This window comes from Mastacembelus armatus, chromosome 9, assembly GCF_900324485.2.
Source record: "Mastacembelus armatus chromosome 9, fMasArm1.2, whole genome shotgun sequence".
Lineage (NCBI taxonomy): Eukaryota > Metazoa > Chordata > Actinopteri > Synbranchiformes > Mastacembelidae > Mastacembelus > Mastacembelus armatus.
This window is the reverse complement of record NC_046641.1, coordinates 6,706,864-6,851,042: the sequence shown is the minus strand read 5'-3', so window position 1 is coordinate 6,851,042 and position 144,179 is coordinate 6,706,864. Positions and strand designations below refer to the sequence as shown.

General features: G+C 40.4%; 5 protein-coding genes across 23 annotated transcripts in view; 4 read left to right on the top strand and 1 right to left on the bottom strand.

Annotated features, from left to right (window-relative positions):
- Positions 1-38,223: 38,223 nt before the first annotated feature.
- Positions 38,224-45,646, bottom strand: stx2b (syntaxin 2b). Of its 2 annotated transcripts, XM_026322167.1 has the most exons (11): positions 45,276-45,646; positions 45,104-45,178; positions 44,892-44,991; positions 44,012-44,086; positions 43,851-43,924; positions 43,515-43,623; positions 40,755-40,828; positions 40,411-40,548; positions 40,077-40,187; positions 39,766-39,873; positions 38,224-39,587 (listed from the first exon to the last, which is right to left on the bottom strand). In XM_026322167.1, exons 1-10 carry the CDS (start codon positions 45,303-45,305, stop codon positions 39,778-39,780), a joined length of 882 nt encoding a protein of 293 aa, XP_026177952.1. In that variant the 5' UTR covers positions 45,306-45,646; the 3' UTR covers positions 38,224-39,587; positions 39,766-39,777. The 2 variants fall into 2 exon arrangements, with proteins under 2 accessions (XP_026177952.1, XP_026177953.1); XM_026322168.1 differs by lacking the exon at positions 39,766-39,873.
- Positions 45,647-46,603: 957 nt separating this feature from the next.
- On the top strand, positions 46,604-71,175 carry adgrd1 (adhesion G protein-coupled receptor D1). 3 transcript variants are annotated; one of them, XM_026322426.1, is made up of 26 exons: positions 46,604-47,002; positions 47,111-47,141; positions 47,486-47,602; positions 48,181-48,279; positions 48,717-48,839; positions 48,921-49,097; positions 50,017-50,274; positions 51,290-51,357; positions 51,734-51,883; positions 52,017-52,067; positions 52,752-52,875; positions 53,220-53,327; positions 54,501-54,576; positions 55,483-55,624; positions 63,970-64,043; positions 64,647-64,770; positions 67,401-67,504; positions 67,640-67,751; positions 68,158-68,311; positions 69,499-69,565; positions 69,856-69,922; positions 70,011-70,102; positions 70,193-70,319; positions 70,408-70,449; positions 70,716-70,808; positions 70,894-71,175. In XM_026322426.1, exons 1-26 carry the CDS (start codon positions 46,925-46,927, stop codon positions 70,987-70,989), a joined length of 2,754 nt encoding a protein of 917 aa, XP_026178211.1. In that variant the 5' UTR covers positions 46,604-46,924; the 3' UTR covers positions 70,990-71,175. The 3 variants fall into 3 exon arrangements, with proteins under 3 accessions (XP_026178211.1, XP_026178212.1, XP_026178213.1); XM_026322427.1 differs by lacking the exon at positions 48,181-48,279; XM_026322428.1 differs by lacking the exons at positions 47,486-47,602; positions 48,181-48,279.
- Positions 71,176-72,994: 1,819 nt separating this feature from the next.
- ulk1a (unc-51 like autophagy activating kinase 1a) lies at positions 72,995-85,639 on the top strand. 4 transcript variants are annotated; one of them, XM_026322692.1, is made up of 27 exons: positions 72,995-73,502; positions 73,621-73,713; positions 73,797-73,838; positions 74,842-74,874; positions 74,995-75,031; positions 76,514-76,687; positions 76,848-76,921; positions 77,015-77,116; positions 77,989-78,047; positions 79,052-79,134; positions 79,231-79,281; positions 79,401-79,489; positions 79,613-79,769; positions 79,892-79,952; positions 80,203-80,283; positions 80,413-80,538; positions 80,639-80,772; positions 81,118-81,218; positions 81,503-81,627; positions 81,864-81,979; positions 82,216-82,341; positions 82,636-82,781; positions 83,021-83,115; positions 83,249-83,367; positions 83,634-83,791; positions 84,481-84,616; positions 84,736-85,639. In XM_026322692.1, the coding sequence occupies exons 1-27, from the start codon at positions 73,413-73,415 to the stop codon at positions 84,777-84,779; spliced, it is 2,652 nt and encodes an 883-aa protein (XP_026178477.1). In that variant the 5' UTR covers positions 72,995-73,412; the 3' UTR covers positions 84,780-85,639. The 4 variants fall into 4 exon arrangements, with proteins under 4 accessions (XP_026178477.1, XP_026178476.1, XP_026178475.1 ...); XM_026322691.1 differs by having other exon boundaries at positions 82,943-83,115; XM_026322690.1 differs by having other exon boundaries at positions 82,940-83,115.
- Positions 85,640-86,111: 472 nt separating this feature from the next.
- ep400 (E1A binding protein p400) lies at positions 86,112-114,205 on the top strand. Of its 6 annotated transcripts, none has more exons than XM_026320795.1 (53): positions 86,112-86,279; positions 87,541-88,763; positions 88,856-88,963; positions 89,076-89,160; positions 91,206-91,600; positions 91,711-92,010; positions 92,385-92,570; positions 93,780-93,920; positions 94,046-94,124; positions 94,275-94,312; positions 94,413-94,470; positions 94,581-94,670; positions 94,922-95,035; positions 95,140-95,330; positions 95,412-95,589; positions 95,703-95,839; positions 95,930-96,099; positions 96,221-96,395; positions 96,544-96,680; positions 96,824-97,010; positions 97,317-97,486; positions 97,600-97,787; positions 99,234-99,545; positions 101,428-101,601; positions 102,066-102,206; positions 102,435-102,505; positions 102,611-102,900; positions 103,139-103,341; positions 105,002-105,171; positions 105,539-105,735; positions 105,853-105,964; positions 106,116-106,409; positions 106,522-106,596; positions 106,762-106,896; positions 106,982-107,026; positions 107,188-107,341; positions 107,575-107,807; positions 107,923-108,096; positions 108,185-108,232; positions 108,354-108,490; positions 108,576-108,632; positions 108,711-108,789; positions 109,127-109,303; positions 109,389-109,434; positions 109,511-109,617; positions 109,782-109,971; positions 110,064-110,206; positions 110,374-110,592; positions 110,906-111,068; positions 111,542-111,717; positions 112,352-112,501; positions 112,725-112,799; positions 113,087-114,205. In XM_026320795.1, the coding sequence occupies exons 2-53, from the start codon at positions 87,576-87,578 to the stop codon at positions 113,408-113,410; spliced, it is 9,186 nt and encodes a 3,061-aa protein (XP_026176580.1). In that variant the 5' UTR covers positions 86,112-86,279; positions 87,541-87,575; the 3' UTR covers positions 113,411-114,205. The 6 variants fall into 6 exon arrangements, with proteins under 6 accessions (XP_026176580.1, XP_026176581.1, XP_026176579.1 ...); XM_026320796.1 differs by having other exon boundaries at positions 107,572-107,807; positions 110,064-110,191; XM_026320794.1 differs by having other exon boundaries at positions 107,572-107,807.
- A 17,746-nt stretch (positions 114,206-131,951) lies between these two features.
- Positions 131,952-144,179, top strand: part of ncor2 (nuclear receptor corepressor 2) — an 82,016-nt gene continuing 69,788 nt past the window's right edge. For 4 of the 8 annotated variants that reach the window (XM_026322858.2, XM_026322856.2, XM_026322857.2 and 1 more), the window contains exon 1: positions 131,953-132,195. The gene's annotated coding sequence lies outside the window, so the exon portion shown is untranslated. Of the gene's footprint in view, positions 132,196-144,179 lie in introns of all 8 variants that reach the window. The other 4 variants (XM_026322855.2, XM_026322854.2, XM_026322861.2 and 1 more) reach the window with 3 other exon arrangements.

The window sequence follows — 144,179 nt, the reverse complement described above, 5'->3', positions numbered from 1 at the left end:
CCGTTCAACTGAGCTGACAGCTGAATGCTCCGTTAGGTGGAATTACAATGAAAAGTTTTTCAGCTTTCTTCACAGTGTACGATTAGAGCCAAAACAGGACTAAAGTCTGCCACAATAAACAAGTCATACTCTGTGGGAAGTGTTTTTTGGAGAACTCATCACTGGGCAGACAGCTACAAATGGGATTTCCCCATCAAAGCTGTCTGTGTGAAGCCACTTCTCTTTGTGACTTCACTCTAATCTGAAGATGACGTTCAGGCAAACACAAATGCACTCAGTAATGAAGCGTACACCCATTTAGACAGAGAATACACAGCTCATTTATGACTTTCATTTAATGCATAGCTAAATGTTCCACTCCTCTTACTATACACAATACATGGAAATGTTACATCATCAACCAGAGTCTCTGTTTATCATTCGACTAAGCTTTCTGTCAGTGCACGAGGAACATCCTTGCTATGGATGGCAGTGAAAGTGCAGCTGGTTATTTCAAGATTAGTGTATAGAATTAAACAGGATTTTATCTGTCTGCGTGTGTTACCAGTGCACATGCACACACACACATGCACACACAGACAATAGTAATATGGCACCATGTGTCCCTGAGCAAGACTAAAAAAAGCACAAGCGGAGCAACCAGAAGCCACAGCACACAATAGATGCTGCATGTGAAGATGCATAAATGTGCACTTTATCACAGCAAGGCTTACAGCTTGGTTCAACACTGAATAAATACTAGAATTCTTTTAAATATTTAACTTTGCCAAATCTTCTAATTAGTCCCTTCTTGACCACACTCAGGTCATGAGGGGAATAAGGCAGTGAGCAATAAGGTCAGAGAACAGGACGAACAGAAAAAGGAGGAACAATTTTGACCTTTTCATGACCAGTAACCTTGTTCCAGTCCAGGCATGGTGACAGTTGGCATGATTAAATCTTAGCCCCTTTATCTGTCGTAGCTGGTCCACCAGAGATCCTGCTCAACTAAATATGTTGCAGTATTTCTTTCCTTTAAAGGACCAAAACTCTCACATGGCAGAAAGACGTGGAAAATTAATGTGCTCTGAAGTGAGGACTTCACGATTGCGTAACTAACTGCAATAATGAAATAAGTTTTTTTAAGGTTGAGGTAAGAGTTACAATTGAGCATAAAATAGACGAAATGGATTAGGCTTTGCTGACCTTAAGCTTAACCAAAAGCCACAATATGGACAGATGTATATGCAAGACTGTTATTTCAGAGAAATTATTTGATTTGTTTACTGGAGTGATATTATCCATTGCATGTGTTTCTTACTGTAGTTGTTTCTATGGGGTTTCTAACACCTAAAAATCCACAGTTCTTATACAAGGTCATAAAGTATTTAAAGTGTAGAGATTGTCCACATTCTAAAAAAGTATACACATATGCATATTATACATTGCCACGTCACCTCTAAATCATTTTCTCTGGGTGAATCATACAGAGCCTCCGCAGACAGCTTGCCATCCCTCATGTGGGCTGATAACTACTGTGTGCAGTTTTCAGAACCAGACGGCTACGACATTGCACTAACATGCACGATGAATATTTCACTCTCACTCAATTACACACACACACATACACACACACACCGCTCTCAGGCTTGCTGAGGCCAATTTGTTTGGAGCACATTCACCAATGTTCAATTAAAAATCCTTTTGATAAAAGATTCAAATAGCTGCCATTGTGAGTAATGAGCTCCTGTATAAGTGAAGAGGCGTTTACTGCACAGCAGATGAAGACAGATGAGAAAGACCATCCCCTTAGGCTGCATCTACATTTGTGCTACTGTGGCACTAATGCAAATGCATGCAAAATAAAGGTGCATCCACCACAGGGATCTATACCACCTCCATGGCTCTTGCAGGTCTGTGCACCCAGGACAGTTTTTATGGTGAGCTACCACTGGGTGTTTCTATCAGACGACAGTATCTATCTGTGAAAACCAGTGACAACAAAGTTTATCAGGTGAGAGTGTAGTACAAGGTCTCCAAAAAAAGTTTGATTCACTTGTGGAAAGAAACAAAATGACGAACAGCAAAACATGAATTATGTAATCAGGGAGAAGCTGTTGATGCTGCCATGCTATTACTGCTTTACAGCAACAATTAAATCAATCACCAGTCATCAAGTAAAAATACCAAACACTCTTTGGTTCCAGAGTATTTGCTGCTTTTATGCTTTTTATAGTATGGTAAATTTGGGTTTCGGTTTCACCTTGGACTCATTTTTAATCATGTACAACAACTGTGTGTCACATTTTGATGCACAAAAAATCCTTTTGTGCAACAAAATGAATTTTCCACTTTTCCTTTTTATTTATCAAATCTTTGAATTCATACTAAGAATGAATAGAATCCACTTTGACAACCAATAAATCATACTAGAAGAGATTCAGAACCATGGAGAGTTCCCCTGGGACACCACAACAGTAGCACGTGGTTATGTACTGTGCTGTTACGTACGATGTACCTTGACCATATTTGCTCCTGCCGACTCATCACTGAGTTTAATGCACAACAACATCTTGGTGAAATGAGCTTCACATATTACAGTATTTCTGCAATGACTAATTAGCACAGGAGGCCTTCCCAATCCTATTCTCAGCATTTGGCCTTCTGATCCTTTGTAGTTGGGAAAGCTTTGTGTGTAATCTCTGGTGAGCAGTTTTAACCTCATTACTCTCCCTCTCCTTCTCTCTCTTTCTTCTCATGTTGAGTTGAATGTGCATGATTTGTACTGAATGGTAATAATCCTATAGCTGGGCAACAAAACCAGGGTGTGGTTCCATGCAAACAGCAGGTATCTGATGAAGATATCTAATAAAGACAGATGCACAGGGGCACACACTTGCTCTACAATGGGCTTTAAGGCAGCCTATATTCTTCATGCAAAACCTTTTAATGATAATCCTCCAAATGCTGGAGCACACATGGAATATGTGTGTGTTCTTGTTATTAAGTGTATTTGTTTCTTTCTTGCAGCCAAATGTAAAGGCCACTAATGGAGCTGAAGGAAAGACAAATGATGCTGAGTGTTACTAGGCCACATAGTGCTGTCAGGATGTTTAAGAAGGGATTCCCTCTTTGTTACACCCAAGCCCCACCTCTACTTAGATAGTATACAACTATAATGCACATACTGCTGGCCAAGACATGAAGTAAACCAACTCAGCACAGCAAGCACTTGTGATTTCAAATCATTTGAAAAGGCAAAGTAAGTTACATAACTGCTGCAGCCTAAGTCTGTGTGCACAGGCACAGATGCTTGCACTCTAATACTGTACTCGTCTGCCGCCTGCAAGTGTGTATCTATGTGCATGCTTATGTGTGCGCGTGTGCATGTGTATGCACAGTAACACGCAGAGTGACGGCTGAAATCACAGATTTACAGGAAAAACAAGTGTAACTCAAAGGTCAACAAGTACATCCCCACACACACATAAACACACAGACGGCAAAGGGATTAGAAACGGAGTGGAGAGGAAAGAGTAAAGAGTAAACTAAGAGAAAAAAGAGTGATGGTGAAAGAAAGTATGATTATAAGACATATATACGTAAAGGCAGTAAGGGCTAGATATGAATACAAATGAAAAAGAATTGGGTAAAATGAAAAAAAGCGATGCACGCTGGATTTACCATCTAAGCTCCTCGGCTCAGCAGCATTTTGTCCTGGGTATAAGGCCTCAGCGAGGCATCCTCTATCAGGCATATTAAACGTCATGCAGGATTGGAAAAAGTAGTAGCCTTCTTCTCTCTCTCTCTTTTTCTCTCTTTTTTCTTTCCTCTATCTCCCAATTGGGAACCACAGAATAAGAAATACAGCTCAAACACACTAAGACACAGAGGAGATGGAGAGAAGAAAGGGGACTGTCGGCAAGGCAGAGGACAAGAGAAGAAACAATAACGAATAAAGAAGGAAAAACAACAAACTTGAAAACAAGAAGAGAAATGATTATGCTACTCTGACAGAGCTTTACAATAAAAGGCATCATGAAAGTGGAGAACAAAAAAGGTGGAACTACAATCAATAGTAAAACGTAAGGCTGTTGGAACAGGGGGCTAATTTGAAAGAACAGGCTCAGTGTGTATGTGAGGCTCCAGAGACAGGACTGTAAATCTGATAATCCCACTGCATGAACACCAAGATGTCAGATGAGACTTTTACTATAATGGAATCTAAACAATGACTCATGCAGCCACAACAGACTCTTACAGAGATAAAGGAGGATGCTGTGCACTGCTGCAATATCTACTCATCTGCGCATGTTGTAGATGACAGTTCTGGATTCAACAACACTCTGATGTATAGACAAACTACCATAAATCGAAGAATAAAAATGTTTAGTTTCACTTTGGCACCTTAAACCATTTCACAACCAAAATGTCCACAGAGAACATTTGATGATTGCTGCTGCAAGAAATGCTGGAAGCCCACTAGCTGGTCTGTTAGCTAAGCTTCTGCAGACTGTCATTCAGTTCAAATGGTAACCTTCAGCTTTCATGGTAGGCCAGTAAGAACCTTGCTAGAGAAAACATGTGCTCTTTAACATGTGTCACCTCTGCAGCTTTTATTGTAAAACTTCTGATCACAAAAATGTCAACCACACAGTACAAGGTACAAAGAACAAGGTGATGTGTGTGGGCAGGAGGTAAGTTTCTTTATATGGACTGTAAACATTGGGGATCGACTCCCTGCAACACAAATATGAAGTGGTGTGTCGTTATTCCTATGTTATTCTGTTTTATTAGAGATTGCAGAACAAATAGTGCAGAGGATCACAACTGGCTTAGTCACCTGCACACATGCACACATGCACACACACACCTACACACACACACACACACACACACATACACACACTGAACGCTACGAAATGCAAATTGCACACTGAATCCCAGGTTTTCTGAACAGCCCCTGCAAAAACAATCACTTGTGGCCAGTTGCTGGGAGATCCTGTATGGGAAATACATCACAGCATGAAGACCCTTTTGTATGCTCTATGATGGTAAAATATGCCTCTATTTTATAAAAAGATGTACTGTAGGTAACATATATTAATAAGCACATAGCCAGGTTGCCAGCTTTGTAGTGCTGCTGTCAAACTCAGTTCAAGGGTGAAATGTTCTGTTTTCATCCATCCATTATCTATACCCGCTTATTCCTAACCAGGGTCACAGGGATCTGCTGGAACCTATTCCAGCTCTCTTTGGGTAAAAGGCAGGGGTACACCCTGGACAGGTCACCAGTCCAACACAGGGCCACATAGAGACAAACAAAGACAAACAACTACACACACTCCTATGGACAATTTAGAGTCACCAATCTCTCTAAGAACTACACGGTGCCAGACCCCCCCCCCGGCCTGTTTGATGGCCACATCTGGCCCATGTATTTGAAACACAAGAATACATACATGTTTTTGGACTGTGGGAGGAAACCAGAGTACCCAGAGTAAACCCATGCAAGCACAGGAGAACATGCAAATTCCACACATAAACCCTAACCCTCCACACATAAAGGCCGGTTGCAAACCCACAACCTCCTTGCTGTGAGGCAACGGTGCATAACCACTCAGCCACCATGCTGCCATTCTGTTTTAGCTAGAATAAATCTATATAGTATTATTAAAAACCACTTAAAACCTTAGTTATGCTGCTATAGGCCTAGACTGCCCAAGGACCATCGGTGCACTGAGGTTTTTTCTTCCGTTAAAGGGAGTTTTCCTCTCTACAGTCGCCAAGTGCTTGCTCATAAGGGATTTGTTGGGTTTTTTGTTTTTGTAAAGTGCCTTGAGATGATTTGTATTGTGATTTGGCGCTATACAAATAAAATTGAACTGAACTGAATTGAACTGTTGTGAAACATCATCTTGTTGGAGAAGCTGCAGTGTCCAGATGCCTAGTGTGCAAATACATAACTCTGAGTGCCCCGTCTGGCTCTGTCTCATTAGAGTGGCCAGTGGGCGTGCAGGCAGATGAGCGGCTCAGGTGATGGACTGTTGTCTGAGCAGCCCAGACAGTGTTCAGCCCTCAGCAGGCAGTGTCAACAATGGAAACTGAACAGGGGAGCAAACACTGGAGAACACATGAACCATGAATCAAGGCTCACTAATACAATGCAACTGTATACATAGGAAATCAAGGTGCTTGTGGGGTGCAACCAACACATTATCCTCTGTTTAACCTTTTTACTAGCCTGCTGGCCACAGACACCATTTGAGAAAAATGATTTTTCATTAGCAGGTTGTAATTAGGTATTTCAAATGACCAAATAACTTGACATTTGATCTAGGGCACAAGGGCTTTTCTGTAAGTGTGAACCTTTGACTCTCATCTGTAACCATGAAGCTGTCCTTCCTTACTATCCTCTGCATTTGTCTGCTTAGTGTGTGTTGCACATTCAGGGTAACAATCTTTACATACAATTTGAAATACCTACATTTACTATGCAGAATTAATTACATAGCATTTCATTATATATACACAACAACAGACAAGCTCAAGCATATATATCCAAAAACAGCCAAATAAGGAAAAGGAGTAGCCATCTTTCTTTTCATGCTGTCATGACTTTGCCAGAATCACTCACTCTCTTTCTACAGGGAGCTGTGCTCTCACATCTGCGCCCCCTTAGTCAGACGCCAACAGAGAAAGAGAATCTCGCAAACCTGCCATGATCAAATTAATTCACATCAAACCAGGCTGCCTGTTTGTCTGCACACTTGGGCACCAACCAGATAAGCTGATTATAACACAAAATATTACATGCTGTCCTATTTGTTCTGATCCAGTGTTAACCTGATGTCCCTGGTAATGCAAAATCACTGACCTTTCAAATGTCAAGTTAGGATAAGATGGATAATTATGAGGCGTACACAGTGATCCTTAAGATTCAATCTGGTGCCGCATTTGGCACTAATATGACTATCATTAGCCGTGGCAATTATGTTCATCAATTTAATCTACACCTGTAATTTAATCTACACCTCTAATTTATGAAAGGACTGAGGAATTCCCTCTTCCACCCACTGGATTGTCACCTGTGCTCTACTTTATCAGACAGCACTTGATCCCGTGTTGATGCAGTTTAACACTGTGATCAATAGCATCATTGTCCCAGACTTTGAACAACAGTCTGCACAAACCAGCTGTTATGGTGCATCCCCTATCTTCATCTCAGTTCACCAGAATGTAATGATAAACTCTTACATGCTAATTCTACACTGGCTGTCACTAATTTAACCATCGTCCTGCCCCAAACAGCGAGGGCTCAGGCTGTTACAGGCAAAAGAACTGTCACCAGCTGAGGTGGCTTGTCTCCCACTTTGATCTTGAGCCAGACCCACAGACATATGCTGCTCCATGCTGCAGGGAGGAGCTGCACTGGATGCAAGACACAGCTCTCTATTGCTATTCTGTTCATTAACTACATTTCAACAGCTGGTGACCTAATAGTTTGCTGTGCTGCTTGCAAAACCAGTACCAGCACACCTTAACTTTTATAACCTTTCTTAAAGGAGCATAAACTTAATGTTGGCAAAATATAGTTTGTACAATGCTGCAGTTAAACATTTGATGACTGGTACGCACGTGTTAAGATGCCTCGCTGTTCTTTTTTAGGTGTAGATTAAGTCAGTCTCTGCTTTTTCTAACTTAAACTTCAGCACCATTCTTTGATGTCCCTGCCTCAGCCCAGTTTCATTGTTTGTCAAAAGCTGCTGTCAGCCAGGCCTCACACAAGCGTCCATTAGTGGCACTTTAATGCCAGAGAAAGAGGAAAATGGAAAGGAAGGTCATACGTGACCTGGTGAAGAGGATCATCTGTTTTTGAAATTTACAAAGGCTGTCTGTCTGTGAATGGATTATTATGAGGTGTCAGACTTGGCGTTTAGCTTTAGTAAAACCAGACGGACTCTGATGTGAGGAGTTTTCACATTATGGTGTGGGTGAGGAGATCCTGTATCCAGTAATGGGAGACAGGTGGTGCCCAGGAGGAGATAAAGAGTGAGGCGCTTACGCCACAGGAGTCTGGCACAATCGAAGCAGAAACAGACGCCTTTGCCTTCCATCTGAGGGGGGACTCTCTAAACATCACAGCCAATTTACAGGGCACTCAATTACTGGTCATTACCTGAGCAATGCACAGAGGATCTGCTGCCTACAGTGGCCAAGTGCCAAATCATACAAGTGGTCAGACTGAGAAACTAAATAATGTCAAGAATGGGTAGACATCCATTCAATTCAGCTTCATTATTACCTTTGTGTCTACAACGCAAGCTATAGGCAAGCCAGAGCAGGCAAGAAGGTAAATAAAAAGTAGAAAGATAATAAGCTGATTAGACACACTGTCAGAGCTTGTATGTGTGTGTGTGTGTGTGTGTGTGTGTGTGTGTGTGTGTGTGTGTGCCTTGTACTACTCGTATTGTGGGGAGTGAAACATGTATACACACATTTGAAAATGGAATTAAGCATCATACAATTTATATTGTCTAAACAAGACTACAGTCTACAGCTGTCATAATGGCTTGGTGAGGCTGTACTAAATGCTAAATACTTGCCCTAAAATGCTAACATGCAAACAATGACTACATTTACATGGTGTTAAATATACCCATCATCTTAGTTAACGCTTAGTTTTGCATGTATGTATTCATAAACCAAAATATTACCCAAACTGAAATTTTGAAAGGATAATGGCACTAGAGAAGAAACTTATGGCATCACCAAAGTTAATGTAGTTTATCCTGAGATGGACATAAACATGTAAACCAAATTTCATGGCGATCCATTCAATAATCGTCATTTCACTCAAAACATCATAGATCAACCTTATGGTGGTGCTAAAGTCAAGCGACTGAGTCATTAGGATTCTCTGATAGGAACCACCGATGACAGTAAGGTGTGTGGAGTAGTTTACACACTTCGGTGCAGAGCGAAGTGGACTGAAAGACTGGCAGACCAACACTGCTTTCCACAGAGCCACACCCATAGTATGGCCTTTGAAATGAAAACATGCCCTTCATAGGACTTCAAGTCATTTTTTTAAAAATTTTAGGACAAGTAAACTCTCTGGAAACTGAAATAATAGAGTAAAACATCCTTGAAAGTATATGAGAAAATGGGCACCCAAAATGTCACACACACTACCAGAAAGTGTGGTACACAAACATAGTAACTTGGAACAGATGAGGAGGCGAGGCATCCCTGTTGAGGCTCAATTCAAAGCTAATAACTTATTTTTACAGCTGAGAGTCCTGTAACTTCAGGGTAAATGAGAACTGCAAATCTGAAACTAATTTTGTTGCGGCCTGTCGGTCCCCAGAACCCATAGTGAAGTAAATTGTAATCAATAGATCTTTGCTTGTGAAGTTAACCAAACGAAAATAAACAGGTATCATGAACTCACCCCTGTTCTAGACAAAAGAGCATCCCAGGTCACATTTTGGTCATATTGATAAGCAGAGAATATTAACAGGAAACATGCTGCACATGACTAACAGCGAACGTGAAAGTGTGTCAGTTGTGTGGGAGTGACAGAGTCCAGCATTAGCATAAACAACATAGAAGATCGCTGCTGCTACACTGGGTTTGAGTGTCAATATGCTCCTGTCCTCAACCAGGGATCAGAGAGGGGCTGCCAAGTCTTTGATTCCTGCACACAGGGGAGACAATAAACAACAGAAAAATAACACTCTAACCTGTCAGTCACTGGGCTCTCCATTTCACTCAATATAAACTCCAATTCCAGGATTCAACAGTGCAAAACATGCACCAATTTGACTAAAAGGGCCCAAAATGGACAGGTAGGTGACAAGGAAGGTGATAGAGAAGCTAGACTAATATCTTACTGCCATAACAGTCATAACAGATTATTCCAAAGTCTGATTCACTCCACTGCATTGAATTTCTGTAAGTTGTTAATTAAAAATGTTACTATTTCTTTCTGTAGCCTATTCAACACACAGCAACAGAAAAACACTTCTCAGGTCGAATAGGATCCAATAAAAGGTGATATACAATGCACACATACAATAGATTGGACTTGACTTAGAGCAGTGTGTGTGCGTGTGTGTGTGTGTGTGTGTGTGTGTGTGTGTGTGTGTGTGTGTGTGTTCAGAAAGGTCGCTACTTCTTCATCACCATCAATTCCTGCTGCCACCACTCAGCAGTTTAGGCTCACTGGAGCTCACTACAAATATTTTTCAGGAGCCATCACTCAGAAACATTGCTAGTGTGTTTTAAAACACTGAATATAACAAACATTCTCCAGGATTTCACACATACCATATAATCCTCTTGCATAGCTCTATAATACATTTCAATGTATAGTATAATGTAACAGGTCAGGACAATCCGTGAACACACATAGCAAAATAAACCATACTCTACGCTTTGTGTAACACAGGACCACAGTGATAGTCTTTCCACTGAGAACACTTAAGCCAAAGTTGCACTGCTCTCAGCAGTTACCATGGTGTTTGTGCTGGCTTGGCAAAAGTTTTTATTTGAAACTGAAGTGATGCTGTTTTGCAAATGATTTTACATCTACATACAAGTTGATGCAGATTTGAATTGAACAGCTCATACTTATTTCATCTTATTACAATATGCCAACTGCAGAAAAAAAGAGAACATTGTTGAGTTAGTACTAACTATTATACTCTCATACTGTTATGACAAACAACTGTTCAGGGAAAATATTTTTATCAAACAGTTAGTTGAGAAGATGGATACCACTTTGACATCTGTCCATCAAAGATGAAGGTAGAAACAGCATCCCATCACCTTTGAATAGCACAAAAACTGAAAACAGGGAAAAAGTGAGCCTGGATAGGCCTCCTGTTTTAAAACCACAGCTTGTTTTTACAATTTGGTTTTTGTACGGATTAAACAAGCAAGACAGAATGCATTAATTAGAGAGCTGGCACAGCAGTAGCAGTAGTAGTTGCGCTTTTTAACTTTTGGATGGAGCCAAACGTTGCTGCTTTGTTTTGTATTGTTTTGTGTCAGTAAGTTGCTGAGAATACACTCAACAGGAGGTTATCACACAGAAATCTGCCTTGGTCAGAGTGAATTTCAAGCTACACTATTCATTGGGATATAACAATGATCTGTATGATACACAAGCATTATCAGTAGTTAGGATATTAGGAATTTAAGGCACAGTGGAGGCTCTATTTAATCTGCCAGGTGCTGAAATACTGATCAAACATTCAGTGGAGTATTGCAGACTGTCTGATGCCTCTGAAAACAAAACCCTATACTTTACATTAAAATGAAACCGAGCACACAGGAAGCCCACTGACAACAAAGGACAGATCATCCTGTGTTTTTCCACTGGCCTCCACTGACCTGCCTTCACACTCCAGTACACTGAGAGAACCACACTACATGCCAGTGGCAATCCACAGCTTTTACTGACTTCCTAAAACACAGACTGCTGTCATTTGGTAAATAAACAAATCAATGCCCCGTGCATTCTCCTTTACATTGAAAAATGTTAACTAAGAAATGAACACAGAGGAGGTCAGGCTAAAACCGAGAGACATAGAAAGAGATAGGGAGGAGAGGAAGGGAAAACGAGAGGGAGAGTGATTGGTAGTTGGCTGCCATTCTGGCCCGGTGGCCCTGCGGCTGATGCACAGGGTTGCGTAATGGGTTTGCATGCAGTGTGAAGCACAGCAAACAGGGCTTCAGCACATGTAGCTAAAGAGACCACTCAAGCCTTCTGGGTAAGGGAAGTTATTTCAGTGAGCACATACAAACACAGGATGAGACAGCCGTGTTTTGACACAGTGTGCTAAAAATAGTACATTCTTAATAGGAAAAAACAGTGGAATCCAGACTGGCACGAGGGGTAGAGAGATAAAACATTTCTACCAAAGAGAGTCCTCAGAGCTCAACTAGGGGGCATGGTAAATAAGAAGAGTCCCGCTGCAAGGCAAACCACTGCAAATCCAAAACCCTCACGTCGCGCTGTGACTGTGATCCCAAATGACACGCATGCATCGCGCAAGGCCATGCAGCCGAAATCACGTAAAGCAAACAAACTAAAGCAATTAAGAATCTGATCTGTTATGTAACTCTCAGCCTGTGGGGCCATGTGTTAGGAAATGGCGGCAGACAGGCCTGTTGTATTTTCTACTGCACATATATGGCCATTAATCATTCCCAGGCTTTTGGCTCTTTGTTTTTTTATTTCAAGAGAAGCAGAAGCTTGAGGGCAGCTGACTTACGGCACTGTAGCATGTGCAGCATGGACTTCAGCATCGCTGCCAATGTCACACAGTGTTGGCTCGCTAACTGCAAGGCAGCCTATGGTGAGAGGATCAATCTAAAATGGCACCTTTACACCCAACTCCTTGCTAATGTTTTGATCCGACAGGCAACTTCTTCAGCTAAAATAATGTCTCGGATGTGTGTTTTTTTGTGATTCAGGGTTTGGTGTCTCCTTTTAGATGTATTCATTTTATCTGATGAATGTAAATGCACTCCTGAAGCCTTTTGTGTGAGAAAACTAGTTCCCTAAATAAATGCAAAATGCACTCAAGGGTTTAGCTGTGCAAGAACACTAGCTGCATTTCCTGTCTACAGGGAATACTGTACAAGCATTTCTGTACACAAACACACGGAGCAGGTAAAACAGGACACATGAACAGGTATTGTTTGTGATAGAGCCACATAAAAAGCACATCTTTTTCTCTTTCTCGCTCACTCTCTTGGGTGCATGAGAGGAGATTTCTGCAGGGTGTGTTGGAGTGTGAGTCATCGCCAGTGCAGAGAAAGAAAAAGTAGAGAGGCATTCTTTAAGTCAAAGACGCTGCTTATGGCAGCAATGCAGCAAGGAAAGCCCAAATGCTCCGTCTCTTTAACACGATTAAAATTCACCTCAAATATCAAACAACAGCAGGCAAAGGACTCCTAGCTGGTAAACATATATCCTGTGTTATGCAACAACATGTGAGCACAGCAGCTCCAGTGTAGCTGACTGAACGATCAGAGCACCAGACACTAATGGGTTGGACCAAAGCCAAAGTCTAAGGTCTGAATAATAATAATAATGAGTGACTTTTCATTGTGGACATGTCACTATAATAAAGACTGCATACCCAACTGTAGTTCACATGACGTTACTAGAGTGTGTGGAGTAATAATGCCAAATATTCTTCAGAATAAATTCAGCAAATCACATTGTATACGGTAAATGTTGCAACTGAAATGATTAATTGATTAGGTCATTTAAAATAATCAGTAATAATTATTATATCACTTCAGTAAGTTATTGTACAAAAACTCCAAATATTCTTTTGTACAAGCATCTACAAAATGAAGTTTCACTGCTTTTCTGTTTTGTATTATTGGAAACAAAATATTTTGGATAACGTACTGTCTGTGGGATAAAATATAGAATTATTTGGATATATACCCAATTAAAGAGATTTTTAAAATCTAATTCATCAGTAATGAAAGTAATCCTTATTTGCCAATCTGGTAAAATATAAAACATTTCTCTCAAAGAATGAAGTAATGAGACAGTTCAGAGATGATGAGAAAATTCTGGGGGAAAAAAAAATGCCTGGCAAAAGGTTTTATGCAAAACACCCAATAAGCAGCAAAACTAAATAACTAGGTAAAAATTCTCCACAGGAAACAAAAGTGGCTTAATAACTCAAACTGAATTTGAAAAAAGCAACAGGTGAAATTTGCATTTATCAATTTAACAAAGAAACTTTTATTTTAACATTTAACATTTTTTAACAGATTTCAGAAATTCATTGTGTGTGGCTGATGATAATTAAAGAGTAACTGCTGAAAAAGCAGGCCACAGGACCATCTGACAGGGACACACACTAGCTATTGTGAAAACATGAACCAGACAAAATTCAATCCAGTTGCCTTCATTTACCTTTGACCTCAGAAATTCTCTCATGCTGTAAAAAGGTTATGTTTTCCACTGGCCTGGCCTTACCTTTCCCCATACAGAGACAGTGCAAGCCTTAAAGACTAGTTCCCTCATATCCAGGCAAGTAGCGACAGACAAACGTTGGTTTCTTAGACAGGTCTGTTCAGACTGTAGCAGAGATGGTGAGAGAGAGGGACCTCTCTTCACTGAATTCTGAAACCACAGCACAGGTCTGCAACCTGATCCTGAAGTTCAGCTGAAGTCCATGCTGCTATCCAACCCTGCTGATTAAATTACTATATACTGCCAGAGCTCCAGTCGCCCTCTAATGTACCATCACAGACTTTAACTGATAAGCAGCGTTTGACACATGAAATTAATCTAAACCCAAGACCAGCATTACAACTACATACTGCAAAGGACAGCCTGTTTCCAGGTGAAGTAAAAATGTGTCTCTTAACAAGGTAAACAGGTATTTTCTGTCTTGTCTAGTCTTTCTCTTACTCTCTAAGATACAACTTAAATATTCAGTCCATGGTAAGTGGCTCAGTGCATCATTTTGGCTTGTGAGAGCTCTTGTCAGACTATACTTGAAATTTGATTACACTTAGAAGCAACTCCAGAAAGGGGAGACTGGGTGGGTTTCCAATAAACTATAAAAAAAATTTTAAAAAGTAGATGTTTATTCATTCTGATTTCACTTTAACCAGCACAATCACAGGACTTTCCCGAACTGGCTCTTATTTCAATGGAAAGCTATGTGATACCATCAACTGGAAAAAAAAAAACAGGAAGAGAATGAGAAGAGAAGCAGTGAAATGCAATATAAGCAAATCACCCAGAAAACAACCTTTTTCTGGTAATCCCACTGGACAAAAAGTCATGTCAACAGTGGGAACCATCCCAAGTCAGCCTGTCAGGACCACTCACCCCTCACACTCATTACAAAGTACCTACTAAGAACAAAACCTCACAGGAGACAGTATCTCAAACGTAACAAGAGTTAGGAGTCTGAACTTAACAGTCGACAACAAGCTCAGAGAAAAACCACCGAACAAAAAGCTCTGATGACCAAGATTTCCTGACAATTCAAGGAAGTAAGAGAGGGTTATAGTGGGATACAGTAACAACACTCCAGACACAGACACAGCTCATCGCAACTCTCATCGTGACTCTGCGAGTGGCCAGCTTATCAGTCAGCTCCTCTGTCTGTACAAGAAATGCTGGCAGCCATTGCTGGCCTTCAAGTCCACCCAGGCACCAGCCTAATTAAAGGGCACTAGACTGAGCACAATCACCACATCCTAATGATTTATAATTACACAACAATTTCAAAACAAAGACAATACCATGCCCAACAAATGTGCATGTTTATGGTATAAAAGCCATATATAGCATTAGGAGTGCTGAGCACCAAACAAATGTAGGTGCATTGTTCAGTATTTTTTGAGTTTTTGTAGCAATTTTCTCAGTATATTACACCAAAACAAAGAAGAAAACAGCAGGGTCTTGTTCGCAGTGCAGTGTCTCTGGAAATACTCGACTGAAATATATGAATCACCCCAGGCAGAAATTCTCAACCTGGGAAGAGAGTAAACACCTGAGAGATGATGAAAATGCTTTCAAAAATGCAAATTGTCAGATCATGGGTAAAAATAATAATAAGGTTCTTTTTTTCCCCCCTAAGGTTTGCACTGACAGCTCCATGTGTGAGTTGCAGAGTAACACAGAAGGCACCGAGGTCACAAATGAGGTTTTGTCAGACACACCGGAGCTTTGAACATCAACATGCTAATGTTTTTAGTAGCAATTCTAACATGCTTATATTAAAAATAAGATCTTCTGTTTAAAGGAAGAAACTTGTTTTTAATGGCGTGTAGTCATGAACTCTCCCTTCTTTTACATGACAGCTTGGGGACTTTAACGACAGGCATTGTAATTAGCCACCACATTATGGGAATGACCTTATTAAGCTACTGCTGGGTCACAAGCAGATTTAGGTTTCCAAAACACATGTGCTACCAATGATTCTTTTTTATCAGTTGCGACCTTTCCCCGCACACTTTTTATTATTTTTTTTTAACCGGTGCATGAATGCACAAACACACACACAAATACGCAAAGTCAGATCTTTCTTTAGGAGAGTATCAATATTTGTGCACTGGCTGAGTCCATAAATACCAGGGGCCAGTCCAAAAATCAATGCATGCCTGCTACATATTTTAATCTCCCTATGAAGGTCACATTACTCGAACAACCCTTGAGAGGGTCAAGCGCGCACACACACACAGGTTTTTGCATTCACACTAACCCTGGCCCAGTTCAACAAAAGCTATTATACCACATGTATTAAGGAGTGTAAAAACAGAACTCATCAGCCATAAATGGATTATAAAAACCATTACGTGGCAGATGCTCTAGCTGCATCAGAAACGTACGAGTTTTCAGGGTTTAGACTTGTGTAACTCATGTACATTATAGATGAGGCAGAAGAGATGGGGAGTGTTCAGTGGAGCACTATCAGTTACCAGAAGGCCAATCTAAATCTCCCCCATCATGATTAACCTCTATTTCAGAGGCACAGGGGTGACACAGCAACAAGAACAGCCCTCGCTGCAGGCTGATGTAAACTTAGGCACAACTCTGCGCTCTCCATGGAGCTGTACCAAAAGAAAAAAAAAAAAACACTAACTGTGTTCTCATTTCTAAAACTGAGGGACTGCCAAAGTGATTCCTGCCATCACATGAATTTGTCACTTTGCTAACAGGCCTTATGAAACTTAGATGAACATTTTACGATCTTGTTAAAACTGGTTACATTATTAAAAGGGCACATTCATCTTGTGATTCAAGAAAGGGAGCCTGTAGCAGATTGAAATTTTAATAAGCTCAATGCAGTGGTTAGAGATTGAGAAACCTGGCTGAGATTTAGCTTTAAATTGCTGAATATGGGCAATTAGATGATTTAGCCTAGTTGTATCATGCATGCAAAAGACCAATGCAATGAGCCTATTAACCAGTTTAATTTCAGACACTCCCCCCCAGCATTTAAATCATAATAATAATTTTTATGTTTTCCATCGTAGTTCTGCATAATAAAATGCTATCAGCACAACATTTGAAACAGGTTTTATATAACATCACTGTAGTGGTAATGTTATTTGTGTGTTTTGCAGCAACATTTTTTTTCCTACATGATATCACACCACTGCTAAACGAATACAGAGAGAGTGGTGTGATGCTACAGCCCATGGCTATTGTGACACACCACACTGTAGATGAAGGTGGCTGGTGTCAGCAGGCTTGGAAACATCCGACCCTGGAGGAGACTAGAAAGGGCTTTCTCTCTCTTTTTGCCAACCTCTGATAAGGCTGTGATAAACATTATCTCAGCCTCATAAGTGTACCATTATCTGGCAAGGTAAACGCCCAACCACTACTACTACAGGCAGTGCTGTGCATGTACGTTTGTGTGTGTCTGTCCTTGTCAGTGTGTGTGCTGGCACCAGACACCCTGTGTACTAAATCAAGCCATACATCTCGCCAGTTCCTTGCAGACCTGTTACAGCAGAGCGGTAATGGGCCTCGCTCCAACAGCAACACAGTCTTACAGTTTACATTCAAGGCATGTTTCTCAGTCCGGAAGTAATAATGGAGTCCAAACCGTATGCTATTTACGTATAGATGACTAGTACTGGAATAACTGTTCAGTTATTAAACTGAAATCTACCACTCACAATAAGAAGTCATTTCAGGTAAATATATGAAAACAAAAAGCTTTTGCTCACTTTTTGTATTTTCATTACATGTTGAATTAGATACTTAGAGGGTGCAAAGCAAAGTCAAAAACATTTATATTTTCAATCTATCTGCGTTCAGATGTATAAGGAAGTGGAGAGAGCTATTTTGAAATATTCAAATTATTTTATAATTATTTTCTACTCCTCATATGTGAGAGTAGCCAATAACTATCAGTGCCAAAAGTACACTGTGTATGTATCGGCCTTGTGGGAACGTTTACAACAGTGCTATCTATCCCGACAATCGTTGATTTCAGTTGTAGAAAAAAATGCGTGTTAGGCTGGTGAGTGAGTCATAGAGTTTGATCAAATTTATTTAAACCAAATGATTCTATGATTTTTTTTTTTTTAAATCTCCAAATCTATTTATGCTTTAAACTCACACTGAGACATTACAGTTAACTAGATATATTTTATATCCACTGGACAACAGAGGTGAGTCATGACATCTGATGAACAGTGTACCTACCTAAATGAATCAACCAATACCCATCAGTAATAGTTAAATAATGATAGCCAACAGTGCAAGAGGAAATAAATAGTGGCCAAATAGTGGGAAAATACAGGTGACAACTGCACTGGGCCACATTACACACTTTCCTTAAAAACTGCAGCTCGGTTGCATATGTGATGGAGAACAATTTATGATAACTTGGTCTAAAGTTTTAATAATTATTAAATAAATGCTAAAGATATTGATAAGAACACAGACAGGCAGTAGTGCAGATTTTTTTTTTTTTTTTTTTTCTTAGAGGGAGGTTTTATCAATCTATGAAAAAAAAAGCTAATAACAAAAATCTAAAAAGCCTCATCTTTAAAGATTTCTTCCTCATCTTTTTGCATGCAGGCTTCAATATCAGATCTTTGGGCAAAAATAACATCAACTGAGCTTTACACTGCTCTGCCCAGTGAGGACTTGTCAAAGGTTACTGAAGATAAATTTGAATGTCTGATTATTGAATTTTAAACTGCTCACACCATAGTGTTTTTAGCCTTTGACCTACAAGTTTCAGCAAATCTCCATTTTTCAATATTTGCTAGTTCATTAAAACCTCTCCATAAATTAGTTGGATATTAAATAATAAATCACAGCAGACCCAGTAATAATAAATGTGACAAAAACAAGTCAAAAAAGGAACAAAAACATGCTCCAATTATAACGTAAATTGTTACACATGCTGTAAGTTATACAGGTAAACTGTTCCATGTTTTGCTTGAGTCCATCAGTGTAGTCTAGAGGTGGGGCTCAACAATAGTGAAAAACAAAAACCTTGGTATCAAGGAAAAACTGTGACCGTTATGACAATGACTGATAACTAGTCAGTCCAGTGCAGAAGCACAAAGGGCTGCTAAGGGAATGGTGTGGAGCAAAAGCAGTGTGCAGTCTTGGGTCAGCCAGCAGCATCTGAGCGTTAATAAGGGGGGTAATTGAATTAGAGGATCAGTGGAGGCCTGTAGTGTGGGTGCCACGCCGCTCTAATTTCATTACAAGTGATGTAAACATGAGGCTGGCCCCTTGCATGGGAGCCTCCCACATCAATACATGCACAAAGATATACACACAAAAATAAATTACAAAAACACAAACCTGTTTGTTCCGTGTAACATCCTGTCCCACCACAGAGACATTTCATCCTGTGTGTGAGAATTATGACATAACACTAATGAAGAAATCAAGATGGCTCAGGGAGTAAAATCAGCAACATGTGGCAGAAGAGAAACAGGAACTGTTTTTGTGCAGCGACAGCTATTCTTGATGACGTATCCACAGTGCCATTAAATCGGATGCAGCATGGTGGCATCAGTGTTTCCCACTGTCATCTCATAGCAAGAAGTAGGTTGATTCGTAGCCGTATCTGTCTGACGTTTATGTTTTCTGAATATAAAGAACATATTTTTAGCTGTTTGTTTAGAAGAACATGATGTGTTGCCACAATCCATGATATCTCTTCATGAGGGGACTGATATTTTCCAATCTGTGTGATGCATATTTATAAACAGCACTGCTTTGGACTGATGATTCACTTGACCACCAAACTGGGCAGAGTCCGACAGGCCTGGAAACTGGCCTCTCAGAAAGACAGAAGCTAACCAAGGAGAAACTGTGCACATTCCTAATAAGTCTTGCCCCTTGTTATCTGAGCTGTGCCAGTGAGGCTTCCCCAGAGCCAGATGGGTAATAGATCACATCCTCAGTTTATCAGGGTGGCACGTTCACAGCACAGGAGGAAAACCAACACAGGAATAGTTTTTTTTTTGCAAAGGTACTGAGAGAATTGCATTACCTCTAACTCTTCGCCAAACCATCACGTCACATTACTGCACTGGGCAGCAGGTCAGTAAATCTCCACTTTCAACAGCACATCTGTTGATGCAAGTCACATCTCTTGTGCTGTAAAATGCTCAAACACTCACTTGAAACAGTCTTTGACAAGTGCACCTCTTTTATTTTTGACACCCGGCAAAGCCTGGCAATTTACCTTGAAGGTTCATCCCTGTACAACATGTACCTGCCAGACATCAAGACAATCTAAAGCAAATGAATGTAACTCTTGAAATCAGTAACATTGATTCGACTAGCTCCTAAAATTCAAAACTGTAGCTGCATAATTTATAGACAGGAAAGTGACTGAAGACAGAAAACTGCATCTTCCTTCCTTTTTGTCCTTGATGTTGAAAACTCCTGTGGTTGTGGACTAAAAACTCTTAAAGGAAAATGTCACAGTATGTAAATGTCAACTCTCGCTAAATAAAATCAACATAAATCTCCAAGCCCAAAAGAGGACCAGCACCAAAGGTAAAAAACAGAACAGAATGGGGCATAGTTTTCAAAAAAAATGTCACTGTTATCATGGTTGCTCACAGGAAAAGACACATGCTGCGTAAGCTGGAAAGCTGCAAACAGCTGTGCACACGCAGAAGCTACCTTTGGCAGGGCATGTCTGGGGTTTGTTGATTGTATTTCCATCATAAGAAAACAGAGCTGCAGGCTAATGGAGCTTGCTGAAGAAGTACCTCATGCTCTGTCAGTTTTTCATTAACACTTGACTCAGTCTTATGCAGGACCATGCAGTATTGGTAATTACTGATGCTACATTACTCTTTCAGGATCCATAATCGGCTGTTGTTCCACTTGAGGGAACTAACAACGCAACCTCCAAGTCAATCAGCCACCCCCTCACCAATACTTCTGTTCCTCCCAGTTCATTTCTCTGTGGACCGAACGATGCAAAACACCAGCTTATTGACATAACAGGATGCACGTTGACCTCAAAAGCACGATGCTCGTTTCCCAGCAACGATCAAAGGTGCGAAGGAAGAGTCTTTGTGTGGAAAGGCCTCATTCAAAAATGTTAGAATTATCAGGAGATACAGTGAAACGAGCACCTTTACACTAAAATGCTGAAAGAGTTTGACAGATTAACATATTCACTTATATCCCACTTTTTAAAAATATGGTATTATTCACCTTTAGCTGCTTTGAAAATGCTGCTGCACATGAGTGAAATGGCAAACAAGCCCATAAGAAATGTTGACAAACTAATTATCAAGTGGCCCTGTCAGAAACAGAAGAGTTTAAAAATAAAGTTCACACCACCCTCATTATGCCAACAATCACAGTCAGTAGTGCTAACCTCACACCCCTATATATTACAGCAGTCGGACTTTCACACAAGAAGGCCATGTTCGCAGCGTGTGAGATGAGACGTTTCGAGGGATGTGAGAGGCACGCAAAAATCTCATTCTTCGGTATGTTTGTGCAATGTATCCAGACCCAAACAACAAAACACAGAGAGAAATCTGATACAGACAGCACTGTGTTAGTGTTTTATGTTTCCATTACTGCCTGTTTAATTCCTGTCCCTTCTCACATCACCAGAAAATGCCCGTTGCATTAACTCTTCATTAACACACGGGAGGAAGCTGCTAATAACAAAGCTTCAGTTTATGGTTCACTCTAAAGATGTCACCCATAACATTGCCCTCTGCAAAAATATCAGTCTGGTAAGTGCTGAAGAGACACAGGAGAGAAAACCAGCAGGCCCACACACACAAACACACACGATTCAGCCCTTTCGCACAAGCACCACACTGAGGTCTAATCAATGAAGCTCATTCATATTGAACCACAGACGTCAAGGGAAGCTGGGGGAATTACAAGCAGCCTCCGCTGTGAGATCGTAGCCTGGAGGAAGCCTGAGGAAGATGAAGCCAACCTCACTGTGGAAAGATACTGTTTACTGTCCACAATAGGTTCATGGCTACTGAGCCACTGATTGTAAAAAAAAAATTTAAAAAAAACATACATACCACATTTTAGAAATCATTATTTTAAGAGCCTATGTATTTGCCAAACATTAGGTTTGGTGTAAGTATGTATTCTAGTATACATATATATATATATATATATATATATATATATATATATATATATATATATATATATATATATATATATATATATATATTATAATACCAGTAAAAATCTTCTTTAAACCCCCTGAGCTAATTATTCATCAGGATAATATGTATAATTCAATGTCTATATGTGTGTTATTTATGCTAAATTAGTCAGCAAGTCAGTCTGCCAGAAACTCCCCATAGGCTCAGTCTCTCGGGATGAGGGGGATGCACAGACATACGTTAAGAGTTTCCTAGCTTTTCCCTGACATGGTGGTCAGTAGTACTGAGAAAGCCACTTTGACCCAAATTAATCCCAATGATAATTCTTAATGAACACAAGCAGAATCAAGTACAGCTCATTTCAAAATTAAACCAACAACTGGAGGAAAAAATAATTCATGGTTCATAAGTTCATACTCCAAAGCACAGAGAAAAAGATGAAAGCTAGAAAATCGCTAAAAGCAAATGCCTCCTCAGCCATCTTCAGCTGTCTCTAATGGCCCATGCCCAGTCCAGCATCAACAAGCCTTTATCTCCGTTTCACACAGAGAACTCACCAGTAACTTCTGCTTTAGCCGTTGGTGGCTCAGGGTCTGTGGGTTGAGTCTCAGAGCCTCGCTGTAGTCCTCTAGAAGATGAAAGCTGTCCAAAGGCTTTACGCTCTGGAAGTGGAGCGGCAGAGCTTCATTTCTCAGCTGTGCAGGGAGAGAGCAAAGAACACAAAACCTGCAGTCATCTCATACATTTAGTTAAATATAGTAACAATCAAACTAATGCATTTCTACAATGGTAAGTTTACAGTTTCACAGTTGATCACACAGTTTTTTGGTTAATTTATTCCAAGTTACCCTTCACCAGAGTCGTTGCTAGTTTATAAATCACTCAATAAATGGGTCATTGTTGATCTTATAAACCCAGTAGGGCTCTTAAATCCCTAAAACAGTCAGAACAAAACAAGTTGAAGCTGATGGAACTACCTGATGACCTTAAACATGCTCCATCTCTAGTCACTTTCAAATCTACACTGATAACTCTGGTTTCCTGGGCCTTTAACTGGTTGGTTTCTCTAGTGAACTTAAATCCCTTGTTGGAGCCTTTTGCACTGTGACTGCATTATAACTGTATTTTTGGTGTACTATTATCTTTATATATGAGTGGCCGCTCAGATGCAGCAGGTGGTCCAAGTGGAACATCTGAACACCTACACTCGTGGTGCAAACAGGGTATGCTATCACTTCATTGATCTCCACAGCTTCAGTTTGACGACAGAAGAAGAAATAAAATATCTGCTGGACACCTGCCTACCTGCCGCCTCAAGCACAGGTCAAACCCAGCGATACACTGTGATTACATCTAAGATAAGCTGCTACTAAGCAATACAATTTTAAAAAAAAATCACACATGATGAAAAGCGACGATGGAATAGCCTTAAAGTCCTGTTGGTCTGTGCTTGTTCATCCGTAGAAGTTACAAGGCATCAACTGATTGGTATGACTGTATTAAGTGTATTATCCCAGTCACCCCTGCTGCTTCACACAGCTCTGTTTACTCACATTAGGAAATCTGCAAAACAACCAAGCAACATGGTGACCCGGTGTATCAATGAAAAATAACACTTAAGTACTCATTCAGCCAGATACTTACAAACCCACACCAGTATAAGATGCCAACAAGGTAAAATAACATCCTTTCTCCATGTTCAACCACTTAGCCAGCAACGCTGATAGCGGCACCTAAACTGCATGTTATTGCCAAGCTAGTGGAGCTGGCTGGAAATAATAATGCCTCCTATTAAATTATTCATGGCTCCAGTCAGGTGGAACCAGATGCTGCGTCTGTGTCATGGAGGGAGAGCTGTAACTCGACTCAAGCGTGGAAGGCCATGGCTGCATCAACGTAAAGACTTCATGGAACAAGCGGAAATGCTGCTGGGCTACAAACTAAACAAAGGGTGTCATGACACTCACTTGGGTGTTTCTAAGTGACATTTTCCTGCAAGTGTTCAGACAGAGGATGATGGCTCAGTAGATTGGTCCATATGGGGACAAAGCCTGAGGTCCTGCTTGTTGTTCACCCACCCTGTGTCTGTGTTGCTATGTACCCCTGACATTTGTGGCCATGGCCAAAAGATGACCTTTTTTGTCCAAGTCATGCTGTAATGCTGAATACTAATGTTATGGTGCTGTGTGCCCGCCACTCATGGGAACAAGCAGTGCTATTTTTAGCCACATATCCCCAGCTGCACATCTTCAACCCGGGGCCAATGGGCAATTAGTGTTTGTTTCTCATGGCAGGAAGCAGCGGCGTTACCTCCCTAACTCAAACAGACATCTGGACAGGGGCTGCCTCTGTCCTGCCCCGTACCCCTGCCACAAGGCACACCTCCTAGAGAAATGTCGCCCCTTCATTTACCTCTATCATCTGTTCAGAAACTCTTCTCACTAACATTTTTCGCTATTCACTCCAGAAACAAGATGACTTGTTTCCCTTCTCATACAATAACCAGTGTTCTGGACTAAAACATATAATTGTCCTGTGCCTGTTTTTAAACCTGAGCAACTGTGAGTTTTGGATATACAGTGGGTAAGGAAAGTATTCAGACCCCTTTAAATTTTTCACTCTTTGTGTCATTGCAGCCATTTGCCAAAATCAAAAAAGTTCATTTTATTTCTCATTAATGTACACTCAGCACCCCATCTTGACAGAAAAAAACAGAAATGTAGAAATTTTTGCAAATGTATTAAAAAATAAAAACTGAAATATCACATGGTCATAAGTATTCAGACCCTGTGCTCAGTATTGAGTAGAAGCACCCTTTTGAGCTAGTACAACCATGAGTCTTCTTGGGAATGATGCAACAAGTTTTTCACACCTGGATTTGGGGATCCTCTGCCATTCTTCCTTGCAGATCCTCTCCAGTTCTGTCAGGTTGGATGGTGAACGTTGGTGGACAGCCATTTTCAGGTCTCTCCAGAGATGCTCAATTGGGTTTAGGTCAGGGCTCTGGCTGGGCCAGTCAAGAACGGTCACAGAGTTGTTCCGAAGCCACTCCTTTGTTATTTTAGCTGTGTGCTTAGGGTCATTGTCCTGTTGAAAGGTGAACCTTCGGCCCAGTCTGAGGTCCTGAGCACTCTGGAAGAGGTTTTCTTCCAGGATATCTCTGTACTTGGCCGCATTCATCTTTCCTTCAATTGCAACCAGTCGTCCTGTCCCTGCAGCTGAAAAACACCCCCACAACATGATGCTCCCACCACCATGTTTCACTGTAGGGATTGTATTGGGCAGGTGATGAGCAGTGCCTGGTTTTCTCCACACATACCGCTTAGAATTAACGCCAAAAAGTTCAATCTTGGTCTCATCAGACCAGAGAATCTTATTTCTCATAGTCTGGGAGTCCTTCATGTGTTTTTTGGCAAACTCTATGCGGGCTTTCATGTGTCTTGCACTGAGGAGAGGCTTCCGTCAGGCCACTCTGCCATAAAGCCCCGACTGGTGGAGGGCTGCAGTGATAGTTGACTTTGTGGAACTTTCTCTCATCTCCCTACTGCATCTCTGGAGCTCAGCCACAGTGATCTTTGGGTTCTTCTTTACCTCTCACCAAGGCTCTTCTCCCACGATTGCTCAGTTTGGCTGGACGGCCAGGTCTAGGAAGAGTTCTGGTCGTCCCAAACTTTTTCCATTTGAGGATTATGGAGGCCACTGTGCTCTTAAGAACCTTGAGTGCTGCAGAAATTCTTTTGTCACCTTGGCCAGATCTGTGCCTTGCCACAATTCTGTCTCTGAGCTCCTTGGGCAGTTCCTTCAACCTCATGATTCTCATTTGCTCTGACATGCACTGTGAGCTGTAAGGTCTTATATAGACAGGTGTGTGCCTTTCCTAATCAAGTCCAATCAGTTTAATTAAACACAGCTGGACTCCAATGAAGGAGCAGAACCATCTCAAGGAGGATCAGAAGAAATGGACAGCATGTGAGTTAAATATGAGTGTCACTGCAAAGGGTCTGAATACTTATGACCATGTGATATTTCAGTTTTTCTTTTTTAATAAATTTGCAAAAATTTCTACATTTCTGTTTTTTTTTCTGTCAAGATGGGGTGCTGAGTGTACATTAATGAGAAATAAAATGAACTTTTTTGATTTTGGCAAACGGCTGCAATGACACAAAGAGTGAAAAATTTAAAGGGGTCTGAATACTTTCCGTACCCACTGTAAGTCCAAACACCTGCTTGTATGTATTTAGAGGACCACTGAAATCTTTCAAAGCACTAGATGTACAGTACATGGAGTTACTTACAACTGCAATTTTCAAGAGTGACATAGGTTCATATAGGGAGTAGGCTGCTCTACCCCACACATGGCATCTGAATGATCAAAATGTCAGAAGAATATCAGCTCATTATTTGCAATAATTATGGTCCTAATGAATATTATTATGTTGACATTTCTAATTAAGACAAAATCAGACCTTATTTATTATTCTAGAAAACAGACAACATACAAATTCATGTTGGTCTGTGGTCCTAAAGGGTCAGCATCTTTAAGATAATATGATATGATAATATTTTGGCATGTATAATAATGACAGCCTCTTTAATTAATTTTAGTCTGGACAAAGCAAATACAATCCAACTTATTATCGCTTCTCCATGCAATGGAAGCAGAAAACTGGACAGTATGTTTTTCAACACTCCAGACACCCACAGCACAAAAGAAATAGCAATCATTTTTTTACAGTTAACAAAGACAAATCACAGCAAAAAGGAATAATTGTGAGCTGTAGCGCCCACAGCACAATCCAGCATTTTTTTCTAGCTATCAGCTGTGAAATTCCACTTGATCGGAACATTAGAATCAATTACATCCCACCATAAACACAAAGTATTAACTCTGAAGCACATTAGCATTCAATTAATCATCCACAGCATTAAAAACAGCAAGTGTGCCTACTGACTGACATGGTGTGGCTGTAGCACTGACTGCCAATTATATGTTATCAGAGAGTGTGCAATTAACTTCCAACGTGGTGGATAATGTCTTGTAAAGGACATGAACATTGGACATGGCGTACATCAGAGGATCCAGCTGTTCTTACCTACTGTTGTCAACAGTAAGGTGAGTAAATTAAACAAACCATCAGTCTGTACTAAAAAATACATTCATGTTGTAGTAACCATAGCTTTATGCTGATATATGCAAAATGAATGAGAACTTGATTGTGTTTTTTAAGGAGCACAGTGGTGACAAAGCAGACACAGTAAGCAAAATCTGTAAGCAGAAAGACAGAGATGGAGACTGAGATTGAACCTGTGGAGATAAGCCTTTTTATTACAAAGCAAATCCTGACAAATAATCATCACTGCCTGTGGATTTTGGCAAGATCCACATAATCATCCCCATCCCCCAGCCTGAGGCGTGATCGTCCACCTTTGAGAACAGATCCAAACAGCCCCTCACCCTCACTGAGGTGGCCACAAACACAGACCTAGTGACAGCTCAGAGATAAAGATTATGTTTCAGATATGAGTTTTGGGTTTTATAGTTTCGGTTAGCCAAGCCTGGCGAGTGTTAACTAAAATCCCTGTGGTGTGCAATAAAGGTACAAAGGTGCCTTGAAGTTATTCACCAGGGATAAATTCCTATTAAGACAATCAAAGGCTTGTCCATAAAAATGTTTCACTGATTAAGCCAAAGCATTAGTCTGAGCTATGAAAATGTCTCAGCAACAAAAGAGCATTCTGTCATTGTGAAAGTGGAGTAAATAAAATAACATCACCCCAACAATGAACCACTGCAGCTAACTTCTGGGGGTCTCGTCCAATCTTTTGCTCTGTATACCAGATCAGTGTTGGTAATCTGACTGAGTGGACAGACCTCCAGGAGCAATCAATTATGCATGCAGTCAGATCCCCCAGGTGATCAGTGGCTACTCTCTTTTGACCTCCATTGAAGTCAACAGCCTGTACCTCCTGGATGCCTGAGCCCGATTACAGCAGTCAGACAAACTACCGACATGATGACAGCTGGCACGACATATCTACCTACGCTGCTTTTGACTTCCGGGAGATGTGGCGTAACACAAACATGCTAAATGTAAACATAAACATGCACATACTTCTAGATACAAACTGTAATACTCACCCTGGTGTAAAGACACATGGAAATATATTCACATTTAAGTGGTTATATACACGTTTATATATAGAGACAGAACATGCCCACGAACACTGAACATGTGTTTGAGCAGATCTTGTCTGGAGGCTTAAAATGCACAAAACATCACCATAAGTCTGCCCTCACATGAAAATATGTACTTGCACTTCCTTTATTACGCATGGGACAGTCCAACAATCAGAGCTAGTTATGCAGGTGCTAACTATGATAAAGCACTTTCATTCTGCTGTCACTGAGTCTCCCAGGGCCATCTTTACAGAAATTTCCCAGTGAAGATGGTGTTATGTAAGAGCAGCCATGGACCCTGCTGTTCATACCACTAATGCCTCACACTGTGGAGGGGTCACGTGCCTTATCCGGGACACATGCAGGCGCCAGCAGCAGCACTGTTCCAGCTGTTACTACAGCCGAGCTTCTGTCACTCAGGACCACGCTGAGCCATGCTCCTCACACACTGCTACACCCTCCAATGAATAGCCATGTGCAGCACCTCATCACTCTTCCTTTGGTCCCTCTAACACCAGCACTGGAGATAATGCTTCATGCAACAAATACTATTCAGCTAATCCACCAAGCAATGTATCCGTTACACACATGATAGATGCTGATACATTCTTTCAGGATTTCAACTGGGCAGCCTAACCCCATACCTAAAAGAGATAGACCTGTAAATAAAAATTCACATATGTATTATGTATGCAATTTTAGTCTATCACATATATTATCAGTGTTCAGATGTAGCCTATGTCAGTATCAAGTACACGGTCTAAGAAATGACAATAGAGAAATGTTATGTTATTACAAAACTGTCCGTCAGACGGCATTAATATGTTTATTTTTCAAAATAAAGCTGCTCCAATTAATCATTTTATATGAACAATGGATCCAGTGCCCACTTGTATGCAAAACAGAACACATGTAGTGGCAGGTCCACAGAGAATGATCACACTCTACTGATCATTTTAACATGTTTCAATTCACTGTTTTGTTTGTACGGCCCATAACTACACTGTTCTGGTTCACTCTCTGTGCTCTCCTCAGCCTCATTTCAAAAGTTGTGACTAGCTATTGTGGCACATTTACAGTAGCAGCTACACAGTCAGATGTTTTCATCGCAAGAGTTTGAAGACCAATAACAGAGAATAAGGGAGAGGGGATATTGAATTTACTAGGTGCAGATAAATACAGCTTCAAATCAATGGTACAGCTTCAAATCAATGGTAATGTTGCTCCGTCTGGCAACAGTGAAAAACTGTCCACAAACAAATTTAATTTAAAAGATGATAATATATGATTGTTGTTGTGTTAACACATTGATTCCCTTGCCAAAAGTATCCAAAAAAAAAAAAAAATCAGTTAACCCTGATCACCATTCTTTAAAACCAAGTGTGTGATCTTTATATTTTTTTAAATCATTTTGAAAGGCATTTTGAGCAAATAGCAGATGGTGTGAGAATAAAATCTGTGAGTTGATGCTTTTTAATTTAAATTCACTCTAGTTTTCTGAACTCCCAGTGCAGTAAACCACACCCATGAAATAAACACAGTGACTTTCATATATATATTGCTTGACCCAGGGCTGGATTTGAAAAATAGTCTTCCTCCCTCATTAAACTCCCGCTCCACCAACAGCACCCTCATACCTCCTCTTCTGCAACCAAGTCAACACAGAGTACACTAATTTGGGTTAGAAATATGAATACTTATCTCCTAAGCATAGTTAAGAAAAAAGTCACTAACTGGCTTCACTGGTGATGATCAGTGTGATGATGAATGGCCATGCCTGCTTGTCAAGGCGGGCAGTAAGAGTGTCAGTATGAATGGGAGTTTCTCACTTTCTCACACCCAAGCTGTGGGTTGAGACTCACAGTTCTTCAAATGAATGACCTTGGGAAGCAGTAGAAACATCCATGCCTGTGCACACATGAACATGCATACACACAGAGACGACATGTCTTCTCACACAGAAATTTACAGTTCAGCTTTCATGTTTCTTCGCATTGATGCCCTCTGCTCTCATGACTGCCACCTATGGGATCTTGTCTCTTTGCAAACTGAGCTCGGAAGCTGATGACAAAACATTACAAACACTTGCCTCCTTTACATGTCTGTTATGCCCCCTACAGTGCAACCTGTACACACATATAGACACACACACGCTTTAGGACACATTTTTGGCATGTGAGGAAAAAAACACCAACCATACAGTATCAGGAATTGTATTAACAGCCTGGTATTAATGACAGTCTACTGGTACACAACACAGACAACACTGATAATATTTACAGATGTTTAAGAGAATCCATGCAAACAAAGTGATCAGTATCAAATGACTGCTATTTTACCATTAGCATTTGTATACCCAATTCCTTATAATAATCTCAGTAACCCTAATTATTTTCTCAACGTAAACTAACACACTTCTATATGTAGACTCCACAAGAAGTGTCTACTGAAAGGCAGGAGCAGCAACCCTGAAAATCATGTTATAGCAACCACAGGCAATAAACACACTGCTCTATGTTGGCCAAAGTATTCTTTTAGCATCCCACAGCAATGTTTTAGATAGGACAAGACACTGAAACAATATAACAAAATATCATAGTGTATCCTTAACTGCATGCAAATGATGTGCAATGTCCTCTGGCTCTTCTTGGTGGTGTTAAACCTGCACTCCTGTGCAGAACAGCTCAAAACAGGCTAATCCATCTCTTAAGAAATGCAGAGAAGGGTAGAGGGCTATGAATGTGGAACAGGCAAAGGAGTACATTTGAATTATTTTAGCTGCTATGAGTCAAAGACACTAAGACATGTTATGATCATCCTATGATCACCCTCCAGCAGCAGCACAGGGATCCTGCAGCAGAGCCAGTATAACAATCCCTGGTTAAGAAAAATATTAACGACTTGACAGCAGACAGCCGACGGTACAGTACCTTAGCAGCAGCTCTTAAAGGACCGATGCAGTGCCAGGTGTATCCTACTGTGTTTTAAGGGCAGAAAAGCAGCCAGCAGTTGGACTGGGATGGTGGCTATGGCAGCTCTCTAGCATAAAATGGTTCATCAATGCTGGGCAGAAAGAGGCACAGCCAGGCAGTGTGGGGAGAGAGTGAGAGACAGCCAGCATCATTCAGCTCACACTACTGTGGCTGTGCAGCAGAGCACACACATCAACACGCCCCCTTTCTCTCTCTCTCTCTCTCTCTCTCTCTCTCTCTCTTACTTTCTCACACACACATGCGCGTGCACAGTTAGTCACACAGACACAGGCACGCAGGGGTGCAGAGGCAGTGCAGTGTGCAGCAGCACTGAGGAGTGCTTTCTCTCCAGGATGTCTTTCGTCTTCTTTAATCAGAATTAGTCATTATCTCTCCTATTGTCAGCAGTCACAGACAATCCTGTCAATAAATCCTTCCAGTAATGTGCTCCATCGTGCCGTCTGCCCATCTAACCTCCACTGATGACCAGCCATGATTGAAGCTGGCAAGGTCATGTGAGGTCCTCTGGCACCCCCTTTTGTCTTTGCTCCCAGTTTTGTTGCAGTACTTCTCAGCAGTTTTGTTGCAAGCTGATACAGGGACTGTACATCACCTCGTCATGGGTCATTATGCCCCAGAGGTTCCCCGGAGGCTCAGCTTCACAAACCCTCATTCACTGAATCGTGGGCCAGACCAATCAGCTATCACAAACAGCAGCAACACCATTACCATCCAATCACAGATCAGGAAATCAAGTGCAGAAGGGTATTAAAGGGGATTATTTGGGCCATCCTGTTTTTTTTTTTCACTACAGGGAGACATGGAGAAGAACAGCACAGTGTGTGCAGTATGTCTGCCCTCTGTGGCTGACGGTGGTGCTGCACTCTGTTTTGGGAAAAGAGAGGAGGATCAGGGCCCAAAACAGATAAGCTTTCCTCAGCAACCATGCCTAGCAACTACAGCAGCTCCTTGACTCTGTTTACTGCCTTCCCTCCTCCTCCAGTGGGAACCTCTCTGCAATCCCAATTGAAGGCTTATATTGCACAGTGACTGTTCAACACTCTAGGCACCATGACATCATACATGACTGATGTCAAATGTTCCCACCCATGTCTTCTCCTGCTGTGTAAATGCTACTGAGCTCTGTGATGAGCAGGTAGCACACCTGATGTTTCAGCTGCCAAGGGCAACTGCACTGTACATTCAAACACTTCAGGATTACAAGCAAAACTGCAAGCATTACACTTTGATCATTTTCACAAAAAATGCTGTTCATAAATTTGCTTTTAACAAATCTTTTATTACTGAATGCAGATGCAAGAAATGGACTTCAAATGTCCATGAAAGAAAATAGCATATTTCTTTATTCTAAGGCATTTTTCTGACTCACTAACAAGGGAAGCGCTGTGCACAACACTTCAACTATGTGCTGCTGCTATTCTTGTGTGTGTTTTTTTTTTAAATAATGATTCAGAGGACACCTGCCTACCTTAGGATGTTAAAGGGAACCAAACCTGTTCAGACAGCTGTCAACGGATGTCAGAAGGCAGAACGGGAGCTCCAGGCTTGCCTTAACTCAGCTGAGTAAGACGTGATTGGAGGTGTGAACAACTGTTTTGACATTCTCATTTGTGAAGGGTTCTGCAGAGAGGCAAAAAACTGTGTGAGGTGCAACAACAACACACAGAGCTAAGGTAGCTCATACATCGAGGGGCAGCAAACGAAAAGGAGTAGGCAGCAACACTTATGTTATGGCTTTCGGATAAATATTGATGCAGACAGGAAAGATTTACACAAGAGAAATAAAATAATTAATGTGTATGTGGTGACCAGACAGGTGGAGGCCTTGATTACTAATTTAGCAGTAGTCTGATGATCTCTTGCCTTTTTCAAAGAGGAATATAAATACGTGCCAGCAGCAAGTAGCAAGACCAGTCATAATGAAATTCATTGTATACCAGGTCCTGTCCTGCCTCCTGCTGTCCACACTGTTTTGAAATACATGGGCAGTGGACACCTCTTGTTTCTACATCAGTCCTGCATGAAGACGCAGCAGTCAAAAGAAGCACCCACAACAAAGATGAAACCGCTGAAACAAAAACCACCCATTTCTAAATGGATGGTGCATTTTCTTAACAGGCTGTGTGTGAGAAGAAACACCTGTCACTCTGTTTGCAGCTGCTGGAAGATGTGCTAATCATAACCTGAATCTAACACTTTTAACAGTGTAGAGATAAGTGCTGACTTTTACAAGTACCCATGAGAGGCACTCAGCCTGGAAATGACACTATAAAATTTGTGTGATTAAACCCATACCAAACAGAGTCTTATGTCAGGTACCTGGGTCATAACATACATTTAGTGAAATTGCACAATTCGTCTTTGCATCCTCCAGCTATGATGGTAGTCAGTTGCTTTCCATCTGCCACAAACCAGAGAAAGGCAACACAGAAAGTACGCCATACAACATTCACCTCTAAGTTCCTCCACACTCTCCTACATTCATCCCCAAGCAAGTACTCACAGAGTCATGCAGTGTTAATCTGCACTGGACACTGATATAATCTATGCAGGCTATTAACCAACCCAGCTGGATTTTCAACATCTGGTTTCTACATGGCAGATGCTTGAACAGCTATAACAAATAAAAGCCATAAAATACTATTTAAGTACAGGTAAACTATGAACAGGGTTGTGTTTTAAATTTACTTTGAATGAATGACGACATTCATATGCTTTAAAGTTGTAAATAAGATGTCATATTATGCTGACAGAGTTTTCAGGGTTACTTAATAAGAAGGTTTTCCACATCAAACTTAAAAATACAGATCAACAAAAATACAGATCAACATGCTCACCTTCTCTCTGCCTCTCATCTGGCTGTTCTTCTTTGTAGTGGCTGCTCTTTGTCTCTGGCTCCATGTTACTTCTTTTTGAGGTTGTTTCAGGAGTTTCTCCAATTTACAAGTCTTCTGGCAACCCATCGTCCCCTGGCACATAAAAGCAGACATCAAGTCAGGCCATGTACCAATCACATTACATCTCAATGAGACATTTCTTGTTTGTCAGCAGCAATAACATACCATGACAGAACGGTTTGCATGCTTCCCCAAACACTTGCCATGGTCGGCAGTGCCAGATGATGTCATAACTACAGCATGCTCAGATTATAAATATCTGTATTCAGCAGTTACATAATAATGAATGTTGGACTATTGTCGGTACACACAGATAGTGGCCCAGCTGCCACAGGAAATACAGAAATCTATAACGTCACCTAAAATTACATGTTTCAAAAAAAGAAAACAGGGTAGAGCTGCATATAAGAAATTTACTGTATATTTGTTTAATATTTTACTGTCACCTACCTCTGACGGAAGATAATCCCAGCTTCAGCAGAAATGTGGCTGCAATCAAATCATCCAGTGGTCCTGTCATCAGTTACAGTACAGTCTCCATAGCATCCTCCAAGCCAGTGTACTCCAATACCACTGCAGAAAAAGACTGTTAGGCTGCTGGATTTTCCTGCCCTCTCTGCTTCAATTCCAGTTAGACCAAGCACTCTAGTTCACAATGTAATGCACTATTTTTAAGAGCACAGGCATTTCTCATACAAAAAAAATATCTTTGCACAGACTTCCAGACAGATAAGAGGCAAGAAATTTGATGTCTGCTGCATCACTTTAAGACAGCATTACTAGTTCTTATGTTATCTTCCCATTGGTCGCACAAATGTTGCCCACTAACACACACAACACTATTGTCTTTCATTATGTAAGAGTATTAAATAATTTTTCGCATAGGAAGACCTACCTATCTATGAAACATAGATGACTTATAAGACAAAATACCAGTGCACTGCTATCCTGTTTGCTTTATCTTCTTATGTGGGTATGACCACAGATGGCCTTGTCCAGGGAAAGGTAAAGAAGTAAACATATGTCTTTGTTTATGGTCAGTTTGTAATGAATTATCACATCATCTTCTGATCACATAACCTGCTACATATGAAGTATGATCACAAAGTTCCTACATAAATATTACACTCATAAACAAGATTATTTAATTACATTATGATCCAGCAAGTAAATCAACAAATCAGAACCATGACTAGTGAACCATGCACTTGATTTGTATTACATGAAAAATTAAATAATGTTTAAAGAGTCTCAATATATCAACAGTGTCCTTAAACTCTGATATTTCCCAATATGTTTCCCATTTCAGACACTCACATATCAGATCACACCACGCCCAGGTCTCTACATTCATATGATGAAAATAAGATTACACAACTATCAGTATCTTACTGAGAATGACGATCTGACTACATTAGGACAGAAAGGAGTAACATTAGTAAAGCATGAACTACTATGTGCGAGTAGTTCAGGTAACACGTGTCAACAACAACACAACAGTCACTTATTTGTCAGTGTCAGCACGGTTCTCTGAAATACTGACCTCAGACTCCACTCTGGTCTGTTAATATCAATAGTAGCTGCGAAAACATGCTGAAAGCCACGCTCCGACAGTGGAACAAGGAAAAAGAGAGGCCAAGGTTGCTTTGTTTGATTTCACCGATGTAGCTTCAGTCATTATTGTGCTATGAGAACAAAATCATGATGTGGCTACTGCAGTAACAATGCTCATGTTACATCAACACTACTACAATAAGGATTTTGACCACTCACAAACTTCATGATGTAACTTTATTATGTAATAGAGCACCCAACACTACCCACCTCTTAGAAACCATTGTAATGTTACTGCTAATATAAAGCTAAAGCAGTTTACCTGGCTGAATGTTTGGTCAGAAACGCCACACTCAGCAAGCAAAAGTGGCTAACATCCATAAAAGTTCCAGCACAGTACTGCAAAGACAGAAAGACACATTTATTATTTGGAAAAATAAAACAAAAAGAAAAAAAGTTACTTTTAGGTTTTGTGAGTTTTAGACTTGTAGTTGCAGTTTCAGTTCTTTTTGAAATCCTGTGCGCAGACAGACAACCCTGGTCCTTGAATACTTTCACCTGAAAATTTCCAGAATTTGATTTGAAAATGTTTTGTGGGGAAAAAATGCGCCCAACAGGTTTGTTAGCCTTCAGTGATACACAGGAAATAAAAGCTGACCATCGATGTGGTGTCTCAGTGGTTCTGTGCCTGCTTTTGGTTAGTTTTACTCACTGATCATGTTGAACCACCACAAACTGTGCTGTCCCTGACCCCTGGGATAAAGAGGTCTCCTTAGATCTGGACTTTTTATTATGATATAGTAGCCACTAGTCGACTGGATTTTCATCTTTATTCAGTGTTTTTGGAAAAAAAAAACAGCTAAGGTAATTCAAAATAACATGAAGGAGTTTTGTACTGTTTGACAAATGATTGTTTGGAAACAGCATTGAGATTATCATAAGGATAGGACATTTAAAACAACTATTCATTTTTTAAAAATTTATTAATGTGCAAGAAATAAACTTATTTCTCTGATCTGATTAACTGGACATGTTTTCATTTCCACAAGACTGAGTCAAAAAATAAGTGTAGTTGTAAACAGTAAGAAAATGATACAGCATCTTAGACAACAAATAAATAGTGAGGCACATAAAATCAACACAGTGTTTGGCTGTTGTAAGGTCATGTTTAATAGTCAGGAACTATAAACTGGAGCCTTGAAGTCATTTTATAAACTGGACAGTGCTGTGAAAGTCAAATATATGAATAACATGATTATCAATTAATTAACTCTAACGTTTCAGAATTAAGCAGCAACAGGAGTGCCTCATTTCAACCCTCACCACATGACTTTTTGGTTAAAAACTTACAAACATAAGGCACGGCTAAAACGTCCATGAACCAGCAGCAGCAGCGGATCCCAGCACTTGCACATTTTCTTCAGGAAATGTAGTTTGGACTAGTTGCAAGTCCAAAAATTATTTCTCTGGAGGACTCACAATAATTTTTTGTTACTTTTTACTTTTTCTGCTTAACTGCAATAATACCTGGAGCATTAGTGAAAGCAAACTTATCTAATGACAAATAAATAAAATATAACGTCACAATAGTTGATAAGTTGCTGTAAATTGTGTAACATATGTCTATTTGTATGCTGGGACAGCATTTAGAAAATCATAAATTCAGAGCAGACGCATCTGTTTCTATAATTCTCTTTAACATGGCTTTGCAGTGCTTCATGGGAATGAACCTTTACTTCTCAAATATGAAAAGATATACCTAAATTTTAAGTTTGTATCTCTCAGTGGCCAATTTAGATCAACTTGAGAAACTGGCCTCGGAAATTTCACCAATATATGCAGGCGAATGGAGTTTAGTTTGTGGTACAACAACAATCCTGTTCGACTGAAGAAACAGTCGTGACATCCGTTGATAGTGTGTTCTGAGACACAGGTACTCTCAACATATTATTTCCACAAATTTGTACATACACACACTGTCACAGAAATACTTACTTCAATCATTTGCTGTGTCCACAGTTTATAGTATCATTTGACTTGACAACCATCAGACATCAGTCTTGCTCAGTGACCTGCAAACATCCTCACATAAGACACTCACCGGGGTTTCACTCTAAATGCACCTCTGAAGTTTCATTCGATCTAATTCAAACAGAGAAAAGAACTTGCCAGGTCCTACTTCCGCTTTCTTCACTAATCTTGTTTGGATGATTACACGGAAATCAAGAGCTCGGTACAAAGTGCTCATTAGTACTGAAATAAACAGCACCCTGGGTTTCTGTGTTTTCCTCTAAACAATCTGAGCCTCCAAATACTTGGAGTGGTAAAAGTACAGAGAAGTCAACGTCATTTTGTCTGACAAATTTGTAATTTGTTTGTAATTTCAAATATCTGGAGGTATCTGGAGAAATAATTTATCCTGCGTTCAACTTTATCACCAGGACAAAGTGGAAAGACAAACATATGATCAAAGTCCTTTTTCTTTATTTTTTTTTATGTTTTACATTACATTAATTCTGCTTAAATATGCAAGATATAACTTAGGAACAAATTTTTAAAAAAAAAAGATCCAGTGTATCACAAACATGTGCCCTTGACAAAACATGGAGTAGTCCTAACAGCATGTTTTTTTCACAGCTAGCATTTCAGTCATCACTTCATCTGAAGTCTGAATCATTCAATAAGTTAAGGCTTCATATTAAATGCCAAGAAGGCACTTTTGTAAGGTTTCTTGTGATTGAAACACTAACTAGAAATGTTTACAAGGAATATAAGTCATTTACAATGTATTAAGAAAATTTATATTTTCTGAATATCAAATCAATATTTTAACATTTTGGGAAATACGTCTTTATTAGATGCTTATGAGAAGATTGTATCAGTACCACTCATATCTATATGCTTAATATGGAGCTAACATTAGCTTAGCACAAAGACAGCCTGTGAAACAGCCAAACTAGCTCAGTCCAAAGATAATAAAATCACCCTACCAGAACCCCAAAATCTCAGTAACTACAGTAATTACATTTCATTTGATGAATCTAGAAGTGTAACAACAGCATATTGTGGGTGTATAAGGCGTTATGAGCCAGGATATGTGACTGCACTCTCCACTGTTTTCCTGGCAAACTATCAGTGATAACAAAACTCTAAAAGACAGTACACCTGGCCAAGACGCAGACAGATAATCCCCGAAAAACTGAATGTGTGGATGAATCAAAGCCAGTTTAGCTGTTTTTCTGTTTCCAATCTGTGAGCCAGGATACCTGGCTGCTGGTGGTGGCATCACATTAACCATACAAATATAAGAGTGGTATAAGTCTGCTTACCAAAGGCAAACACACATATTTCCCCAAATATTAAGCTTTAAAGTCATTAAACAAAAAATATATATGAAAGTGATATGCAAAGTGAAAAAATGGCAGCAATACATAATGTACACCTGTGTAGAAACTGGATGTGCTGTCAGTGTTCATTGTATCACGCTAAAGGAAAGGAATATGTGACAGGGGTGTTTTAATCTAGCTCTTTAGTATTCCACCAGAATAGTGTACCATGAGCTGAACGAGCAAACCCGCAACCCCACACATGGCAAGGTAAGTGGATCACACACTATATACTTACTTCACTGTGGTCAAGGGACCCTCTCTGTAATGCTGCTGGATAGTGAATGACAGTCTTATTATGCAGCTGCTCCCAGCTCCTTCACTACAGGAGCAGCTGACTGCTGTGAGGATGTGAACCATGAAATCATCACTCAAAGACTCCAACTATTATGATGAGTACAAGCAGCAAACCTGCAACCCCACACATGGCAAGGCAGAGAAGTTTCTGTCGAAAAGAGAGGAAAAGTGTTGCTTGTGAAGAACTGCATTCCAAACCATTACAAGCATTACAAGCCACTGAATAGTTCAACAGATTGATTATTTTGTGCAAACTGCTATGGATAGACGGATGAACGAATAAAGGTTTGGTTGAAGGAAGGAGGCTGTGAATGTGGAAGCGTTACCTCACGTAGATCTCATACAGGGGGTTTGGTTAGTCCAACAGACAGGCCGACAATTAGAGCAACGACAGCAAGCAGGATCAACAGAGCAAAGGCAAGGATAATGTGTTTCTGCCAAGTGAAGAAGACCTTATTATTTAAGCTTCAAATCAAAGTAATATGCCATTAAAGAAGTAATAAACAGATACAGTATGGTGCTTTTAAGTGGTCACATGACTGAAATATGTTACTCAAGCTTTTACATCTTGTATAACTGACAAACACGTTTTTATTTGTGACAACTGAACAGCATATAGTTAGAAAGAAACACATACCCTCCGGGATTTTTTCTGGTATCTCACTGCTTTTTTGGTCTCTTCCTTTGCACGACAAATATATTCAGCTGCGTTGGACACGTTCTTTTCAATGTTATTAACCATCTCCCCCTATAAGTGAGAGAATCATAACACTATTAACTGTTGTTCCTACCAATTGTATGGGTTTTTCTGTTGGTAGCATTGGTAAAGAAACATAGTGGCTGGCCCTAATGTGTGCCCAATAGTACACACTATTGGGCACTGACTAATGAGATTTAATAGACTAGATTTGCCAGAATTGATGATGGGTAGCTTTTGCCTATAGAAGTTTCTAATGAGAACTATCGCTCACCTGAGTTTCTACCAGCATTGCCATGTCCATGAACATTGTATGGAGCTCTCTGATACTCGATTCTAGACGCATGATGTCTTGGTGCCGCGACTCTATCTCATTTACAGCCTGGCGTGTGATCTGGGAATCAGAAATGATCTGAGGGAGAAAGACAGACACACTAGGTAAAACAATTCATTCAAAAACAGCAAACTAATTTCCATACCTCAGTGTAAAAAAAAAATGGCCTGGCAGAACACTCCCCCACCCCCAAACAATTTGTTCTTCCACAAACACTAGATGGCAGTAATACCTTTTACATCTGCAAAACCAGATACTGCACAGTAAGCAGTGAGAAAACTTACATCAGATGTGAAAATGGATGGATTTCCACTTTCCAACATGTCCTCTAGTTCTTCATTGGTCGTGACTCTTCCAGCTAAAACAATTAAAACGGAAGAAGAGAAAAGCATTTGCTCACCATCAGTTTATGGCTTCCAAAGCAAAAATGCCCACAGGCAGTTTAGCTCTTTATATTACTGGTGGAAGTGTTGGACTAAATAAGGCACAAGAGTAACTGTTAACAATGGATGTGTTTTATTGAAGCGTCCCTGTAAGACATATGACTGGATCAGGACCTAAAACTAAAGCAACTAAATGTAATTCAGCCATCATTAATTGTACTGCTGGTTGATCTGTCTGTGAAAAATCCTTGGCTGTGTCAAGCATCATGTAGTGCTATATATTTGCCCTTCACTAGTGTATATTATCTCGTTCTTTTATTTCTGTTTTTCAGCTGCTCCCATTAGAGGTGGCCACAGTGGATCAAATGATCTGCATGACTGATTTGGCACAAGTTTTAGGCTGGATGTCCTTCCTGACACAACCCTCTGATTTAGTTTGGCTTAGGACCACAGAGTCTAGCAGCACCTGGTCTTCTAAGGCAGTCTCCCATCCAAGCACTAACCAGGCATAGCCCTGCTTAACTTTCGAGATCTGACAGTATCAGGCACACACAGTACAGTACAGGCACACTCTCCACCACTGTATTATGAGGGAGACATTTTGGTTTTATCTAGTGCCTTCAAACTTTCCTGTAGTGAAATGAAAGAGTAATGTCAGGGCACATATACTACTATAACAATCCCTCTATGCAACTAGTAGCAGTTTATAGATACAAAAAATATAATATCATTCATCACCTATGACTAAAAGATGAATTATCTTATGCACTGTCTCAGCAGTAAGAGACGGCATACACTATGGTAATAATGTAAACAACAAATGCCTGTGCTTAGCGCTGGTACAATACATACTGTCTGTGTGTGTGCGTGCGTGCGTGCGTGCGTGTGTGTTTAATCCCAGGGTAATACATTAGACTGTGTCTGTGTTTTGCAGCTGCTGTGTGCAAAGCCCACTGTGTGCAGAGAAGAAGCCTCATTCTATTGTAGCTGTTTTGATTGAGCTGACTGAAAAATATTCTCTGTGATCCTCCCAGGGGACACTGCCTTGACTTCTTAGCTGATTTATTAAATCGTTTAAAAAACAACTTCAGATGCCCCTCTATATGTACGAACTGATCATGGGTTTGGCAGCCTTTAAGTAAGGGACACTACTGAAGTCAGCAGCCACTGTGATACTTTTATTAATGTAAAAGTCTAAATGTCAGAGGAACCAGTGTTTAAGATGCATTTATCAGAGGTCTGTTCATTTAGATAATTTAATGCCTAATTATAGCCAGCTCCTGCTGTGGTGTTCAGTCTATTCATGGATGATGGATGTATTTGTCGCCAGGATCAGACGTGTCAGAGGAACAAAGGACAACCCTCACAGAAAAACATTTGCTGGAACTCCAAAAAACAGAAAGTTGTCTTTTCCTGAAACCATGCCTCCTGTTGTACAGCATCCTCCCTAGAGCAACAAATCTCTGTGCAGGTGTTTTCTGTGTGTCACACTCGTTTAGCCTATTCCTCAAGAGACAGAGCTACACAGAGTGAAACACACCACTATTAGTCCTAATAATAGACTTTAAGCATAAAAGCTGTCACTTCTGAATGACGTAAATGAATGGAGTAGGTGTGGGACAGAGCTGACGGAGGTTCATGTGACCATGTCACAGACAGGTGAACTACTGTTACACAGGCCGCTGGGCCCTCTGCCCGTTTCCCAGGCAACACAAACACAGCGAGGCGTCTCCGGTATCAGGCTTGTCGGTCTGCAGTGTGGAGCAGCCTCTCGTTAACGCTGGCCACAGGGACCAGAAGAGACAGTCTTAGCTTTTGCTGTTTACTATTGTCTCGTGGTATTCGTATGGGTATACTACAATGCACCTAACACACACTTTTCTTTGCATTTGTCACTGTAATTCAGAACAGACATGACAAATATAACTGGTTGTCTGGTCACAAAGATAAACAGGTTGAACATGTTATTAGTTAAACCAATAACCTAGTACGAAAACTGATTTATAGCATCTGTTGAATGTTTTTGATGCCAACTTTCAAATTAGATACAGTCTGTAAATTATGCTGCCACATACTGTTGCTGTTTTACATATACTGTAAAAGCACAACTTAATTACTTTGATTTTATCAAACTACCCTTGCCTTTTATTTTTGTTGTTTTTATATTAGTGGCTGGTCTTGCACTGTATTTTTTACTCCTTTATAAGTTCTACTAATCAAACTACTGCACACTGAAGTTGCCTTAATAAAAAAATTCTAGTATTTAGGTGATTAGTTGTCACTTTGGTTTCTGCAAAAGAGAAAATCCTGGCATCACGAAGAAATCTGTAAAAACGTCCTGTCCTGCTGCGAGTTTCTGTTTATCAGAAGTGAGGTTAGTGTCCAGAGAGGCAGGGAGGAAATCGGTGTGGTCTGTTTCCTGGATCCTGTCCTAACATGCCTCAGGGTTATTTGTTATTCTTTTATCTCCACATTTACAATTTTGACACTCACAAATCTTGCATGTGCAGTCAAATTCAAGCTGTTAGTGTGTTTATATCAGCAATTTACCTCAATAACAATTATTGAGCTTAATAAGTAAGCTTCAAAGACTATTCCCTAAATATAGCTTATCATTTCTGGCCTCACGAGGGTCTAGTGGAGACATTATTTGTCACTCACTTATCTCCAGCTGTCTCTGGATCCTTGCTTTGCTTCTTTCCCGAAAAGACACTTGAGTCTCATTGTACTGGGTCATGGCCTCCACAAACTTCCTGGACAGGATAGTGTGCTGAGGTACAAGTGAAAACACAATGACAGAGGGTGAGAACGTGGGCAAGTTCACGTTAATGGCTATTTCTATGCAAAAGGCAAAATTTAATTACACACAAAACAAAAACAAAGAAATAGCAATTTACAAACACGTCTAAGGTAAATAATTGTAGTTTTACTTCTCTAAGGTGAATTGAACATGTGTATGTGAGGAGGTAGGTATCAGTCGCTGATTTCCTTCCTCACCTGTGTTTTCTGGATCCTGAATTCAACAGAGGACCTGTTAGATACATCGTCTTTGGGCATACTTTGCTCCATGGCTTCAGAGGGAGACAGTCGTGAGAGTTATCAGTTTTACTTATACAGTCAGCAAATATCTAGTTGTGTCACGTCATGGTTCAACTCACATTTTAGCTTCGCTCGCACCACATTGGCATTCCCTTTGATATTGTTGATCAATGCATCCAGCTGCTCCTTTGTTCCTTCACACACACAAATGGGAAACACGTCAGACTGGGTTTGTTAATGAAAAAAAATAATGCCATCCAGCTAATCACGGTGACGCTGCCTCCTGTAAATATTGGATTTACTGTGATTTCATCTTGTAACTTAGCAACAACCCTGGGGCAATACTGGAAAAGAGGTCATAAGGAACAAAGCACAGGCCTTTTGTTTCTTTCACTGGTCATCAGTTCCACATCTTGAACACTTTAATATGTTACATTAAACATAATCACTGATGATGTCATGGTATTGTAAACTGGGGAGTCTTTGTCTTGCAGGGCTCCTCAACCCAAAGCTCACACACTGAACAAGGCCAGGGCCTGTTCTTCAAGTCTTTAAATCTGTGCCGCTTCTACATTGGGTCCGATTCCAAATCGAGTAAAACACATGGAAATTGTTTTTGTTAATTACAGTGAGTTTGTGTTGTACAACAACGCCTGCAAACATTTACAAATGGCAGCATGTTTAAATCTCTAACTGTTAAAAGGTCCCTAACAGGATAAGTAGCCTACAGGACACAATGGTCTGGGGGCAAAACTGTGCTGTTTCCTTCACAGGTTTCCGTCCAGACAGCCATTCATGTACAGTGAGGAGGAAAATGTAACAGAGGAAGTTAGACATTTGCTGTTTTTTCATTCTGGGCCTCAAGTATCCAACCAAGCAGTTCAAGACAACTGAAAGCACATCAACTCTTTAAAAAAAAAACAAAAACAAAAACAAAAAAACATTTAAATTCAAATTCTCTGTGTCTCCATCTTGTTTTTAATATAAAATCACACTTACTGTCATCTGGGTTGGGTGCAGACAGAATCATGCTGTGCATCTTCCTCACCTCTTCCACTTGATAGCAGATCTTATCAATGAGACCTCTGACTTCTTCCACCTTAGTCAGCCAAACAAAACAAAATCAATCAATCAATCGATCAATCAATCAGTATCTTGAATCACCCTATAATGAAAACAGCGCACATACTGGAAGCTACAGTGATACCCACCCTTTTGAAAAAGTTCTCCATGAAGCCATCTCCATCCACTGTGACTGCAACATCCTCCTCTGCTTGTGTTCTGCTCTGTAAGGACGAAAAATGCTGGATGAGCGAGTCACTGTGCAGCCAAGATGTGTCACCTGTTAAGGCCTGTCCAGGTAAAGCAGGAAACGACACTTACAGCAGTCAGTTCAGCCAGTCGGTCCTTCATCACACCGATCAGCTCAGCTCGTCTCCTGGCCGGATAACTTTAGTAAAACACCCACTGGGTCATCACGTGTGTGTAGAGTAACATTGAGCCACCTGAGGAGATGGTCGAGATGAGATGAGCCGAGACACGCAGCAGGCCTGCGCTCCCAGCGTTATTAGGACACAAAGAAGAAGAAGAAGACAGCGCGTCAAAGTTTATCTCTGTCAGAACTAGGTCTAAAACGCAGCTCTAACAAGTCTGATCGCGACGAAATAAAAATTTAAAGATACTGTTTTTTTTGTTCTACTCTGTGTCGATAATTGTCACCGCACCAGGGTAACAGACCCGTAACACATCCACAATGTCTCTGTCCCCGGGACACGCCTTTCCTCCCACCTCTCTCCCTCTCTCTCTCTCGCTCTGCCTCTCCGCCCCAGGAGGAGAGAAACTAGTCGTCGTCCCCCCCCCCCCCCCCCGGTTCAGTTTGACTGGACCATTAAAACAAACAACCTAAATCAATCTGATCTTTTTATATAAAAGGTTGAAGGGAATATAATATTGCATCTATTAAAATACATAAGAAAAAGCAGCCTACCAGCATGTACCAGTTTGTTGTGTTTTATGACAGTGTAAAAACCACAATGTGCTTTTGTCTATAAATCAGACGATTCTTAGTTTCACAGCAAACACACCAAGCAGTCACATGAGGTGAAAGATAAGCAAGAGTATACTGCAGCCACACGGTGGCGCTGTTTACTTTCACATGTTTTCATGTTGACCCTGGGCCACGATAACGGGACTGTTACGTGCGTCTGGTGACTCCTTTACCTGAGAGTGTCGCTCAAACGATGCTCACAGATATCAAATACAAAACCCACACATCTCATGTCATAAACCAGGTCTATTAAATATTTCTACTAACAATGGATTTTTTATTCATTACATTTCTCATACTGGAACCAATGAAAACCTTCCAGTGATTTCTGAGTATTTCAAAACATTGTTTTGTTTTTTGTAACAGTCATACTCAAACAAATAAAAACATCCCTGTCTGAGTGAGTCATTGGTGTTGTCTTGTAATTCACCACCCAACTAGTGATGGGACCGCATGTTTATACGCATCTTTTATATTATCACTATTTGGATCCCACAGTGCACATCCTGATCTCATTCATTCCCGGCGCAATCTCCAGTTTCGCACAAACATTGCCATTTACGCACAGCCATGACGCCCCTCCTCACACGATCCAAACATGACATCACGTTTAGCAGTTCCCATGCTCAGCCCAAAGATACAGTACTCCCCCACGTAGGTTCTTTACGCCTCGTAATTTCCAGATGCAAGCAGAGAAACTCAAAGAAACAAGTACTAGCTCAGTGAAGTAAGGCAGATCACCGGTTGACATTTTCTGGATGGTGTTGTTGGGCAGATTTAATCATGAACGGACAACGTCTGAAGTTTTTCTGCCTTTTGCCAGAAAACTAAATTGATTCGTTTTTTTCCCAGCACTGATATTGTTTATTAATATTTTAAAGTTTGGACGCATGGACCGAAGTTTTCACATCTTGGAATAATGAGAGACTCATCCAGGATTCATCTGTATTTGAGGATTTAACAGTTGTTTCAGAAAATACTGCATATGGTACTTTTTTTCCCAGAGACTATGGATTTTTTATTGCGAATTCACTTTTTTACGGCCTTTGTCTCCTGTATTAAGGTAAGCTCATAAAAACACACTTTAACAACCATAGTTCTACACAGTCACATTATAGTCTGATCAGTTGTTGTATAGCAGCCTCTATAAATACATTTGATTTCCTCGTAGGTTTTTGCTCAACTACATGGGAAGCATCCAGGTAGTAATCAGCTTTTGTATGGATGGTGTGATTGTTTGTGCTTGCTATATCTTTGCAAAATTCAAACACTATATATTTATATACTGGAGGAGGAAAATATTGCGATCTTTGAAGACATAGTGTTTTAGAGCCTTCTAACCAGAGTCCCGACCAGAGGATGTTACTGTTTTTCACTCGTTAATCAACATCATCTGCCGCAATTTTTACAGCTGTTGAGTTTATCAGCATCAGTCTAACATCTAAATTGGACTGTCAGTAAAATAGATTGTGGGCCATGGGACAGAGCTTAATGAGGGGGAGGGGGGCTTTCTAGCTGTTTGTTTATCCATGAACTCTCCATCCAGGCCTGCAGGTGTTGGCCACGGCCTCACATTATTGGCCTCTCGATGCTGTGGACGGAATCCATGAACTGTGGGACCTGATTGGAAACAGACCAGGCTATGTTAACGGAAGTAACATAAGTATGTGCATATACTCCAGGGAAATACGTCACCTAAATGTCTTATTTTTCACTCTCTTTGGTCTCAAGCTGATTTTTACCAGCCACCTTCCAGCCACAGCCATCATGCTTTATAAATATGCCTCTGTGTTTGAGAGTCAGATGTGTCACTGAAATGACTGGAAAAAAATATCTGGTGTTTTCAGTAATTTAGAATTTAAAATGCTACAGTATCTCATGATCTGGAGGTGGTAAAGTCTGATTAAAATGTAAGGGACAGATGATCATTCTGCTTCTTTGGCTTTTTTTTTTTTTAGTTGTTGATGGACTGAAAGACAGTTACTTGGTTTACATAATAAATTTGTTACAACAAAATAGATAAAGTTGATAAAGTTGAAGAGGGATCAGGTATAGACCTGAGCATGATGTGTGGAGTCACTCTGAGTTTTCTTTGAGCGCTGCTACTGTGCACTCAGCTCAGCATCACTCTGTCTCATACCTGCACACCACGTCCCTCCCATTGTCTCTCATTCACTGTTCTCTTCTGTTGTGTGTCCATATAGGTGTGAATCACTGTTTTTCTCCATTGTCTTTGTCCAGCTCTCAGAATCCACAACCACACTGTGCTCCCTTCCTCCCATAACTCTTCCTATGTATATACCAATGACTCTGCCTACACTAACATTTCTGCAACAGTAGGTGAGGATCACTTGTTCATCACCCACCCTGTGCTGTTGTCCTCTCTGTATTTACACACGCCTGAGCTGAGTATTTCACACTTTTCTCCTTGTTCAGTCTTTTGTCTGTGCAGCCTATGATGAGGAGTTCATGGAGTTTAGTTTACTTTTTTATGGTTCATTGCTCAAATAAAACTAGAATTACAATCTATACATTTATTTATAAGCCACACCATTAATGCCCATGTCTGGTTTTAAGAGATACCAAGAAAGTTGAAAAACCTTCACTTTCATCATTTGCAAAACCATTTATGATTAGTTGACTATTGAAGGGGGTTTGGCTAATATACTGGATAAACAGAAAGCCATAAATTTTATATTTGACATAATGTAGATCTTGTGGCTACAAGACAGTACTACCCATTTTCAAGCAAAATAATGATTTGTGCATTGTCATAGACATTGTTGAAGGAATGGTCAACAAGGGCATCTTTCTGAATGGCGATAACGGTGGCACCTTTCTTCACTTTGGAAGCTACAAGAACACTTGCATTAGCGACCCTACGTTGTGTGGCCCCGAGGGTGAGTGCACCCTAGTTGATGCACGTTTTTTTTAACTGTAGCGTTCTTAATCGTTACTGTTTAATTTCCATCTTTCTGTAGGGATTACATTTTCCTTTTTTTGGAAAAACCATGAGGCAGAGTCCCGATTTGCTGTAGCCTCTGGAGGTAAAGTTATCTCCAATGGCTTCTCTGTTTACACTAATCCATTTGGCGGATATGTGGAGTTTTACACTCGTGGGAACAACCACAGATGGAAGGCCAACATCAGAGTTCCAGGTACTTTGTATTACACTGTGTTTTTTAGTTGTATTTCCCATAAAGAATGTATTTAGGTCTTGGAGGCATATCTTTTTGTTTTAAGTGATGTATTGTTAGTTTTGTCATTGCATTCCTAGTTTAGATAATTCAAGCCAGATGTATCCAGTCGATTTGGCAAGTTTCAGAAATCTATGCAGCATCACAAACATACAAATATTATGGATTTGTAATGATACATAAAGGAGTGAAAACGAGATCAGATGGTTGAGTTTTAGATGGGGTGGGCTGAGGCACATATGGTTGATATTTTAGCCACAAATGAAATTGTGTTCTCCTTGTTTTGCTCTTCTGCCACAAGTGTTTTCAGGCAGGGAATATGCTCTGGGACTCCCCTTATTGTCATCTTCAGAGAAACTTTGTACAATTGCTCGTTAAAAACCATTATGAACAGAACAGTACATATATCATAAAATAAAAAAAGTAGTTTATAAATTAGTCAACTGACAAAAATTAATCAGCTACTACACACCATATGATTTTGTGAATGAATTTAGCTCAAATTGAATATGATAAAAAAAGAAGAAAACATCCCAGATTTTGGAAGCAATTGTAATGATTTTAACTACTGAAGAAAATATTCATACAGTAGATAATATATAACAGTCCATGTAATATTCTTTTTTGCTACACTTTGGTTTTTTAATATAAATTATGATTTTGCTTAAAAACTTAGCTATATTAACAAAATGTAGATGTTCCTTTATGTCAATATCGGCAAAGTGACCTAATAAAAAAGTTACAAATACTAAAGGATGATCTTCTTCTGTCCTCAGGTTTGGGGCATTTCCTCTTCCTCTTTTTTACTAATCACTCACTATTTGCACTGCTTTTGTATTTTTCTAAAATTATACACTTATTTTTTGTTTTGGGTTTTTAGGGCCCTATTGGACTCACATTCTCTTCACGTGGACAAAAAACGATGGTTTGAAGGTCTACATCAATGGGACGTTCACTACTGGTGACACAGTTGGCAGTGTGTCAGAGAACTATGGTGATCCCTATCCTGACCTTGTCATTGGAACTGGCAATGACAGGGCCTATGGTCACTATGTCACAGGCGCTTTTGATGAGTTTGTCATCTGGGAAAGGGCCCTTTCACCGAAGGAGATCTTACTCTACTACAATGCAGCCATAGGTATTACATAACTTTCTATCGGAGTGTTTCCTGACCTTTCATCTCTTTTATAATGATTCCTGAGAAAACAAGGGTTAAAACGTACTAATTTCTGTTTTTTATCTACTGTATTAGTCATGCATTCATGCAACACCAAGAAATTATTCAAATTTACTTTCCCTGTCAAACAGTTTCTATATAAAACAAATGAAATAAATTAATTGTTTTTTATTTAATGTGACAGGTTATAACACGTTAAAACCCCCAGAATTCTCTCTGTTTTTGTTCTTTCATTGTTTCTTCCTTGTCATAAGTGGAAAAAAACATGTTAATATGCTGCTTTGAGATTATTCTTATTACAAGTCAGATAAAAGTTCAAGGCCTGGTGAGATGTATGTTTTTAGCTAGTAAACTGAATCAATCCCATATTGATTAGAGAAGCAGCTCATTGTTTCTTCGATATGAAAGCTGCATGTATTGTTGTGAACTGCTCGAGCTTCAGCTGGACACAGTGTATAAATTATTATTGTTACCAAAAGCAATATATTTCTCAGACCATTACCAGACACAAAGAGACTGACTGTTATGGTTACAGAAAAATATTTTTACTTCTCCAGTGTATACACATAAAAAAATGCACTGAACCAAAGAAGAGCGGGAATGGTTTCACACTGATACACCTAATGTACCTCCGTATATGGCCACTTTCTAGTAGCTAGTTAATGTCTTTCATTAAATAACAGAAAAGACATTAGATTGATCTCAGCCTTATACAGTAGCTAGCTGCAGAGTTTTATGTGTCTGTGTTGTGGAGGCTGTAATCTGTCGTCTTTCATGACTGGGTATGGCCCAGCCTCGTAAACTATAAGCTGTATGGTGTTAATGTATGGACCAAATGACAAAATGACAAAAAGCCAAAGGATATCTAAACTGGAAAATCTACCACAGACAAAAAGGTGAAGCATATATTCTATACATCTATACATCTCAAGTGTTTCTGACCTATTTTAATAGAGACCTTTGTTGTCTTTTCTAGGTCAAGCCATTGTCTTTGCCACAACACCCAGAGTCTCCAAGGAAGTCACTTCAACTACACCAACAATTGTAAGTGCATCAGAGCCAACTATATATCTATCTACCTATCTATATATACGTGTGTGTGTGTGTGTGTGTGTGTGTGTGTGTGTGCTGTTTTTCCTTTTGAAGATAGAGGAGCTGGGAAAGAGGATTTTGAGAGCACATGTCAATAGCTTCATCAAGGGCTCCTGAGGTAAAGAAATAAATAGGAGAAAGTGGAGACAGCTGCTTAACAGTACACACAAAATGGCTCCCTGTAGGGCACTGGGCTGAATCACTGATCCAATGGGTATTCCCTGATATTAGTCATTAAACATCCTGTGTATCTTGGAACTCGGGGTTCCTTTGGAAACTGCCTCCTGATCGTACACTTCATTTGATGTCTAATGTGTTGTCTCCCCAGAGAGCCAGTGATGTGAGTCCTCCGGTCATCATCAGTCAGATTGAGGAGTTCCAAAGCTTCCAAGACCCAGAGTCCATGCCAGTGTTGGGCTTCTTGAAGACTCTGCCCAATAGGACCATTCCTCACCACACTGCCAACAACCTTACACAGGTCTCAAAGCTCCATGCAACATGCATATGGACGTGCACACGTTACACTTGCAAAACCAGTTCACACACGGACACAGTGCCCACCCATGTGCATATGATGCAACAGTTCTGTGATGTCCTTTTTTTCCATCCAGGCTTTTCTCAAAAGTGTGGAAGAAGTGCTGTCCTCTCCAGGATTGCCAGAGGTAAATGAGTTCACACTGTTTTTGTGCAATAGTCAAACATGACATAATGTAACATATGTATTTTGGTGAATACTTTAATCCATCGGCCTCAAGAGATCCATGAGTCCAAAATTTTACCACCACATATTTTTGGCACAAGTGTTGCCAGATGCAATAAGAGTACTTGGTAGTGCACCAACACAGAATTACTTTGTGTGGTCAAATGCAACTTAAACAGGACTATACTGCTGACTCTAAACTCCTCTACAACACAGTACATTGAATGCAAAGCTTCAGTTTCTCGTACTGTCCACTCATCTTAGCCAAGTCTCCGCTCACATTTCCAAACACAGTGTTGCCAGAAGAAAGACATTCAGCACATGTGTGTGGTTTCAGTACATTAAGTGCTAGAAGCAAGTATGCTTGCTTTTGTAGGAGCAAGCTGAAACAGATGTTCATGTACAACAAAACAAAACATGGAAAATAGATACAGTATTCAGAAAAGCCCCTGGTGATTACACAATACAGTATATATTTTTTTGGACTTGAACTAATTTCCTTTAATTAAGTGAATATTATTTTAATTATTACCATTACATTACTCCTCTCCTTTTAACTTGAGCCAGGAAAGAAAACAATAATAATAATAAAAAAAAGTTCTGAAGCAGAGACTGAACATTTTCCTGTTTGGTCACTGTCGAGCAGCAGGCCGCCCCAGTGGTCAGCGGTCTGATAGAGACCGTGGACAGAGTGATGGAGCACATGGTGACTAACCTGGAGCCCAGCCCAAACTCCCTCGTCTCCCTGGCTGGAACATCTCTTGTTGCAGGTCAGTGTGGTGTCAGCTCTCCAAAGGTGACTCACTGTTTGTAGTTTATGTAGACACGGTTAAGGTACAAGGACATGGAGCATCAAGCTGACCTCATCAGTTTTGTTTTTCAGAGGACAAATGCGGGTCAGATAAGTCGAGGTCAAACCCTCCACTTTTCCTCTAACGGGTGTGGGTCTTTTGTTACGTAATGTTTTGTTTGCCACTAAGCTTGCCTGTGTTTTTCTCCCAAGGGCTGCTGGACATCTTTGATCCACCCCTGATAAAGCAGATTGGTCTTGTTGCTTGCTTCTCCGTCTGTTCTTTCCTCAGTTCCCGCTCTTTCTAATCTTTGACCTCCACAGATTACTCTCTGATGAAATTCCCACAGAACCACAACCTGCCACATTACCGCTTCCCCACACAGGGCAAGAACTACATCTCTGTGCCTGGGGAGGCTTTCACCATGCAGTGTAAGTGCAAGTATTACCATCTACAAATGCTCATTGATGGTGTGTTGAGTGATGTACAAAACTGACCTTTTCTGTCTTGAGGACTCCCTATATAGAAAATGGTAGCTAGGTTTAGTGTGACTTCAGCCGAAAGAAAACCGTGCATGGTGCAGGGCTGTTGTTACTGGCCAGTAATTTATTATGCCAAGATTTAAGACACAGCATACAGTGTAGGACAGGAGTGCCATGAAAGCTTTTGTGTGGCTTTACGGTGTATTGTAGAAATCCAGCTACGAATTTAATGTTGGCAGTTACTCTTTTATTCAAACCCGAATAAGTGAGAGAGACAGTACTTTTTCTCCACTTTCCTCTCTCATTAAAAAGAATGGCCTCACATCGTGGAGTGAGAGAGAGCAGTAATTACAGCAGGCATTAAAACTTCGTGTGATTTTGTGTTTAGATCAGATTCCCTTCGCTCCGCCTGGCCACCGCATGAACTACAAACACAGGAACACACATTTACACACATTTATTAAATGACAGATATGAAATACGTGTTACTGGTTGACACATTCAAACAAGGACCAAATTAACTCAAGGGGATATTTTATACCCTAAAAGTCCTGGACACTTTATTATATTTTTTCATATTCTCCCTCTTTTCTAAGAAATTGTTCAGGCAAGCTGGCCAGCTCCCAGTCTCTAGTGGGACTTACTGGGGGACATTCTGTTGAAATAACTTGCTGGCAGGTTATAAACAATCCAGCATCATATACACTGCACTTTTATTCGACATCAGTCAGCTTTTGTTGTCACAGTAGAAGGTAGAAGGTAGAAGGCCTTTGAAAGGAGGAACTGGACCAATAAGGATTTCCTCCAATTTTATTGTTTATCATGCAGTTTAACTGAGCTGGTTGATAGGTCAGATTAGGGGAGGTCTTGGAGACCTCCCCTGCTCTCATGGTGACGTCATATAAAGGTTTCATAAGACATCCATGTGGTTTGCAGCCCTGTCCTCTTCACCCTTGTGTGAGTGCACGGCAGTCCTATTAGCCTGCCGGTGCTGGCGGCCTGGGAGCATGGCAGTGTTAATTAACCTCCCACCTTTGTGAGCATTTTAGCAGCACTGCTTTACATTCGCAACCCTCTGCCCATGCCTGTCACATTCAACCACATGTTTCTTTCTTTCTTCAGCTCAAACCACCATTGTTGGCCTCTTCTACCACAACATGCACAACTACTATAAAGAGATCAGCCCTGTTAAGACCAGGTAAGAGAGAGGGGAATATAGTAACTACCCAAAATAAACACTAATAAAGTTAATCCAATCAAAACTAACTGCATGTACACTGGCTCTGGTATCTTCAAGGGATTTATCTCAGAAAATGTGTGTAAATATGAAGATTTGTGTAAATATGAATTATAGCCACCTAAAAGAAAAAGTCGGGCTACTTTTTGTGTACTTCCTCTGTGGGAAATCAGGTCCACTGGAGATAAGGCGCCCCTGCTTTCTGCGCCAGAGACTGGCTATTGCCTTAGGCCAAGGCTTTATCTGTCCTATCTCCCCACTCAAACTCTGCTGATTGATACACCCTGCTATTAGCTCTACATATCAATTTCCCCTCCCATCTCATCATAGGACCAGCTCATTCCTCTCCTCTCCAATGTTTATCCAAACAAAGCATAACAGCAATTAAGCAACCTGTTTTTATACTTTATGCTTTATACTTCATAGAAATGAAAGATCTAAAGTATGCAACAGCACATTTGGAGATGTATGTGACTGATGTTTTTCCCACTTGCATGCTCCTCTGTGGGTGAGATGGTTCCTTTGTATCATGAGGGAGAAGTGATGTTTGTGTGATCCCAATGTCACATATCAGATGATCTTGAAAAACTATTGCTGGAATAGTGCTGGCTGTCAGTGTGATTAATTATACAGGCAAATGATCAAAGTCCCACTTAAATGCTATTGCTCTGAGCCTGTGTGTGACACTTGTGTGTTGATGTGAGTCCAAGATTAAAGTGTACTTTTATCTGGGTCTGTATCTTAACCTCTTTTTTTTTGTCTCTTTCTTGTGTTTGTGTCTGTGATGTTTATTTTTTCCACTATTCTTGTCATGCCACTTTTCTTTTCTTACAATTTCTGTCCCTTTTCTCTTTTTTTGTGTCTTAGGATTAATGAGGCAGGTCGTTTTAAAGATCACAAGATCCAGGTAGCAAGCTGTCTAATCTCTCTAAAAGTGGAGCCTTCACCAGCCTTGTCACTCAACCTCTCTGGAGCACCACTCATAAAAATTGTCCTCACCCACATCCTGGTAAGAATCAACCCCTGCGGTGTCCTGGTTTCTTCTTATTTGACTCATCTTTTTTATTGACCATTTACTTCCTGTGTGAGTTAAAGTCATTTTGGGAGAATGGAGTGCTTTTCCAGTTGGTGGCTGCAGTTGTTGGGTGTGGGACACCAATCTTATCAGAGGGAAAAGGGCCATGGTTTGCCTGTGGCTACAGCAGCGGGTCACCCCATATGAAATCTATCATCTCTATTTTTGGCGTTCTCTTGTGTAAGTAAGATGGGTGTATATCACTGACCGAGGCTTGTGCAGCTGGGCACTCACTAGCACAAGGAACGAAGACTATTTTGGTTTTCATTAGCCTGCCTAAATTTTCCTTTGCTGAGCATGTGGCTTGCAGAGCGCAAACTGATTGTGGCCATTTGAACTGTAGGCTTACAGCACTTTGAAATGAACAATAACTTCGTTTTATGAACAACATATTTTCGCTTTGCTGCTTTCTGCTGGGGGCTATGCTAGTTTCCATGGGAAATGTAGTCAAAACACATAATCCAAATTAACATAAAATGTGTATCGCATTAACTTGCTTCCCTGTAAAGTCTGAAATGTGGCAGTGTATTTCACAGCCATGTATGTTTTTGAATGTTTTTCACATTGACAGGATTTTGAAGCCATTCTTTCTAACTAAATGAATTGTGTTTATAGCCTATTAGACTATCACACAATAGCATTGACGAAACAGTTATCAAAACCATTTGGCTAAACCCCCAGCAGTTCTACAAGAATTATTCACTTTCCATTGATTTCAATTACCAATACGTTTTTGTTCCGTCTGCTTTCAAAGGGCACAAATGAAAACCACATAGCTTCATGAAACCATGGCAATGTTGCTTTGTTTGCCTTCATTATCCCTGGTGAAATAAATATTTATGCTACAGTCATCTGGCCTTGTTTCTGTGACAGTGATTACTGTGTTTGTTTTAGCAGACACCATGGGAAAGAGCTTATAATCTCCTTTGTTATGGGAGTGCTGGAGATGCTCACCAGCTCCGCTGTCTGTTGTGTTAAGGTGTTTCTATTTTAGTTGGATTGCCTTTACCTCTGATGTAAGGATAAATCGGCGTTCCTTCATTCCTTCTTCTCTACCCCATTACAAATGAGTTGTTAATATTTATTACTAACACATACGGATCAGAACACACAGTTCAAACACTTTTCAATTTAATTTAGGTTGCTTAGCTTGCAGGATGATTTATATTTAGGAGTTGTATCATAATTTGGAACACAGAGATTTTGGCTGTGAAAACATCCAGAAAAGGGTTGTTGCTATGACTTGCATCGCCGCACAGACCTGTAGTTGGCTGAAGTCAAAAAGTGGCTATTTTAGGAGTTTTAACATCTTTGGCAGCTTGTGGATTCTTATCACTTCCCCAGCTTGGAAGCAGGGAGGGTGGCTTGCACAGTATGTGGCAGACCTTTCCTATCATTGTTTATGTGGCTCTTTACTACTTGCACAAGTTAAACCTCAAAGATGTCCTCTCATGGCACCAGTTCAGTGGCATGGAGTATGTGATTTGCAACTAGTCTGTCTGTTTGTCCCCTGAGAATAGACACGCACCCAGTGACTTCATTAAAAGCTAGCAGGGAGGCTGAATGTGTCTAAAGCAGAAATATGTCAGCTTCCTCAACTGTCCTTTCACGCTGTCATGGTTAGAACAAATCTTGTGTGCCAGCTTTTGTAGTGTACACTCACCTGCTGTCATGGCTCAGGCCCAAATCCCATCCATTTTCTCTATCTAACTCCTGCCATGATAAAGCATATTGTGGTGGGTGTCTGAGTGACCTTGCACTCTTGATTGATGCCCTGTGAGCTCTCTGAAACAGCCCACTGAGGTCATGCCATTCCCAGCTGACTCGGTCAGAGCCAAGATGCCGCCATCTCACATTATGTGGTATGGAGCGAGCTTGATACCCAGACAAGGTGTTATCAAGGCTGCTAGAGGCCCACATGCTTTCTCACGCCATTCAGCTATGGCGTTGATTGGACCCCGGCTCTGACGGTGATTTATTACAGTTGTTTGACTCTGGTTCAGTTTGAGGGAAAAGAAGTAGAGAAGAAGAGAAGAAAAAGGAGCATGGAGGGGAGGCACTGGGGTCTGTAGTTAAACATTAATACATGTTTAAAAAAGGTCGACACCTCCTCCCTCCTCTTCTTCCGTCGAAGCATCACAATCTTGGTATGGAGTGAATGAATGGAAAGACTGATTTCATCAGCAAAGTCAATTCTTAAGTCACACTGAATGGGTTTCAAAAACAGATTTTGACAAGAGGCCCTGAATTTATAGGCTTATAAAGTAGCATATTAGTTGCCAAAAGCTGGGTTGGGGTGGCAGCACCGGAAGAGCACTGTTCTGTTCAGGGTCACTTCACTAGGTATGTCTAGCAGACAGAAATGACAGAGTGTGAGAGGAGAAGATTGATACCATTCATATGTCATATATGTAACCTATATATCTATATCAAATATAGTCTGCAGCCAGCAGCTGGTTAGCTTAGCTGTGAGTTCACTGTTTCAGGGCTTATGTGGGTTGTGTTTCTTGTTTTTAGTCATTGTGCTAAGCTGAGTGGCTGCTGGCAGTAGCATTATATTTAATGGGCCAACATTTACCAAAAAGTGTATTTCCCAAAATTTCAAACTTTGCTTCTTCTTTTCTACACACACTGTAATAAAAGCATGGTTATTTTGGCAAAAATGTTTAAAAATGAAGGGTCGCTGACAAATATTCAGCAAAAAATGTTTCAAAAATCAATCCACTAACTTAAAGGTCATGAACATTTGTTGGGATGTGAGTAAAGGAAAACTGGGTGGCTTGTGTTTACAAAGACGTCTAGACTTGGTGGAGCAGACAGACTTCCTATACATGTGGAAAATAGATCATTTGTTCAGCAACTTTGAAACACAAGCACACAAAGGCTATTTTACATATTCTAATACACACTCATTCATTTAATAATTTAATCATGTTTTCTAGTGCTGGAATCAGGTCTTTGTTTTTTCCAGTCTTTTAATAGCCCCCATCACTTACACAGCTTAAACCTTGTGGGCAAAGACTTTACTTTCTCTCACTTTCTCTCTCTCTCTCCCAATCCAAACCACCCACACCCATCCACTAACCAACACACACATACAAAACATGAGCTGTGTGAGCCAACACATTGATCAGTTGCAGATGGAGGTCTGGCTATCACTATGCCTTTCTTGCCAATGTATTTTACAACTCCTCCCATTAAGTGCCTCCTCACTGTCACCACTGCAACCTCACGACCACCACCTCTCGCAGTGTGCTGAACAAAGCAGAGCTCAGAACCAGAAGTCAGTAAAAAAAAATGAGGATATGAGGGAACTAATGTTCATGAAGAATATCTGAGTCCAAGTTTGGGAATGTGTAAAAAAGATTTGTGGTAGAAAAAATTCTAAATGTCTAAATGAAAATTTTGGTTACACTAATTCTGAAACAGTCACAGTCACAAAAGGTTTGAGTCCTGAACTACTGGTTTTCCCATGGGAGGCAATTCAAAGACATTAAGTAAGACTTTAGAAAACTATTGTTGTAGTAAATTGTGATTTTTCATTCCGAAGTTTTTTCAAGCCCAAATGATTAATCATGAAACAAGTTGGCAGATGAACCTGCTGGTTGCAGCCCTAATAATATTAAATACTTCCATGTCATATCCTCCTACAGGTTTTTATCATGCTTTCATACTTCGGCCAGTATAGTTGTGATACAAGTGTTCAATTGGATTCCTATGGTATTAAAAATTCTTAAATTCAACTTGGTGAAGCTACAGAAGCCTGAACATCTGTATACAAATTTAAAACATTAAGTAAAAGCTGAGAAATAAGCACTGACCCTAAAGACTGTAAAAGCAGTGCCAAAATTATAATTCAAAACATGTTCATGTGTAACTTCAGTCCACAGTGTGTGGAAATTTCCACAATCAATATTTTCTGTTTTGAGTCTGTAGTCAGGTGTACACAAAGCAGTTTTTTTTCTTTCGTGTATTCTCTCACCGTTGTTTTAATTTGTGCCTGCGTTTTCTACACATTTACACTCTTTCCATTTTAATGCCAACTTCTTTCATGGCTTTTTAAAGGGTGATAGACATCCACAGGTTAACCCCCCCCCACAAATACAAACCTGTTGTTCCTACAGAAACAGGGCCAAAGCCAGAGAGACATTATAGCAGGCCCCTGTGGCAGCCTGTGGGAATTAAACACATGAATTGATGCATGAAGAACCTCTCCTGTTGTCATGTTAGTTAGTATTTCTTATTTTATATTTAAACACCCACCACTCACCTCATCCAAAACAATTCTGTAAGTTTTGAGGTTGTTTAATTGTCTCCAGTTTTGCTCACGCCCTGCATGCCTATCAACACGTCCTGTTGTTTTCACAGTCTGCCTCAGAGCCTGAGCTGAGACCACAGCTGCATGTCTTATTACATTTCCTGTGACAGCATGATCTCATTCAAAGGCAGTTGTGTATTGCTGCATGGATTCAGATTGTTACTGCAAAGGCAGTATGTGACTGAAAATCCCTATCACAACAATGAGATCTGTGCCACATCTGAGCCGCTGGGTGTTTCTGTGTTTAATATGTTCACCCTAAGGTGGTTCGTTGGCAGGTTGATCTCAAACTCTAGCTCAAGTTGTGAGCTGTGATTGTTTTTCTTCAGCCAGCTGGACAAAATGAAGTTAGCCCATACCATTTCCAGACATACTTCAATAAAGGTTCCCTTCTTCTGCTAAATGTAACAGTATACATATACTATACATGTATAGCCTTGTTTTACAGAACAGTTCAGTCATTGTTAAAGCCTGGTTACATCTTAACCAGTCTTTCTGTAGACTCATATTTTAACAATCACTTTATCCTACTGTACCCCACTCCACAAAAAAGATGATGCTAGCTTCGAGTAATGTTTTGTGGTTATCTAAAGTGTAACTGATCAGTTTCAATGTTGCAAAGGGCCCTGCTGGCAGCTGCACTGTTAGAATTAATATATTCACCAAATGCAGAAAGTAGAGTCCAAATTATAATAGCTCTCTGTGCTCTCAAATATTTGGAATGTTTGAGGGAGAAGGAGAAGTTCGCTCACTTACTCACTCACAGTGCAATTTTTCACTGCTTTTTAAATTTAACACAACCAAAGCCTTAATTTAGACTTCTGTGATTCTGAAATAGGACAAATTGCTCTTGTGGTTGCATACTGTTGCACCAGCACCGGATGGAATGAGTGAGAGTATGAGAACCTTCTTAATAAATATTTTAAATGTGGAAAAAGATTTAATTGATGATCCACTCACTAAGCACTTTCAATTGCATGCAACCACGTCTCATGCTCTAAAACTCACATCAAGCTCTGAGATGAGCTATAACAGAGGGCAGAGCTAGTAGATGCAACAGTAACTAAAGATACTCAGTCTGTTATAGCCAGATGTGATGTGATATGTGTGTGTGATGTGATGAGTGTATGTGTGTGTGTGTGTGTGTGTGTGTGTGAGAGAGAGAGAGAGAGAGAGTGTGTGTGTGTGCATCTTTCTATGGTTGTGTGGACACATTTTGTTCTGATACCATTCTTGTGTGGACATTTTGGCCTTGTGAAGATACTTTGGCTGGTCCTCATAATTTCAAATGGTTTTCTGAATGTGAATGAAGAATGAAGAATTGCTTTTAGGGTTAGGGTTAGGGTTATTGTTATTGTCTAGGGAATGATGTTTGAGAGTCCTCACAACTATAGTGAGACAAAGACGATGGCTAGTGTGTAGCCTTTCCTAATTTGAGCCTTGCTTAAAAACCACCTGTCAAAAGCGAAGATTTAAATTGACCCAGAGTTGCCTGATGTGCCGGGCATTCAAGAAACACTGTAGGTGTTTGCTGAAGTTAACTCGACCACAGCGGGACTTCAGCTTCCAGCTCTGCTCGTCATAGGAGCTCTGGAAGACACTACAGAGGACAGAGAGACTTGCATTTATGTAAACTGTTGGAATCTGTATGTCATCTATGACTTATATGCTTTTGTGCTGCATGACAGTGTTTATTTTCATCCCTCACTATTTTACTCAACAGGATCAACACAGCCATTAAAAAGAAAAAAAAGAGAAGGAAAGCTTTGGATTAGAGGGATACACACATCATCAACATGAGCTGATGCTGGAGGCTGCTGTGGTGTTGTAAATCACTGGTTGGGGTGTGTTGCCCTTAGCAGGTTATTAGGATTAAGTAAAGTGCTGTGACATTGCAGGTATGTTGTGATGATAATATGGCAACTTTACACTACTTTAATCTCCCTGCAGCTTTTTCAACCAAAATGGTTGAAATAACACCCAAGACTCTCTACATGCACCATTGATACAGTTCAGGAAATACTTATACTTTACCTGAATATTTCTATTTAAAAAAATAAAACTAATACAATACATTACATTGTGAAACATTAGAGTGATGGTCTATTGAGTGGTGGATAAAACATCTACTGTAACTGGAGCTGGGGTTGACAGTTCCAACGAGTCAGACATAGTGACTTAGAAATACCAGAAACACCTCGACTATCTATGATTTATCAGCCTTTCTTTCAGACTCTTCTTCCTTTATCAGCCTGTCACGCTGCATCACTCTCCTGTCACTAGTTCTCACTCTCTCTTCTTCCTCCCTTCCTGTCTGTGTCTGTTCTCCTGACAGGGCTCAAAGTGATTTCCAAGGTGGAATTTGCTGGTCTTCTGTTGTTAATAAAGAGTTGGAGCACCAGCTGCAGTCTTGGCTGGTTCAATGCTGAGGCCTCGGGGCATGGGGGAAAAAAACAGTGTGCACGTAAATCTCAACCAGATATCAGAGTGCATTTTAATACTCGCCAGTACCTTCCAGGTTCTTGCACCTCTTCTCAGACATATAATCTCGGAAAACGCTGTATATATGACAAACAAACAGTTCTCACAGAGGAATAAAACAGCCGTCCTTGTATGTGTGATAGTTTTAACTTGTGTCTGGTTACGTGTCTGATGGATTGTTTCCCATGATCTGAGGGTTTCATTTTGTGCTTAATGTGGATAATTATCAGTCATTACACAAAAACATTAAAGGTTTAGCAAGTGTGGAGAGCAAATATGACAGTGTAAAGCAGGTCTTAAAATGTGCCAATTACACTTTTCATCTGCTTTCACTTAGCACACAACACAGGAACAATGAGTTATTGCAGCCCACAGGAGACTAGTAAATTCACCCATGGGGTTGCATGCAGCTCCTCCTAGTTGGCTGCAGGCTTGTGATGACGGGGTGCATTTATGGCATTCTCAGTTCTCTTAGGCAAGACCCACTGCCCTGCCTACCCTAATGTGCCACATGGATACGTATCTATTGCATTTATCGTGATGGTCACAATACATGATGACTAAACAGCTGTATGTGCAAAAGAGACAGAATGAGAGCAGCAATTTGGTCACACAATGAAGTCAACGTATTGTGCTGTGCCTCGTAATATGAATCACAGAGCCTATGGGCCAGGAAACGGACAGCCTGAATGTCAGTTTCATTTTCACTGTCACTTTTTCCAGAAGGAAACGGTGCAGACGCAGTCCTTCTAATCACACATTCATTCGGTCTGAGACTCAGAGCTCGGGGAATGAGAAGAGGTGTGCAGTCTCTCAGCATACACCCAACACACCCAACCAGCCAATGGAAGTGTTGTTTTCTTCAGCTGACAGATTGAGGAGGGTAGTGGTTTGACCTGAAACCAGGGCCAAGCCCATATTACTGCATTCTTGCACTGTAGCCATTAGCTCACTGTCCCTGGGGAAGCCAAATCTCATACTGAGGAAAGACATGGAAAAAATGATTTAGATCTTGAAGACACTTGAGAGTTTAACTCAGCATTGTAATCACCTTTGTTGAGTGTCAATGTGTGTCGTATCGATTGAGTATGAGCTCAGATCTCGTAGGTGAAGTCTTCTCTACTGGCATTTAAGCACGATTGAAGTCATTTTTCTTTGTTTGATTCAGAAGCAAAAATAATGAAGTAGCTAATCTCACTTTATGTCCAAAGTAAACTGTATAATATGTTTGATTATTTGACTTTAATCTGTCAAGATTTGATGCATCTGTTGAGCCTATGGACGGACAGAAAAGGAAGAATGCTGCTGACCTACCTTGCAGTAGTGGGTCACATTTACTGGTACAGCTAATATTTGTGCTACAGCATGTCTGTAGTTAGAGCACAGCTTCAACGCTGCTTTTTACAGGTACCATGTACTGTATCACATACTCTTCTCTCTGAATTAAAAATCTCATTTTTATCTGACTTTCCTTTTTTAGACTAAAGAACAGCAGGACCAAGTACTAAATCAGAGCAATAAAGTCTTCCTGTACTGCGCCTTCTTGGACTATAGGTGGGTCTGTGTTCATGATTTACATGCTGCATGTCTCAATTATTCATTCATATGTAGAGCCAAAGAGGTTTTCATCTTTATGGTTGACTCTTCACATCTTCTTTGCTCATGTCTTTAATGTTTTAAATCCTAATTGGACACTGATTTGGAAAAGGTGCATGTCCTTTTTCTCATTCAAATCAAAAACACACAGTGTTACATGTGTTGCTGTTTCGGTTTGCTGTTTCTTGAGCAACAGCCCTCTGTAAAAATATGGTGATCCAATAAATGGAGCCAGAGCACTATTTGGAAAGCATAAATCATTTTTAAAGGGAGTGTGTTTTAGTTGGATTAGAAGGATTCTTCTCCTTACTCCCCTCTGCCCTGAAACTCAAGAAAAATGTGAATTATTGGCTTGGCCTGTCGCATTGCCCTGGTAGATTCAGCAAAGAAATTTCTCTCTGTGCCTCCTACAGTGGATCATGTTGAGTGATCCCTGCCAGTTGTGTTTCTATAAATACCTATTTTGTCTGTATATTTCTTCTTCATGCTAGAGTTTTTATGTTAGTACATTTTTCACTATATTTGTTCTGATGAATGATGTCTAATGATTATCCCTTTCAGCTCAAATGAGGGAGTATGGTCCAATGAAGGTTGTGTACGGTCAGAGGGAAACATGACGTACTCTGTGTGTTTGTGCAACCATCTCACCAACTTTGCCATTCTTATGCAAGTGGTGCCTTTAAAGGTATGATACTGTAATTCCACTCCAATTAATGTCAACGTCAATGTCAATGTCAATGTCAATTTTCTTTATACAGCACATTTACAACAGCTCTCGCTGCCCACAGTGCTGGACAAACAGGAAAAAAAGGATATGCGTGTATATACACATACATACACATATACACGCATAGGCCAACTTATATACATACACATACACATGCATACATAAATACGATAAATACAATAAAACATAAAAGAGCATATGAAATACCAAGACCTAGTTCATTCAGCTAAAAGTCAAGCATAGCTTGCATTAAAAGCCAGTGTAAAAATGTATGTCTTCAACCTGGATTTAAAAAGATCAATTGTCTGTGCAGCTCGGATAGTCAGGGGCAGACTATTTCAAAGCCTGGGACCTGCCACAGAGAAAGCTCTATCACCTCTGGTTTTGAGCTTGGTTCTTGGGATAGATAAGAGAAGTAGTGTAGAGAACCTCATTGTTCTGGCTGGGGCATATTCAGTTAGCAGCTCTGACAGATAAGACAGAGCGAGACAATTAAGACATTTATAAACAAAGAGCTAGGCTCTTAAACTGGATCCTGAAACTAACAGGAAGCCAGTGCACCATAGCCAATACAGGGCTTATATGACCACGCCGCTTAGTGCCAGTCAACAGGCGAGCAGCTGCATTTTGAACTAGTTGAAAGTGCTGTAAACAAGACTGTAAACAAGATCCAGACCATAATAGATAGAAATTAAGAAATCTTATCCCGATAATGAATCAAATGATTACAGCATGTGTAATGTGAAATGCATGGCTTGTAATGATGAATCCACGAAGTATTATAACCTGACTCTGCAGTAGATTTTACGTGTTGTTTTAGCCATTCAGCTCACAACTTTAATGTTTTAGTCACTCTCACTGCTTTTGTCATCCTCATGTCCAGCCACATCATGCAGTACAGCTGCTGAAGTGCTGGCTAAAGCTCAAGACATTAAATGAGAGTGAATGTTGGATTCAAATTCACAATGAATCACTGAATGTATGCTGGTCTGTATGTGTTTGATGTGTATTAGGCCAGTGTTTGCTAACATTTTAGCATGTGCAAAATGAACCATTATTGGGGTTAACATAGGCCAAATTCACTGAATGCCCTGAAAACATTTAGAGAAGTCACAGTAGCAAACACAAGATGGGCATCCAGTTCTTATAATACACATATGGTCCTGGTATTGTGCATGTTGGATCATTAATGTTGTACTGTAAAACATGCTTTTCTCGCTATGACAAGTCAGAGTCTGCTGTAAAAAAGGCCTATTTGTGATTTTTACCACAATGTAAAGTTTCAGATACTATAAACTTTCAGCTATTATTTACAGCTACTTTTAAACAAGTGTGCTTTTATGAAATAACTAGAAAATAAGTACATTTAAATAAGTACATTTGCAGCAACAGGAAACAGCGGTTTGCCACACACTAACCCACCAACCAGAAGCTCCTGTTCATCCTTTTGACAGTTTATCTCACCCCCCCCCCCTTTCACAGACACAATGTTGGTTTTCACTGGCGGTTTATCACAGCAGGTCTGGATGACCATGATTAAATATGATTGTTTTGCATCACTGTAGTGGTCTATTCCTCAAGAACGACAGTCAAGAGTTCAAACATTCTCCATTTGAGAGATCTTCCAAAATTTAAATTCACATTTCTACTCTGAACTATGTCCAGTACTGTATTTTACGTTGACATTATCTGAACAGTGATTTGGAATGCCAAACCCATGTACACTGTCACCACAGTCTAACTCTGTTATTCAAGAATATGTGCCATGGGGGTATGGTCAGCATCCACAATGGCTTTTTTAAATAGAAAAGAGGACTTCTTATTGCAGCTAAGTGGGCCAGTGCTGTATTTAAGGAGCAGAAGTCTATTTGATGATATACTTTCCCTTGGACAGTCTCTAATTAGTGGGCTCCCTCATCCCTCAGCTGCAAGGGAACATCCACCATATCCCTTTTCTGGAAGGCTGAGAGTCCTCTGCCCGCCTAATGACAAGGCACATGTGAAGATAGTTAATGGAGAATCAAACCCACACCCTCAAAATAGCCTGAACTCCAAAACAACATTAATTCCCTCGGCCTTGTGCCACGAATATGTACATACAGAGAAACAGTGGAACACTTTGGCTTGTTGGACATTTTGCTTATCCCAAAATTGACTGTGACTAGAGTGACAAACACCCTTGTCTAAAAAAAGATTTAAATGCATATTTGAACTAAAACAGTGTACTCTTGTCACTGCCAAAAGTGTCTACTGCAATATGAGTGTTTTATCTTTAACCCTGGGAAGTTTTATCGATTTTAATAAAGCTTTGTGACAGATTCATGTATGTGACATGCAGTAGGCCTACGACATATGTAGAACATACCTTGTCTGAAAAAATAATACCAAGAGTTAGCATCACGTTCATCATCATAAACACTACTCACTTTGAATTTCCTGGGTAATAATACAAGCTGGATGACACAAGCTAAATTAACATTGCATGTGCCTTGGTGCCACAGTGTAGCAACCCAGTATGTAGGGAAAACAGTCATGTTTTTCCATGTGGTCTTTGTGCGTTGCTGACAGTTATGCATCTCCATACACAGCTCACCACTGGCCACAGGGTGGCACTATCTACCATTGGTTATGTTGGCTGCTCAATTTCCATCTTCTGTCTTGCCATCACTCTGGTCACGTTTGCAGTCCTGTCGTGAGTATCATCAACCAGCTGCTATCATGGAACTGTAACTCATAAACATACACTTTTTGTCTGTGTTTTATATAAGTGTTCTTGTTACCAAAGTACTATAGCAAGTTGATATGATATTGTTCCACTGCTCCTCAGGTCAGTGAGCACCATCCGTAACCAGCGCTACCACATCCACGCCAACCTGTCCTTTGCCATCCTGGTGGCTGAGATCTTACTGCTCATCAGCGCTCGATTTGATCCCGGCACAGTAAGTACACTGTGCAGATCATGTTGTAACAATGATGATGATGAAGAAAAAGAAAAATGGTGGTGATGATGATACATACGATCAGTTCAATGATGATTATTAAGCAGGTGAGGGTGACATGAGTGCTTTATTATTTATTTTAAAAGTCTGAACAATATAATACTAATAATAATAAACAATGACAAAAAACATTGTGGAACACTAAGGTAATGTATGAGGTAAACAGTAGTGTAAAAATGTAAACAGAAAATGTAAAAAAGAAACATAAGCCACAGGTGACAAAGGAAACCAGAAGTGATGAATAAAGTAGAAAATGGTCATTTACAAAAATGTTTTTAGAAATAAAACATACAACGTTTGATGGTATATTTTGATGGTAAAAACCTGATTTTGTTCCCTGTCCCAGCTGCCCTGTAAGATAATGGCTGTCCTACTTCACTTCTTCTTTCTGAGCGCCTTCGCCTGGATGCTGGTGGAGGGCCTCCACCTCTACAGCATGGTAGTCAAAGTGTTTGGCTCTGAGGGAAGCAAACACTTCTACTATTATGGCATCGGCTGGGGTAGGTTTGATTAGCAGTCTTTAATTTCCAGACTTAGAATGAAACCCCAGATCTGTCATATCTGCTTCAGAATAAAACAAATAACACAGATACTTGACACCACTGGTCAAATATTGTTTATGAAAAGTAAATCACTATGATTGGTTAAATAAATCTACTTTGAGTTAAATTCGAACATAAAATTAGTCTCTCCTCATCTCAGTGAGCCGATGTTGATGGTCAGATAAAAAGAATCAAACACATACATATGCTGTCTTAGGCTGCTGAGGAATGCATAGTTTTTCCTTCACATGCTGAAACCATTAGTGCTGAAACAATCCCTTTTTTATTACTTCCTTTCTTCTGGCCAGCGCAATGTTACATTTTGTGTGGCCAACTGCAAATTATGTACTTGAGACTTGTCTGACAGTTAGAAATATCGCTTTTATACATAAAAAACAAACAGTAATTTTATAATAAATTGCTGCTGCTGTTAGCTGTGATAAAGGCTGGTGACTATTTTATCTTGCATTTCATCCTTCAGAATAGTGGATTCCTGAGGCATAGCGTGCTAGAAACCTTTGGGCTTGGGAAGCCAATAGACCAAGTCATTGAAATAACATTGGCTATTTTCAAGGAAATTAGTGTAGCAGCAGGTGCTGCTGCTGGCTTATAAAATATATACAAAGACAGATGCTTTCATGGATGAGTTTACCAGGTTGGACAATATAACAAAAGCAGTAATGTTTATCAAGGCACAAGGCAGATTGTTAAATGTAACCTTTTGATGGCACTGTGGAAGCTAAAATACCAAATAAATTATTATTTGGTAATCACTGTTTTGTCTAGATCTGCCATAATCCATATGTCTGTGGCCTTAATCAGAATATTTTAGCTGTAGGTTCTTTTTTTCTTTGTGAGATGATTCCTAATAGCCACAGGCTTTCTGTCACTTGACTGATCAATCCATCAGCTAATTGTTTCAGCCTTTAACTGTATCACTAAAGCACATAAGCACGTACAAAAGAAGTCCCTGAAACAAATTTGGGGATGCAATCACAGTATATGTGCAGTGCAAAGAGAGTGGAAGAAATAGCAACATCACATCGCATTTTTCCCTAGAGCCACTTGGCAGGTAAATGCATCTGTGTGTAGTATGTATGGAGTATGTGAAGGTGTAACATGTATGTTTGTTGGCTTACTGTCAGGTTCTCCCCTGGTGATCTGTGTGGTGTCCATGACATCAGCTCTGGACAGTTATGGCAATGTTGACAAGTGAGTATGACCTTGTGTATGTCCAAAACAAAACCTACGGGATTATATGGAAAATCATTTTATTCTTTTAAAGCCTGGTGGAACTGTGTTAGAATGAAATCATCTGTGGAAAAAACTGGTACCACCAAATGTGTTATTCAAAAGCTTCTGAGTTAACAGTGTCTCTGGATATCATCACATATTTGCATTACAGCATTAAGCACTAGTAGCATGTTTACTTGGAAGGGAACACAGTGTGATTTGTTTTTTTTCTTTTTTACTCTGGCCCCTGCTCTTTCTTACTTTCTCAGTTGTTGGTTGTCATTGAAGAATGGAGCCATTTGGGCGTTTGTGGCCCCAGCGCTGTTTGTCATTGTGGTAGGAAATTTGTCATTTGTTTGAGGAGGGCTAACTAAATCCTATTTCTTGTGCCACAATGTTAAATGTACTCCTTTCTGATTTTCAGGTGAACATTGGCATTCTGGTTTCTGTGACCAGAATCATATCTCGAATCAGTGGAGAGAATTACAAGGTTCATGGTGATGCCAATGCCGTCAAGTAAGTTGATCCGTTTTCATGCTCAGACAAATGTTCTTTTAATTCTCACAGGTCTTTTATTAACCGCTAACAATGTAAATCTGATTGAAGGCTGACTGCCAAGGCTGTGGCTGTGCTCCTGCCCATACTCGGCATTTCCTGGATCTTTGGTGTTCTCGCCGTCAACAAAAACTCTCTACCATTTCTATATGTCTTTGCTGTGTTCAACTCATTACAGGTAAGCCTAGAGTGTAGTATTCATTTTCAAAACTCTAATAGACCCTTGTGAATTTCCTTCTAAGATGTGCACTTTTCCTTTTCCTTAGGGGTTTTTTGTCTTCTTGTTTCACTGTCTTCTCAACTCTGAGGTATGGTGCTAAATGTGAGATTTCATGATAGTTAATTTTTGATTCAACATGTTTTAAGGGACAAAGGTTTTTATGCAACCAAAGCCAGAAATTCATAAAGCCATAGGATCTAAACAGTTTACTATAACTACTGGCAAAGTGAACTTGTTCTCTTTTGCAATCCCATTTTCTGGTCTTGAGTGATGAGTGTATTTGTAAATGCCTTGTGTGGTTTAAAAGTTGAGTGTCATGTGTCACCAGTGTGTGTGTTTTACTTCTTTCTGTAGGTCAGAGCTGCTTTCAAACACAAAACCAAGGTGTGGTCTCTTACCAGCAGCTCCATACGAAACATTAATGTGAAGCCCTTCAACTCTGACATTGTGAGTGCTGGTGGTAAAGATTTATTGAAAGACTAATGAGCTACTCAATTCTTAACACTCTAAATTTTCTTTCCTTAAAATCTAGATGAATGGGAACAAGGAAGGTGTGACTCCCACCAAGATGAACACTTGGGACAAAAGCACCAATTCAGCCAATCGTATCGACCTCTCTGCCGTGTAGAGCCACAGATTATTTCTGTCTGTGGGAGGAGAGCAATCTGAAGCTCACAGTGTACAATGACAAACACTGGCCAGAGTATAATCTATGTTTTGTATCGCATTGGTCACTCAAGTGAAAGTGATACCAAAGAAGGTGTTGTGTAAATGAACAATAGCTTTGACGGTGTTAAAGACAAACAGACTCTGAGGACTGTGCCTTATTATTGTCTCTTAGAAACATATTTTATTCCCAAAACAAGAGCCGGGATTTCTGAGGAGAAGGTCAGTGAAGCGACAGAGTAAGTGTAGTCCAGGGTCTGGCCTCTATTAGTGCAGCAGAGCATCTTGCTTTGTTGCATGGTCCAGCTGATAATACAGTTGATGTACTAAGAAGCAAGAAATTATTTAAAAGAATAGTTTGACACTTTGGGAAGTACACTCATTTGCTTTGTTGCTGAGGGTTAAATGAAAGATTTATTCCAGCCTTATGTCTCTTCAGAAAATATGAAGCTACTGCCAAGAGAAACGTAGGTTAGCTTTAGTCATGGGAATCAGCTCACCTGGCTGTGTCCAATTCTGCCTACCAGCGCTGTTAAATTTCATTTCATTATTCAACATTATATCTCATTTGTTTCTCTGTACAAACACATGAGTGTTAAAACAATATATTTCGGTGGTTTCTTGGTTATGTGCTGGTCAAGTGAGCCAAGCTAAATTATTGCCCTTTTTTCCAGAATTTGTGCTTAATAAACTGGCATGTAACCTGGCATTAGTGGTAGCTTCACATTTAGTGTATAGACATGAGAATGAGTGGAAACTATTCATTTCAATTACTGTGATATGTTTTGACATATAATTTATTTCACAAAATAAAGTGCAATTACATCATCTCAAATTTACTTGAAAAAAAATGTAAGATAATAAAAATTGATTTGGAAAAATAAAAAAAACAAGAAAAGGATAGTTTGAGGGACGTATATATTTAATGCTGATGGTTCCATCAGCTTTTAGCAGTATTCTTCAGCACAAAGTACAAATGACTTATTTTACATGAATGAACTTCTCCTAGAATCACTTTTAATCCAGCTTTGCAGACAAAGCAACACAATACCTGCATAATAAAAAAATTGATTGAATAGCAGTGAATAAGACCCTATGCAAGTCTGATAATGTATTTATTTATTTTGTGATTCAACATTTTGTATAATGTCTTCTACAAAGTGTCGCAACTCAACAATCAGTTGTTTTCATGTTAAATTCTGTGTGAGTTTTCTTTCTCAAAATGAACTGACAGGTATATTTGCAGTACCTCACACTTTAGTATGCTGCAGTATACAGTATGCTTTTTGTGGAACAGTGAATGCTGGTTGTTTCTTGGCACAGTTCTGTGAAGTTTTATGATTTATTTAGTTAATAATGGTGATATTTACTTTCTTATTCTTCTTACTGTGAGAATGGAGGGAGATGACATGTCCAAAAAAGTCATTTCTTACACTGTACCAACACTAAGTTCCCTAAAAGAGGATTTACTGTAAGTCACTTCTTGTCAGATTTAAAATTTAAAATATTTCAGCATTTCTAAACGTGTATACTTTAGTGATTGTTGTCCTATGGTACTATGGTTTGAGCTTATAATTATCTTTAATTAAACAAATGTTGTAAAAAAAAAAAAAAATTCAATGGTATCTCTATTACATGATTTTGAACACAGTGTTGACATTTGTATTGGCTGGTTTGGCTTATGCTATTTGATGGACCCTTGTATGTACACCTGTGAATTTGAGGAAGGCATGGTTTTTGTTGTGTTTAGAACATGACCTATACTAATTAATATACATTTCTGTTCCTGTTTGCTCATGTAGAGTTTCTTGTGTTTATGGAGCGTGAACACAGCCAATTTGACCCACTGACCGCTACTTTTATCAAATAAAATAGCAGAAAAATAAGTATAGGCTAACTTAAGACATTAAGTAACAAGTTTACGAGGTGTCCCTGAAGGCGCCATCATCTCTGCGCATGCCCGCCTGGACATATGAATAAACAGCGGATGGTAGAAAGGTGAGGAAGACAATAACATCAGAGCTCAGTTTCTGGATACAAACAGCGTGTGTCAACACTAAAGTGACTTTCTAACTTCTTCCAGGTCCAGTAAAGCCACAGGAACTCGTTTTAGTCCTTGAACTAGCACCGTGGCTCGCTCAGACTTTGTTTACCAAACTGTTTTTTCATTCCTGCGCACGTTGTTTTAACTTTTTATGTCGACACAAACTTTTTAGTGTTGTCATCGATGTTTTCTTCTACCATAAAGCTTATAATGTGTGAAAACAGTATTAGTTATCAGTAAAATGGGATTTATCGGCTCCAGGGACGTGTCGTGGAAGTGTCTGTTTGTTTTAGTTGGAAAATCAACCTGCTGAAGCTTCACCGTGTTTATTTATATTTTCCATGGAGTCTGTTGGCAAGTTTGAGTTCAACAGGAAAGACCTGATTGGGCACGGCGCCTTTGCAGTTGTGTTTAAAGGCCGGCACAAGGAGGTAACTTTTACATGTGAATTTGTCTGGTGGATAATCCCAAGGCTGGTGTAATTATAGCCATCCTTTATGTATCAATCTATTTATTTATTTATTTGTTTGTTTATTTTTACTTTTCCAGAAGCGTGATTGGGAAGTAGCTATCAAGTGCATCAGCAAGAAAAACCTGGCCAAATCTCAATCTCTGCTTGGTAAAGAAATCAAAATATTAAAGGTACTATCAGGTTTTAATGTTGCCATGGATTTTGTGTCAGTTTTTCTCTGTACCTGGCTAAAAGATTTTCCCACCTCCTCTAGGAACTCAGACATGAGAATATTGTTAGACTACTTGACTATCAGGTAAAGACTGTTTCTGTTCTTTCACCTCTCTCCCCTCACACACATCTGCACTAACTAGCCTCAACACTGGACGTCATTTGCTCATGTGGTGCATGTATGGGTGTTGTAGTTTTTGATGGTGTTAGCAGGCCTCTGCGGCCTGAACAGTTGCTGTATAGTTAGTGTTTAATTGAAGGTTTGTTTAGAAGTTTTTCAAATAAATTATTCTGAAAGTGTCCAGACTGGGTATATAACTTATTTCTAGCAGCCGGAAGAATATCTTAGTGCTGAAAAGGATGTTTTATTTTTCTGTTCAGTGTTTTTGCTATAAATATCTTTAAACTTTAAAACAAGCCATACACAGGACGCTAAGCATTGGCTTTGATGTGAGTTTGCATGTGTGTGTGTGCTTTCCTCTTCTCACCTTACTGACACCTGCCAGACAGCCAGACAGGGTCAGCTTATCTCTATTTCTGACAGATGGCAGGGTGTAGCTAGTTAAACAATGGCTGTTAACATACAGTGTATCATGTCTCAGCAGACACACACCAGTGCTCAAGGCTAATAACTTTAGATTATGCCAGATAAGGCTGCAAGAGAGAGCCTTTTATTGACGTTATTGTGTTAATTAACTTGGCCTCTAAACAACATGGGCTCTTGGTTACCTGTTATAGTGATACATACTACAAAATAAAAGCCATGAAGTGCTAACTCTTCCTCCAATCCACAGAGCTTATTAGCTTTACCTTCACACTATAAAAAAGAAAACAACTTTCTTTCCCATCACAAATCAGGTGGAGCTGACACCTTAAACTTCTCACCCTCTCACTCCTCGCCATCTCACCTCATTGCTCTGTGACTTTTCAATGACCTTTCACTTACCCTTTGTCAGTATAATTCCCCATCTCTCTATGCATGATGTATTTATTATCATTCATCTAAACAGCTTGCGTCATACTCTTGGAATTAGTGTGCAGCAGTTCGAAGCTTCAGTAATTTAAGTTTCATCTGGTTTTATCCACAGGAAATTGGAGGATGTGTGTATCTTGTCATGGAGGTGAGTTCCATTAGAAATGACATGGATGCTCTGCTTTCATGTGGAAAACGCAAATCACATTAACTCATGAGGCAGCATTTTGAAAGCGTCTGATGAGATGTGTCCTTCTCTTCTTCACAGTACTGCAATGGAGGTGACTTGGCAGAGTACCTTCACAGTAAGTTTGCTATGTCACATGGGCCTTAATATAGCCCAAGACTCAGTAGTGTAAAGTTTTACCGTTTCACCTGTGGTGAAAGCGTAGTGGAGGAAATTGACATTCATGATTGCAGGAGAGGATCAGTCTCTCATGGTTTGTTACTTGTAAGCATGTTTGCAGGAGCTTGCTGGGCCATATGGGATTGTAAAAGGCTTGGCTCAGATTTTTTAGTGTTTCGGGGGAATAAATGGATTTTAGCAGAGCAGTACAACTCATGCGCACAAGTACTTAAAATTAAACTGGCCAATAATATCGTCCAGCTTTTATTTAGGATGTTGTTTCCACCCATATTTAGACCCTCATGGTTTAAAAAAAAAAACTTTTCTTGCTAGATCATTATACTAAAACATCCTCCACCTCAAGTTTCAGACCCTGTTTCAAAATATGATGCCCAGGCTGAGAGCATCGAGTTAATTTGGCCTTAGGCTAAATTTACCTTGTTAGTGTTGATGCTTCTATTTAATGTTGATGTGGAGCAATGGTCTAATTCTGCCACCATACCAGCTGTTATTTTGTAGACCCCGTCTCTGCCAAGGAGACAGATCCAGCTATTTGCAGCCAGTGACACTTGGCAAACTTCACAGAGCACTCACATGACCTCACTCATCTGTCACTCACTTATCCCCTGTCCTTCGGTGGAAAAACACTGCAATTAGAAATGCTTCAGGTAGTGGAAAGGAGAGGGGCAGTAGCATGTCAGATGTCCTTGACAGTAGTTTCCAAATGAACCCTCATCGTAAACAAAATTCTTTTCTTCGAAGTATGACGCTGATGGGATTTGACTTGTGCATTTCCCCCTTACATCATATCATATGAGGATGTGAGAAGATACAAAGCAAATCCAGTTTTTAGTAAGCACGAAAACATTGAGCTTTCATTATTGACATTTTTGTTATTCTTCCAGCTACTCTTTAGATTCCTTAAATGTCAGAAAATAATGAAAATCTATTACAATCTCCCAAACTTGTGTGTTTTAGAATTGTCATAATATCAACAGTTGATGTTTAAGTTATCAATTAATTACAGTTAATCAGTTTATCCACCCATATAACTAAAATAATGAGTCAATAAGTTAAAAAAAAAGTCAGTTGTTTTATTTAAGTCAATCTACCAATAACATGTTACAGCCTCTCAAATCGACCAACCATAAAAAATGAATTTTTTTGGTTGGTCAAATAAAATTTGAGTAGTTTCACTTTTTTACATTCAGCCGTAGCAGCTTGTGATGGGTCATTATTTTTTATATCCTTTTTAATAACAAATAATACAGTTAATAATTATATGTTCATTAATAAGTTGTGCAAGGTCAACATGAAGGGAATGAATGCTGACAGCTGTTTTACACATGCATCTACATACTATGCAAAGTTAGAAACATGTATACTGCCGTTCTGAGCCCCTCCTGTATCATTTTATGTATTTTGTTCCTCTGACCTACAGCCAAGGGAACGTTAAGCGAAGACACCATCCGCGTATTTGTGCAGCAGATCGCTCAGGCCATGAAGGTCCTGCAGAGCAAAGACATCCTTCACAGGGACCTCAAACCCCAGAACATCTTGCTGTGCCACCCAGAGGGGCGCAGGTCCAGTTCTGTCAATACCTGCATCAAGATAGGTAATGATTTCACACAGCATTATTATTAGAACACTGAATTTACAGGAACAATGTAAAGATGGGTTATAAATTATGTGTCAGTCATCTAAACAACTAAACACATATGTATGGACACAAACCCCACTGTACACCCTTCACCTCATTGTCTCTCACTTTCCAGCTGACTTTGGGTTTGCACGTCATCTCCAGACAAACACGATGGCAGCTACGTTGTGTGGCTCTCCCATGTACATGGTGAGTATTAGGTCTCTTACTCTGATTACCTATGGCAACTAGAGGTAATGTCACAGTGTCTTTAAGCTGAAAGCTGTGTTTGTCTGGACACAGGCACCTGAGGTCATCATGTCCCAGAACTATGATGCCAAAGCTGATCTGTGGAGCATAGGCACTATTGTGTACCAGTGTCTGACTGGAAAGGCACCGTTTCATGTGAGTGGCATTTAAAAGTAAACAAAAATGCACATACAAAAAACATTAACATCGCTAAGGTACCTTACATAATTACAGATAGTCCTGAAATGTTTTTGCTTTAGTGCCTAGAAAGGGGAGGCTGAAACTGAAAATGATACACCCCTTTCATAACACGGAGAAGCTGCATGATCAACAACCACCTGCTTGCTGGTGCTGGGTGACACTGTCCCTGATCTCCACTGTTATTAGTTGGAAGACCTTGAAATAGCTTGACTACTTAGTAGGAAAAAGCCTTGTTTACAGATGGGGAACATGCAGAAATGGCTGTGAGCCATTTCTCTCAGCCCTAAGTAAATAATGTTTCATAAGTCTTGGTATTTCTTTCTACTGTGTGCATGGCTGCCCAGTTGAAACTGTCAAACTGCTATCTGCAGATTGCCACAGCAGTGACTTGCGTATAGACACATGCTGCCATGTGATCCTTTTTATTCCCTTGTATAGTAAGGAACAAAGAGGAAACATTCTGTTTTTTGACCTTTTGTACCTATTGAGGTTATTTGTGTCACAGTTTCCTTGAATGCATTTTCCCTGAGAACGAGAGGGAAGATTGACTTCTATTTCTGCCAGTCAGGGCACTGAGTTGAGGAAGGTACAAGGTTCAGTATGAGGTTAGCTGCGGCTGCTGATGATGTTTGCTTAGCTGGCATGAGATCATCAGATATTCACATATTGTTTATGTTGGTGCATCATTTGTGATGACGTAAGCATATAAGTAGTCAAACAATCCACTATAATTTATTCAATGCTTGTTTGTAAGGGTTCATTCATTTGCATATGTTATTGGTCATTTTCAAGTGTAACTTATGTTTGATGTGTGTTTGTGTGTATAGGCCAGTACACCGCAGGAGCTCCGTCTGTTTTATGAAACCAACAGGACATTGTTACCCAGGTTTGTGCTCCTCTGAATAACCTCCCACCAAAGCACAGACATTTCACACACACAAAATTCACAGGAAGGTTACAGGAAGGAGGTGTAAATAGGTTTACACGGAAATCTGTCTTCTCTGCACTCGGTTTGCTGATTAATGACTGACATTAATCTGCACGTAAGCTTGTGTGTTGTGAATAATGATGCACATTGGTGGTTCATAAAAACACATGCAAGCGCACACAGACACATACTGATGTATAATTAGCAACTTTAGTAACTTTCCACACTGCCACTAAAAATAGTTCTAATGTGGAAGAAACTGATACAGACACCTGACGGGACCGATCATCTACATCAACATTCTCCATTGACCGTTCTTTCACTGCATTTGAAAATCTATCAAACGTACAATCCTAAATCTAGTGTTTATATTTCATTATATGAGATATAATGTGGAACTCTACATCTGTGACTTGATATCACTACAAACAAATGCATTTGCAGTCAATTCACTTGTCTCTTTAAAATCATTTTAAATGTTGCATCTGTCATTTGGAATTTGGGCCTGGAAAGCATTGGAAAGCATTGGAAAGCATTGCAGGCCTGTGGCCATGCTTATCTTTCTCCCAGTGATAAAGCCCAGTGATAAGACAGGCCCTGTTTGTGTGTGAGGAGGCATGGTTTGTTGTTTTCTTGTCATGCTATATATAACCTGCTCCAAGCTGCCAGCTAATAGCTTGCATGGCTATCATTTTCCCCACGACCTACATAACATTCATAAACCCACCCACACACACACACACACACCCTGAGCCTGAGATTGATGTGTCAACTACACATCAGACAAACTGTTTAAAGCTGACCCACCCAGTGCTTTTCCCCACTCATTTCTGTACATTTCTGACATACGTCATGGTTTCTCTCATACATCTTGTATACATTTGTTAATCTGCCTTTTGTTTTGGTTTTTATGATTTATTATGTTAGGAGTGTTGTCATTAAACAAAGTTTGTGTTTCTTAGCATCCCAAAGGAGACGTCTAGTAATCTAAGACACCTACTGTTGGGGCTGCTGCAAAAAAACCAAAAAGAAAGGATTAACTTTGGTAAAGCTCTGCCTTTTAAAATTCATTTACAATCTTTTTTCATAATTCAACTTTGATTTAAAAAATGTCTTACATTTCCTATCTGTAAATTTGCAGATGAGTTTTTCCATCATCCTTTCCTGGAGACAAGTTCCTCCACAAAGAAATGTATGTGCTCATTTTTTCTTTGAGACAGTACAGCTTAATATAACAAAGGTGTTGTAGCAGAAGTTCTAATACAAAGACATTGATTTTTTTTTTTTTTTTGTTGTTGTTGTTGACGACAGGTTCTCCAGCTCCTCTGCTGTCCTACCCTAGTTCAGGCTCAGGCAGTTCCTCTGGCAGCTCCTCTACATCCAACCTGGCCTTCCCTCAAGTATGTACAAGTGTTTATTTATAAAACAAAAATCCCTTGGTGATAGAAGTGACACTCACAGTATATTAATTCTTTGTAATTTCTCATAGTTCAGTTTCAAACAATCCTTCATGTCTATCTTAGCATTCCGATGGGGAGATGCACCAACTCCAGTCTAGAGTGCAGTACTCCCCTGCGCAGCACAGCCCTGGCTTCTTGCTCAAAGATACAGCCAATCAAGACAGTAGGAACACCTCATCTTACACAGAAGACTATGTCATGGTGCCTGCTCAGTTTCCCAGTAAGACCTTTGAGTCTCACTCTCACTCTATAAGTATCTGGATTTTAATTGTGCATGTTTCCTTCATACAAACCTTTTACTCTTCACTTGTTGAAGTCTGTTTACATTTTGCTGCTTTGCAGGTGAATACACACCTGAAGGAGATGTTGGGTCACCGATTGCAAGTTGCCTGATACACAGCGGGTGAGCTGCATATTGACAAGAGAATAAACTATGAATCCCAATATCGATCCTCAATAAATAAATAAAAGAAACTAGTTAATCTGTTCATTAATTTGGGGTGCATAATATATACTGTATATTTGACCTATATATGTAAGTTGTTTTTTTTTTAACATAAGGCAATAATTGCTGAACAGTATAGTTTTAATATATGAACTAATATTATAATGCCGGCTTAACTAAAGCTACTTTTTTTTTTTATGCTCTTCAGGAACTCTATAACAGGTCTTGGACCTGCAAGAAACACATGTCCTCCCTCTCCCCTGCTAGACTCTCCCTGCAAGCCTGTCAGGTAAGAGAAAGCCTGCCAAGTTTAGATTTTACTGGGTTTAAAGTGATATTATAAATAATGTCATCAGAAACATCCTACCTACCCTTTCCTCTGTGTCTAATTTGTTGGCTTTCACTTTCATCCATGCAGCAAGCCTGTTGCATTCATTGGCCACGATTGCAGCCATGCAGTGCCTATTCCTGTCCCAACGCAGATACAAAATTACCACCGTCTGGAACAGAAACTGCAACCTGTTGGCTTGCATGGCTCCACCAGGCATGTACAGCTGCTATGCAGCTGGTTTATCTCTGTAACCATCCCACCTTAGTATCTTGCTATTTTCTGTCTTTGTCAAACTGTGTCCTATGTATTTTAGGGCCACACTGTGCTGTGCTTGCAGCAGTGAAACCTCCCCACCATGTGGAGGCTGTGGAGTTCCAGGTCCAGGATTTGCTAAGTCCTCGAGGCCGGCAAGTGGAGGAGGCCAACCACAACAGTCCTTTCCACCAGGTTGGTATTTAAATCACTTTTAACTATCTAGGGAATGTTTATTATGCAGAGCACCAATACCATCACACTACTGCAGCTTAACACTACACAGAGCAATGACTTCTTGTTTGGTGTAAACAAAAATGCCAACATCTAAAATGTTCAGTCCTGCTTACCACATTGGACTTGTGTTGTTTTTGTCTACTTTTCTTTAGACCATTTTATAACACCCAGAGAACATGCCTTAGCTTGTCTGATTTATTTCATCATTATTCATATGTTTATTAAGAGCAGAAGTGTTTTGATGTAAAGAGAATTTAAATGTTTTTGCTAATGATTTGGTGTCTTTAAATGTCTGTGTTCTAGTGGGAACTAGCCCAAAAACCCCAGAGCAGAATTTCCCACTCAGCACAAGAACAGGACTGTTCACTGGCTGTCCTGACATTCAGGACAACCCCAGCCCCAAGGTCAGCTTCCGAAACATCTCTATTAGAGAAATAAATATTTTGTTATCTACACACTGATTTTTATTTCACAATGCACACTTTTTGTTCCACCTTTCTTCAGAACCACAAATCTGCAAAAAAGCAAAACTTTCTGTAAGGGCAACGAACTGACATAGAATAAATACAATAAGCTTACACAGTAGAGTCAAATCGTTTTGAAATCAAACATTACCTAAATGTACAATATACATGCTGGTGATTAAACTAAGTTTCAGAAGTTTTCTTTTTGTTTCCTTTTTTAATAGCGTGTCCAATCAAGAATGCCAAACCGAGTCAAGACAGCCCCAGACCTGCAATCCCTTGACCCATGTCCTACTTCCCAGACTAAACTGAGCAGGAAATCACCCAACAAAAAGGGTCCTTTTAAAAGGTGAGAAAAACACAACATTAATATGTCATTGGTATAATAAATAATGTTATTGTTTATACACTATAATCATGTAGAATCATAAGTCAGTGGAAAGAAATTTGTATGTTTTTGTCAACAAACCACATCTAATTGAGACTCATTAATATGAAAACCTGGAGATGTCACACAGTATTAAAGATATACAATCTGATAAATTATTAAAAGATCATAATGTTGTCTCTGGCTGTACTATCCAGATCTCTGAGCACAGGCAGGCTGTCTGACATGCTACTGAAAGCAGCCTTTGGGGCTCACCTTTGGGAAGATGGAAGTGATGAGAGCATCAGCAGTGAGAAAAGCATGGACACAACAGGTACCAGTGCTAAATAGTACAAACAGGACAGCAGCTGAATTGTGTTGATGTTGCTTGTTCTACTTTTGTTTTTAATCTACTTGTGGTTGTTAAAAGGTGGGTCAAATATAGTTGGGCTTCAACAAATACAGGACTTTTATGACACTCACCTTGGCATTTACTGGGCTTTGTTTCAAATGAGCAACGTTTTCCAAGGGATTCTTAACTTCCAAATGTTTTTCTGTTTGTCCCTACAGCTCCACCTGCTGGTTATTATAGAGGCTTTCAGCACTCAGATAGCCCACCTCCTGCAGTCTTCATTATGGGTTCTCCATCCAAAGGAAACTCTCCTCCTGATGCAGCTGTACCAAGGATGTTCTCAGGTAGGTGTTCTGACTACACTCAGTATTGACCTCACTTTGAGGGTGTTCATTTTTATTAACTATTAGTTTGTGTTGTAGGAGTTTGTAGTTTTTTTTTGTTTTTTTTTACGTAGCACATTCACCATTTTAGAGTTCCTTTAAACCACTTTAGAAACCTAAGGTAAGAGGTGTAGTTTTGTAAGAATAAAACATTATTATGGTTAATTTACACCCAAAGCTGTAATTAGTTACTCCTTTTCATTTTCTGACATTCATATTTCAACTTGCGTTATGTCTGTCTTTGTCTTAATGCAGGCTCCCCCAGCTACATTACCTCAGCCTGGCTCCTTAACAGTCTCCAGAGAGGAAGCCGTAGAAACAGTGAGACTGAAGTAATGGACCCCACTCCGTACAATCTGGTGTTTTACCCTCCAGAGCTCCCTGAAGATACACTGATGGAGGTACAGATAAATACTACGATGGTGTGTTAGGCAAATCCTGCAGATTGTTTTGAACCCGCAGGCACAATATATATTTGCAACTGAACATAAAATAGAATAATTCAGATTCCACATGAATAGTTTCAGCATTCGCAGTATTTTATTTGTTGTTTTTGCAGCAGGCTCATACAGATGCTCTGAATGACCTGCGTTTCACCTTGGCTTTTGTCCACTGTGTCATGGAATTGGCTTCTTCTAAGGACCCAGGGCTGGATACCATCGGCAGTCCTGATGTTTCCTTTCTAGAACAGAGCTTGGTGACAGATCAGATCAGCCTTCTGAGTCGAGAATGGAGGTGAAGTGCATGAAGCTTTTTGCATTTTCTGTATTTCATTTCAATTTATTATGTCGTCTTGTGAATGTTTTCTCAACATGTACTTCACAGATCTTCTTGGAAATGACTTGTTTTTCTAATGTGCATATTTCAGCTTTGCAGAACAGTTAGTGTTGTACATGAAGGCTGAAGAGTTTCTGTCATCAGCATTGCACATCGCTAAAGAGAATATCAAACAAGGGCAACTCCTTCCCTCTGCTGCAGTCAAACAAGGTGAGACAAGTGGCCTCTGGTTTCAAGCTTTCACTTTTTGTAGACTTGAAAGGCATCTCTTAAAATGTTTGTAGTCCTTAAAGAACAAGAGCTTTTGGGTGTTATAGTCTAAAAGCATAAAATTTCAGAAAACACGTTGACAGATCCAATAATTTCAGTTTAGCAGAGTTGCAATTGCTTTCCATGTTAAAGCTTGACGACAAAGGTCAGCTTATATTTATTATAATAATAAAATGTTCCGTGAATACTGTATTTCTTTTGTGCAGTGATCAGGAAGCTGAATGAATTGTACAAGAACTGCGTAATGTTCTGTCGCTCTCTCAACGACCGGCTGCAGACCTTCTTGCTTGACAAACAGAAGCTTATGGACCGCTTCAATGGACTTACAGCAGAGAAGCTAATCTACAACTACACTGTGCACATGGTGAGCTTACCTCACAGCAGGAGACTCTGATGTTCACTCCAGTATATCTACAGCATAGTGTTCCAGGGTACTAGAAATGTATCAAAATACCCTGCTGTTAAAATGGTACTATACCTCGTTTTATAAGTATCTGTACTTGAACAACAGTTTTATAAGAGTGTATCTCAAGTTATGTTGTGTGATAGTGGGCAGCGCTGTTTGTGTGCAGAGCTCTGCTTCCACTCCAGGCAGCTGTTTTGCATGGCTCCAACTACAAGTGCTCTTCCAAACTGTCTTCAGCTTGTAGACAAAGAAAACATGTCACAATATGATACATGACATTTGCTAATTCAGACAAGTGTGATTTATTTTTTCACAAGCAAAATTTTTTCACCAGCAGAGTTTGATGTGGAAACTAAGGGCAACTGTCTAATTTAACTTAATTTTTTTAGCTGTTAAATTACTTATGTGACTAACATAATTCACTCCTGATGTTTTGTGGCCTCTTTTCACATTCTCCATGGCATTAAAATTGTCAAAATATGTTTTCTTTATTTTGTGTTTATTAAATTAATTTCATTACTTTTGAGGCTTTAGTTTTGTTTTTTCCCGTGGTATTGTATCAAAGTCATAATTTTGTTATAGTGCCAACACTGATACAACACACACCTCTATTTTAGCCTTAATGTGTGTGTTCTTACTACTTTCAGGTACAGTCCGCTGCCTTAGATGAGATGTTCCACTATGGCACAGCATCAGTCCAGCGTTATCATAAAGCCCTTCTGTTGATGGAAGGTCTGTCCCGGATAATCACAGAGCAAAAGGACATTGAGAGCATAAATAAATGTAAGTAGCAGCACTATGACACACAAACCTCAACATAGTAGCTAAACATTTTTGAATCAGACCACATGTGATTGATGATCTTGCATTGGATTTTATTTCGATATCTCTGTTGTTCTCAGGTAAGCAGTGTATTGAGCGACGCCTATCTGTTCTGCAGTCTTAACGGTATCCATCAGTTTTACAACTACACCCATAGCAACTGTATTGTCTTGCTTCACCCATCTCCCCTCATTTTAGATGGATCCTCCTAGACTGTCAGTACACACAAGCACTTTGATTTTTCTTATAGAAAAATGACCACTGGAGCATCTGCTCATATACAATTGCCCAGTCTGTAATAGTCTTTACAAAAATGCACAGAAGAAAATGCAAGTTCTTTTTTGCACCTATTCTTGAAGACAGATTGTGTTATGATTGTTATAATTTCAGGTAAATTGTCAGTATTTGTTTTCTCTTCTTACAGACTGTGTACAGTATGTTAATGTATATTTCCTGTTTTGCATATTGAATAATCAGATTTATTAGTAGTTGATTTTAAATGTGCTGTACTTGAAACAAAGAATATTTAGTGTTTGTCTGTATTTGAAGCTTTTGTGTTATGTGTACAGCAAAAGATCACTGGCCAACAGGAGTCAGAATATTTTGGGTGAGATGACCAAATATTGTCAGCGTATAGCTAGTACCACTATAGTAAGAATGTTAAATGTATGCCTTCTTCTTTGTACATTTTTCATCACAGCGAAGTAAATAAATGTAACAAAAATACATTTTGATTTCATACATAACACAGTCACACAGATTAACATCACAGACTGCAATAAGTATGTTTTGACATTTAAATGAGAATGTAGTTTAACAGCAACAATGCCTGTCCCAGGGTGGTGAATTCAGTAATGAGGTACTTTGTCTATGTGTGTGCATTAGTTTTTTTGTTTTGTAGCTGTGCTTATTTTGCCTACAGAGGTGTACGTTTGAATTAATTTAAGATTATTAATTTCTGAATGAATTTGTGTATGATTTTTGACTGCTAGTGTTATAGTTTATTACAATTATATATTAAATATTTTTGTGAAAATGTTAGAATTCATCAAGTTGCCTTTTCTACTTTTATTCTATGACTGACAGTAAACATTGCCAAAATGAGATGTTACACACTGTGTGATTAAAAATAAATATTTATTGTAAAAAAACATTGCTTTTCTGTTTGTCTGAGTTGGTTTCAATTACCTAAATCATTTGCATTATTTGACTGCCAGTTAAAAGTTTTCACTTGAAGTTTTGTTTCTACAATTTCACCTTCTTGTAAATTCCAGGTTTAAAATAATATTACTAAACGAAATAATATTTTTATTCAAAATAATACAGTTCGGTTCATATTAACAGCGGGTTAACAGAGATGTTCTTACATAATTTTAGGACTTTTATTTATTTGTCGTCATCGTTTTATGATATTACCACTTCCTGGAGACAGAACCACATCCGGGTGAGACAAAAGGTTGCCGCGGTCGCCATATTGCTGAATGAACTTAGCTCCAAAACATTGACTAGCCGCTAGCAATATCGATATTTTATTTTTTTTCGCGTTATGATAGTTGTTACAATATATGATTCGTTGTAAATATGACTTAGAGTTTACCAAGCTACCGCAGACGCCACATTGCCTGTAAGTAAAACCGCTGAGGTGATAAAATGTGTTTGTTCATTGACAGTTGGCCTGCTAGCAAAAACAAGCTAATGTCGTTAGCATCGGCTAGAGCGAGGCTCGTTGTAATTGCTGAAATGGCTTAAACAGCAATATTGCAGAGGCTGCAGTTTAATATTTGTAATGTTCCTTTCATATACTAGTTACCTGGACTTAGTTATTTTGACAAGTTCAAGTGAGTCGTTATGTCTCAGTATAATGCTACTAGCTAGCGTTAGCTAACGGTACGCCCCAAAGTGGGAGCTAACGTTACCGCTAACGTCGTAACAAACAATGGGGTTTTCAGCCATACTGCGAAAATACTGCTTAATGTAATCAACTTGTGTTGTAAATGTGATACTGTTATATTTGCAGTATAATACGGTGTAAAAATATAGTCTACAGCAAATATGACAGTAATAAGCCATTAGTAACGGTACAGATCAGTCAATACTGTTTACACCATGTCTTTTTCATTACAGGACAAAATCTAATATTACGTGTACATGGTGTTCACATGCAGTGGCATGCAAATATAAAGATGGTTGTAAATTTTATTTATATATATATATATATATATATATATATATATATATATATATATATATATAATAATGGGTTGTGATTATATACGTGTTCAACCTTTTTTCTGGTACTCTATATATTTGTTATATATATATATATATATATACATATTATATATTTGTTTGTTAGCAAGCAGTCCTTTATATTTGTTTCCACTGAATTTCCCCTTGGGGATTAATAAAGTACTTCTTCTTCTATATATTTATCTATATATTAATATATATATACACATATATGTATATACCCGAATGCCACCTGTCAAGTATCCAGTGCACTGCCCAGCAGCAATCCTCTGTATTTCGTTTTGTGTGTAGAAATAAAACTTTAAAACATTTTATAGTTAGTTCTCAGCTAAATTAACTGGCAAACAATTTCATATTTTATGAAGCAAAACTTATTTACTGCACTACATGATGTGATAGATACATGATATTAAAGCAACACTTTTAGCTCACATCATCTTTTGAGAACCATATATAAATCTGCAGTTAATTAAATTGTTTAAAATATGGGACCAGTATTGATCTGTTGTTGTTGGTATTATGTGCTGTATGCCGCACTTACGTGACCTACCATATAAAGCCTTTTGGCCATTTTTAGGTCACATTCAGTAGTTCAATTTGACTTACTGCTGTTCTTTGTTGTGATCTTTCTGCAGACTGTTGTGTTTAGAAATTGTAACAGTGTCACGAAATGCACCATGGAAGTGGATCACAGAATATGCAACGACAGCTCCAGAGATCCAAGTCTGTCAGTGGGTCTGAAGCAGAGGAGCAGCAGCAGCAAGCTGCTATGGCAGTTACACAGCAGCAAGCTACAGTTAATCACCCTCAGTCTCCTGTGACCACATTTTCCTGTTCTGCCAGCTCTTCAGCCCCCCAGTCGCCCAATTATCAAATAATCATGAGTCGAAGCCCGAGCATGAACATCACTCTAACTACACTCCCCATTCAGAACCCAGCATCCCCTGGCTTCCAGCATACTACAACTCAGTGGAGATTTGAGCCTTACATTCAGGTAACCTCACCTCTTCCACAGCCCATACAGCCCCAAAGTCCAACCCAGCACAGCCCAGTCCCACTGCAAAGTGTTACAAGGCCAGGAGCACCTGCAACACCATTGAGTGTGTGTGGACAGAGTCCAGGATTTGTCGATGCTAATATGATGCGAATAGGTGGTCAACCAGGACTGGCCCAGATTGCCACAACAACACCTAACCAAGTACAACTGGCCTCTCCCGGAACACCAGGTGCTGTGAGGGAACGTCGGCCCTCTCAGACTGGAGGCACCATCCACCACCTTGGACCTCAGAGTCCTGTGGCCACAGGTGCTACTCTCTCCACTCTGAGCAGCCCTGGTCACATCTCTACTTCAAACCTACCTCCTCAGATCAGCAGTATCATTCAAGGACAGCTGGGACGCCCTGTGATGTTTGAGAAGACAGCACAGGCAGTTGTAGGACCCACTTCCTCAGCATCATTCAGCATACCATCCTCCATTCCACCATCCAGCCCATCCCTCACAAGTTCCACCCAAGGGATCCCTGGCAATCCTCTTGTACCCACCAGCATTTCTGTGGGCACCATGAAGAAGCCAGTTCCCAAAAAATTAGAGGAAATTGCTCCTTCTACTCCAGAGATTGCCCAGTTGAGAAAACAGTGCTTGGAGCACCACACTAAGAAGATGGAGAGCCTGAAGGAAGTGTTCAAAGAATACCTGATAGAGCTTTTCTTTCTGCAGCACCTCCAAGGGAACATGATGGACTATCTGGCTTTTAAGAAGAAGCCCTGTGTTCCATTATATACATATTTGAGACAGAATGACTTGGATCTTGAAGATGAAGAGGAAGAAGAGGAGCAGTCTGAGGTCATTAATGATGAGGTAAATTGATTTGCGTTTGGTGTAGTATCCAAATTAATTTTAAAATTAGAACTATGTAGCTGAGTACTGCATTTCAAATCTGTCTTTTTCAGGTAAAAGTTGTTACTGGGAAGGATGGCCAAGCAGTGACACCAGTTGCCATAGCAACTCAGCTTCCTCCTAATGTTTCTGCGGCTTTCTCTTCCCAGCAGCAGTTTCAGGTAATAGAGGCAACACTTGTTTTAACCATATATTACACTGAAAGTATAGCATCTTATGTTGTTTTGAGACTCATTCAAGGTGAAACCCCTTACTAATCAGTTGTTTTTACAGAGTCATCAAGGTGCTGCTGCTGGCACCATTACAAACCCAGGAGACATGGATGCCTTTAAAAGGCAGCAGGCTATGGTGCAAGCAGGTAGGGCAAGGATCGTAGACTCTTGTCTCTTTTATGTTGCTTTGTTTCCTCCCCGTTTGCTTTGTTTTCTGTTTGTTTTCTTTTCTCCCTCTAATTGCTTCTGCTTTTAGATATTTGGCATCCTCTACTAGCGCTCTGTGTTGAAGTCTTAAACCAAGGAAGGAGAGGTGACCTGTGAGGTCTTCAGAAGGTCATTCCTCTGTGCCGAGTGCTTTGCTTTGCGTTATGAGGGATGTGTGTGTTTTAAATCCCAGATCAGGCTAAGAGGTCCCGGATTGACGTTGGTCGCCATGGGCTGATTTTCCAGCATCCTGGTGTAGCTCCTTTAGGATCATCTGGCGTTCCACTCCAGCAGCTTATGCCAACTGCGCAAGGTAGGAGTGCTACTACCAGGACGTTCTATGTTCTGTTCGATGCTGCTGGACGTATCCCCTTCCTCAAACTATGGATATTATAAAGAGTCAAGTCACAACATTCATCTTCTACAAACAAACTCCAGGCAGCATCAACAAACAGATCTTGATCCATCTGCTGGATTTCTCAGCAATCCAAAGGAAGTTCAGGCTTAGCTGTACCAGCATCAGCTCTCTCTGTCAGGATAAATGGGGAAGAAGACAAACCAAGTCTGAAGAAGAGTAGCCACTCAATGGGAAGATGCCATGTCTTATGATTTTCCTTTTTTGTTTTAACTATTGATCACCCGTCGTTATCCATCTCTTCTTTTCTGAAGTTTGTCCCTGTTGGTCGTGTTTATTTGGACAGACCTCTCCGTGCTGATGGATTTTCATCTGATTTGGAGGTGGACCACAGAAAGTGGGAATTCCATGTGAATACATTCACTTTCAAATGAATTTTGCTTGTTTTCCCATTTTATAAATCCATGTGTCATGCTTTCTTTGGTTTCCCATTGTCATTCCTTCAGTCTTCCCTGTCCGATTGTCCGTCCTCGCATCATCAGCGAATCACAATCATGAATCTTTATACGTTACTTTTTCAAGTGTCTTTATTTGCTTCATGTTCACATTTATTTGAATTTCTTCCATGTTATTTCATGGCATTTTATTCTGACTTGGCTCCTTTCCCTCAGTCTAAGTTGGAGGAGGGTCTTTTGGAGGAGTTGTGTTCATGGCACAGGTTTTTGCGATTGTGATGGTGTGGGTGTCAGGGCCAGGTGTTGATGGCGTCTAGGCAAGGTGGTGTGACGTGCAGGGAGGTAAGGCAGGTGCTGCTTTAGTGTGCACAGCTCCGCTCAGGCCTGCTGTCTGCAAGACCCCATGTGTGTCCTTTGGCTCATCTCTGTGCTTGGTCGCTATGTGAGGCATCCAGATGCCTTGTTTATTGCTAGAATAACATTGCTTCATGCATGCCAAACATATGGTGTTTTTGTGAGTGTGTCTGCTCCGTATTTTTATTTCCCCTTTCTTCTCCCTGTCTCTTTATTTTCAGAAGTTCCTTTTTCATTTTCCTTTGTAACATTTCTATTTTTTACTCTCTAAAAAGCTTTCTTATTGCATGTACAATTTTTAATGTTTTTAACCATATTCTCTCAACATTTGAAATGCAATGTTTTGGTTTTGCATTAATCAAAGTAGTATTTTATTTGAGAGACATGTAGAATCTCACATTGATTTCATTTCTTCTGTAATCATTTTGCTCTATGAGTTTCATTAGTTTCTGCTCTGATCATCAGGAAGTAGTATACTACTGTTGATTCATACAATACATCTAGTTCATTAAGGCAAGGTTCTGAGGAGCTCTAATAGCTGAAGCTCAAACAGTCATTTCATATTTAACAATACCATTTTACTATCTTCTTGTTACTTTCAAAAGATATAAACTGGGGTCTCTCAAATATGTATTAAGAAAAGCCACTAAACACTTAGTGGCATTTGTTACTGTTTTATTCTAGCATGAGCACAAAAGCTATTTAAAAAACACTTCAGGTGACTAAATTGACAACTTGAGTTTATTTTTACTGTCATTCTTTGTGTTACTTTCTGTACCACTCCTTTCTGTGTCCTATAATTTGATTACTGTGTATACAGGCGGGATGCCGCCTACTCCTCAAGCGGCCCAGATTGCAGGACAGAAGCAGAACCAACAGCAGTACGACCCATCCAAAGGACCTCCAGTGCAGAATGCAGCCAGTCTACACACCCCTCCCCCACAGCTGCCTGGCAGGTTGCCCCAGGGTGTTCCCCCTATGGCAAGCCTGCCTATGACACTCTCTCAGCAGGCTCAGTTAGTGGAGAATACAGCTCAGCATAGTGGTCAGCTCCAGGCACAGGTGAAGGTGCAGGCAGGTGGGCCTGTGCTAGCTACAGTGAACCCCCACACACAGCTCCAGGCCCAGCTGCAGCAGCAGATGCAGCCAGGTATTCATCTTCAGCTGCAGCCCCAGCAGCAGCAATCCCAGGCCATACTACAGTCAGGACAAGCGGTCAGTTTATGTGAAACTATGAAAAATACAATTTTTAAAAAATCTTTCTAACTAAGTAGTGATAATACAGATTGTCCTATAAAGAATGTGTTTTTCTCCCTTCTACATAGACGGTTGCACTTGCTCGCCCAGGCACAGAGTCAAATCAGCCAGTTCAGAGGATTATGACAAATTCGGTATCAATGACATCTGTGACTCCTGCTCCACTCTCTGCTCCCAACTCTGTTACAACACCCCATACTGCAAGTCCTCTCCGTCCTCTTGCCTCTAATATCAACCCAAGCTCCCAGTCCAAACTGTCTGGAGCCAATGGCATATCCACAGTCAAAATGAGTGGCTTTGGTCAAACAGCGACCATGCAGTCCTCACAGGAGGCCTCTCAAGATAAACAAGTTGAGCAGGCCAAACTGGTAAGTTATTTTATTTTTTATTAATGAAAGCAACATTGTATATCTTGAGTTTTGTAGCCTGGATCGTATTTCATGAATAAAAGTGTACATGTCAAAAAATCTGCAAGTATTTGCAAAAATCTATAAACGTTCTCACACCTAATTTTAATTCCCTCATAGTTATGGCATTTCATAAATGTGAATAATCACTTTACTGACACTGTCCAATAATGTCTGTTTTGTGGACATTCAGTTTTTTCCCTGTGTTTAGATACGGTTTTAAATTTGGTATTCTGTCTATCATGATTCATCTCTAATTAGAGCAACTGCAACACGGACCAGGACTTTTACCAGAAATTAAAATTTTGGTGTCACAGCCTCTTTCTATTTTTCAGGAAAGTCAAGTACATCAGCGCATCTCTGAGCTAAGGAAGGAGGGCCAGTGGTCAGCCAGTAGGCTCCCTAAGCTTATGGAAGCCTCACGTCCAAAGTCCCACTGGGACTACCTTCTGGAGGAGATGCAGTGGATGGCAGCTGACTTTGCCCAGGAGAGGAGATGGAAGGAGGCCGCTGCTAAGAAGGTATGAATTTAAGTTCCATCACAAATTTTTTTTTTTTTTTTTGGGACACACGATTGGCATGCAACGCACATTCTGTGTTTCTTTTTTTTACCTTTCTACCTTTCCTGCTTCAGTCACCAGACTGTAGCCAGGAAGCATAGGGGAGACTTTGAAGTTATCTTCACTTCGGAGTTTAAACCCCTCACCCTCATGCGCACAACATACACAGGCTGTGCACAGACCTTTTCTCACAGGAGCTTTGTCACTCTTTTTAACATTATGTTATACAGATTGATGTTATGTTTGGGAAATCAATGCAGGTTATTCTGAGTAGTATTTGTCATTGTTTTGGATTGTTGCAATAATAAACATACATTTTCATAAAGTAAGCATATTTTAACAGATTATACAAATGTGTGATTAATTTGCCAAGAATGTTGAGTTAACAAGGAATGATTAATTGCGATAAAATATATTCATTAATTGACAGCAGTTACTGATAATGTTCGTAAAAGCCAGAAATTCTTGTTAGGGCTGCTCGATTATGGAAAAATAATCATATTTATAATCACGATTATTTTACATGATTACTCATTGACTTTGGAAATATGTTGCATTTATTGACAAAACAATAAATTCTCCTTAAAACAAGTTATATAAAATATATTCAAATATATAAATAGTGATGCCAACACCACCCCGTAGCAGTCTTGCGCAAAATATGTTTTCGATCCACGTCCGCTTTGAATCCACTGTTCCCAAACAACAGAATTTCTTTTTCTTTCTTTCTTTCTTTCTTTCTTTCTTTCTTTCTTTCTTTCTTTCTTTCTTTCCTTCTTTCCTTTCCTTTTCTTTTCTTTTCTTTTCTTTTCTTTCATTCTTTCTTTCTTTCTTTCTTTCTTTCTTTCTTTCTTTCTTTCTTTCTTTCTTTCCTTCCTTCCTTCCTTCCTTCCTTCCTTCCTTCCTTCCTTCCTTCCTTCCTTCCTTCCTTCCTTCCTACATATGCGACTTGTTTCGCCAACAGTATAGACTGATAGAGTTTGGGCTTCTGGAGGGGCGAAAGTGCACATGCACGTCATTGAGACCCACGTAACACAGGCCAAAATAACTTGAAAAACAGAATAATCTTTTTTTTTTTTCTCAATTACATAGTTTTTGTGATCGTTGAGACCCGAAATCACAATCAAAATTCAATTAATTGCACAGCCCTAATTCTTGTCTCCACTACAGCTTGTTCGCACATGTGCCCGTTACCATCAAGAGCAGAAGAAGCAAGAAGAGAGGTCAAAGAAAGAAAGAGAGTTTCATCTTCGTCACATTGCAAGCACTATCGCCCGAGAGGTGGAATTCTTCTGGTCAAACATTGAACAGGTATATCAATGTATTTATTTTAAGTTATGAAATTGTGGTATAGCAATTAAAATTCAGAAGTGGTGACATCAATTTACTAATCTAAATGTTTTTTTTTTTTTTGTTTTTTTTTCCCTTTCTTTCAGGTTGTGGAAATTAAACTCCAATTTGAAATTTATGAGAAGAGGCTCAAAGCACTCAGCTTACAAAAAACCCCATCTAAAGGTATTCTCACTGAGCAACTAATTAATAATACATTATTATTATTATGAGCTTTTACTTTTCAGTCCATTGGTTCTGCATCAAAGTTAAACTGTCCTGTACTAACTCGTGTGTAACTACCAGATTTCTGAACTTAAGTTACTTGTGTTATAGTACCTGGGCAGCCAACAGAGGAGAAAGCTAATAAAGAGGTGGGTGCTTTGCTAACTAATGACTGACAATGCGAAAGCAGAAATTTCTTGTTATATATATATATATATATATTTTTAAGTTTAACTTTACTTTTTGTAGGAGTTGGCCACTTCAAGTAGAAAGAGAAAATCAAGTTCACCTTTGGTTGATGAAGATGGTATGTGTCTATTCATATGGCAAAAAAGAGCATGGTTGTTTAGAGTCTGTACGGTTCTGTTTATTCTGCAGAATTATTTGTAACTGTCCATTGACTGTCCTGTCTTGTAGTCCCAGATGAAGAAAGCACCATAGAGGAACAGGAGGGTATGGAGGGGGAAACTGACCACAAAGCAGAATTGGTTGACCTTGCTAAAGATGGTACTTAATTACCTCACTTAGTTGTTTGTCTATAGAAAGTGACAACTGTCTTAATGTAACATTGTGTTGTAATGTGACTGGGGACTGTTAACAAACCAACCAGATACTGCTGTTGCTCACAGTGGTAAAATAATTCATTACAAGTTTGTAAATATTTTTACAATATAAATTTTTTATTTTCTATACAGGTTTTAGAATAGCCTGTTTGTCTCTGTATTGTTTGCTCAAATATGTCTGTATTTGTATTTTAGCTGAGATACCTCTGGATGCTTTAGTGAAGCAGTATGCTGGTGCCTATGTTGACGGCTTTGAGTGGCCCCAGCCTTGTCCTGATAGCGATGAGGATGACGTGGAGGACACTGAAGGTGCTTTTATAATTTAAAAAAATGAAATCATCATGTTTGGCCTCGTATGTGTTTCAGGTAATTATTATGAATGATGTGGCTCTAAAATAGTTGATATTTTCCAGAAACAGAGTGTCCTGCAAGCAGTCCACCTGAAGCAGTTTTGATCGATTCCCTGCTCAGTGTGGACCAGTACCGTGGTGCTGACAAAGCTACTTCCTCGGACTCTGATGGGAAGCCTGCCAGAGACATAGCAGAAGTGGCTGCTGCCACAGAGCTGATCCTTCCCAAGGGTAGCTTCAGAACCACTTCCTCAGTAAGTCACACTCTTAAACTCACACACATAAAAGAAAAAGATGCCTTTTATTATTTCCTAACTGATCTTTTATTATACTAGGCCCGCAGCGCAGCTCCTTTTCTACTGCATGGGTCACTACGAGAGTATCAGCAAATTGGCGTGGACTGGCTGGCAAACCTTTACAAGAAACACCTAAATGGTATCCTAGCTGATGAGACAGGTCTTGGCAAAACCATACAAACAGTGGCATACATGGCTCACTTAGCTGGCCAGGAGGGTATGTATCTGTTTAAAGACGTTTAGATTATTTTGTGTTTTTTTGTTTGTTTGTTTGTTTTTGTTTTTTGAATGAATGAACATCCTAAATACTTTATCTGCTTTTATCCACAGGCATCTGGGGTCCACACCTTATAGTAGTAAGGACATGCAAGTTACTAAGTTGGGAGGTGGAATTCAAACGTTGGTGTCCTGGTCTGAAGATCCTCCTTTACCTTGGGAACAGAAGGCAGCGTCGATCAAAGAGAATGGTAGTTTTGGAAATATTGAAACAACACATATTGAGATTATTGATATAGGCAGGCTTTTTTTAAATAACATATCTGTTCACTGATCTGCAGTGGTGGGGGGAAGCCAACAACTTCCATGTATGCTTGACATCCTACAAGCTGCTGATGAAAGACCAGATCCATTTTTTGAAGAGAAGGTGGAGGCACCTGATCCTGGATGAGGTGCAGCTCATCAAAAACATGACTGAGAAACACTGGGAAACCATCTTTGCTCTCACAAGGTGAACTGGTGATAAATATATTCAACCATAAATATATTTAAGTTAGTGAGAATATTAATATTCTCACAGAATGCACAGTTCAGTTAACTGAGTGACTGAGATATCTGTCTGCATATTCCAGTGAGCAGAGGATTCTTCTTATCAACACTCCCCTACAAAATACTCTAAAGGAGCTGTGGACCATGATCCACTTCCTTTTGCCAGGAATTACTAGGCCCTACTCTGACTTCCCTGTCAAGGCAGGCACAGACCAGAATCAGGACTACTGTCACAAACTAGTCATTCGCCTGCACAGGGTGGGTACAGTTCCTGCAAATTATTCTGTTTGTTAAGCTATGTCACATTAATATTTGGAATCATGATTTATTAGCTTCTCATGCAATCATAAAATGTAAATTGCATATGAAGTCCTCTCTTTTTTTTTTTTTTTTTTTTTTTTTGTAGATGATCCAGCCTTTCATTCTGAGGCGTTCCAAAAGGGACGTGGAGAAACAGCTGCCCAAGAAGTATGAGCACATCCTGAAGTGCCGTCTCTCCAGCAGGCAGAAGAGCCTTTACGAGGATATCCTCACTCAATCAGGGTAAAAAAAGTTATCAAGCCACAGTGGTTATACAGGGCAAAGTCTTTATTATGTGAAGCTGTACATATTTTGTCTTATTGGTTGCTGCTTTTGTTCTAACGCTCTTTCATTATTGTGTTTTCTGTCTCTGGGTGCTCCCCTAGATCTCAGGAGGCATTGAAGACGGGTCATTTTGTCAGCGTGCTTCAGGTCCTGATGCAGTTACAGCGAGTGTGTAATCACCCTGAGCTGGTGGCACCCAGGGAGATGAGCAGCTCCTACTTCTGCTCCTCTCTGCAGTACAATGTCCCCTCACTGGTGCTGGGAGCTATTCAGAAGGACACAAGCAGGGTATACACTCATATCCACTGAAATGCTTGCTAGCCCTGCTTAATTAAAGAAACCCCAAAATGATTTATAATCTAACTGGCAAATGCCCTGCTAAAAGAATTAATTAGTTAATTAACAGAAAAATAATACAGCACCATTTTGATAAGTAAATAATTTGTCAATATACAAATACAAAGGATTTGGATGCTGCTGAAAAGTCAGGGTTTTCTTGCCTTGCTTTGTTTCATGAAATATGAAATGAGGTATTCATAGTCAATCTGCATTAATCCACTTCTACTGTTGTCTTTTATCTCATTACCTTTCCAGATTGTGAACATATCAATATTCGATCTGATCAATAATGAGAACAGACTGACTCGGTATCAGACTGAAGAGGTGGTACCTAAGCTGAGGGTCACTCGACAGCTTATAGAGGAGATCTACAATGCTCCAGATCCACCACCACGTCCCAAACCATGCCCTATAAAACCCATGAGGTCAGCAGTAAAATCTAATAATATAGCAGCGTTGATTCCTGGACAATTTCAAATTAATATGGTACAAATTAATAAATAAAGGGTACAAAATGACCTTTTTTTTTATTGGTTAGATTGTTCCAGCCAGTGCAGTATGGGACTAAGCCAGAAGGTCGCCTGGCTGCCATGACAACTGCAGCAGGCCAGCGTCCTCCAACAAGTTCTCCTTTGACTGGCACGTCTGCTTCTGCCACCAGCCAGTCAGCACAGAGCAGGGGCAAGTCCCCTGTCACCACTGCAACTTCTATAGCCTCTGCTCAAGGTAGGACCATTTCAGCTTCAGCAGTGCTCAGGAGAGGACAGGAAATTTTGTCTTCACAGTGAATGGTGTCACCTAATATCAGGCTTTAAAACATCAATCTGAAACACCTGTAGCCGTTTTGTTGGTGCCTTCACATTTTTGTCATATGCTAGTTTCTGATGAGTGCTTTATACACTGATTCTGTTTTGAAATGAAATAAACCTAATGTGCAGTCATGCTTTAAAAAATCATTCCCTCTGTGCTCATCCAGTTTAATATGGTGGCTTTAAAAAGTATTCAGACCCCGTTACTTTTTGCACATTTTATTGTATTGTATATTTTATTTCTGATCAATAGTCTACACTTAATAACCCATAAAGACAAAGTGAAATTATGGTTTTAGAATTTTATGAAAATCATAAACTTAACTCTTTGGCCCTTAATTCATTATGATATGATTTTTCAGTACTTTGTCACTGTCCCTATGGGAACAGTTAAAGCATTTGGCCTTTTTAGATGAGTCTCTGCCCATGTGGATTTGGGCAGTTTATGACATCTTTCATGGCAGATTCTCTTAAACTGGCATTTCAAGGCCTCACACAGATGTTCTGTGGTGTTCAAGTGGCCTTTGACCTGGCCACACAAGGACTTGTCCTGAAGCCTCTACAGTGTTGTCTTGACTGTACAATTTAGGTGATGGTGAAAGGTGAACCTGTCTTAGTATCAGTTTTAGACATTAACATGTGTTAATTGTGGTATCTGATATATACTGCTAGTCAGTTGTGCTGTGTTGTGGGAAAATCGTAGATTTGCTATTTATAATAAAGTGTGCAAAAAGTGAAGAGGTCTGACCATTTTCTGAAGACACTGTTGTTCCCATAATGTTTTTAAACATTTAAACAGAACATTTTAAAAAGATGTACAGTGTTTAAATGTCAGGTCTTCCTAGCAACTAGTAATTTTTATGGAGAGGTATGGTACATCCTCATTGGCCACAGAGGTTTCATTTGTTTAGATTTATACTTCCATGCAGCAGTGGTGGGCTGGCCACATTGTTTTCCCCCCCATGGCACCACAAGGCTTAATGCAAGGCAGCTACAGCCTCCCATTTCTTAAGTCCCTATTACTGTCTCATTTAGCAACTACTAGCCCTGATCCTTTCTAAAAAGGTTATGCAAGTGATAATATTGCAATGCTGTTTGGCTGCTACTGAAGACACCTGCACACACAAAGCTCATTTCTTACATATGCACAGTTACTCTCACATCAACTTTGTTCATTGTTAGGTTATATATTTTGTTTATTTCATTGTCATCTGTGATCAACCTTTCAGCAATTAATCAGTAGCATCTCTAATCATGGCTGCTGTGCTGGCCCACCACTGCTGAGTGAATATATGTTGATTTGACTAAATACTGGGTTACCCCTAACATGTAGTCCCATGCCCCATTGCCTTGTACTTCACAGCAGTCGGAACAGCTACTCAGAGAGCCCAGACTACCCCTCCTGTCATCATCAGCAACAGCAGCAGCAGCAACTGTGCCACCTCCAATGTAGCCTCCTCTGGGAACAGTGGTATAGGGCAGAATGTGCTGGGGGCTGCTCCTGTGGGTCTGGGCCAGACCTTAGCTGGCACAGTTGTGAGATCTATAGCTCCCGTCAGCCAGCCTGGATTAACACATGTCCCCAGGTCAACTCTAGCCCCCAGCCATACCATCCAGCCCAGCTTACTATCCCAGAAGCTGGTTCTTGCACCTCAGGCCCAGGCACGGTTGCCTAGTAAGTGGCCTCCCCTCCCTCTCAGTATTTCCCCTCCACCTTTGGCACAACAGTATGGGCTGCTCTACACTGAGGCCTTTTCTTGGGGCACTGCTGATATGTGTTCAGTCTTTACTCCTTCAGAGAAATGGCTTTCTGCATAGACTCCAATGTGCAATGGCAGCAGCAAAGGTGGTGCAGCAATTTTTGGTCATGACATGTGATGTATCCATAGTTATACAACTCGTGGTAAAGGAAATAAGGTTAAACCTGCAGCCATATCAGCAGCATCTCCACAGCCTCAGCACCCCCAGTTTCTTTCTCAAAAACCTGCATGTACACTATGAACAACCCACTTATGTTCCACCACACATCACTACATTATTTAATGTATGTCCTCCCCCCTTTTAATCATTTTTTCCCCAGTTTACTAATATTCTTTTGTCTCTTGCATCAGTCCAGCTGCAGGAAGAAACCCCACAGCTTTGGTTGTTTAATTTTTTTTCCTCTGCTAATGTTATGATTTCACTCTGATGATGAGCATCACTGTAAAGCATGAGGATATGTTCCCACAAATTGTCAACCCTTTCTGCCTCAAATGTGAACAGAGAAACCTTTTCATTAACAACACACAGTATTTAAGTATGTCAAAGGAAAAACATTTTAGGACCATGGTTTTAATTGGTTTAAATTCTTTTAAAAAAGTTTAAGCCCTGCAAGTGTCACATATTTCTAGTCATCCCTTTGCCTTGATAACTGGTACATACACTCAACATAATGATTCATTCACAACTATGTCTTCTGCTTAGTTTTTACCAATTTGTACCATGTCAATAACTTAATTCAGTCAATAGCTTTTTATAAAATAATGGAATTAAAAGAAACAAACTTTTAAGATTGTTTTTTAAAAAAAAAAACTTTAGCCACCAATCTGCAGTATATCCAAAGTGTATGTGGAAAATTTAGATTATCCAAGCCTGAAACCATTTACTCTGTGTTTTGTTTATGTTGTGCAATATTTTGCTCTTTAACTAATTTGTGCATACAGGTTCTGTAGATTATCTGCAATTACATATTCTCCATAGCTTTTTATTCATTCTACATTTTATATCTCAATAAAAATAATTACACACTATTCATCATTTTCAATTTACCTATATACAACTGGGTACTTTTTGATGGCTTAAACAAATTTTTGTTTGTTAAAATTGGCAGAAGTACTACACCTGACCTTGCTGTTACACCTGCAGTAAAGAAACTGAAAAAAATAGATGGAAACATTCATTCATCAACATCCATTCAATCCATGGTTTGTTGTGCTGTCCAAACTACTTGTAGTTAATTTCCACAAAATCATAGTGACATTGAAATTGTCAATTTGTCATTTATGCCCCTTTAGTATATTTTTTCAAGTTTGAGGCCAATCAGAAAGAGCTTTTTTTTTAATTTTATTTATTTTTTTTTTTTTAGAAATGTCCAAAATGTTTAATAAATAAAAAAAACACAGAGGCAATGATGGATAAATAGAGGGTGTTTAAAACCTTTTGACAGCAATCAACATGTATACTTCTTACTGACCAGTGTGTTGCCTTGAAAGACAGTCAAGTTCTGTGCTTTATGTATGTGTATGTTTCAGGAACTCTGTTTCACCTGAGGATTGCCCTTATACCCATTTTCTTTCCCCATCAGGGTTTGTAAAAGTAGGAGCTGCTATGGTTCTGTTGTGGAGGGCGGCTGTGCTCGTTCCTCTGATTAATCCACCCTGAATCTGCATGTCTTGTCTCTTTTTCACCCTTCAACTAACTGATGCAGAGTATATTGTTTTGTAACAGATGAAATGCCAAATGTTTTGTTTGACTTGTTAATGCTCCTTTTGATTAAGTGTTCTTCTTTTCCATTGAAGGTGGAGATGTGGTCAAGATTGCCCAGCTGGGCAACATAACAAGCAGCCAGAATCGTATTTCCCAGCCAGAGACTCCTGTCACTCTTCAGTTTCAGGGAAACAAGTTTACTTTGTCCCCCAGCCAGCTCCGCCAGCTCACCACCGGGCAGCCGTTGCAGCTCCAAGGCACACTCGGTAATGTACATCCCATTGCCACCCTCTTTTCACTAGCTAATTTCTTTGAGAGGCTTTGACATTTTCCATGTTACACGATCAGTTTTTTAGTTCTTCATGTCAAATTATGTATGCTTACTTTACTTTGCTACAAATCCTCAAGGTGTTACTTGCAAAATTCCTGGTTTGGATTTGGCAGTTGCATGTCATCCTCATCTCTCCTCATGTTTCCTGTCTTTCTGTTACCAACTGTCAATAAATCTTATATGCCGTAGAAGATGTTTTTTTTGACTGTCGCCGGTTTTGTGTTGTATTTTCCTTGTTTCTTTTAATGTGTTGTCACAACTTTTGTCATTTTATAGCATTGTTTTTATTTTTTCACACTTATTTTAATGCGAAGTGGGTTTTAAGTGCCATCCTAGCTAGTGTTAGGTTTTGAGAAGACACCTTTTATATTGATTGCTCAATGTGTGTCATGGATGCAGGCACATTGCACATTGTGTCAACTCCAGGGCAGCCGATCATCAGGCCCCACGCAATCCAACCAGTGACGCAAGCTCTTCCTGCCTCCAATGCCTCATCTACACCTGCCACACTCCATCCTGCTCTGTCAACAACCCAGCAAGGTGTGACTTGCTCGCAGCACACATACTGAATTTCCATCTCTGATTTTTTTGTCCAGCTAGTCACATTATTTAGTACCAAATTGTTATTCTAATAGTGGAAGTCAGTACATGTTTTTTGGGACCCAAAATGCTAACATGTTCAGAAAATTACAACTCTTATTGTACAGCAGGTTTAACCCTGACTAGAATTTAGTCTTGTACGATTGACATGATTTCTTTCTTTTTAAGTGTTATGTGTGACCACAAATGCCACATCAGCCCCTACCAAGTTCACTACTGCAACTCATGCTGGTTCTCAGGTCAGCAACATAAAGTCAAAGCATTTTACAGCATGCAGACAATTTTTTGTTGAAATAAAATGTTAAATTGTAGCTGTGTGTACCACCTCTCACTGTAATGTTCAGGAGTCTTCAGAAGAAAAGACTCAGCAGCAGAAGGAGCGCTTGAGCCGCCTGTTTGAAGCAAATGAGCGACGCTGTAACCGCAGAGTGTTGTATGGGTCAGACTTGCTACAGGCCTGCACTTTGATGTCAGAGCCTGATCACTCTGTCCTGACTGCTGGTGGCTGGAGGTGGATGGGCAGAGAGAGCTGCCTCAGGGCACAGAGAACCTGTGTAGCTACCACGTCTGCACTGCAGTTATCTCCGCTCTCTGTGGCGGACCGCCTGGAGGCTGGCAACAACCTTATCAAGAGGTACGCTATATGTTCATTGAAAACTTCATGAAATGGCTTAGAAATCCATGCATTGTTGTTACGTCTTGATTAAAAGCCAATTTGTTAAAACAGTGCTATTTGGGTTTTATGCACGATAATAAGCACTATTTCTACCGCCACTTGTAAAGGAAAGTAACAACTTTTATCACATTGCAATTCCACGGTCTGTTTCTAAATTCAAAGTGACCCACATATATTTATTTTTGTCATGTTATAGGCTGCTCTGTGTGGTGCCTCCAGCTGTAGCCCCACCTCCTCACCTGTACGCAGCCAATACCCCGATTACCTACAGTGTTGAGCAGAAGTCCTTTCGCCGGCAGCTGCACGAGGCATCTGCTCCACACATTGCTGACATCCATGACTTGGCATGCAGGCATCTCTTCCATTATCCTGACCTGCAACTAATGCAGATGGACTCAGGTTAGAGCAACATTTTTTTTCACCATAATCTTTTATATGCAATATTTTGATAAAAATTTGCATCACAGTGGCTGAGTGGTTGCCCCACAACAAGAAGGTCCTGGGTTCGCAACCCGGCCTTTCTGTGTGAATGTTCTTCCTGTGCTTGTGTGGGTTTTCTCCAGGTACTCTGGATGTATGTATGTATGTCAGGTTGATTGGTGATTCTAAATTGCCCATAGGAGTGAGTGTGAGTGTGTGAGGTTGTTTGTCTCTATGTGGCCCTGTGATGGACTGGTGACCTGTCCAGGGTGGACCCCTGCCTTTCACCCAAAGAGAGCTGGGATAGGCTCCAGCTGATCCCTGTGACCCTGGTTAGGAATAAGTGGGTATAGATGATGGATGATCAGATTTAATAGAAACATAGCTAATATCATCTGTTTACTCTTTGGGCTAGTTTAAATCAAAAATTGGAAGGGAGCACCCGCCCACCCTGCGAAGGAAGCTCATTTTCAAGGAAGCTTGCATCTGAGCTCATGACCATAGGTGAGAGTTGGAACATAGATTGATCTGTAAATAGAGAGCTTCGCCTTTCAGCTCAGCTCCTTCTTCACCACAGCGGACCGGTGGGACCCTAGGGTCTGCAGCAGCAATGCAGTCGATGTACCCTCTCTCGTGAACAAGGTCCCAAGATACTTAAACTCCTCCACCTGAGGCAGGGTCTCTCCTCTGACCTGGAGATGGCAGACCACCTTTTTCTGGTTTAGAACCATGGCCCTGGACTTGGAGGTGGCGATACTCATCCCAGCCGCTTCACACTCGGTTGCAAACCCCCCCCAGTGCATGCTGAAGGTCCTAGCTTGATGGAGCCAACAGGACAACATCATCTGCAAAAAGCAGAGATGAGATCCTGTGGTCCCCGAACTGGACTCCCTCCAGCCCCTGGCTTCTCTAAGCCCACAAAACACATGTGAACTGGTTGGACAAACTCCCACGAACCCTCAAGCACCCTGAAGAAGGTATAGAACTGGTCCAGTGTTCTACGACCGGTACAAAGATATTTTAGTCTGGAAAAGCATGACAGCTCCAGCTAGTTGGAAAGTTGGAAAGCCAGGGTGCTGAGAGGTGGAGGAATGGCTACTTCGTTACAACCAAACACTTGGGTTCCTGACGAGATTTCACGTGAAAGTGACAGACACCGCAGCAGACTCTCACTGATGCCTCCCATAATCACAATAAACATATTGCAGGCAACCCAAACCCAGGCTAACTAACAGGATTACAGAAGTTGCCTAACTTTGTTATACTCAAAAACCAACCACTTCCTGTAGTGGAATATGTCAGATTTGCAGCCTGTTGGAGCACTTGGAGGCCAGCTACAATTTCCCATCCAGAAAATACATTTCAGAGACTGTTATACCTGACCTATACAACGAGTGTCAGCGCAGTTAGCTAGAAGCTGTTAGTACAGAATACTCTGGTGTAGAATACTATGTGGTTTATGTCGGTCTCATAATGTAACCTTAAGTACAATACAAACAGCAATGATAAAATGAGTTTAGAAAGAGCTCTAACTTTGGAATTTGTATCGGCAGTTGTGGATCAGAATCGGATCAGAACTAAATAAAATATGTATTGGCCCATTTTCCCATCTAACCATGCCTTTTTTTTTAACCCCAAGGTAAACTGGAAGCTCTTGCCATTCTGCTGCAGAAGCTTAGGTCAGAGAATCGCCGTGTCCTCATCTTTACTCAAATGGTGAAGATGCTAGACATCCTGGAAGCCTTCCTAGATTACAGGCAGCTTACCTATGTACGGGTCGATGAAAGCTTCCATCCTGATGAACGACAGGTAATGTCTGGCAAGCTATACCAATAAGCTTCTCAACTGAAATTAAGCGTTACCTTTACAAAAATGTACCATCCTGACACTGGAAACTCTGTCTGATATGAAAATTGAAATCTTAATTAAAGATCCAAACAAAAAAGATTAAACTTTAATTAACCTGTGGGGAATTCAACTGTTGATGTAAATAAGGATGATGATAATGTATACAAGATAAAAGGCTGGATTAAATTGAAGAGTGTTTGAGGTACAGACCACGAAGATAAATAAAGAAAATACACAAAATAAGTGAAATTTTAGAAGACAGACTCAGCAAGGTTCACCTTAGACTTTGTCCCAGTCTGATCATATGCTTGATATTGTGTCCCTGCAGGAAAATATGAAGAAGTTTAACAGGAACAGGCAGGTGTTCTGTTGCATCCTGACCAACCGCTGCTGCTCTGCAGTTGGGACTGTGTTTGATGCAGACACCATCATCTTCTATGACACAGACCTAAATCCCAGCATGGATGCTCGCACCCAGGAGTGGTGCGACAGAATAGGGCGTTCCAAGGACATACACATATACAGGTAATATTATTCTTCTTTATTTTTGTGCCTTAACACATCAGTGAAGAAACTCTCGCTGGTGACATTAAAACAATGATACTGAAGGACTGCTGCTGGTGCTTTTTGTTTGGTGCACAGATTGGAGAGTGGGAACTCTATTGAAGAGAAGCTGCTGAAGAATGGCACTAAGGACCTGATTAGAGAGGTTGCTGCCCAGGGTACTGACTACACCTTGGCTTTCCTCACACAAGTAAGATACACCTACTGTTGTCTTTCCTGTTATTTTTGCTTGAAGGTACTTTTATTTAAACTGTGAAAGCTTTTTGTGCATGAGTTAGAGTTCTGCCACTTTGTTTTATTTGGGGACATAACATAACTGAACTGATACTGTGTCTTTTTAGCGGACAATCCAGGATCTGTTTGAGGTAGAGGCAGGCTCAGGGGAGAAAGTGGAGGAGTTTGTTGTTCTTCACCAGGAGCCATCAGCTTCTGAAGCCATCTCTCCCAGAGTGGCTAGGCCCTACATCCAGGCTCTCCACAGTATAAACCTGGATGCCTTGCCAGAGGAGGAAGAGCAGCAGCAGGAAGAGGAAGAGTTAGCAGACAAAGAGACAACAAATGAAAACCAGGAATCAGAGACCCAAGCTGAGGAAGAGCCTGCTCAGATTGAGGAGCTCAACGCAGTCATGGAACAGGTAGGTCTTTTGGTTGGTACAACTGGTAAAATAGAAATTAATTGAAGTCAAATGTGTAGGTTTTTTTTTTTATTGTTGAATTTATATTTGCACTTATGTATCCCTAAAACAGCTCACACCAATCGAAAGGTATGCCCTGCATTACCTGGAATACCTCCATGTCAGGGACGATGAAACTGCTCTTAAGGTAACTTAAACTGAAATCTAATCAAAGATTGTTTTCAAGTAAATAGGTGTAGAAATTAGTTCATTAGCTGACCAATCCATCTGACCTCTGCCATAGTGGCAACACAGTGGTACATTTGCTGTGTATGTAAATGACTGATACATGTCTTGTGTTTGTTTTACTCAGGAGCAGCTGGAGTGCTCTAAGAGAGGCTGGGAGCTGCAGCAGCTGCAGAAGCTGAAAGAGGAGGAGCAGGAGCGGCAGATAATGGAGGGAGATGAAGATCTCTTCACCTACACCAGAGAGGATGCCTACAACATGGTGGGTGGCCAATGTGATTTGTGCTAATCTGTGTGGATTGTGCTGTACTGTTGCTGACATTTACCTTCTCTCTGCTATTCAACAGGAGTATATATTTGAGGCAGAGGACGGCCATACTGAAATCATGCCTGTAAGAAATCGAATATGATGTATTTAAATTGTGTGTAAAAGTTAGATTTTTCCATTTCTTCCTCATTTCGTCTTCTCTTTTTTTCCCCTCTTGTAATGGGGTGTAGTTTAAAACCTGGCTCTGTTTTCTGGCAGTGTCTGACTTGTGATTTTCCTACACAGCTTTGGACTCCACCTACACCACCACAGGATGACAATGACATTTACATCGACTCTGTGATGATGCTGATGTATGACACCACACCCATGCCAGAATCCAAGTTGCCTCCTGTCTACATCCGCAAGGAGCACAAGAGACTCAAGATGGACCCCTCAGGTGAGGGTACAGCTATGTACAACAAAATCTTGGTCCTGCATTGGCTGTGATTACAGATTTTTTTTTTTAACTTTCATGCGCTTCTGCTCCATTGAGAATATACATTTTTGCTCTAAAAAGTACATTTGTTTGCTTTCATGCAAGTAACTGTTTTAAGGGCTGTAACAAAGTGTAGATTTTACGGGAAGGAGTTTGAAGTGACCCTCCTTGCCTTAAATGTGTTTGTCCAGCAGCGGCTAGAAAGAAAAAGAAAGGTCATGGGGAGACAGTCATTCCTCCACGGTCCCTTTTCGAAAAGGCCAGCATGTTGAAAGTTCGCCGTGAGGGCAAGGACCAGAAAAAGAACTTCTCCCTCAAACAGCAGGCCCCTTTTGCCAAGCCCCTCCCATCGCTGGCTAAACCTGCTATGGAGGCAGGCCAGGACAACCCAGAGTGGCTTATCAGTGAGGACTGGGCTCTTCTTCAGGTACCTCACTGACACTTTCCATAATGTATTTATGGACATGAATAAGCATAATGCATGGTGAAACAAGAAATTGTATGTCTTCAATGTGCATATCTTATTCTAATATTTCTGACAGGCTGTGAAGCAGCTGCTGGAATTACCTCTTAACTTGACAATCGTGTCTCCTGCCCACACACCTAACTGGGACCTGGTGAGCGACGTAGTGAACTCCTGCAGCCGCATCTACCGCTCACCCAAACAGTGTCGCAACCGCTATGAGAATGTCATCATTCCCAGAGAAGAGGGCAAGGTAGCAAACTCAGAGGTGTCCGACCTTGCTGTAAAACTGGCTTACTCACCTTGTACTTGTCTAACCCAAGTCTCCACCTTTTTTTCAGTTGGTGTATGAGGCAAACCCCAAGAAGAAAACAAAGAGCATATACAAGGTACCTATGTTGGTACTTTTTTTGTTTGTTTTTTTTTCTCGTTAATGTTTCTTTATTCCTGACCTTTGTTCTGTGTTGCTTTCTGTGATGTGTGTGTGCGTGTGTCAACGTGCACACTCAGTCTAAGAATAGTCGCCCTCTAAGGACCTGTCAGATCTACACACAGGATGATAATGCCACTCACATGCAGCTGTACAACAGCCGCTTTGAACTCATGAAGATCATTGCCAGCAAGAGGAGCCCACCAATTAAACCACTGTAAGCACTAATATATAAACACCTAGACAGAAAATTAAAGTGAGATCATTTAAAAATGTCTTAATTTAATCTAATCTCCTAACAGGCTTGGCATGAATCCATTCCAGAAGAATCCCAAACATGCCTCTGTCTTGGCAGAAAGGTTTGCTTTAATGTTGTCATTTTCTTAACCTTAAATCTAGAAATAAACAAATGTAAGACCTGTTTTTCTTTTCTTCAGTGGGATCAGCTATGACAAGCCCCTGCCTCCCATTCAGGTGGCATCTCAACGTGCGGAAAGGATTGCCAAGGAGAAAAAGGTGACAGCAACTGACCACACATGTATATTTTTAACCATCTGTAACAGCATGGTAGTAGTATGTAGGTCTTATTTCAACAGATGAAGATAGTATTGTTGTAGTCTTGTAGTGACAACCTGCATAGTTGTGTTGAGGCATCAATAATTGTCTTTCCCTTTTCCAATGCAGCTGGTCATAAGGCTGGTCTTTTCCATTGTGTGTCCTTACATATACTGTCAACCACAAAAGGAATCAGGAGCATCTTCTTTGTTTCTTCACTGTCAGATCCAAGTTGTGCTTGTTTCTTATCTTCACCTAAATGTTTACATTTGTTTTTCATTGGTATGTGTCTTTGCAGGCCCTTGCAGAGCAGCAGAAGGCTCAGCAGTTAGCTCAGCAGCAGCAGGCTGGTGCTCCCCAGGCCCAGACTGCACCGGGCCAGGCCCAAGCTCCTGCTGCTGGCCAGACTCAGGCTCAGGTCCCTCAGGCTGCTGCAGTGGCTGGAGCTGCTGCTGTTTCGAATGCTGCTGTTCTGGTGAGAATCACAACACCTTTTGTCAGTATGTATAGTGAAGGCTCTTATTTCATGTTTTTTATTTCATTTTTTTTTTTTTTTTCAGACTGGAGCCATAAAAAATGCCTCTGTGGGCACTACCATACAGGCTGGTATGTGGACACACATGGTTCAAGTTACACAGCTGCTGATGTTCCAGTAGTTAATACATTTCTGTGTTTATTTCAGCTGCTGTAGGGGGTAATGTGATCGTGAACACAGTAGCTGGAGTTGCCCCAAATCCTTTCCAGGCTAACAAACGCCTGGCATCTCCAGTCATACCAGGCGCCATGTCTGTGAGTCATGTTCATTTATCCCTGCTACTTTAAATCAACCATCTACTGACAAACAGGAATTCACTACCCAAGCAGCTTGAAGAAGCAGAATCCACACTCCCTGCATCCTGTAAACAAAATGATCAGTTTTCTCACTCTGTTGTTGCTTTTTATTGTTGGTCCAGCCTGCTGGTGCCCAGGTGGTCCACACACAACAGAGAGCTGTTGCGGGTCCTGCTCCTTCCGAAGTGGTCACCATAGCTACGGGTCCAGGTGTTCGAGCTGTTACCCCAGTGACTGCACCTGCAGTAGTTTCTCCCATACTGAGCCCAGCACAGTCACAGCCTCGCCAAATGGGCGCTCAGGCCTCAGCAGGTACTGGACTGAAGAGGCATCTCTGAAAAAACCATCCATCAAGTACCCGTTACTGTTCCCCACATCTGACTTAACTTCTGTCATCCATCCAGCAACAGGTATGTTACAACAAGGAAAGGGTGCCCCTCCTGCCCACCTGCAGATGCTTCGACAGCAACAGCTGCAGCAGCAGCAGCAACAACAACCGCAACAGCTGGCTATTTCCCCACAGATGAAAGCTGTAAGCAAACCCCAGGTACAGCTCTACTACTCTTACCATAGCTAGGATAATTGACATGAGCTGCTATAACTGATATACTACTGAGACCTACTCAGTTATGAATAATTGTTGTGACAAAACGAAACACAATACAGGGCTTATAGTAACAAAATGTGTAAAGTTAACTTTAACTGTGTTTGTAGGATTTGGCAAAGATGCACAAGCATAAGTTGCAGCTGCAGCAGCAGCAGCAGGTGGCTGCAGTGGTGGCAGCAGCAGCAGCCCAGGGCCAACAGGCTTCAGGGGCCCAGCAGCCCACCCAGGTACAGCCTGCACCTGCTGCCCAAGCCAATCCCCAGTTAGCCACTGTGGCACCACCCAGAGCTGGAGCTGTGCTGACTGGTACCACCATGGCCAGGCTGGTAAGACTGACAAGGATCATTTGATTATCCATTAATACAGAATTTGCAAGATTGACAAGAGGTTGGTGGAAGTGAATCTGCAGTCTCACACTGACCGTCCTCACCATATGATTGAAAAGGTTTGATGGTTTGTTTTAGTGGACACTTTCATTGCAGAAATAGAACTTAGGATGAATACCGTCTTTTGTGGAAAGGTGACATGCTATTGACGTTGTGTATTTTCATTTTCATTCATTGGCGTTGTGTTGTTTCCTCTGTTCCTGATGGAGGTTAGGGTTGTGGCCCCAATAATACTGGATGTGTTTCTTTTCAGACTCGATTGCCCACTCAGAACCAGGCACCACAGACGGCACAGGTGACCCTCACCAAGCCTCCGGTGGTATCTGTACCAGCTGTGGTCTCAACAGCTGGGGTCACCACGCTGCCTGTCACTGTAGCAGGCATCGGTGTGGCTATTACCCAGGCCCAAAAAACAGGTGTGTAAAAACCTAATCACATTCCTTGGACTGCAAACTCTTTCTGATTTTGATTTGACTGTTGCTCATCATGTTCTTTGTAGGCCAATCAACTGTTCAAAATTTTGTTAAAGGTTGGTTGGTGTTATTTTATCCACAAACTGTTAATGCCACAGATTGGGTCAGAACAGGCAACAGTGTTTGAGTTGTTGCTGATGTGCAGTTACTGCCCCCACCAACCTGCACAGTGTTTGTTTGTTTCTTGTTGCTGTTCTTTTCTCTCTCCTCTATCTACTCAAGGCAGGTAGCCTCCAAACTGAACCTGGTTCTGCTGGAGGTTTTTTCTGGGAGTCTTTCCTCTCCAGAGTTGCCAAGTGCTTGTCCATAAGGGATTTGTTGGGTTTCTGTGTAAAGTGCCTTGAGATGATTTTATTGTGAATTGGTGCTATACAAATAAATTGAATCAGCAGCTTTTTTTTCCTCCTCTCTGGCAGGCGGTCATGTACTGACCCCGTCCTTCTCCCAGGTCCAGCAGGTCCAACAAGTTCAGCAGGTCCAACAGGTCCAGCAAGTCCAGCAGCTGCTTATGAAGAAGCAGCATCAGCAGGCAGCAGCTACAGCCCTTCAAAAAGTGGGGCAGCCACAAGGACAGGCCACTGTACAGCAGAAGGTAAACACACCAAAACCGGGAATGTGGTAGGAGGATGTGGTGAGTCTCCATCCACAACAGAAGAGAGAGTGTATACATGGGGGTTGGTCTGGTGTGAGGCTGATACAATGAGATTCCCAGTACACTGCCAGTGATCTGATACAGTAAAGATACTTGATGCAGCAACTACCCGGACAGTACAATACGATTTAACCCAATGATTATGCGGTGTTATTCAACTCAGCAATTCAGTGGGATACGATGTGATTGGGTGATGCAAAGGAATTATGCAATGCAATTCAGTAATACTATAGTATTTAATTAATTAAATAAAATCAGGAGCTTCAACAAAGGCGGCTTGCTTTTGAGTTTACAGTACAGTACACTTTTAATATACCAGGCTAACATAAATGATGCATAAGAATAACAATAACAGATAAGTTTAGTTTGAAAAACTGTGATTAACATGCTTCAGCATAAAGGCTAACTCACCAGTGATCAACAGATTTACATACATGTCTTTTTATTTTTATTTTTTTTAATATGTCTATCATTGTGAGATACTTTTTTGTTGCTTAAGTATATTAAGTCAGTAGAAAAGTCAGGATGATAGCCATTGAAATTACTGTACTAATAGTAGCTTTGTTTCCTTCAGATTGGGACCCAGCAGGTCACAGTACAGGCAGCCCAGCCAACACAGCAGACACAGCAGAAGGTGACCTATGCCACCCAACTCAAGACGACCCAGTTCTTTGCGACATCCATCTCGCAGGCTCAGAAAGCCACTGGAGCCCAACAAATCCAGGTACATCATCAGTCAGTCAGTCAGTCAAAGCTGCATTGGCAATATTTCAGAAGCAGGTTTATGCCAAATGAGTGAGGGGTTCACATTATAAGGAATTTGTTTTGGTGAGATGGTGCATACATAGAGCATAGACATGACAAGCAACATACATTAAGTATCCTAAATAAGCAGCATATCAGGAACTGTGTGTTTATGAGATTTTCCTGTTTACCTCTCTTATCAGGTGACTAAAATGCCCCCACAAATAGTGCAGCAGCAACCCACTGTGGTCCAACAAATTGTGTCTTCTCCTCAGCAGGTAGGGGTGTAGGCCCAGCATTGAGCCTGAACGTCACCTCTGTATAGCTGATCACTTGAACATGTGGTTAACTCTTCGCTGTCTCAGACTTTTCACTTCTTCATAAGGCTCATGTCCTCATGCAGAGCCTCTAGGTTTGAGATTAAAGGTCACTACAGGTGGCATTTTTTCGGGTGTGATTCGCCATGAGCGTTACATCTTACTTTCCTTTTTAAATGCAGTGGAACGAAACACGTCAAACCATTAAAGAGAATCTAATGATTGCTTTGTGTTTTGTTCCTGTTTAGATCCAGGCCCAGCCTCAGACTGTGACTCTGACCCAAGCAGCCACATCAGCTCCTGTTCAGGTGCCGATGATTCCTGCTGGGACAGCGACAGCCCAGGTGGTCCAGCAGAAAATTATCCCACAGCAAGTGATGACAGCAAACGTCACCTCGCCCCAGATCCAGACGCCTCCCCCCCACAGCCCCGCCCAGCAGCCTGCGGCACCCTCTGCTGCCGAGTCTCCGGGGCAGCAGCCCACTCAGCCCCAGCAGCCCACTAAGGGTCAAGCTCGCCAGGCCGGTATTAGGGCTAAAACTCCTGCCAAGCCCACAGGTGGTGGCAGCTAGGATGCACACACGAACGAAACAAAGTATTTTTCTGCAGTACATGTATGTGACAATACTCAAGTTTTGTTGAAACATTCTTACAGAACCCACAGCAGCTGAGGGGCAGAGACATATGTCCCACACCAAACCTTTACCTCTAATCTTACTCTTAGCATAAACATGTTCAGCATAACACATTTCATCATTTTGGCTAAAAGATCAGTCACGGCACATCTACACATATTTCCGATGAGATTTCTAATTTGCATTGCTGATTCAACTATTACTTCACTTCTTTATTTGATTGATGATCTGTGGAATGCGTCTTGAAATGACCACAACTATCCCCACAACTGCTGCCCAGTCCATTAAGCGACAGGCACGATGGTCATGCCTCCAAAGTGATGACAATATTGCTTAACAGATATCTGTAGGGTGATTCTGCATTGGGGAATGAACTGTTCATTTGAATACGTGTATTCATAAATAGTCTCTCTTATGTCTAATTTTCTTTGTTGTCTATAGATACTAAATGGTGAGTAATGCACGTTCCTTTAGTCATTTGTTGTTTTTTTTTATCGCAGCAAATACACTGTAAACATGTACCTTAATATTTTGTGTTTTCTCATAAATGGTCTTTTTTTTATTGACATCAAAGAAAAAAATGTAAATATCAAGAAAAACATTTGTACTTGTAAAGTAGTTGTGTTTTCATTGGGGTTTTTCAGCCTAATTGTAATAAAGTGTTTTGTTTTTATACATAAATTCATTTTTTCCTTTGATTGTTTTTCATTAAATCCATTGTAAGTACTTGGACATCCTGTGAATTCTTATAGCGTCTTCCTTGATTGTATTTACTGACTGGTGACAAATGTCCGCTGAAACCCTGATAGCTGAGTGGTTCTAGTTAGGTGTTTAAGACCCACGTCCATCATGCCTCCCCACAGTCTTCAAATAAAGATACACTGAAAGAATTAAATATAATTTATAAAAAACATATATTTCAAATTCAGATCCAAGGGCTAACAAGCTCAGGATTAATACAGCCAGTTATATTAAATATTCATGTTTTAGCCCCTTTTTTTTTTTTTTTGCGAACTCACAAGCAAGAAAACTATTAGCAAGAAAATGTCAATTTTTTTTAAAAAAGTGTTGCATATTTCAATCTGTCCACAGGGGGGCACTGTGAGATCAGTATTACCCTGCACCCGCTCTGAAGAAGTCCTGCCACTGGATTTTCCAGCCCATTGAAATTTCCCATCTGCTCCTTAGTTCCCATCACGAGCCTCTTCTGGCACTCGGTGTCCAGTCCACGTTCACCACTAAACAAGGGAGGTGAGGTGGAAGAGGGGGCTGAGGCATGAACAGATGGGCAGAGCTGGATTCTTTGGCCTGGACATCACTCCATCCCTGTGCACAGCCTCTCTCATTTCTACTGGGGCAAAGCGTCCACTGAAAACAGGTGTTAGAGGTGGAGCTTTTTTTCTACTGAACAACATGAAGGTCAGAAATAAGATGGTCCTCTACATTTTATTAGAGCTGGAGGGACGACCCGTTGGCAGACTTCATGCAATCTGCCATTATGCAGTTACAGGGGTGTAGATGAATCACACCTCTTCAATTTATACATGTCACCAGCTTCACAGCTCCTCTGTGTGTGCACTGGATGGAGAAAGCGACAGAAACAAAATGAAATGTAAACACTGGTGTAGTCATTTTCACCTTCTATTTGAATGTCAGTCTGCAGCAGAAAAAGGTTTGGTGCTAACGGCACCTTTCACACACAAGTGTAAACCTGCAAATGCAGAGTGTTTCTGCTTTGATTTGAACCCAAGAAACAAGAAAAGTCAAACTGACACATTTAGTGAGTTCAGTATGTAGAAGGTCCTGAAGGAAGAAGAGTTGAATTTTGATATCTTTATTTCCAGCAAACAAGAAAAGAATAGGAGGAGTGTGGGGCAGGCAATGCAGGGTAAGGGCTGCTGAGGATGTCAGAGTGTGTTTCATCTTTCTGCTCAGACACCAGCCATATGAGTGTTTACCTCAGGGGGTCTTTAAAGCCTCTGAAGAGTGTCAAATGTGTGAGCTGCTGGATGAGGGCTGCTGTTTTACTATTGTGTGTTTTCCTTCATTTGCACAGAACCATGAACAACAGCCCCCAGAGCATGTGGGAGAGCAGGGGAGCCATGTGAATGACAGCCTCTGGTAATCAGGATGATACAACCGCTACGTGTGTTGAAGAGACAACAGTGAGGGCTTTGTGGTTGCCTAAGAGACAAGCAGGGCTGAAGGCAACAGATGCAGAGGCAAGCTCAGCATGTTATGGGGTGGGCGGAGGGGGGGGGGGGGCATCCAGGTGCGAAGGAGCCCATGGAGGTTTTTCTTCCCAGTGCTGCACCCTGCAGACGATAAAGTCCAATTCCTCTGTCATTCTCCCCACGCTCTCTAATGTCCTGGCCAGGCACTGATCACACCGCCCTCGGGGCTCCCTGTTAATGATGCTGATGATCGCCGCTATTGGAAAAGAAACAGGCCATCTATGCTGAACGGTTACCATGGCAACCGACTGCGACCCCTTTAGTGCAAAATCACAGGGCTTGTGAAACAATGGTCTATGTAGCACACACTGGCGATACAGCTTTTCAGACGTGCCTCACTTTCATTTCCCTTTACATAAAACAGCACACAGAATAAACAGTTCTTCAGCATGAATGGCCGTAAGTAAATGTCACACTGCTCCTGTGCCCTTAAGCAAGATGTTTAACACTCACTCATTCCTGTGGAGCTGGTTTGTGCCAAACACTGCATGCAGCACACATCTTCCAGGTTAGAAATATGCCACATGAGCTTTTGAATGATATTAAACTGCTGCCTTCCTGATCCATACTAATGAGGGTAACAGCTTTCTGTGACATCCTCCACTCCATGATGAGAGGGCTTTGCTCCCCTTAGCCATCACCCTGTGCTCCCCAAGCTTCCTACAAGCAGCAGACTCCTGAGGTGGGTACAGGACAGGTCTATTACTGGTCACAGGTCTGATGATGATTGTAGGGGTGTACGTGCCACTGGTAATTGCTCTTTATTGAAGATGGGGTGAGAGAGCACAGGAGCTGACATGCCCCACTTCCCTCGACATGGTGACAGGATTTGTCACTCAGCAATTTGAAAACTTACAAAGATCTACAGTATAACCCTGCCTGTCTGTGCACCCACCTCCCACTCATTTTCTGTGAATGTCTCTCTGTCTCCCTCAGCCTGATTGCCTCTCTCTCTCTCTCTCTCTCTCTTCCTCTCTGCCAGCTCACTACGCTCCAATGCCCTCATCTTCCACACAAACGTTTTGTGCTATGACAGTCATGTAAGCCTGTGGCTGTGAACCACAAAGGGGATCTCTGTCTCCGCTCTGACTCCTGGCGATAACCTTGGCTGAGGTGTGGCCCTGCTCCGAGTGCCAGCAGCGTTCTCAACACAAGCCCCTCACTCTCTAGCCTGAATGCCCGTCCTGTTGCTTAGTGCTTAGAGAAATAATGACATACTCTACTGAATCAGCATTATAGTTGCACCTTTGCAGGTTTAGCTTTGAGCTAAACGCTTTGATCAGCATGCTAACATGTGACATAGTCACCGCCTTTAACATCTTGGGTTAACATGAACATTTGTTCATTAGAATTTAAGGCAAATCATTTTGACAAATATAAATTTTGATCTTGTTGTTTGACAATGTTAAGGAAAAATGAAGTGATCACCAAAGATACTTGGAACCATCTTTAGTGGAGCAAGAGTGTCTGTACCAAAGTTCATGACAGATCATTAAATAGACAGAAAAGAGAACAGATAACGGATCTGGCTGAAAAGTCTGGGGTTTGCCCAGCTCATCAGGAGTCATCCTCTGGGGAACGTGGACATCTGGACAAGATTTCAGCGTAATGGATTTAATAATTATTCAGACATTTCAGCCTTGACCAAAGGGGCAGACCAACTGAGGCCCAACAGACTGACTGTGACAAGCCCCAGGTATGACTAAAAAAGTTCAAAGTCAAGCCTATTTCCGCAGACTAAAGAAGAAGAAAACATTATAAGGCTGTTCCGTGCTAACTAAAATGACTTTTCGGTTTCTGGAAGAACTGTTGATGCAGACTGAAAAGACGACAAGCTCTTTTTCTGCTGCTATGTAGCTAAAGGCAAAGTGGCTAATGTTTAAACCACCCAGCGCCGTCCCTGAAAGTGCAGAGCTTAGTGGCCTGGGGTGGGGGGCATAGAGTATAGAAAGGTGTTTAGGGAGATGGGTGTGTGTTCGATGTGAAAACCATGGATGACCCCACCACCACATGCACACACACACACACACACACCCTCACCTCCTTCCATCCCTGTTTCCACCAGTACGTGCCATCCCTCCTCCACTAAGCCCCCACCCCCTAAACAAACTCACACACATTCTGAAAGATGAATGTCCAACAAATGGAGGCAAGAGGTGAGTAAGAGCCCCATATGAGAGGTGTATTGTGCAGAGGGGGTCTCCATCCCCCCTCTCTAAGGCCAGTAATCAAGGGGGCCCAGTCGGCGGGGGAGACGGCGGTGGCTGAGGGGGAGGCAGTTGCTGTCTCACTAGGATGTTATTTATTGGCCTACTTTGAATCTCCTGCTGCCTCCTGCACTCCCTGTCACTCCCATTGATCTTGTCCTGATCCGCCCCCGTAGATGGCTCTGCAGACTCTCCTCCTCCTCCTCCTCCTCCTCCACATCTCATAATGTAGACTGTGTAAAAAGCCTTCTGCTGCTGGCATAATGTCCAGAGGGACCCAAGAAAGTGCTTCAGCATCACTTCAGCCCATTCAACTACAGGCAATGTGTATGTTTAGGGTTATTAAAGGTGAGCCATTGTTTACACACTATGCACAGCCTCCAGCTTTGTCAAGGAATAAACTGCATTTACTCTGAACAATCAATGTGTGTTTAATAAAAATGTGGGTGTTGGTTGATAAGTCGTAACATTTTATTGCTTGCTTACTCACACTCTTGTTATAGGTCAGATTATAGCAGGCTACAATAGCAGTAACTAACAGCATGGCAAAGAAGTGGAAATATGGGCTGACCTATGGGTTTAAGGCAACAAGTATGAACCCAGCACCCCTGGGTTCAGCCTGGCCTCGGATCTTTGTTTCATAAATTCCCCACTGTTCTCTTTTCCATCTCTTCCTGTACCCTCTCTACTGTAAAATCACTTATAAAGGCGTAAAATTCCAAAAAGCTGAAAACGTTTCAGCTGGTGTGCAATAATAGAGTCAGCCATGCACTAATGCAATACAAAGAAAATCAGTTCTGAAGGTGTTGCCTTTTTAGCAACAATCCTCTCCATGATGTTCTGTCAAAACAGTACTGACTCATGGAGCCTAATTCATATTATTACATGTTCTAATGCAAGTCTGTGTTAAACTTTAATTAACAATCAAAAGAGCCACCCAGCAAACAAAATCAGCTCCACCTCTTCTGGTTTGTTGCTGTGGGTATGTCAGTGCTCCGAGGTTAGAGAGTAGCTTTCTCCATTGCAAAGACACACTCAAAACACACTTTCTCACTTTCACCAACATTTTATGCAACTCTGTGTTAAACAGCACTTTGTAGTTGTTAATTGTGGGGTGTTGTGGACACAAAAGAGGGGTCCCAGAGACTTCTTCCCTCAGCATGGAAAAACATTAGCTTATGAGTGTTGTTGGCATGTCCATGACAATGGGCATTGAGTTTACCATGTTCAGAATCTTTGCTACTTGCATTTTCTAATTAGCAGTAGAGGTTGTTCTTAAGATATATCATCAATAAATAATGAATATCAATGCAAATCTGAGCAGCACCATGGCTGGCTGGTTAGCACTGTTGCCTCACAGCAAGAAGGTTCCAGGTTCAAAACCCGTCAGGGGCCTTTCTGTGTGGAGTCTGCATGTTCTCCCTGTGCTTGTGTGGGTTTTCTCCAGGTACTCTGGTTTCCTCCCACAGTCCAAAAACATGTATGTCAGGTTGATTGGTGACTCTAAATTGTCCATAGGAGTGAGTGTGAGTGTGTGAGGTTGTCTGTCTCTATGTGGCCCTGTGATGGACTGGGGACCTGTCCAGGGTGGACCCCTGCCTTTCACCCAAAGGGAGCTGGGATAGGCTCCAGCTGATCCCTGTGACTCTGGTTAAGGAGTAAGCAGGTATAGATGATGGATGGATGGATGTCTATACAAAATCTTATATCAAACCATTAGTAGTATGTTAGAGGATAAATGAAACCTGTTGGTGGCTCTAGAAGTTAGAGAATAACCAAATTAATAGGACTAAGTTAAAGGTCTATATAAAATTTCATCAATATCATATTATTATAATCAGGATTATTGCCATTACTAAAGCCATGTCATTAGTGAGGCTAAGAATCCCACTCAATGTATAATGTGCGCACAATGGTGGAACTTACTAATTGAAACAAAATTGCATGATCTTTGCGTCTTACCAGCTTCATCATATCCATTAATACATAAAGTTATACAAGTGAAATTGCTATTTTTGTTAGATTCTCAAAAATGTGATTATATATATATATATATATAACTTTATTGTATATATATATATATATTGTTAGAAATCATAACATAACTTTGACTACACTGCTTTTCCAGCAACTTTCCTACCTCCAGTGTGACAGTGGGCACATGGTTTAAATTGTCTTCCATGGGAATCAGGTGTTTAGTGTCGATTTACTACCAAGCACACTTAATGTTATTATTCTGCACATAAACACAGAAACCCAAGGAGCTTTCCTCAGTGTGGTTTATCTTTGTTCTATGCGGACATGCTTGGTGCATGATAGATCTTTTTGTGGAAAGCTGGGCAATGCCCAGACTTGGCCATGAGAGGAAATGTGTGTTAGTTGAGGAGGTCAGACAGGGGGAGATAATGGAATTCACTGTCACATGTTTGCCTCCAGGGTTGAGGGTGAGGGTGTGTGGGGCTCCAGTCAGACATCTCAGGTACGGCACATGGATCATACAAGTTAGCAGCCTTTACTCTGAAAACCACTCAACCCCCCCTGTGCAGTATGCTTTCTCTATAAATGTCACAGTGTGTGTGAGGGGCCTCACTTACCGTACACCAACCCAAATATACAGTACACACATGCTCCCAATGCGCACATCATGGTCACAAATACTCTGAGTCTAAGCAATGCAGAGGAACAGGGGCCATTAATCTCTGTGTTGTTATTCTGGTCTGACTGCATCCACACATCTCACACACCTGCACAGCTACCAGCCTGAGGAGTCACAGATGCAGGCAGATTCTATAACACCACCAGCATGTCAACATTTTCACTTATCCTGTGAACATCTGTTTGTCAGTTAGTTCCTAGAGGATGCATCCTAGAGTTTCTGGTGATCTGACTTCTCCTAGTGTCATCATGAGATTTTTGTCTTTATATGACTATTAACTGGGTGTATGGCCTGGGTTTAACAATATTAAACCTAATGATATTCCCATCAGTCTCACTTTAGTTCTAATTATCTTATGTTAGTATGGTAGCATCCAGGTATTAGTATTTTCCATAAAGCACTGCTGTGAGTATGTTTAGCCTCATAGATCAGCTCTCATGCCTATAAAGTCTTGGTTTATCACTGTACTACATGAAGTGTTAATTACCGTCAATGATGACTATTATTTCCACATGTCTACAGCTCATGCTAGTGTAACTTTGACCTTAATTTCCTGTGTGCCATGTTGGAATGAACACACATAGCTGATCCATAATGAACTTGATCGCCCATGGCTGTTTGGTAGCAGAGGCTGCACTGCTATGTGCAGGAGCTGCTGCAGTGCCCACAGCATTTCAGCCTGCGAGCACGTCGATAACAAGCAGTAGTCTCTCTGACAGAATCATTTACCGCCTGGAAGCCTTGGAGACGAAAGTGGAGTGTGCATGCCTGCCTCTAACCTACTTAAGCCTCGTGCTGCACAAATGGAAGTGTTGATATGCAACATGAGACGTCCTGGTGGATTCCTCCCTGCAAGTAGAGTGACCAGAATAAATGTGTGAGATTAATGCCAGAGGAAGCAGTGATGGTGTTACTGTGTGTAGTGCAGTGTAGGTAGTGCAGGTATGAGAAATGAAAACATGCAGGTTTCTGTGTGAGGGGATTCTCTGGCTCTGATGTGTGTTCCTGCTGTCAGCTGAGCATACCATAGTTTCATTGACTCGAGTTGGTTACTAAATTTTATTAGCCTCTCAGGGGGAGCCTCCCTCAAACCTCTCACACACATTTTCAGAGAGACTTGTTGGAAGAGTGGGAGAAGATGGAGGGGGGTCTGTGCTTCCAGCTCCCACTGACTTTGGACAAGACACATAAATCACACACACAGACAGAGACACGCACAAGTACTGCTGTGTCATGAGGCGATGGGGCCCAGTATCTGGACCAGGGGCTTCCTTTCCTGCCTTAAATGTTGGAAAGGGCTGAAAGAAAAGAACAGGTCAGGAAATAGAAAAAAAAGAAAGATATTAGGAGGAAGAAAGGAAGGATGATTTACTAGTGTGTTCATTTCCAGCGATGCAAACTCTTACACCTATTTATATCTTTATTAATACTGGAGCATGACTGGAGTGTGAAGAGTGCGTAGGTTTTTTTTTTTTTTTTTTTTTTTTTCAGGTGCTTATTTTCTTCTCCAAGTGCAAACACATGCAGTTGACTGCCACAAAAATAGATAGATATTCTATTGCTTAAACAATTAGTCGATCAGCTAATTAACTAAAAATCAGTTGCCAGCAAATTTAATAATCAAGTAATCATTTAGGTCCTTCACCGTTCTGTTCTCAGCTTTTCCAATGTGAAAGATTTTCTGTGTCTATATCACTGTAAACTGATTATTTGAGGTTTTTGGACTGTTGCTTAGACAAAACCGATTATTTGAAGACATTTTATAGACAAGACAGTGACAAACTGAAAATGGATTTTGTAGTCCTACATCCTGCACGTACGCATTCACACTCACATTTAGCATAATAATATAGTCACACAGAGTAATAGTAAAAGTATACGGTGTAACAGTAGGTTTATACAAGACTTTCAAAGCCGCATCAATAGATTTTTGGTCACAAGGAAAAAGAAAGGCATCAAAAGAATCAGACAGTCTTTTCATGTCTTCAACATTGATCAGCAGCGATGAATCAAACATGCAGTTTCATCCTCAGTCTTTTAGCTTTGTATCTCGTATACATATGTAAGGTCCTGTTCAAGGGCTCTCGTCTTAAAACCAGTCAGGTGGAAACATGAAACGCTTCAATGCATCTTATAAAGCAAACACTGGTGTCAGAGCTATCTTTATCTAGCTGCAGCTATATCTTGAACATTTTAGGTAACCAGCACCTTAATCACAAATTTTCTAATTCATCTAAAATATGTAAGAATTAGCACATTTTCTCTGAGGTCAATACTGTGCCTGATGAAGAGTCTGAAATAAAGTGAATTAAGTGCAAGGAAAGAGAAGGGTGGCTTATATTAATTTTCTCAAGACTTACCCAAAACTTACCCACTAGTTGCCTAAATGTTACCCAAGATGAAGTGAGCACCTTCACATCCATGATGGGGGCCACATGCTAGGAATCCCCCCACACTGTGTCCAAATAGGCTTTGGTCCTTCCAGTGTGTCTAATACCAGGTGTGCGCACACACACACACACACACACACACACACACACACACACACACACACACACACTGCTCAGCAGCCTCTCCTCTGACACACAGAGATCCATAAATCCTGTCACAGTTCTCAGACTGACAGTCCTGACCTTTGCCTCTCTTCCATATCACTGACTCATCCAATGTACACAAAAGCCCAGCTCAGCGCAGACCTAGCCAGTTATCCCTTCTTCTAACAACAGAGAATAGTGAACAAGAAAATGTAAATATGTGGGTGAATAAGTACAACTGGGGAATACAAGAGTCTCTGCTTATACATTGGTGGATGCATGTGTTTGTGAAAGAGTTTCATTCAGGCGGTTTCTCAGAGCAGCATGGGCTGACAGAACATGAGGACTGGTTAACATTTTGCCTGCTAAAACATGCAGTAATTTCGAGGCTGGTATGTATGAGAAGACATAAATCTTTCTGTTCTTCAGCACTGACAGAATATTTTTACAAAAAAAAAATCCTCTAATTTAACAATGCAATATTTAATTATGTGCCTGCTGGTCCTGAAAAAAGTCAAACAGGTCCTGCAGAGAAACTTCAGTGCCATTTTGCTGTCAGATGGCGGGTTTCTAATGTGTATGTCTGTGTGTGATATTCTGGAGGTGACTTAAATTCTTGAGAACATGTGTGAGGTGTTAACCAGCTCTTGGTGCTTCCAGCGTTGGCTGACGCTACCTCAAAAGAACGTCATTAATTAACATGCCATTATCAGAGCTGAATGCTGGATGGCGGAGATTAATGCTTTGAGGAGCTGCTAGTGGATTAAAGGTCACATCCTGTGTGTTAATCACCCGGCACCCCTGACCTCTGAAAGGAAGCACAGTAGAATGGGCACATTATTGCCACCTGGCTGGGCACCAATTACCAGGCCAAAATGTCGACTGGTCCTCTGAGCAGCCATGAACAGGGAAAAGACGAGAGAGAGAGAGAGAAATAATAGAAAAGGACGTTTTTAGCAACATAATGACAAGAAAGAAAATAAACTTGAAAAAAGGATATAGAAATGAACATAATAAGGACATGGCACTTTTGTGCAATTGTGATGTTAAAGATCTGTATTAAAATGACTGAAAAGGTTAGTGAGTGTAAAGCTGCTCCAGGACAGCAACTATAGCCACCATTATGAAGTTACACACCAGCACAGTGGCAGGAGTAAAGCTGGAGCATATCAGTATCATTGTTAGCACAGACAAAACCTTCAGCCTGAGCTTGGACAAGCTTTTCAGCATATACAGTGTATTGTTCTCCTCCACCATAGTCTGCACTTGCTTTCGTTACATCCTTAGTGTGAAAAGCCTTGAGGCCTTACCAAGGTGGATGGATTCATTTCTGTGTATTCAAGAGAGATGCTTGCAAGCCGGATCTGAGCTTCTATATTATATTTTTTACAGCCCACACACACCTCCCACTCTCCCACATCTGACAAGAATCTCTCAGATCGGATGTGACTCACTAGCTTTGGCAGTGGAAGGCTAAATTCTTCTTCTGTTACTCTCTTACGATGACCACTCAGCTTTTTCCACTGCCTTTATTTTTTTTATTTTATTTTATTTTTTTGTAGTCAGCCACAATGGACACTGTTAGATGAGTGTTGCCACACTGAAGAACACGCTGTTTTACAGGAAGCTGTATACTGTTTTTGATTATACACACATGAGGGGGGGGGCTGCAGTGGTTTATTTCACATAAATTTATGACACATGTAGTGAATTATATAATCTCTTAATAGCAATTTTCAATCAAATTCTGATCTTGAAAACACACCTCAAGTGTTGTTGTTGTGTTAGAGGTCAGGTCAGGTGGTGAAGCGAACACACACTGTGATTGCTCAGGGAGCATTGTAGATGCTTACACTGCGCCTTCTGTTCTCAGAGGACCTTGTATTCCTGCATCAACGCTTTCCAGAATGTAGACCCTGATGGAGTATTTTCCCTCCTCTCAGTGCAGGGCTGTATCTATTTTGACATTGGTGTCAGCAAAGCCAGACAGAAGCTGCTGAATAGGATATCTCTCTCTTCCTCAAGGACGCGTATGGCAACAATCTCCCTGGTGTTTATTCTTGTATTATTATTTGATTTGCATATTTACAGTGATGTGCACGATCCATTCTATCTGTAGTGCATGCCACACTGAGTATTATATATATGGTTATATTGCAATGCATTCAACGCTTAACAAATGTATTAGACCATCAGTCATAAGAATGTTGAGCAGGAATGAGGAATCTCAGTGTATTTATACCCAAATTTGGTCCAGTACATTGGACTACTCTAAAAAGTAATGAATGAATATGGGTAACATTTTCCCATTAAAGCTTATTTTTCCACCAATGCAAGTAAATAATAACTGTAATTGGACATCTGAATAAAAACATGTGCTTCGGCATTTTTTTTTCCAACAGCAAATTCCAAAATACATGGATAAGAACAATAATAGTAGAAATACTACTGAGACTAAAGAGCTTGCACATTAATCATTACAGAAACCAATCACCAATACTGTTAGTTTAGAGCAGCTGTGGCACAAACCTTACATTTAGTGGTGGTCTGATACATTTGCTAAGCACTGGATGTTGGTGAGTCCAACATCTACAAGAAAGCTTACCTTTAAATTTTGTACAGATATTCATTGACCCCAGAGGATGAAGAACCTACGTGTGCTATTAGAGAGGAACGACTCTCTGAAGAGCCAAGATTTACCAAACCTTATGCCGTGCTAGAAAAGAGAACCACGTTGATCTGTATTACAATTACAGCATCAGTTTTAGTGCCTCAGAAATACATAGTACAATATCAGAGACAAAAAACAATAGAATATTTAATCTTTTATTTCCAACCCAGTGATGTTTAAATGATGGATGTATCAAATTTCAGGTTCTTTGTCTCTTGTGTACTGTGTGTCAACATTCAATTCAAGTTCAATTTTATTTGTGTTGGCCAGCATTAATATCACAAATTATAAATTTGCCTGAATCGCTTTACGGTATCTACAGCATACAATATCCTCTGTCCTTAGACACCTGAACTGCATCAGGCCAAAGATAAATTATAAATGAGTAACCTGCAGAGAGCAGAACACTGTAGAGCCACCTACAGCTGGGAATGAAACTATTAAATCTGTGTAGCAGCAGAGCATCTTAATAATGTCTTGGTCTTCAATTTTCCTGTCAGGGTCTGAATCTTGCGCTGCTGTAATTCACAGGAGAGCTCCATCTGCATAGCTGCAGACTTCTGCCTTTTTGACAGTGAGATGTAACCAGGTTGTCTGTCGTTTAAAAGGCTCTGCTGAGTAGGAAAGTAAACTCTGAAAGCCCCTGTTAGGGCTCACTATGTTGCCTCACAACACAGAGAGGATAGATGCCTATGACGATGTAAAGGGCTTAGCTTTGAGGAGAGACAGTCAGTTGACATCATTTCAATCTCTGTAAAACCCAAACACCTCAAAGCAATAGGTTATGGCAAAAGTTCTCCGAAGGCAAATCTGGGTTCTTGAGTCAAGATACAAGCAGTGAAATCCTCGAATGTTTGATCAAAGTCCGACGTCTGCTCAGCTGACAGCAGGAAAAAATGGGTACCCGGAGATGGGACATGACTGACAAGGATTTTATTCTGTGTCTTTCTGTGGCACATGTGAGTGTCGAGCCTCCTCCTTTCAGCCATGCTGCTGAAAAGCCCTTGCCTCAGGGTGTCTTACTTAGCCTTGACACAGACACAGCCGCAACCTTGTGATCTCACTGCAAAAAGCACATGAAAGATCGTTCTAAAATACACACACCCACATGCACAGAAAGACGTGGTGTGTGACAGAGATTACCTCAGTCACAGTGTTTGCTATTGCACTCTATTCTTATCTCTGTGCTGTTATCAACTCCCTCTAGACCATCAGCTCTGCTGACTTTTCACCTCATTTCTGGTGTAAAATGCTTCCCTTATTTATCATACCACATATCTTGTTTTATTTCCACTCCTCTGTTAACACTGTTTCCTACACCTTCATGTTTTCATTCTGTCTTCTGAGATATTTAAAACCACTGCTCCGATGATAGGACATAACAGTCTGAAGTATACGTACACCTGCACTGTTCTAGTTTATCGACAACATTGCTTATGAATTGGGTAAACCTTATCAATCATTTCCAAGTCTGTGTGCCAGTGTTTTCTAAGATGATAGCTCCCTATGTCACCTGACTCAGAGAATGTATGTATATCTTTTTCATCATCCACCATCCATCATAAGAATAAACACGTGGGAAAGGACTAATGCGTCGATTTTCATCCTTTTCAAGATACATATTCATGTGATCATTATTTGCTGCAATGTGCTGAGTGTGTCCTGTGCTGTACATTGAGCTACCTCCTTACACAGCTCTCCTGAAGTAACCCATCCCCCAGCTGAAACATTTTTACTCTCTATGTGTGACTACATTAGGCTAGCTTCCCCTCCCCCACTGAGAGAGCCTTCTGAGCTGGTCCCTGGGGTGTGTGTCTGTGTGGAAAGCAGGCCTTTTTCTCTGTCCACGGGATGTTATTGATGAGGTGAGGTAATGGATCTCCCTGCTATGCTCACAGGGACACTGAGGATAAATCAGACAGTGGGTAAGACCCATCCAGCCATTCCACCTCTCTCCAGACTCAACTGCCATTTCATTAGCTTTATTTATGGGGGTTCTGCACTCTTCTGAACCCCTCCCCTTTCCATCCTCCCACTGAAAATGCCAGTAGTCCTCTTCTTCCTCCCATATATAGTGCTATGGCAACCTCGGTCCCTCTTTCCTCCCTTTTTTTTTTTTCCTGGAAATCAGTGTATTCTCCCTCCCACACATCTTACTGGGAAGACTATTCCCTGCCAGAGTCTAGTTTACATGGAAGAGAGGTGAGCAGCCTGTGAGCCTACAGTCTGTTATCATGCAGTGTACAAAGGGCTAGATAGATAGTGAAGTGGTGAGGGATTCGGAACTGGCAGGGCTTTTAACATTAGATGGAGCAGTGCAAGTTCATCCAGCTCAGCACTTCCTGCAGAGCTGTATTTGAGTTGGCTGAGCAGCAGTTATTCACCTCTGGGCTTATGGCTCAGCCACTTAGGGTGAAAACTGCAGCCAAAACCAGCTTTGTCCTTAAGGGACGATAAAGGAATTCCTTATATGTTGTCTGGCTGGAAACAACTAATTGAACTCCTATCTCCAGCAGTTCATTTCTTTGTCAGAAAAGATGTCTACTATTAATAGAAAAAGCTCATTTTGCCTGAAAAAGGTGAACAAGGTATCAACCTTACTTTCATATCCATGTCAGCAGATTCCCTTTGTGTGTGTGTCTCAGCTGCCAAGCTCCAATTACACTGCTCAGCAACAACATGCTGCAGAAAGTGTGTAACATCATGATCTAAAATACATGGCTGTTATCACTGCTGGGCTGTCTATTAATGCTGTGGCATATTATCAGAGAGTAATCTCCAAACTCCATGTGTTTTCCATTAGAAAAAGCCGGGAGGGGGTTTAGGGTGGGACGGAGGCTTGTTCATTTCATGGAGAACATTGATGTCATAACAGTCATGCTGGAACATGCCCATACAAAGTCCACTCTAGTTTACTCCACAGGAATACATGCAACCTAACAGATGGTTGACTGAGCTAAGCTCCAGTGATGCGGTGCCACTGCCAGTTTTACTACAGGGGTTTACTTGGACACTGGACAAGAGTGAATATGTCTGTCACGCCCATGGTCAGAGACACACAAAAAATTCCAGTACAGTTTGCCACATGACAAGACCGGACATCATGACATCCCTCTTAATATGTTTTTAGATTCGTTACGGAAACACACCCTGGTCTGACAGGTTCAAACCCAAATTAAGCAATTCTTCCTGATAGGGTGTTGTTATCTAAATGGTCTGAAGGTTAAATCAAAAACTTGTCAAATAGATTTCAAAGGATTTCTGCACAGACTTACACTAAATTCAAACTATCATCAGTGATAAAAATGCTGTTAAAATACACGGATGTATGATGTAACAAAGCCACAGAACATCCATATATTACATGAGGGTGAGGTTGGAAAGGCTCGTATTATGTCTCAACAGTAAAATTTTGTCTACATATGATCTTGATAAAAGAAAGGAAAGGAGAAAACGAGAGAAAACTGTTCGCTGGCGGTCGTCCAGGTGTGGACAGACTCAGGAAGTTGAATTGGAATTCCAGCAATGCAGGCAGTCGTAAGACTCTTCAGTGAGATGCTGCCATTTCTGCCCTCAGTGCTGTCTTTGTTGTGGCAAAGAGGAGGGCTTTGCATTGTAAACCGAGATGATTTGTGAACAGCGTGATGAAAATAGTGTCATGATTAAACAGACGAAAAGAAAAAAAAAGAGACTCCTCTCTCACTTTCTGCCTCTGATACCTACAGAGAAGGATCATTTTTCCCAGGCCGTTCGACTGGAGCTCAGTCGTGAAAATAATAAATGCTAGCAATGGCAGAATGAATTATGTCTCTGCTAAAAATGTACATCATAGCCAAAGGAAGAACCTGGCATGTAATTATAGCAGCATTAGAAATAGCAGCACATGCCTCATAGTGTCCATTACCTTCACCTAAAACTCACATTAGAAATGATTTCCATGACATATTTCATATGTCTATGAATATCCATTGATACTTCTCTGTTTAGTGCCTGAATGTAATTAGTTCAAGCGTGGCTGCATACACCTTAAGTATTTCCCCTGAAGACAACAGGAAACTAGGAATGACAGAGTGTAATAATGTGTTTCTAATCAGCCATACTTTTGGAAGATGGCATCAGCGAAGGAGTATTTGAATTTGTAATCAAAGCTGATAATTCACAAAGGGGAGCTCCATTAATCTGGCAGGCTCTAGATGGCTGCTCGTCTTTTAAGAGAGCTGTTTTGATGAGGATTTTCCCTCCAGCCTCCTCTCTGTTCCTCCTCTCTGAAGGATTTTCTGTTGTTCGTCTTTTATTTCAGGACTGTAATGACTGTCTGCAGTGCATCTATCAACAGACAGCCTTTGAAATCTCTGAAGTCTGCTTAACTGATGCTGTCACTCTCTATGGTGCCTTTCATGTGGGCTCTGAATCTAGAGAAACAATCGTCTTCGACTCTTTTTAATAACTTGTAGAAGCGATGTCTTTCATGGGCTGGTCAAATGCATTTTTACAGTTAAGAAAAGCGCTGCTTGTTTAGATATGAAGTATTTATTGGTTGTGAGATTTTAGGGTCTCAAGAAAATGCATTTGTCCATTTGGGCTTTGTCTGGTGCTCCATTTAACTCCACAGGGGATCTGGCTGCAGATGAAACACAGCTGTTGACATCAGAACTGACAAGTGAGAAACATTTGTGCTTTATCTGTGAGCTGACAAATTGGGCATTGCAGAGATGGGGATAGATTATCTTGACATACGCCTGAGTCCAGAAAGCCCAGCTGAAATAAACAGTTCTCTTTCCTGCTCCGTGATGGCTGGATGAAGAGATGGCTGTACTGGGTGGTTATACTGATGGTTAGAGGGGGTCTCTCAAACCACAGAGCAGAAAGAAAAACACAGAGAAGAAAAACAATTCCCTCTGACATCAGAGGAAAGGCTGCTGCTGAAATTTAAGCTAAGATTTAGATTGAATAAAGTGTGCCAGATATTTTTATGGAAAAATCAGGTTGCCAACACCTGGTCCAAGTAAAATGACATCATACATAATCAAAACTTTACAATATAACATGAACTAAAACTAATTACCTTAGCCTGTCAAGAGTAGGGTTATGTAGCAGCAGGTTTCTTAACTTCACCGAGTCCCACTGACTAGGACTGAAATACTTTTAAACAAAATCTTTTCTGAGTGAAATAGCTGCAGCATGGGTGGTAATATTAGAAGCCAGTATAGCTGTGTGAAGCCAACAGAGAGGTTTCAGACCATTTAGAGGGCACTGACTTCAGCAGAGTCATCAACTATATACACAGCATGGGATGTTGTGATCTCCTAAATACTATCCTTCAATGTTAAGTCACTGTATTCACAGCTTGTACTTCTCCGTGGGGATCAAACAGCACAGATGTAGACTTCCTGGAGTGTCAATGCTTGAACTGACCCCTCTGAGTTCAGGCTGAAGCAGGGATGAAGGGAGAAAGCGTGACTTTGCTCCCATAGCTCCCATAGTTATGGTAAACTTACTCACAACTCACACTATATCTGTGAGAAACTTGCACAGATATAGATAGACAGATAGATAGATAGATAGATAGATAGATAGATAGATAGATAGATAGATAGATAGATAGATAGATAGATAGATAGACAATGATAGATAGACATAGACATAGACAGATAGACATAGATGATAGATAGACAGACAGATAGACAGATAGACAGATAGATAGATGATAGATAGATAGATAGGTAGATAGATAGATAGATAGATAGATAGATAGATAGATAGATAGATAGATAGATAGATAGATAGACATAGATAGACAAACAGATAGATAGATAGATAGATAGATAGATAGATAGATAGATAGATAGATAGATAGATAGATTTATTATATTTGTTTGTGGATGTGTCTGACAAAAGTCTAACTGTGGTGATCAAAGCCAATTTGTGTGCAGTTAAAGTATGAACATTTTTATTTATCGGAGTATATGCATAGATACACACACTTACAAAGGAAATAATAATATTTGTATGGGATTCTGTGATGTTGCCTTATGATGATCACTGGCTTTGACGCTTCCTCCCTGTACAGTGAACTTATGGACATGGGAGATGTGCAGTCCTTGAGTAAAGAGGAGGAGCGAGGGAGCGTGCGGACCTATTGGGAGAGAGAGGCGGTTCAGCCCCGCTATGGTCTCAGCAGCAGCGGCTCAAGGAGTAGTACCAGACCACTGTGTTGTGCAGGAACAGGCATTACATAGCTTAATCCGCCAGCGGAACAAATGAAAACGAAAACTACTCTTTCATGTGGATTAATTCTGGGGCGAGACACTTAATCGACGCGCAAAGCTTTTTAGGCAAAGCTGGACTGACTGACAAGGACTGAGGCAGTAGCTGCTGTACGATAACGCCGCCGAAGGCTTTATCTTGCTCGCCGCTAAGGTTAGTTAGCTTCCATTGCTGGCTGTCCGTCGGTTTGGGGGGCTTTCTGTGCTGTTGTTGGACGATGGGGTCCGGCTATTCTTTGGAGGAGAAACACGGCTACATAGCAGTATTGACCGTTCGGAGGCTATGCGCTACCTTACGGCTACACTTCCCATCAAACCTTTAGTCCGTGAAATGCCAGAGAACAGGTCACCTAGCTGCTTGCTCACCTCAGCACACCACTCCTAGTTGGCTGCCTCTCGCCAGCTCCTTAATTATTGTATAAATCAGGAACACGTGCTACATGGCTAGGCTGGGCTAATAGCTAACGCTGCTAGCTTGCTAAGCTAGCTAGCTGTCAGGTCTGAGTGGGTTAGCTAACAACAGATTGAAACGAACTGAATTAATCCAGCGTCTGTTTTCTCTGTGTGAATACGATAGTTAGTCCACACACGGCATCACTAATATCCACTCCCAATAAATAAGGTCCACGATCTGCCGTGTCTAAATATTTTCAGCTAGCCATCTGGCTAACTTAGTTAGCGTGCTAACTTGACTGCACAAAGCGCCCGGTTTGATTTTGTAAACACTGGTTTTGCATGAAGTTGACTTAGTGCGGTCTAGCAGCAGGAAATCTAACTTTAGCCGGTAACTCGCTGCTTTGTTATTAAAGCGTCGCTGCTTTTTGCTGACTGTAGTTGTCCGTAGCTGTTTTGATGTCAAGTCACTGACACAAGAAAATAACACTGGGATTAGTGATAACTGTTGGTTGTCACAATGATGAGTTGCTGCTGTGACGGTGGACATGTGTTTGAGCGAGACAGTGGTTGTCAGCCTCTGTTTTTAAACATCTGGACTTCATTTGTTGCCAAGCTGCTGGCAGGGTCACTACTCTAATAATCGATATCATTGTGGCTTATTTGTCAACTGGCTGTAATGTCAAACTAGTAAGAACAGGCACATCTTTAAAGACACACCGTGGACATCTTAATAGGACAACCAAAGCCTCTTGTGCAAAGCCAAGGGACATAACATTACCCCAAATTGGATGATCATTAACAAGAGGCCAGTCTGTTTTTGTCTGCTGCCAAAATCTGTACATCCACATCTATGATGCGTAATCTGTGTCCCTCACTTGGTAGTGTGAGAACATTTCTGGGCACCTCAGAGCATCAAGGTGACTGGAATTAAATTATAGCTTGAATGAAGTTAATACACACTTGTATTTTTATACTAAACTATATCTAGTGTTGCACCAGCACTCAGAATTTCTGTGAAAAGGGAACCATTGACCTCAGATACTTCGAACAGTACTTCTTCACAGCGATGTTGTGCTGAGTGCATTGAATCTACAGAATGGTTTCATTTCTATTTAAATTTGACTTAGAAAACTGTTTCTGTTAAACTCACAGACACTGGAAAATGAATTACACATTTACAAATGTTGTTTCAGGATATTTAAACAAAACAAACAAACAAAAAAAAACCCCAACGGATTTCCACACATTCCTGTGTTGTTCATAGTTATTCTTTAATTTCCACATAGACATGATGCAATCTATCTTAGGCTGTGTGTGATTTTCCTCAGGTGAAGCTGTGAACAACCTTGTTTATATAGGCCTTATCACATGATGTGTAAATACATGCAGATACAGTAGATTTAGTTTTATGTGCTAAAGATTTGAGATTACCTCTCTCTGAAACTTGTCTCGTTCCACATAAATAGTGGAGGTAAAGAGGAGACGTGTGTTGGCTGGTGAGCATATTTCAAGACCGGGAACATTAAACCAAAACCCTCTGCATAGCTAGATACGATTAGTGGTAACTGAAACATTCTTTTGTAACTTTGGTGAGCTGCTCTTTTTGGTTATGTAATCTAGTTAACCTATGTCCCCCCCTCAGGAAATAGTTTAGCTGATGTGGTAAGCCTTTACGTTTATTAAAAAAAAAAAAAAAAAGTGCAAGAAACACTGCATTCATAATGTTTACATTCTTCACTGGTCAACTACCCTAAGGCTTATTGTGAAACAGAAATTCTTTAGTCGAAAATATTAATAATGTCTCTACTCATTTAGATTGCATAAGTATGACAACTTATTTACTTAACCAGCAAGTTTTAAGTGTTCTTAATATTGCAGATTCATAACGCTATTAGCACCACTCTGCTACAACATAAGTATTCTTACTAGGGATGAATTTCAGGTAAACGATACTAATCCACTTCACTGAATGTAAACATCTACATTTAGTTACCCTTTCTTCCTTCTTTTGTGTTCTTGTGTGTGTGTGTGTGTGTGTGTGTGTGTGTGTGTGTTTGTTTGTTTGTCAGTACTATTGATTTATTTAATCTGTAGAGTGCAAAGATGCTTTGGGGTGATGTAAGAACTGAGGCTGGATTGAAGAAAGAAGCCACACTTTCTCAAACACCTGTGTTTACAAATATGTTATTTCAGGCTGCAGACAAGAAGCTACTCTAACTACAGTACAAGAAGAATATTCAGTAAATGAAATGGACAAAGATCTAGAGAAAGACTAAAGACCAAGAAAGGTGGACACTGAGCAGCCAATTGGGGCCAAGTCTTTTTTTCTACCTGACGGTTTGGTTAATTTGCAATAGTGATGCAGTTTAACTTGTGGTTTCAGGTGTTATACTGGGCCTGGAGACAGTGGATGTGTCTGACAAGACAGTCTAAAGAGCACAAAGTATGTTAATGACCTGTTACTGTGTGACATTGCTAACTGGAGTTCTGTGTGCTCATTGTACAGTACAAGCTTAACAGTTTGGATTTTAAAGAGTTAAATGAGAGTGAGGAGATATCTCCCCCTTATCCAAAAGGGTTATGGGGGCAAAGATAATCCTGTGCTCAGTGTGGTGCCTCAGGGAGACTGTTTCACTGCTAGTTCAATTTCTCCTCGTATTATGAAACACAACACAGTTATGAAACTGGAAAGGGGAGAATTCTAGCTCCTTTTATTGTCGGTGAAAGAAGAATCCTCACAGTGAATTCATGAGGGAAGAAAACGAATGTGGCATCATCATGAATCACAGTATATTTCTATTAAAATTCAAAGTGCCCTTCAAAAGCACAAATGTGAAAATTTGTCACTGTTCAGTGGTGCTATAAATATAGATAGCATGTACTGTCATTTTGATTATTAATCCAGCAATCAGATATTTTTTAAAAAACATTTAAAAAAAAAAGTTTTTATTGTACAAAACATATCAATGTATATTTGTAATTATTTACAGTTATTAGATTGTAATGAAAACATACAAAAATGTTTCCCAAAACTACATTGTTTCAGTAGGATATGTCATTGATGTGACATACTGGCTTATATAATTTATAAATGGGAAGACTAGATATTCCACTTACACGTACAGCATAATAGGTAATTGCTTTTGGTGCAGTTGTGTAAAACTTTGAGGACATGTTTTGCCCAATCTTTTTTGTGGTTAGAAAGAACATGTCTCTAACTTGTCTTCTTTCATCCTTAATTGGGTTTATAAGCCAACCATCAGTGTTTCACACCATAAATCATATGGTTATGTTTAGGTATCAGCAGTGGTTGAGGTTTAAAACTGTAAAAGCTGCAACACAGACAAGCTTGTTAGGAACAATACATAGACTGGGGGCAAGAACTCTGTCAGAGGTTCTAGTGACCTAGTTCCTTTACTACAACTTGATTGTTTTGTTTTTGTCTTTTTATCTTAAGGCATAAGGCCTTTTTTTTTTGCCAACATGCACGTGTGGACATCCTGATTTGTAGTGCTGAATGAAGATGACAAGAGCTGACAAGAGCTGACCAGAGCCAGCGAATGTGGCCATACAAGAAGCAATTCTACATTTCTGCTTGGTTTGTTATGGATTTTCCCAATATTTTGTATCTGATCTAGCCTGTGTTGAAATCATCAATATTATATATTTAGATTAGAAGGTTGGATTTGACATAAATCACAAATGTCAGAAACTGCCCTGTCTGCATTAGTGTTCAAAAGTGAGCGTCATTTGTAATTTAGGCAAATCCAGTCGCAGTTCTATTCAGGTGTAACTGTTCCACCAATTAGTGTTTCATTCAGCATAATGAACTGAAATTTTAGATTCACTGTAATTACAGCACATGAAACAATGGCTGTAGGGAAATGATACAACTTTGGTATGTTGTGGTGCACTTTATGAACCGTTAAGTTAGCATGCAGAGACCAAAGAGGGAAATATGAAGCAGTCACCGTGAAACTGCCTCCCAGGCGCATTCCCTCCTCCCACCCAGTTTCTCTCTCACTGAATGAGTAACAGCAGCTGTCTGGCATTTCTTGCTCACTAGAGGACTGCACCTGGTAGGTTTTGTGTGTGGAGAATGTTATGCTTGACTCAGTGTGGTAGAATATTTTGATCAAGCACAGCTGGCTTATTGCTATGCCTCAGATTACTTACAATCAATGTGGCATTGAACTGGACACCGTACCATCTCAGTGTCAGTGGCTGCACTGGGAGGGTGAGTTCTTGTATTTGTTTTCTGGCACTGCCAAATAGAAAAACAAAACAATGGTTATCATGTGCTATTTGAGGAAAGTCCATTTCTTATATTGGCACATTCAGATCCGGCAAGTAACCATTAGCCCATAGCCTCATGATTTCCCCCATCTTTAATGCTCTCCTGCTTTCACATGTAGGATGTGGTTATAAGAATGCAGTTGTGAAGGGGAGGGGGTCAGAGTGTTGGCCTGGAGGTTAATGGGTTCTGGAAACATAGATTGACCTCGAGGAATTTGCAGTGGTGCAATAGTAGAAATTCAACAAATCCTTGCAAAATATATTTTTTTAGAGCTAGCATTTTTGACTGCAGTCACATTCAGTTATTTTTAATATTTGTCAGCCATGTTTCCTGCATAAAGTAATCAAAAACAAGCATTTCAACTGATTGATTGTTTCCCTCCTGGAGTTGTCCTCTCAGGACTTCCAAGGTGTGCACCAGTCCTACTGTAATGAGCACCACCTATTTGAATCTAAGTAAACTAGTATAATAGTAGTAAAAATGACCGTACCCTCTTAGATAAATGTAGTTTTATGCTGTTACAAATTAAGAACATTTTGTTTTGCCTATCAAGTTACATTCATTACTTTCTCTCTGCACTTGTAATGGTAGGATAACCAGGAATAAAAGATGTTGAGATGTAATTGAAACCATTGAGAGTGTGTGGATGTTCTTCTGTGAACCCACTTTAAGCTCTAATTTCATTACTGAATGCACTTTGAGTAAAAAATTAGTGGTTTTCTGAAGATTTGTCTAAGGAACACCAGGTGTTCTAACATTTGTAAAGATTATTCTTTTCTCTCATAGGAAATTGGCAGTATAGTTACCAGTGACTTTGGTAATACAGTTTTCTTGTGGCATCGGGGTTTGAAATCGTATTTAGACTTCTCCATCAACTTTATGGGGAATAATTTGCCAGCTATATGTAATTCAGTGATAGATTGGACTGATACGCGGTGCTGTCGCAGTAAAAGTATGAACCTGTCACTGGTTTTGGTTTTATCTGGAAACTTTGCTGCCCAAGCAAGTAATCACAAACACAAGTAGCCAAATTTTAGCTCAAGTTTAGTTTCTCACTTTGTGCTCTCTCTTTCTCTTTACTTTTTTTTTTTTTTTTAACATGTGTAGTAGACCGTGCAGACACTGCTAACATTAAACTCCTCCTCAAAATATAGTGTTACACAAACATAGACCATAGCCTTTAGGCTCTGTATACTTTCTCAGTAATAAAATTAACATTCGCTCAAGGCTTCTCAGTAAAACTCTATGACCTTTTGAAAATAGCCAAAGTAAGTCAGCATCAATTCATTAAGCTGCTGATTATGTTACCTTTCAGTCTAAGCTGTAATCTAAACAAAAAATCTTCTGTGCCCTAATGTGGGAATCATTTAAAAATGTTTCAGCTGATTTGAATGTGTTCCTGAAACCTGGAGGGTTTTATTTACAGTTTATTTACATTTACAGTTTTATTGATGTTCTTCAGTGGAATTTACCCATGCATAACTAACTTTAAGTACGTTATAATAGTCTATCAAAGGAATTTTAGAATATGTCCACAAAACGTTGTGCCTGACAGATTTGTCACATACACAAAGTTATGATCCAACACAGTTTCATTAGGGTAAGGCACAAACACTAATTGGTAAGGTTTACAAAGGGATTGTGGTTTGGGTTAAAATAACCTTTGTTGTCATGGTTACAGTAATAAACATGGATAAGTTTGTGTAATGGTCAAGGATTAAAAAAAACTGGGTCACAGTGGAATCAAACAGTAGTCTCCTGTAGGAAAGGCCTGTGTTTTCTGACTCATCCATTACAAACTCCTCTTATCGCAGACTTTGTGGGTTTATATACTATCTCACTTGACTACGACTTTTTTACTGGTCCCCTAAATATAATGTAACTATTGGTTGTAATACAAAGCTGCTGGCACCAATGACCTATGGACATTTTTAAAAAGAGGACAGTCTTCTCTTTTAGCATACCAAAAGCGAGACAGCCAGCAGATTAGCAGAGATTAGAAATGGCTCTGCTGTGAGTGAATCACTTGACTCTTACGCAACAGAGATGACAGCATGTTACAGGACATTACGCTTGTTTGTGGGTAGTGTTATATTTATGTCTTTGATTAGCTTAGCTTTTCCACTAGGAATGTGTGTTACAGCATAGTCTGTTTTTCACATTCTGCCAAGCGTGTTGGAAAGGGCATCCGAGGGCACACACACCTTAGAGCTGGTGATCTTACTGGGGAATTGTGAATGACATATAAGTGAAAGGTATGAAGGCCTAAGTGCAGTGTAATTACAGGTTATAGTCTGCTTGTGTGGGAGCACTGAACTCCTGTCTTGACATGTGCACTGGATCCATGACAGTGCAGTTTGGAACACATCAGTCCTCTAAATGTCTTAAAACATCAAGCTGTGGGTGTGACGTCTGATCCGTGTTTGCTAATGTTTGTGTTTTTCCTCCATTAAATTGTAACTTGTCCATAATTTAAGACCTTGTGAATCAAATCTAGGTAAGATGGTTTATATTGTCTGTGCAAATAACATAGGCACATATGGTCATTTGTGTTTGGCAGTACACACATGGCCACTCTCAACACTTTAACCCACTCCCCCATGCACGCACACACACACACACACACACAAACCCTCTCATGCATAAATGGAAGCTCTGTGAAGCTGCTGTCATGAGGGGCAAACAGAGGCACTCGGGTTGCATGCTTCCATACAGAGGAACATTTCAAAGCTCTTGAATAATTAAGTAGCAACAAGGAGGAAGTAGGTCAGCCCAGCAGACAAGTGCATCCCTCAGTTTTATTTCCTGTTCCTCAGGATGGAGAGCTGAATGTCAGGTGGGCTTAAACAACAGGCTTTCACAGACAAGTTGAGACCTCAAACATCAGCGCTGTCACATTGTGTCCTGCTGAGCAGGGGTGTGTTTGCTGTTGAAGGGTCTGTGTTGAGAGATTTTATTTTTGTCCATCAATAATGAAAAAATAATCATTTGCAGCATTGATTGATTAGTCATCAGTCAAGTCTGTTTTTGGGGTGCGCGTAATCAATTTAGGGTATTATCAAGGTGATATTAATTAGTCATTAGTTTCCAGGATAAACATTTTTTTCCCGTAAGTACCTGAACTAAACTTGAGGTGATAATGCTTTTGGACACTTTAAGTGTACATGGATTTTTGAACAAAAACACAATATGCAAAACCTGATACAGGTATCAGGTTTTGCATATGACAAATCAGAGGAGTAATTCAAAGGTAGAACAGCCTTCTTGATATTCAGAGCTGAGTACATATATTACTGTATGTCTAAGATTCCTTAAGATGGTGCAGTGTAATTGGATTTAGCCAAAACAGCTATAGATTTGTTGCCGTTAATTGATTAATTATGTTGAACTTATATCTCTGTTGTCAGCATGTGTCCGCAAAGAGAGGATGAAGCTTTCAGATCCTGTGGTGTGTTTTGGTGAAGTGCCTGGTCCTCCATGGTTACAGGGAGTTGTAGTTGGCTCAGGCAGTATGTGAAGTCCCCAGTTTTACACTAGCCAGCAGCGAGGGGGAAGGGACAGTCTTATGTAATTTCACATAGTATCTCTGAGGTGGCCAGCAGCCAGGGAACAGGCAGGAAATCCAATAGCTCCTCTACTGTCCAGTGTGGCTACAGCTGGATGACCACATCTGGAAGTACAGACCAACCAATAATTTGCCTTTTTTTTTTTTTTTTGTTTGTCTTGTCTCTTCCTTGTCAGACATGTGCCTTTTAAATCTGATATGCGTACATATGTTAAAATTTGAAGCCCATAACATGTTTTTGGTTATTTTAAAATGTATTTCGACATTTTGATGCATTTGTCCATCAGTACAATTGTGCTGTAGAAATGAAACATTTACACAAAAAAGAATAAAGAGATTGTTTGTCCTGCTCATAGCTTAGTAATTACATGCAAGTTGGTAGAATTCAGCACCATTGGAGCTGTGAATAGAAACCAGTCACCCTTGCCCGATGTTGCCCTGCTTTCCGTTTTCATCACCCCTCACTGTTTCATTTGTGGTTTGTAAAAGTTTACAGCCTGCCGTGCTGTTGTACTGTAATGCTCTATGTACACTAATGCAAAAAAAAGAAAAAAACAAAGTGACTGCACTGACCTCTCAACTGATGGTTGAGTCGCTGATATTTAAGGGGCAGTCCTAGAATGACCATAATGCTGCACTCAGCACTGGGTTCCACTAACAAAGGGCTGCCTGCTAATGTTTAAAAACAGAAAGCAGAAACTGCAGTTTTGAGTGCTAGTCGTGTTGATAATCACGTTTTGTAAATACAAGGTAAAATGATGTTGGAGCAGTGTAAAAGTTTGCATGCTACTGCATTTATTTGAATTAAATTGGGTGGAATTTCAATGTTACTAGAATTAAAATGGTAGTTATTGGACAAAAGCATGTACAATATTTTTTGATTTTGTTGCCTAACATTGTCAAAATCTGAGAAATGTCTCAATGTTTGATTATAATGTGATTTTATAATTTTGCCTTAGTACATTAGCGTCCATTGCCTGACAATGGTAAGCCTATAGATAATCTGCATTAAAGATTGATATACTTAATTTGAACATTGTTTATATTTTAGTAACACTTCCATTTTCAGTTTCACAATCACTTCAGCTGTTGTTCACTCATCGCTGGTGGTTGCAGGTGTTTTTTATGCTAATAGCGCTGTGATAGGAAGTGTGTTGTTCAGTTAGATTCAAAATGAAAGGTGTGACAGGCTGTGGTTACTTCTTTCTGTGTGACAAATTACAGCAGCGTCACAATTGACTGTGGGTGTTCACACTTTGCTCACAGTGTCTTCTTTATGACTTGTCTGTGATGACCTCAGTTTTCCTGTTGAGTGGAAATAAGGCAAGAGTATGTGGAGTATGGTTGTTGGGATGTTCTTTGACCAGCCGGGTACTAATAGCAATGCTCTAGCCAACTGCGTGCCAAGAGCTGCACTATATATTAAGCTGGTGCAGCGGCAATCACCTACTGCATTTTAAGGCCTCTCAGTGTCACCTAAGATTTGATTTTACTTCCATGTTAACTCATTCTAATGCTCGACTGTCTGCCGGTAATGGTTGAGGGACCTTATTAGTTTGGATTTAAAGATTTTTGAGATTTTGATGGCACTAAGTCATTTTAGACTGGCAAAGCTAAGTAAGATTAGGTTTGTTGTATTTTGTAGGGAGTTTTTGAGATACTTGCGAAAGTATACACATGTTCATCTTGTCTGACAGTAGTGTGTTTGACAGTAACCATTTACATTATGTACTCGACATTACATTGATCATGTGCTGTCTTTGCCCTATTGAATGTCAGTTTGACAGTGTCTACCAGGAAAGGGGCATTCAGCCTGGTCAGCATTGTTTGGATGTCACTGCTAGGCAGTGTAAAGGACATTGCACCAGGGTTTGTTTTTCCTGCTATTGTCTCATGGTTAATTTAAAGGTGTTTCAATCAACTTCCCTTTTTTTTACTGGCTGTTGTACTGTGACTTCCCCATCTTTGCTGTCTTTTGATTAGTTTTGCTCTTGGAGTGCTGTTTCACATACCCAAGGTTACAGGAGTTTAAAGACCGAGGATCTATTTCAGAGAAAGTATTAGGAAACAATTATTCAGCCTTAAAAGGGAAATCAGAAATAAGATTGGTACCCTGGGTAATGGCGGTGTTACAGAGTAATCCATAGATACTTCTGATAAAGCAAAAAGTGGGTGAGGTCAACTGGAAAAGGCTTAAGTGTTTCCACTGTCTGAATTGTGCCTTACCACATAGAGTGACCTTGCTTTTGCAGCCTGACCTTAAAAATCCTCTGGGGCACCAATACTGAAGCTTCAGTGGATTAATTGCTCGAGCTTTGTTATATTTGGGCGAATGGGTAGGGAGGGTGGGAGTAGAATGTCCAGCAACTAAACCAAAGGACAACACAGCAAAAATATCTGCAGTGTGGAAATATTTGAAATTAGAAAACCAAAACTGTCCAGTAGCCAGTTGTAATGCCTGCAGTGCCAGCATTACACAACGTGGCAGTAACAGAACCATGTTGAATTGCTACTAATTTGATATGACACCTAAAAAAATAAACATGCTATACGATACAGTGAGTTCACTCATCATGTTTTATGATTCACTGCCTCACATAAGAGGAAGTAGATTTGTTTATTTGAAGTGTGCACTGTGCAGTGTGTTATCTAGGAAAATACAAAGGCATCGGGACTCTGGCAGATGCTCAGTATTGAAATGACTTTGATTGGGGAATAGCCTTGATTGTGATTAGGGTTGAATGATTTTGGAAAATAATCTAATTGTGATTTTTGTTTTTTCTAATGTTGCGATTGTGATTTATTATGCAATTATTTAATTTCCTCATCTTTTATATTACTTAATAAACAAGACCAATAAATATCAGCGACACCATATTATAAATACAACACAAGTTATGTAACATCAACATTAATTTGAAAGTCAGCCAAAAAAAAAAAAAAAAATGTGCAGCTTGTAGAAAAATGGAAAAAATCTGTGGCTTTACTGCTTAGTATTTAGATTATTTAAAGGCATTGGAATAAACGTGAATTTCCACATGGACTTTTGAATTACTTTCATATGGAGTTATGCTTCAAGCATTTCTGTCAGCAACCTCTGTCAGGTGGTGTTTGACTTACTAACTTTTTTTTTTCTTTCAAGCTCTTGATACAGGTATAGGTGAGGTAGCAATTGGTAGCAAGGCAGGTTTTTGACAGTACATGACACTGCGTGGCATTGTCTTTTTTTTTTTTATAGCCGAAACTGATGTAATGTTCCTCTTTGACACTAAAGTAACAATAGTGTCAGGTTTGGTCAAGCCCAAGGCCATTGTACAGCAGGTGAAGATACAGCATGGCATGCCAACTTAATGCTTCTTCTGATGATTGCTCTACTCTTGCTTAAATGTGTCATGTGAACAAAGTGTAATTACAGGCTTTGCAATCTGGTTTCATCATATCATCATATTATTGCAAGTGCAATTTTGTGCCCTAATCTGGACATAACTAAGGAAAAAAAGTCATGACATTTATTCCTCAAAATGCATAAGATGAGTTTTTTTGTATAAAATAAATCATTTATGTTGTAAGTAAATATTTAAAAATCTTTTGGAAAGAAAGCGTTTACATGCATGTATAGTATTTGAGAATATTGAGACTTAAGCGAGATCCTCCTTGTTCTGGGCCCTTTGGTAATGAGGCTCCAGGGAGATAAATCCTTATGAGACCTGACAGGGTGCCACATTCCTAGGCTGAGAGGCCTAGCAGCCCCCCTCCCCTGGGCTCAGCTCTCTAGGGCACTGCTTTATAGACTTCTGATGTTGTTCCCGGACCTAGCCTTATGCCAATTACTGTACACTCATCTGCCTATTCACAACAGCCTCATGCCTTTGAATGGAGC

Bases quoted from the DNA above. Each gene is read 5' to 3' on its own strand.
- stx2b (XM_026322167.1), bottom strand. From the start codon at position 45,305: ATGAAGGACCGACTGGCTGAACTGACTGCT. The intron at 44,992-45,103 runs GTGGGTATCACT...TGGCTGACTAAG, and splicing joins TGGAGAACTTTTTCAAAAGG to GTGGAAGAAGTCAGAGGTCT. The intron at 43,925-44,011 runs GTGAGTTGAACC...CTCCCTCTGAAG, and splicing joins GGTGCGAGCGAAGCTAAAAT to CCATGGAGCAAAGTATGCCC.
- adgrd1 (XM_026322426.1), top strand. From the start codon at position 46,925: ATGGTACTTTTTTTCCCAGAGACTATGGATTTTTTATTGCGAATTCAC. The intron at 47,003-47,110 runs GTAAGCTCATAA...ATTTCCTCGTAG, and splicing joins CCTTTGTCTCCTGTATTAAG to GTTTTTGCTCAACTACATGG. The intron at 54,577-55,482 runs GTAAGAGAGAGG...TTTGTGTCTTAG, and splicing joins ATCAGCCCTGTTAAGACCAG to GATTAATGAGGCAGGTCGTT.
- ulk1a (XM_026322690.1), top strand. From the start codon at position 73,413: ATGGAGTCTGTTGGCAAGTTTGAGTTCAACAGGAAAGACCTGATTGGG. The intron at 79,953-80,202 runs GTGAGCTGCATA...TATGCTCTTCAG, and splicing joins AGTTGCCTGATACACAGCGG to GAACTCTATAACAGGTCTTG. The intron at 83,116-83,248 runs GTGAAGTGCATG...TGCATATTTCAG, and splicing joins CTTCTGAGTCGAGAATGGAG to CTTTGCAGAACAGTTAGTGT.
- ep400 (XM_026320794.1), top strand. From the start codon at position 87,576: ATGCACCATGGAAGTGGATCACAGAATATGCAACGACAGCTCCAGAGA. The intron at 106,597-106,761 runs GTAACTTAAACT...TGTTTTACTCAG, and splicing joins ACGATGAAACTGCTCTTAAG to GAGCAGCTGGAGTGCTCTAA. The intron at 106,897-106,981 runs GTGGGTGGCCAA...GCTATTCAACAG, and splicing joins GAGAGGATGCCTACAACATG to GAGTATATATTTGAGGCAGA.